This window comes from Aythya marila (genome assembly GCF_965140915.1).
Source record: "Aythya marila genome assembly, chromosome: 4".
Classification (NCBI taxonomy): Eukaryota; Metazoa; Chordata; class Aves; order Anseriformes; family Anatidae; genus Aythya; species Aythya marila.
This window is the reverse complement of record NC_139045.1, coordinates 15,077,542-15,221,027: the sequence shown is the minus strand read 5'-3', so window position 1 is coordinate 15,221,027 and position 143,486 is coordinate 15,077,542. Positions and strand designations below refer to the sequence as shown.

The following is a 143,486-nucleotide window of genomic DNA, read 5'->3' as shown; positions in this document are numbered from 1 at the left end:
GCTGCTTACCACACAAAAGCAGCTCTATCTTTGCCATCTTGCACGATTCTGTAGAAGAAGTTCACAACACAGACTGAAATGTCACCCTCAAACTTTGCTTGTTTTTTGCTTGTGGATTGTTTCATATAGTGGTAATGTCCCTTGGTGATGTTGTTAGTCACCTTTAATTGTGTCAAAGCTGGGAGGTATCAAGTAGAGCTTGCTGCCTTACAAAGGTTTATTCAAGTGACTTAGGGGTATGTCATGTAGGACTCAGAAAGCATCTTTTAATTCTAGGATTTCAATGTTTCTTTGGTTGTGATGCAGTTGGACTGATGCTGAAAAGTGACTTGAGTTTGTAAAAGAGTTTTTAAAAAATCAGGATTGTAAGGTGCCCTTTCAAAGCAGTCACAAATGCCTGGGCCTGGAATAACATGAACACACAGGAGAGAATTTTCCACCCATGCAGAGGCCAGGATGATCTCTGCAGATCTGAATTCTGCTTTCATAGGTTTCTGGATGTATCTGAGATGAGCAGCCACTGCAGCGGAAGAAAAGGCAACAAATACGATCATTTTCTTCTCCAGAAAAATGATAATGTGCTTTTGATGCAGATTATTTATATGGCCGGTGCATTTAAAGGCACAGTGTCACATCCTCAGGTATTTTACTGAAAACCTGCCTCCACAGGTTTCTTTGTTAGAAAACAAAACACAAGATTGCTATGGTAATAACGCCAATATAGATAATGGAGCTGTTGAGCAGTTCAGCTTAGGTTATCGACTTCCATGAAAAATCCATGGCCCTGAAAGCACAAGACAAATTTGAATATGATTTATATGAAGTAAATATATAGAAGTGGAGTCATTTCAGCTTGCCTTCTGGTTTTCTCAGCCTGATAATGTTGCAGGCCTGCCATACTTTTACGTTTTCTTTGCAAATTGAGGAATTGATACAAATATTTTTGGTTAAGTAAAAGTTAAGATTTTTAAGAGTCTCCTATAGCAACTTCCCTCTGAGAGTAGAGTTAAAATCATAAAAACCCACATGGCTAATACTGAATTACTTGGTACAAGTTTGAGGTAAAAGAGTTACAATTGACTGCTTTGCATTTGATAAATGTGATCGGGGCATAACAGAGAAAATTACGTATAAAATAAAGTGATGAATCATTCTCAAAATATCTACATTTTGCAGTAGGTATGAGTGATTTAATGGTCACTTCTGCCTTGATTAACTGCAAGTTTGCTTGCAGCTTTACACGTAAGCCTTTCTTGATTAAGAATGCTCTTTGCTTTTTTCTTCACCAGGCAGTTTTATTGGAAATCTCCCTTGACCAAAGGTGACACAATTTACCATGCCAGATGTAGAAGAAAGTAATTCAATGTAAACTTGACGCTGCTTTTGAAGCCACAGGGTGAATAGCTGTCTACTTAGTGGATTTGAAGTGGTTCTTCAACTTCATCTTGAAACTTCTTCAGTTTCCAGAGGAAAAAGTGCCTCTGGGAAGTTTCTATGAGCTGTATACTGTCAGTTTGACGTGGAATGTTACTCACATAAACATTGTTTTAGATGGACAAAGTAAAAAATAAGCAATTCCTTTCACAGTAGGGGGAAGACCTCCTTTAACTGGAAGCTCGCTGTGTTAATCTTCTGTCTTGAACTGATAGCATGTGCCGCTATAATTACCTAAGCCACCTTAATTCTTTGCCTAATTCTGTTCTGTGCATTCACGTGAAACTGCTAAGGGACAGAAAAGTCTAAGGAATTTACCATGTGAAAAAAAAATCTCATTTAGAAGCATTTTGATTTTAAGCCAAAGATATTTCCGTGGCTGAGAAGGGCTGAATGGCGTAGGTGATGGTTGGTACTCTAAAGCTGCCCTTTTGGGATTAAACTCTATGCAAATCTGTCGGACAGTGTGGGAACAAGCTATCTCAAAGCTCTGGGTTTCTCTCTGTGTATATGTAAACAAGAGTTTGAAGCACTTCACAGCACAAACACTGGACCTGTCCATTGAGCCTGGTAGCTATTTCATCATTCCCCTTACAGTTTGTACCATGCGTTTCATACAGTGAGTTTTCTGACTCATAGTTTACCAGAAAGCATAGCTTTGTTCAAACAGGGGCTCTGTCTTCCTGATAAACAGGCAAACTGCTCAGCAGCGGTATCAGGTTGCTTCTGCATATTTACTTTGTAGGCGTGTGTAGCATGCGTGCTGCTTGGAGGTGACTTGGTGGTTGACAAGTGCTGTACTGGTAGCAAGAGGAAAAGCAGCTAGAAGAGATTCACTGAGATTCTTACTAACTTGATGGTAAAGTTGCATGTTGGATCTTTGCTGCTGTCCCTGCTCAGTCAATGTCGCCCCAGGCAGAAAAATGCCTCCCCTGCTGTATGAGTTGATCAGGCCGGTTGCATGCTAAGTCTTCAAGATCCCCTGAAGTATGTTTTTTTTGTCTCCTTCCCTCGTATGAGCAGATATTCTTGGGGCAAGGAAAGAGTTTTGCAGGCACTGTGATCTCAGCAAGACTTGAAAATGATTCTAGGATGGTTGCTGCTCCACCATTTATTGTCTTTTTATATACAGGGCGGCTGACGGCCTAATTCCCCCCCTGCATCTCTATCAATTTCTCTCCCTTTGGAAGCTCTCTAATAGAAGTGAAGCATACTGTTAATAAGTAAATGGCTTTAGCCCACCGTCCCCAAAAGAATTCCCTCTTCCTAAATCCAGCAGGGCAAAACAATGCTTGGAATTAATGGGCCAAGCAGTTCTAGCAAGATGATGAGGTGAATAATATCACTGAAAAAAGACACTCCCCAAAGCAGTGCAGCTCTGGCTCCAGGAATCCAACCCACCTGCCCTAGGAGTTAAAGCAAAAAGTGAGTGCCCCAGGGCTATAATTATCTCTGTGGTGCTTCAGCTCCATGGATAGGAGCTAGTAGGAAAAGAGCAGCTAGCTGAACTGCAGGTGTACTCTGGGCAAACTGGGATGTAGGATGCCCTTAGTGATACCGCCCTGTGTTATCCCCAAAGCAGAGCTGCAGGAGACGATATGGGCTCGGTTGTTCAGTGCACAGGGGAAAAAGGGCTGGGCTAAATTTGCTGCATGTGGGACCAGTTGCAGCTGATGCAGTTGTGGTTGTGCTGGCAACCGAGGGAGTAGTCACACGAGCAGAAAAGTGGGTATTTCCAAAGACATCCACTAATAGCTTGCTTGCCAGAGAGACTTGCCGAATGAAGGGGCTCTGGCTGCTGTACATACCGAAGTTGGGGTGGAGCAGGGCATGAGGCACGATCAGGGAACGTTGGCAATAGAGCTGTGAGCTGGTAAGTTCTTGTTCCCTGCGAAAAGTGAAAATAATGTTTACATTCTTATAAAGTCGTGATGTAGGCTTAGTGCAAGATCCACTAATGTGAATGTAACCAACATCTGGATTTTCTTCTGTAAACCCTGCTTTGTGTTTTCTGTTGGCTTTTGTGAACCTCACTGAGCTGTTCCTACTGGAACCTTCTCAAACGCTGATCCATAGTCTGTTTTTTTTTTTTTTTTTTTTTTTTTTTAAAGCTCATGTCCTTTTCCTCCTTCCCTTTTCACTCCACACTCTGACATCTGCTTATCCATCAGCAGAGCTGAGGATTTGCTTTTCCCTTCACTTCTTGCTTCTGCACTGGGAAGAAGGCAGGTCAGCCCTTTCTGGAGGGACTGGCACAGGTTGCCACTGAGGTCAGCTGGCAGGGGAAGAGGCAGACAGTAGGGATGGGTAAAGAGGGGCTCTCCGAGTGCCTCCCGTGCCACGGAGCTGAATCTCCACTGATCCCAGGAGGTGAGGAGGATTATGCCCGTGACCTACTAACCTCCTGCAGTCAGGATTGGGGGTTTTGGAAATGAGTGCACAGATGGCCACTCTCCGGATGGCAGCAGATGCTACTGATCTAATGAGTAGGATCAATCAATGTTTTAGCAAAATTGTGGTGCACGGATTTCTGTAGAACTGCAGTGCTTCTCCCTTCTTCCTAATACCTACCGCTTCTGGGCCCTTTTTCCCTTGTTCCCTTGGCAGCCCCCCATTTGTCTCCTCCTTCGGATCAGGCTGGCACAAAGACACTGCAGATAATTTTGATTGCACAAGGAAGCTGTTAGGGAATTAGAAGATTAAGAAATGTGTGGAGGGAGAGCCAGGGACCTTGAGGCCAAAAACTTGTTTTACTCGGATGCCAGTAGGTTGTTATGACAAAATGGGTGTTAATGAAAAGAAAAAGGAAATCAATCACATACAGAACGCCCTGCTGATAGCAGAGCTATAGTCTTTCTGCCTCCCTACAGAGTATTGCTCTAGTGTGAGCTTTACTGGAGCTTTAGCTTGCGTAACCGTGAACCATAAAATAAATGTTTTTGTCATCATTCACTAAGGCAAGCTTTATCTTTCCCTCACAAATGCTTTTGAGGAAAGCCTTTTATTCTGACTGTCTTCTGCAGCTGTAGGTCTTGTCCCAAGGACCCACTGCCGGGTGTCTCTTTCTGTCAGGATGATTTTAGGGATGTTGAACTTGCTGTAAAGTTTCTGTTGTGTTGGGGCAGATGCTGTGTTGTGAGCATGTTCATGCCTTGAAGAAACAACAGCTTATCGAGTGGCAAGAACTGCCTTTCCTTTATCTCTTCTGACTCTCGTATCTCTCTGACTTTTTGATAAGCCCAAGTGAACTATTTCACCTGTGACCTGCAGGAATGGAAGCCAAAGAACTGCCAGGAGAAACAGAAGTTAAAGGACGCTCAAATTTCTGAGAGACATTTCATCAACCTGAAGAATAAATAAGATAGGGTGAAAAAGGTCTGAGCCCTAGTTCATTAGTCATGGCAGATGATTTCCTTTCTTCTTTACTAGTGGCAGCCATTTCCCAGGAAAATAGTATGTTCAGTAAAAGAATTCTGTGTGGTATCTGAAATGAAAGCTCTGAGAGCTGTGCTTTGAATCCTGATCCGACGTCTGTTTGCTCAGGGGAGAGTCTTTCTGTTTGGATTTACTTGCTGGTTTGTTATCCATTGAGTGAACTTGAAAATAATGATATTAAGTGTATCAAAACTACATGTGGGGAAGAGCATTGCCATCTGAAAGCTGAAGAGGAAAGCAGATGTTAGCTGAAATCGGAGCGATTCTTTACAGATGTGTTTGTACTTGTATTGCCAGATTTACATCTATAAAAATGCAGATTCCTCGTGGTGCATTTTGCCTTATGGTTTGTGTAAGCACTGGAAGAGTAGTGTAGACATCAGCAGTTAGATGGAAGTAAAATCACCGGAGCCTTTCCTTCTGTTTGTAAGGAAACATATGAATGGACTGGTCCCAACATCATGGTATTGGGCTCGTGTTCAAATCTTGCTTCCAACTAGGGACCTTGATATTTAAATATAGTAATGGGAACTGAGTGCATCCAGCTGAGGAGGGGTGTTTGATTTAGCTCTGAGCTGCTGGTATATAATATCCTGTGAATTACATGGGTGTGCATGAAAGGAGAGGTATTTTGAGCAGCCTGATCCGCGTAGACCTCCAGCAGTTACATGCTGTTGTGTTCACGCTCCAAGAGCAGCTTCATAACGACGTGACTTATTAGGCTTGGATTTCAGGCTCTGATTAATAACTTGGCTCCTCTGTGCTGAAACTACATGAGAGTTTTTTTTTTTTTTTCTCTGGGTGAAGTGTGTGTCCTTATTTCACACTTGCAGTTCTGCTAGGGGAACCTGGGATCAGCAGCAGGAGGCTGAGACTGTTAAATCTGTGCTTTTGCTTGCTTGGAACCAAACAGATTTCATGGTTTAAAAGTGGTGGTGAGTGGAAGGATGCTGGAAATCAGAAACGGAGCAGAAAGCATATGTGTCGAAACCTGTTTGCACTCAAAAGGAGAGAACTGGGCTCCACAGTGAGTCAGCTGTACACTCAGCCTCAAAGAGCCACTCATCATGACAGAAGTATGTCTCAGGGCCCCTGTTCCTGGGGGAGCTTTGGGCAAATATGGTCTGCCAGGGATGGTAGAAGATACTGATAATAGATAATAAACTTTATGTACATAATAAATATAGTAATTACACAAGTCTGCAGTGCTACAGTGACATTCTGGTCCTTGACAGTAGAGCACTGATAGCATTGTGGGTTTGGGGGGTATTTTACTTTTTGTGTTTGTTTTTGAAATGGATAAGTAGCTCTTACAAGGTGAATGAGCATTCAGGAAAGGGGAAGGACACACTAAATAACAGCACTCACAGAGAAGAGCAATCAGCAGGAGTTTGCTGTAGACAGTGAAACTGTGCGCTTGGCTTTTTGTGCAGAGAAGTCAGCAAGGCTATTCTGAAAACAGAAGATTCAAAGCTCAGGCCATTTACCAAACATCCCGCACTAAATCTGGCCAGAGAGAGGTGTCACATCCTCAGAGACACTAACTTAAGGTTTTGCTGGGACCCGCAGTCCAGATGAGTGAGTGTCTCCATGAACTGTATGGGAGTGGAGGGTAACGAGCCTCTGTGGACTCCCTGCTGAAGCTGTCTAAAATACAAATGGTCTTGAAGAGCTTGCAGCAGGTAGCACTGTCCTTTGCAGTGACATTGCACCTTGCTTCTTCCACAAAATGCTCGGTGTGCTGTGCTAAGTGCATGGCAGCATCTCCATGAGAGGGTGGTAACAGTATCCCAAGGTAGCAGCGATGTTTTACAGCCGAACACTTTGTGGTTACGGTGGTTTGTGGATGACGATGAGACCAGCTTGTCACCCAAATTCTTGTCCAAAAAATAAACTTGGGAGATGGCAAATGACAGGTCCACAAGGTTCCAGGAGCCATTTTGGGGGAAGTTTTGTGGCTTGGGGCAGATCTGCTCCCAGAGGGGAGATGGGCTGACAGAAATTGCGCAGACTACATGGTTTCAAGCCCATGAAGGCAGCGGAAACTCACAGGCTAGAAAAGTGTCATTCCCCAGGATGTGGGAGGATTTCGATGTGTGGCTTTGGCCTTTCGGTTCTTGGGCCTTTAAGAGCCTTCTGGGGAGCCTTGCAAATCTGCCTGGCTCTGCTGCCTCTGCTCCAGACGCTGAAGAGAAGAGGAAGTCTTCTTCCTGCGCCTTGCTCTGAGGCAGAGCGCTGACTTGAATATTCAGCTGGGTCCTGACTCTTCCTTGTGCGCCAGGTATTCCTAGAGAACATGTCTGACCCCGTTTTGTTGGACTCGCTCTTATTTGGGTTTCCCTTTATCTGTCTGGGACTTGTTCTGCCTTCTTTGAATATCATGGTTTTCTTGTTCCAGCCTGTTTCTATGTAAATTGCCTAGGATGGGAAACTTCAGAAGGATGAGTCTATAGAAAAAAGCAATGTAGTCAAGTGACTTCATTCCAGCATGCATTTCATCGTGGGAATGCGAGCTCGCTCTGCAGAAAGCAACTGCTCACCACCAAACGGTGTAAAGTTATTTAATGGCAACAATTGTTCCTTTGGCAAAGCCTAGCTAAAGCTCTCTAGGGGGATTAGTCTAGGCTTTGCATTAAAGCTGGACTGAAACATACCCCGCATTCCTGGCAGAAAGTGCCATCCAGAACAGTTGTTTCACGTATGCTTCAAGAAATGGGGATTATTTGGGAATGGGCTATTTCAACTGAGTGATTGTTATGGCCTGTGGAGTCACAATTGCTGATTCGGGACAAAAGAAACAGCAATGTAACTACAAAATACGTTGGTGTAAATTATTCATGTGGATTTTTGATGTTAAATGTTGTCAGCTGTACAGTTCAGGTATCAAGCTCATGCTCTAAGCTTAGAATTGGAAAAACTTTTCCTTGGGCTTGGGCATGAGGGGGTTGCAGCTTCTTGGAGCCCCAAGACGTGATGTGTGTGTGGATAGCCTTGCACCATGGGTATGAGAATGAGGTGACAGGATCCATGCTAAAAATCTAGCTGATGAGCTGACTGTTCTGGGATCTGTACAAAGAAATGGTGCTGGTTTCTTGTTGGTAATCCGAATCTGGTTTCCATTCTAGCTGCGTCAGTGTGGGTTATATGCAGTGGTGAAAAGGGAAGATTTCAAATTCTTTTCCCCGATCTACTTAAAATATATATATGTAATATGTAAATGTAGGTACCTGTAAAACAGGCAGTATTTTTTTTTAATTAATTGCTTGCCTTCGAATTTAGATTGCTCTCTCTCTTGTGGGTTCCTTTAATGCTTTGGCAATAAATAAGAAGCTTCCAACTGCAGACAAAACCACATTTGGGGTTAAATGCATGTGGTTTTTGATTGTTGGACCTTTCATTTTGGAAAGAGGGCTAAAGAATGTCACTTTCTCTTAGGGTTCGGTCTTGCTTTGCCGTAATGATCCTCGTGACTTCAGTGGTACCAGGTCAGGTTGTCAGTGCATCATCATCTGTCAGCACCTGCAGGAACAGCACAGGCAGAAGGAGAGCTGTGATTCAGGACAGCTCTGAGGAACAAATGTAACTTCAAGTATATATTTAAGCTGGGTTGTTTTCAAGAAGATTTAAATCCATATTTAAAGCTCAGCATCTGTTGAAGTGCTGTGCAGATTGCTGATATAAATAGTTTGCTGAACCGGAGCTGCTCTGTCTACGTGGGGAAACCTAGGAGCAGGCAGATTTCAGGGAGAGCTTTCGGCCGCTCTGCCACGCTGGGATGATGCAAGCAGAACGGCTTTGCCAGATGACTATTTCTGGTATAGGTTCCTGCCGTCCTTTCGCCTTTTCCTTAGTTCACTTTCCAGCAAGGACAGGATTTTAGGACCAAATAAGCATTTGTTTTGTCACAAGAGGGAGAAGCAAAGCATAAAATGGGTCTGAAGCTTGGGCGTTGACTCCCTACCTCCTGCCCACCCCCCTGGCTGACCCCGGATTCATGCGGGCTTACAGAAGTGTGGCTCTGCTGAGGGTTCCCCCCCCAGTTTATTGTAAACTGATGCTGGAAAGATGAGCAGGGCTCTCTCTTCACTGGAAAGTTGCCAACATGCTCTATATAGCTCACCCTCGGGTCTCCCTTTGTAAGTGGAGAAATGGAAAGAGCTTTCTTCTCCCAGCATTACTTTTGAGGAGCATTCTCATTTTCCCTGCTACATTTACGTGTCTGAATGCCTGGTGGTGAGCTGTCACCAAATTAAATGCTAGGGGTCTCTGTAGTTTCTCACTGTTGAATTCTGGGTTGCTAAAAAGGGAACTGCAGTGGCCAGACCCCTGTGGGCTGAGATCTTTCTAGAGTCGGACAAAGTTAGGGCGATGAGCAGCTCCGAGTTCCCCTTGGAAGCAGTGATTCAGTTGCTGACCTTCTCCTGAGTCACAAGTGAGCCAGGCTGCCCACCTGTTGCTCGGAGCTCGTGTGCTCACCGACTCTGACTTATGTGCAAAAACGTACGGCAAGAGTTGGAGGTGGTCACTGCGCCTCCACCAACCCTTTCCTCTAGCACTGCCTCGGGCAGCTCTGTTCATCCTGCTGTAGTGCACGTTCCCTTTGCATTTCATTTTCATTTCAGGTTCCTGGCTATGCCCCTTTTCAACGTGGTAACGTGGATTTTGTCCTAAACCTGTCTGTGCCTGTGGAATATAAAGCATTGCTTGCCCTTATGGGGTGAAGGGGGTACTTAATAATTAGCTGATTAAGAGAAGCAACTTTTCAGAAGTTGTTTATGAAAGGCGTAAGGAAAACTTGAGGAAAACACATTTCAGCAAACTGTCCTCTTTAATTTGTTACGGAGAAGCCAAGTCCTGCGGAGGACTTGAAGGCTAACAGCTTGCAGCTGGTGCAGCCCATGGAAAGTGATGACTTTCGGGACATCCCGTATTTCACAACAGTTGGAGCTGTAGGCTCATAACTGGAACTTGGCAGCGTTTAGGAAGCTCTGTATGTATTCTCTTTCCCTTCATTTTCTGAACATTGATACAACAACCGTTAATTGAAGGGTTGGGGGTTAGTTTTGCCCTGCTGGCAAAGAAAGTGGAGTTATTTTTGCAGGAGAAAGTAGTCTGGTGGATCCATTTTGTCGCGTATTTCCAAAACTGACATTTTGCACCAGAAACAAGCAACTTTATCCTCCCTCCGTGGCTAAATCTGAATGTTTTGGAAGGCAATGCATATCCCTCAAGTGCAGTTGAATGTTATTTGGGGGTTAGCAGAATAGTTGAAGTTTGAATTCTTCACACTCAGAGCTATGGGTTTGTGATGAAACTCTCTTCAGTACTGTCCTGTGACTAATCCCATCATTTTGTAATTTGTTAACAGAATTGTGTAATTTAACAAAAAAAAAAAAAAAAATGAAAATGAGAAGGTATTTCCTTCATCATTCTGCAGGTTATTGCATACTTTTCATGGCTAAGAAACCTATTGATCAAAGTTGCGATGTTTATAGCCATTTTTGCCAAGTAATTTGGCACAGAAATGAGCAGGGCAGTGAAATGGAAGTTGTAATGCTTTGGGGAAGAACCTGTTCATTCCTGTTGTCAAAAGGGAATGTGGCTGCTTTAATCAAATTGAAGGGCTTTGAAGATACAGAGAACTCTCAAAATATGAAGTGATATTAATACGCACGTTTACTGAATTACAGACAAGATTGTTTTCTGGAAAGAAAAGAGGAATTGTGTGTTTAGAGATTTCAGAAATGCTGTGCAGTACTTCTTGTAACAAGTGTGTAAACGCTCCCTTGGTAAATGCTTATATTGGCTCATCATTTTTGTACCCTTGGTGATGATTATTTTACGGCGCCTTTTGGATGATGAGGCTGAGACCAGAAAAGGCATTTGTATTTCTTTTCATCCATTTTCTTTAGATGGAGAAGTACCATATTCGTACTAAGGTCTCTTTGAAATTTGGAGGTTTGGGAAGTTTGTTAACATTTTGGCTGTAGCTTGCTGTCTTCAGCACATTTTAGAAACTGATGAATATTTCGGTTTGCTCCGAGGATTCATCTGGGAATGGAATCTCAGAGGGAGGGCTTTGCAAGTCCTGGGAACTGGGGCTACTTCTGTTCTTGGTTGAGCTGGAGATGAAAGTCTGAGTGACTGCAGCAGTCAGGTCACCTGCCTGCTGACTGCACCCCAGAGCTATGCTCCGTAGCACAATCACTTTCTCTTTTGGTTGAATCACAGTAACGCTTCTGCTTCTCGCTAGCGTTAATGGATGATGCATTGTCGTGACATAAGCTTGTCTACTTGCGAACTATTTATTAGTAAATGCAGCTTTTTAGAAGTGTTTAAAGTTCCTTTGGGTTTTCAAGGGAAGTGATTATTTTTTTTTCAAGTCCCATTCAGTGAGAATAACATTTATAAACTGGTAGGTAGCCACAGGCTTCCTCTTTGATTATCTTCTGTAATTTTACATCTGTTTTGACCGTGGGTCTGCGTGGGTCAGGCTTGTGGTATTTATTGCAAGTGGTTTAACTTACTGCCTGCACTTGTCTGAAGTATTTGGGAGTGCTGGTGACACTGTGTTTTTCTGCAAGCATTTTAACTCAGCGCCTGTAAGAAATGGAACAACTTTTTGCCTGGTCAGCATTCACGTGGACGTCGCGTGTGTAGGAGCTGCAGCTCTTAGTGACTTCTTCTGGCAGGGATGGGTCACCTGGACACTGCTGCCACCGAAGCTTCAGGGTGTGAAAGGAGGAGCCATGGGCACATGTCTTGGGAGAGCTTGAGACCTCTCTGGATGTAGGATCACGTTATGTGGTATATCTGTCTCTGAAAGAACATCCTCATGAGCAAGTTGTGTGAGAAGGGATGCCCTGAGCTGCTGCCTTCAGCTCCATCATAAACTGGGATTCTGTAGGTGTGATCTATGTGCTCTGGACATCAGCATGTGCCTTTGGGGAAAAATCAGAGAAGTAGTGCAGCTCCTGAGGATCTCAAGAGGGAATTCTGGCCTCCCTTGAGTTAGTCCGTGGGAGGAAGGAAGAGGAGACAGCAATTTTGTGGGGGTATCCTCAGCCCCGCCTGTTGGCAAGGTTCATACGGTGATTTAGAAGAGAGCAAGCAGCACTTTGTTTGACAAATGGTATCTTGGAGAAAAAGTCCTAACACCAGTACTTCTGAACTTGGGAAATATCCCAGAAGTAAGCCAGCATGAGTGTTTGTTTGTACGGTTATCTAACAAGGTTATCTGCCTACTTCAGGTTCTGCACTGACAAGTTCCTTATGTCTTAAACGACCATTTAAAACCAGGACATGTCTGTGCCATGGCAAGCAAGGAAAGTGAAATGGCCAATCCTTTCTAGTAAATTGTCTCAGGACCAGACCACACTGACAGTGACTTGTTTGGGGAGCAGCTCTCTCTGTTTCGCTTGGCACACGCAGTCAGAGTGGTCCCAGGTTTTCAAAGACTTCCATTTGTATTTAGCTGTAGGCACGCCAGAATTAATCAGCTTTATATATACACTTCCCAGGCAGTACACTTGCAATTTGTTTTCATGCTGCTCCCGTGAATGGATGTGTTTTTTCATTAAGCTGCTTTCTGCTGTCATGGAGTCATTTGCAGAGCTCCCTGGGATGAGCTCGGACAACACCAGGCTTTCCTGGGGTCCTCCCCAAGTACCTAGGACCATGGCTGATGTAGGAAGCCGTGTTGATACCTACAGCTGGAGAGCTCGGTGGAGCTCATCCAAGTCAAACTGCAGCGGTGCCGTTCTGCGTACTGGTACCGAAAGGGGCACGCCCATTGCAAGCACCCGCAGCCAGGAGAGCACTTGGTGCAGAAGAGAAGGTGCTCTGTTCTTGGAAGCCCAAGGCTTCCGAAACATAAGGTCAGCGCCTAACTTGTTGTACAAACATCCTTCTCCGCTTAAATCCTGTGTGACATTTCTTCGAGTGATGTGGGATTGGTGTCCTTCATTTAGGAAGAACAGATTTTGCATAGCAAGAGGAAGAGTAAACGTTTTGCAAGAAATATTTTGCTTCCTACCAAGGTCACGTATTTTCAGTTATGCAAAGCATGTGCTTAAAATGGGAATCTCCAGTTGAGGATAGCTTTTAAATGCAGTAATCTTAGATCAGAAATCCTTGAGGTTTATTGCTTACAATTTCCTGTCTCTTTGAGTGCTGGGGGGGGGGGAAGGGTGGATAAAAGTGTTATGAAAAAAGTTTTATTTTGTTTTGTTTTTAAATCCAAACCAGGTCCTCTTTTGTTTGAGAACCTGCAGTGAATTGAACTATTCTTCAACATGATGTTGTTTGCAGACATTTTACTTCATCTCAAAATTGAACAGAAAAGCTTGTGTTTGAGAATACAGGTACTTCACAGAGCCGTCCACTTCTCTGTGGCTTGTCGACTGCCACAAGGTTGGGAAACACCTGGAAAATAGCTTCTGCCTTATTTTCTACATGTTCCTTTATTTAATGCATTTGAGGGGTACACATAGCAGAAAGCCCCTGCCTGTTTCTTCTGAAGTTATTTTCCTGTGTGGTAGAGTTGCCCTTAGGGTGTTCAACATCATTAGGATATTGAGAAGTGCACAGCATTCACATGGCTGCCTGTGGGTGGAAGAGGTGCTGGTGTAGTCTAAGTACAGCAGTTAATGCACAGCAGATTGCTGGCAGGTTTATTTCATAATCTTTTTTCTTTTTTTTTTTTTTTCTTCTGAATTTGCTGCTGCATGAAAATCCATTTACTAAAAACTCAGGGGAAGAAAACAGATTGATGTTGATAGATGAGCACATGTGCTGTCCTCAGTTTGACTTCACGTATGCTGCTGCAACACTCATGGTTTTAAAATTCTTTGAACTTGTCTTTTAAAAGCACCTTCTAGAAGGCAGCAGAGGACTTGTATCATTTCCTCAGTGCAGCTCAGTGGAGGCCTTTGCAGGGGACCATGTTCAAGTTCACAGGCGACCCTTTTTCTTAAGGAACTGTTGTACAAAGGTCTGTCAAGTTGTTTGTGGCACCAAGCAGCTCCTCTGCCTCGTACACCCTGTGCTCACTCTGAAATAAATGAAGTCCCCTGACAAGTTCATGTTCCTTCTTCCAAACTTCTTCACCGTAGGTGACATAGCAAGATACGGTGATGGCGGCTCCTGGAAAGGTGATTTAAATGGCATACATTCATGTTGCTCTTAGTTGCAACCCTGGTGAAGTTTGCATAGCACTTTGGATTAGAGGATTGGGGAAATGAGGAAATTCCTCTGCCTGTGCAGGGGCTTGGTTTTACATATAGCTTTAAGCAAGTACTTTGAACTGAAGGGCAGGGGGAGGAGAGGAATTGTATTTCATAGCTTCTGAAAATCAGCTGCATATTTCTGAACATAATTTCCCCATCTCTTTAAAAAAGTTCAATAGGTTTTAAAACCAAGCTTTTTTTTTTTTCTATTAAAAAAAAAAAGGCAAAAAAGTCCCTTCTCTCTGTGTGTATTTGCATACGCAAATCAAACTGTTGAAGTTCTGTACTCTGAAATGCATGAGATGAACGCACGTGTGTCTTGGCATGTGTATTGTGCATTTCAGTGAATTCCCTTCTGCTCTGCAGCCTCACTGCTGCCTCTCGCTTTTGGACTGCTCCCTCCCTTGTTGATTGGGATAACATTTCATTCTTCCCAGAGTCATAGGAACGTGCCTCTTAACTCTGGCTTTTTAAGTCAGTAACTGAAGTAATGTATGACACAGTTCATCAGGGAGCATGGTTTGCCTTAAAAAAAAGAATCCTTGTGTCACAGGGATTTGAATCAGTGAGTAGGAAACTTTCATTTAAATAGTGGATTTTAATCTGGCTATCTACTTTTTATATTTCTTAAAGGAAAGTTGATTTTCAACAAGTGATTTGCTGTTAATGTTCCTTTCATGTTGAATTTATCATTCCATTCTGGAAGCCAAGTCACGCTTCCAAAGATTTTTTTTCAAGCTACAGATATTCAGCGTGTTAATTTTTGTGCAGTAGAAAGTAGCAACTAATGCACTTTTCATTTACTAGAGGCAGAACACAAACACCTAAATTTAGGCCTCTCTGTGTGGGTGTTGACGTACAGTGTGGGCACTTATAAACTCCCGTTATGGCCACTGAAGATGCAGCTAACTTGCACAGTCAAGCCTGGAGAGTGATTCAGCACACCCTGAAGTAGACACCTTCTGGCTGCTCAGACGAATTGCTCCCTCAGCCCTATTGCTTCTGCTGGCTACATCGGCTTTGGCTCTCACAGGAGCCTGCACACTGTGTGGAAAAATGTGACACGTAGATATCAGATGTCCAGTTTGGATTGTTTTGCTGGTGTCTGGCTGGAGGTTCAGAGGAGTACTATTCTATATGATCTTCATCAAATTCTGCATGGATGGAAATTCAAATTCAGTTCAACATATGCTAGGAAGGCCTCGTTTAATTGTATTATTGAACTACCTGATGAGTATTGCTTTTTGTTTTGTTTGTTTGTTTCCAATTAAAATCAAATTAGGAATCAAGGGAAGTGTTATCTGAGTTAGCAAGCTGGTGGAGTTTTCTGTTCTTCTCAGATCCCATCTTCTTACCCTTTCTTTTTTAGCTCAGAACTCAGAAGAAAAATAAAAGCTCTCCTGTTCTGTCACCTCCCATTTAATTTCTTTAATGAGTTGGATAATTCAGAAAATTAAACTGCCAGTAATATTATTTCTGCGCTGAGGAAGGAGATACCCATGTCAGAAATGAGGTGAGCACATTTGCACAGTTTTGGCTGAGATGCCTAGCCTGAGATTCTCACTTGGATTCAGCAATCTGACTTGCCCTAGTCTTTGGAATCACATATTTTCTGTTCTTGGTTCAGCGCTGATTTACAACTCATAATGTTCTTGGTAGATTACAGGAGAGTGCAGGTCTTAATATCAGTTGTTAGTTTTTAAATCAGTTTATTAAGAAGACATTTCAAGGCAAATGTTTTGACAAAACTATGAACAAATTCTGCATCACTGTCTTGAAGAAGTAATGGTTTGGTGCTTTACTTCAGTGACATCTCAAGTGACTTTCCAATCTAGCTGAAGAGTATGTAGTGCTTGGGACGTCAGTGGAGAAACATGTGGCCTCTGTAGCAAAGACCACATATGCTTTGTGGCTGCAGAGGTCTGCCCCTTTCCTTGGATTTGAGAGGAGTTGACTTGGAGCTAACTACTAACTCCAGAAACTCCTCGTAGCTTTCCATGCCTAAGAAGAGATGGTGGCTGGTAGCTCACAGACCAATACTGCTGAGATTCCTCCTGGCACTCCAGGCATTTGTCACTGGGGCGTGCCAGGAGAATTCCTCACATTTCATCCAGTAGAAATGGGATGGAAGTTGTAATCCTTTATTATAAGGATGTGATCTGACTGTGCAGCCATGCAGCCCATGTGCTTGCGCTGTGATGGATCTTCCCATGTAAGAATGGAATAACCTACCCATGTACTTGTGTGTAGTTTGGGTTTTGTTCTTGTTGTTTTTTTAATATAGGTCTTATAAGCATATGAAGTCTTTCATGGTAGAATGTGCACTGTTGTGATTAGCAAATGCTCCGTGAGTGCTGTGTAAAGGAGAAAAAAGCAGTTGCTATCACGAGTAGGGGCCTGGAGAACTTAGGAACTGTCTGCTCGTCATGCAGGTTGGCGATGTGGTAGCAGCTGCTGACAAGAGCTAAGGGAAGGTAACTATTTAAATGTGGAAGTTGGATTGGTAAGATTGAGATCATTGGAAGCTCAAAAATTAGCCTGTAAGCAAATAGATAGGTTTTTAAAGCATGTTCTGTTTAGGCAAGTTAAAATGAATGTGTGGAGTTGTCATCTGTACAAAACCATGACTGTGATGAATGCTGTGACTGGGATCTGAATGAACTGACAGTTTGATTGTGTTTTGTATGAGGGATCGTCACCTGCAGTTAAAAACAGCAGCCAGTTTGCTTCCTTTAATCTGTGTTTATGTACCAACAGCGTAATTACTGCAGAAAAGGGCCAAATCTTATTACTCTTCCTGCAAGAGACAGTTGACAACTTAGTTATCCTCACTGTAAAAGCAGTGGGTGCTGACATGTGGTGCGGGATCCTTGGATGCTGCAATTTTTGGCTCGTACTTGATGCAGCAGAACGAGGAGAAGCAGCAGCCCAGGTGCCTGCACAGCACGCTCCTGGCAGAGGAAGCACACGTGGTGTTACGTGATCCAGGGGTGCTGCCTGAGCCCCTGTCACCATGTGCAGGCAGGGTCTCTATTAATAGAGCGAAGATCCAGGTGATTCCTGGCGTTACGTGAGTGCTGGCTCTGGAGATTATGGGGCAGGCTCTGTGGTTTCAGGCAGTCAGTCTGATGGGACGTGTGTTTGCAAGAGAAGTAGAACCTCAGCTACGACAATTTTGAGATTGTCTTTAAGCTAAAAAGACACATTAACATGGAGACATACTATGATGAAGAGAGTTTGGGTTTTATGTGCAAGCTAATTAAACTAATTTCTGAGTAGCACAGAGCTTATGTGCGTATTTGGTGCGTAGTTGCCACTTCTCAGTATTTTGTTAAACTCCTGGTGTGGGGGCTTGGGGATTAGCTGATATTAGTCAGGCACATGAGACATAAACCCAGCACATCAGAACTTGTTTCCCATGGAGGTCAGTAGTGCATGCTGCCAGTACTGTTAGGTGTAGCATATTGTAACTGGGGGGTCAATCACTGCATCAGTTGTCACCCAGGCTTCACTTTTGGAGGTGCTATAATGGCAAAAAGATGTCCAGTGGAAAGGTTTTAAGAAGGAGGTCTGTGTTTAAGCATTTCTTTCTGATAAGGCTGTATCACAGCTGTAGGGTAGAAAAAAAAAAAAAAAAAAAAAAAGGATGCTGTCAGCTGTGTTGACTCTAAAAGTCATTAATGGCAACTTCTTAGAAAATTCTGTGATAAGTTCACTGAGGCTGTGATTTGCATTGTAGAAGTTTCAAGGCAGTGTAAGAAAAAAAATAATAAAGTGCATTATTTGCAGTTTCCCTCCCCATAAGTTACATGATGCATGGTTTCAGAATTGTAAAGCAAGTAACAGAAGCAGTTATTCAGTGAAGAAATTAGTGCACAGAGGATGAAGCATGAATGCTACATGCAGTTATCAATAGGTAGGTCTGTACTGCTCAGTATCCACAGTCATTACCATCATTTCCAAAGGGCTGCAGTAACAAAAAGAAGGTTCTGATTTTGGTTACGGCTTTGTTCATTGTTAATTTTCATTAGCTTGTTAGGCTGTATTGCTATTTCCAGCTGTTGTGGTCTTTACTGTATGATCAAACTATTTCAGCAGCTGTGCTTCCAAATGAATGAGCATTAGATTCCTCTTCATTTCTAATTTCCATAAAATAGCGTCTTCTGTTTCATATGATCCTCTCTACTTGCATCCAAGTAGAGGGGAAACAGGGAAACCTTGAACTTGGAGAACTTGTGGGACCTTTAAGGATAAACTGAGCAGGAACATTAACTTGTTCAACAGCAAAGGCAGTCTGAATATTGAGGCATCTGGTTAGATTGTTGCCTTTGGGTAGTAGGTTACTCTCATCTTTGCCACCTATACACTAAACATAACATCCAAACAGTTTCTCAGCTCTTTTATTTTAGTTATATGATAGCACATAGTTAAAAACGAGAACTGAGGGTCCCGGCTATTTTTAATTACTTGTATCTTTGCCAAAATATAATAATTAGGACTTAAATTTTCCATTTTAGGTATCTACCTCAAGTTCACATTTCTTCTTGGGAGCAGGAGGAGGAAGGAAAGCAGAGAGAAATTTTTGTTTAAAATTCTGGAAAAGGTTTCAGAGAACCTAACAGAAAGAAGTTTCCAGCAATCTTCTACTCTGGAAACTAGATCACACCTGTTTCACATCAGATGCTTGAAATTAATACCAGGTGGCTCTGTCTGCTAGGCAATGTCCCAGGTGAAAATTTGTCCAAATTAACCAAAGCTACAACCTTTTGGAAGTCTGTTTGCACATGTGCAGTAGAAAGACATTTGAATTTAGTAGCTGTTGCCTCTGAGGTCTTTTGATCTTCCCTGGGAATGATTCAGCCCATGTCCTAAATACTGACCCATGTTATGGGGAAAAAAAATCTTTGCAGTGAGAAGCAAATGTTGGAAGTGGTGGAATTCCCTGCCCTGGAAGTGGTTTGGGACCAAGCCTGAAGGAGCCTTGGGTAGGCTATTCTATTTGAAGGACCTGCTTTCAACACCAGGTTAGATGATAATTTCCAGAGGCTTCTTCCAGGTCTGAGTTGTCTAAAATTCTGTGGTCTGTAGGTAAAAATTGGTGAGGAGGGCGAAGGGGGGAGGATTTTGCTCCAGTGATTCATGACAGAAGCACTATTGTTCCAAGCAATGAAAGGTGTTTCCTTGTTATACAATGTCTGCTATGGCTGTGGCATTTTTTTATTATTATTATTTGTTTCCCCAGAGGCCTTAGCCTCTGAATTGTATTATAGGATGTTTTTTGTGAAATATATTTTTTACCCCTTAGTTTTGTGTTGTCTTCTTGTAGTTGGATTCGGAGGCATAAATGTCTAGTTTCTGGGTGTCTGCTTTGTCACAGTGTGTGTGTGTATTTTTCATTCAGAACTTGTTTTAATTTTTACAAAGGAAAGTCCAGAAAGATAGGCTACATGTCCTATTCCTTGAAAATATTGTGCAATTGTATCTCTGACAGCAGTTTTTCAAGGTGTGAAAGGAAGGATTTTCAAATGCTTGGCTTTATCTCTTTGAAATATGCTGTGATTTCAACGGGGAGGCAGAAATTGCCCCAAACTGTCAGCTTCTCAAAAATCTTACCTGTGGTCTGTTTTTAAACACGAATTCTGTTTGTACACAAAAGCTCTTTGGCCACTGTAACTAAAATCAGGTTTGCAAGTAGTGGGTGATAAATTCAAGTTACTGGAACAAAGGTAAGTAAGCTTTTGGATCGGCAAGTAGTCCCACACGTCTTAGCTCCTAACAGTTTGCTAACTGAGGAGCTGTTCTGGGTAGGGGCAGTGTGTGGTCTGATCCACTTCCCTTCCCCTGACACTGGTTGCTGCCAAATGGCTTGGATTTTCCCAGCCTGAATAATTCAGTTGCTTGAAAACTGGTGTGCCTGCTACCGAAGCATCGCCCTCATTGTGGGGAGCAAACTGGTCCTACAAATATAACATATCCTACGCACTGGAGGCATCAACAGAAACTTGGATAAAGCATTTCAGAGAGCTTTTGGCTTACTAGCAGCACCATTTTGGTTTAAAAAAATAAATTAAAACAAAACAAAACACATCTCTAGCTGAAATAGCTCATTTCTGGAGTTCTACTTGAGAAAAAGGCTTTGGGAAGCCTTCAAAAGCCCTCATCTTTGAAGGTGAACTGTATTGTACAGTACTTTGCTGTTGATGGTGAGAATTCCACAGTGAAATGTGACCCTAAAAGAACCCGAAGTTTTCCATAACAGAGCACACTGGCCTTTCCAAAGGGACTCCGCAGGAACAGGAGGTTGAGCAGCTCAAGACCACAGGTTGGCAGAGGGAAAAGCTGACAGCTCCAGAATAACAATGGTAAACAGCACATTGCTCAGACTGTTAATACTTCTGGCTGCAAGAGATTATTCAGTGGGAATAATTCTGCAAGCATAACTTTGGCTACTTTTATTGCCATCCAGTTGAAAAGTTTGCCCAGAGCCTCCTTAGCTTACCTTGAGCAGCGTTGTGCTTTTGCTGAAGTTAACATGTTGGTGGATCATAGATCCGGGATAAATGGCTGGCTGGGTAGTTCAGCATGTCTTTGGCCGTAATGGTGTTTTCCTCACCGTCATCAAAGTAATCATCTGTTGTTAATCCCCCAAATTTGAACCTGTGACTTCCCAGGGACCCGAAGCCTTGCGTTGATTTTGATTTGCAGCCCTATTACAGACAAATTAATGTACATGAGTGACAGCATGCCAGAGAGAGACGAGAAGAAAATGAGTAATTAACATATATTGAGTATTACTGATTGCTTTTATGATTATCTGGATTTTGAGGTATTAGCTGGAAAAATAACTCCTAATCCCTTATTAAAGATAAAAGGCAAGTCATTAAAAGTAGAAGGTTGTTTTCAGTCCTGAGAAGCCCTGGAAATATGTCTTGGCTCCAGCAGCAAACTAACCTTAAAAGCCTGTAATTCCAAGTTACTCAGCTTAGTTGTTCTCCCCAGCAAGGGAATTTCTGAAGTTTCCCATGTGCCGGGAGGCGGAGGGGGCTGCGAGACAAAGCGACCCTTGTCATACCAACCGGGCGCTTGGCGCTGGGACAGGAGCCTTTGAATATCTGTATTAGCTGAGCCCTGCCCAGCTGCTGGGCCGTGAACTTTCAGCAGCACAAGCTGAGGTCACTTAACCGCGCAGCGCGTCTCGAGCGGGAGCTGCTGGGTGGTTTTTACCTCGGGCTGATCCCGCTCCGTGTTTCCAGCAGTGACACATCTCCTGTGAGAAGCTCCCAGCACACCTCCGCTCTTTCCCTTTCTCTGTTCCCGACAGCAGTGCCCACCAGCTGGGTGGTTTTACGGCTGGGTGCTAAACTCAATCCGCAGAACGGGCCGGTCTGAATGCAAACCACAAATCCCAGCAGGGAAGGGGCAACGAGTGGCTGAAGCGCTGGGAGCAAGGAAGCGTTAAATCTCACGGAAGGGAAACGTTGCCATGTTATTTTTCTTAAACCCACCCTGTGCGTGTGCCTGCTCCCGGGGTTAGAAGGAAAGCAGCAGCACCCCTTGCTGATTTATAATAATTAATGATTTGGAGAAACTTGCCACACACCAAGTGTTGCTGTGTAATCCAGTCCTTTTTAAAAAAACAAACTAGGTTTCTTATTTCTGGATAATGAAATTTGAGCGACAGGAAAGCTACAGGGTTTTTAACTTCAATTCCCCTATTTTATTAGCTTGATGTTTCAACGCATCTTGTTTACATACTTCTAATTTCAAAAAGCTATTGAAAATGCAGTGGGACACATTAAAAAGAAATGAAAATAACATGAAACAACTTTAAGGAGATCAATGGATGTAAAGCAGTTTACATTTGAGGAAATGTTTGTCAACCAAACTGTTTTGGTAGAATAAGTTTGCTAGCACCTGGCTTTATTTTTCTTTTGTTTTTTCTTTTTTTTCTTTTTTCTTTAAGTCCTGAATTCCAACTGTGCTGCTGGGCACCCAGTGCTTTTGCAGAGGAGGCCACTTTCTTGTACTTGAGGGTGGATTGAGAAGGTACAGGTGGAGTTTGATGCCATGTTTAGGTGGTCAAGCTCTGTTCCCTGAGTGCAGAGAGAGCAGGTGACAGGCTTCTGGCAGCCGTAGCCACTTGGGGCTAGAAACTCTTTCTGGGGGGACTGTGTAAAGTCCCCCCTGATGTCTGGGCGTGTGCAGGTTGGTTGGTTACAGGGTGCAGATCATATAAAAGTCTTCCAAGACCCCTTTCTGCACCCCCTGCTGCTCTTGTTGTATGCACCTCCAGACTGAGAGTCCAGTGTCTGTAAAAGCTGAAGGTTTTTATTGAGTGTTTTGTTTTGAAATGTTGTCTGTTTACATTTCCTAGCACATGTGCTAAAGGCATTCAGTCTGTAACGTCTTTGTTTCTGTAGAGAAAATACTGAAAGAGAGGATGGAACAAAACCAAGCTTGCAGAAGAAGGTTGTTAGTGCTGAAGACTCAGGTCATGCTGAGAAGAAATCTCTCTTTACAAAGATGTGTCCAGAGTCCACGTTTTCATGCCAAACTCTTCCTTGGTTCCTTTGGACACAAAACATGTTGCATGTGTTGTTTTGCGGTCGTTTTGTTGTTTTCCTGTGGCTGATGATCTTGAGGGACAGCACATGGAGTCAGACCGGTGGTGCTGGGGCAGCTCTTGATGTTTCCAAAGAGGTAGTTAGCCTAAAGTGTCCTGAAAAACATCTTCAGTTGAGTTCAGGATGTAGTATCTCCTCCAGTGAAGATCTATCTGATAAAGGTCACTTCAATTTTCAATGAGAATGGCCATACAAGAAATTGACGTTATTTCTCTAATTCACTTTAAACCCAAGCCTCCAGTCAATTGGGTTTAATTGCTGCTGCTGTCTCTGTTTAGATGACTTCTGTATGTCTGTGCAGTAACCAGAATAATTTGGGTGTGGACCCTGAATGAAACATTGAGGGCTGTGTCATAATAATAGCTCCATCTCGCTATGAGCCAAAGAAGTTGGAGATGAGGCACTGGGTGAGAAGAAGCCATGGGAACACTTTCCATGGAAAAGATAGCAAGTAAATTTACCAAGTTGGATGCATTTGTGTGCAAATGCTTCTAATATACAAACTTGGCTCTATGTTGCTACAATTTCTGATCTCAACTTCCATCCAGACCGAGATGTCAAATAGATCATTAAAAACAGCGTGGAGTTTCCAGTCGCTTTTCATTACTAAAAGTTCTTCTGAAAGCCTGGCAAAGCACTCATGTTGGGGCAGCAGATGTGATAACTGGACTGGAGATTAGCTGGATGTGGAGTTCACTAATGGAATAGAACAAATTAGGTTGGAAGGCACCTGTGGAGGTCATCTGGTCCAAACCTCTGCTCCAAGCAGGGCCAACTTGGTAATTACGTTATTAATGTTGGTTTCGAAGTTACGATATAATGCCCAAAGTGCTGTTTCATTAGATAAAAATGAAGGCAGAATAGAGCCCCAAGGAGGCACACTGCCGTATTTCTCACAAGTCACTCTGGTCTGTTTGGATGCCTCGGGGCTGACCGTGCTCCAAGCAGAGAACAGTTACGTGTCCTTGGGAGCCCTTTCAGCACCAAAATGATTCTTGCCCCCATACCGTATTGGGATGTGGCCTGGGTGTGCTCTTTTCAAGACACTTGGAAATCTGGGTGCTTGCTGCTGGTTGTCTAGGGAGGCCCCAGGCTCTCCAAATCCTTTTCGCATTATGGTAGAGAGCCTTCTGATGTGCCTGGGGTGGAAAATGGCTTTGATTTCAGCTGAACGGTGTGCACCAAGTCACTGGTGTGAGTAGGGAAGCTGGGATTCAGATCCCTGTTACGGCAGCCAGACTTACCTGTGGGACTTTGCGTGGATGTGTTACAGCATCTGTGTGAGACCTGGGCACCTTGCTTCATGAAGAAAACTGCAAAAGCTTCCTAACTGCCTTCTGCTGTCCAGAAATTTAGCAGCGTTGAGCAGTGTGCTGATACTGTGGTAACATCACGATTCAAAAAAGGCTGATGTCCAATGATTGCAGTGTTGAGTGGATGTTAATATTGCCAGGATAACCACGGTGTTAAGTCTTGTGCTCTGCTCTGCAGTCCTGTGTGCATTGCTGGTGTGCTGTGGAAGGAGGTCCGAGGTCTGATCCAAACCCTACTACAAACCATAGGACTTGTGTCATTATCTCCTTAATTCTTGTACAAAACCAAATAAAACTTGGAGAAAATAATTCTCCGTAGCCTTCTGCAGAAATGTCCATGGCCAAGATGGGTTAGCCAGGCTGTACCTCTCTGGGAAGCATCCCTCTGAATCCTTCTTGTGATGTTTACTTCTTCTGTTTTGCCTGGAGTGTGTTTAAAACAACTTCATGCCAAGTGCAAGGAACTGCATCTTTTCTCTCTCTCCTCCTATGGCTTCATCTACACTTCACACGCACATGCTGTAAGCAATGAGGTTAGTACATGAGTAGTCCTGTTGTATCCTATCCTCGTAAGTAGAACAAAGGAGACGTTGTGATCCTGTAAAATAAACCATTCCCTTGCGACTTGCCTGCTGTGGGGCTAAACATGGGGTTGACCATGAGGAAGGTCAATGCTTGTGCAAAAATCACCCCCATGCATTTTGGTAATTACAAGCAGCTGTTCTGTTCGGTCCAAGCCATCCTCAAACTGACCTCCTACTTGTTTTTTCCTCCCAACTGTCTAATAATTAACAAACTGCTTAATGCACGACAAAAGACCAATTAACCCTAAAGCATTTAGTGAACTACATGTAAATTAGTTGTAAAATGTTGCTGTAAACATTAAATGTTAGGCAATTACATAAAACAATAATTGATACAGTTGCATTTAGGAGCTTAAAAGAAAAAAAAAATCTGCTTAAATAGTGCTTGGGTTCTGAGAACTCTGCTAATGGGTTTGTTTTTAACTGCAGCAGCCCCAGTCTGTGTAAGTCCGAACAGGCTGTGGCAGCTCACATTCGCTCTGCTTTTAGTCGTGGCAGAAAAATAAAGGCATGCTAACCTTGTGCACTTTTTGAAACCACAATGTGGGTGAACAGCAGAAGGAAACCTCCAAAGGGCAGCACCTGGCATCTAGAAAAAAAAAGGAAATTGGATAAAATAATGAGATTTTTTTTTTTTTTTTTCTGGTGGGCTTGGTGGGATCCAGTAGTAAAGTGTGCTAGATTAGCTGGGTTGACTATAGTGTTTTCAGGTTCGTGCTGTACAAAATGTTCCAGAGCTTACTAAAACCCCAGTGTTGGTCAGGGTCCTGCTAGGATGAGCACCAGGAGTTTGGTCATTTATTGCTGATAAGTTTGTCTGTGTCTTCCTGTTTCTGCACCTTCATATCCTAACTGCCTCACATTTTAGCTTCTGAAAAATCATCTTTCCACTTACTGATGTAGTCAAGTTTCACACGAAGAAGCTGTTTTGCTTTTCTGCAAAATCTTTAATCCTCTTAATTGGCTCTCACTCCACGGTGGTCTCCTTGATCCACCAGTTCCCAAGCTCCTGTTGCTAATATTCTTAAATAATTCATTTTTCTTCTTTGTCTTATGTACTAGTTTTTCAGTTTGTTTGGGTCTTTGTTGTATGTCATGTTTGCCAGTTTTGCTTTAACCTAAGCTTACGTAGAACTGGCATATTCCTAAATCACAGAATCATTAAAGTCAGAAAACATCTCAGAGGTCATCTGGTCCAACCATCCCCCTGACACCAATATCACCCACTAAACCATGTCCCGAATCACCATGGTGCAGTGAAGTGGGGCTTTGATACCTTATTCTCTATAGTTGCCCTGCCTTACTGCTTTATCGCCTCTGATGTTTGCTGAATGTGTATTTCCATGTTGCTTGCTTAGATTTCTATTCCAAATTTGTCTCCAGATACCAAATTTTCCCCCTTTCACTGACAAACATTAGGTGTGTTTGAACTAGCTCTCTCCCTTCCTTGGTTTTGGCAGTATCCTTTTCCTGAGCATATTGATCTTAATTACAGTACAGTCGCTTGCTGAAAGCTGGCCCGTGCTTAGTCTTACTGTGTAAATACTTCGGATAACAGACTATTATTCTTCTCACACACAGTTCTAGTATAATTCCTAGTTGTATTCCATTCCCAAAAGTGGAAAAATCTTTTACCTGCATTTGGCTGATTTAATTACAGAACCACGCTTAAAGCAGTAAAACTACTTTCCAGGGTAGGTGAGTCCTTAGCAAATCTACTGAAGTTACTGGCTTGCCAGAGTCAGTTTTCCTTCTTGCACTTTGGAGTTAGATGAGAAGAGCTCTTTCCTCTTCTATGTGGTAGACGCCAAGGCTAACCACAAACTCTGGCCGGTTGACTTTCAGCCAAGGAAGGGTATGCATTGCTAGCCTGAAATCATTTTTCATTAACATTTTGTCGGCCTTTTTTTTTGTTTGTTTGTTTCACAAGCTTCCTTTTTTTAACCTCGATTTTTCTTCCTTTCTCCAACATTTGCTTTATGCTGTTGCCATTTGCTGAAATGCCTGCTGTGTGATACCCTGCCGCTGGACATCCCTTCCTCTCACTAATGAGAGATCACCTGCCATTTGCAGGCTTATATATAATGGATCAAAATACATACCTCTGTGCAACTCTTGTCAGCAGTTGATCTAACTATGACAACTTTCAAGTTCCCAGTGCCTCTGAGCTTTATTTGGAGGGATGGGTTTGCGTGTCTGGGATCTGCTGAGTGGTGGGGCACAGCTCAAGGTGTAGACCTTTGTGCAGCCCGTGTCCGCGGAGCAGCAAGCCTGTTGTTTTCCAGCATAATCCTGCTCTGCGGTGGTTTGGTGCTGATGTTGGAGGTGGGGGTGAGTCTGTGAAGCTAGGAGGAAAAAGGAGGCAGAAGCTTGAACGCTACTTGCTGTTGCAAGGGGAAACCGGCAAAGAACAAGAGCTGGAGAAATGTCACCAGGCTTTCAAGAACAAGTTAAATCAGGAGTTTCTTTCTGGGAAGCCATTTGGAAAGAGTGTATTGCTGGCAGCTTGGAGCCACGCGGAGCCTGAAGTTAACGGTTGTTAATTTTTAAAGGCAGGAACGAAACTGGTTATTGTGCCTGTATCTCAATAGGGTCTTTCTGCTACTGAAATACCACTGCGAATGCCCTCTTCTGAATTGTTTTCACTCGGAGAGAGAAAATTCCCTCAGAGAAACAATTTATCCACCAAAATCTTTTATTTGCCTCACTAGTTACAGTACAGTGACAATTTTTGTCAGGGTGATCATAACATCTCCAAGGATGCCAAGCGAGGGAAGTGCTGAGGATGGGCTTTTGGTAGGCTTTAAAAGATGGGATAAAGGAAGCTGCCTAAAGCACATGGTCTGAAGAGATGGATCTTCCTCACCTAACTTGCTTTGCTGCAGCAAGGAAGTGTGTGGAGAACCAGCATTAAAGCATGAAATTAACTGGTTTTGTAATGATTCGCCAGGCCAGATCCTGCTGCTCTCAAAGTCAATGAAAGCATTGTCTGAACTCTCGTGCTGGCTTTGTAGCTTTTTAGATAAGTGGCTGTTAACCTTTAAGAGCCAGAAGGGCAGTTTGTCACTGAAAGAAGCTTTTCAGAAGGTGATGGAAAAAAAAGAAACGCTGAGCATTTTCAAAGCATCTCAAAGGCGGCTGGCGCCTTACTCCTGCTGATATTCAAGATGAGATGGGCTCAGAAGCACCAAATCGATGTAGGCTACAGAACACTTGCATTAATGGCTGTGCATGTGTCAGAACAACCAACAGACACCAGTCATCTCTGTCACATCCAGAGCGACACAGTCTTCCACCACAACTACCAGCTCTGGTGAAGACCAGCTGTATTCATATCAACAATAAATGTACCTTGATGTTTGTTTGTAACTTCTTTTTCCCTTTTAAGTGTTTCAGTGCCTGTGTGCTGCATACTCTGTTCAAACCAAGCAAGAGACCTGTACTCAAGTCTGTATGTATGCAAAGCAGTGGCAAAATCAGACCTAATTTATTTAGCTCTGCCTCTTTCCTCTCCCCCAGCAATAATTTGTGCTCTTGAGCCTCACAGTCAACAAGAGCCTGTGCTCTCAGAATGGCATCTCCCTGCTACACCAAGTTTGACACAAGGCAGTTGATCATAAAGAAATAAGTCTGCAGAACCCTCTCAGAGCATATATGTTGCTCTCAGACACCAGGTTGGTCTCCTGCAATGCCTGCTAGGAATATTAACACCCTTTTCTCTCCGTGCCTGAAGTGGATGAGGTATTTGGCAACATTTAAAACAGAGGGGACAGAATGAAAAGAGTTGAAAGCAAAAAGTGTTGAATGCCAGAGACATTCAGTACTCCTTGAAATACTGCCTGGCAACAGAGATCAGCTCAATTTCAGCTGGAGACACTGCTGAAAAACACATGGAACGAAGGGCTCTGCATGCAGGAAAGTTGGAGGAGTAAAAAATGAAAATTCGCGTGCTTGTGCTTGGCTTTCTTCCTCTGCGACACTGTTCTGCTCCATCGAGCCCTTGCTGAAGAAAACTTCTGGAAGTGCTGAAATGGTCAGAGCTGATGTGGAGGATGATTGAACAGGACAAACAGACTACGATGAGATCCTGCTTGTGAGAAGAGCTTAATAGGCATAAAATTGTCTTGCAGCTGGAGGGCTGGATTTAAAGCACAGAGAGGGAAGGGAAGGGTGACTATTTCTTCTTGGCACTGCATGGAAGTTTAAATTCAGACAAAGAGTCCAGAGTTGTTATGGCTGTGTCCTTAAAAAGATCACTGCACCTCACTATTCATTACCTAAAAAAGGAGGTGCAGGTAAATGATCAGTGGTGAGCTCAAAAATTAATTAATAGTTTGGTAGGACTCTTGTGGCTAATGGAAGGGAATGACAGTACTAAGGGACTGCATCAAATCAAAATAGCTTTAAAAATATCTTAGAAGAGAGCTGCACTGCAGTGTTGAACGCAAAAGCGCTGTCTTTTTTTACTCACCAAATAAAAAGGAATTTTCTCACGTACTATCTTATGTTGAGTAGTTGCTTCGTGCACGAGCTGTGCTATTAATGCCTGTGGAAGTACTGGGGGAGCCACATATGGTCATGAATGTGGTTAAGGGCACATTTGAGGTACTAGAATGGGACCCTAGCAGGGTTACAGGGAGTTGAACAGCAACCTCTCTGCAAACAAACTGTGAAAGCCATACTGTTTTTAGAAAAGGAAAACAAAGAAAAGCCCCCCCAGAAAACACAAACAAACAAAAAAAACCACTGAGAATTACAGAACAGTTTTTGGACTTTGCTATGTATGGCAGCCACTGTGCTGCTAAATTGTTTCACTGGAGGCTTGACTGTTGTTCAAGTCCAAGCAAGGTGTGATTCCAGACAGCATCCCAGATCTGTGTGACAGTGGGATGTGGAAAAAAGCTAGGCTTTCTCTAGATGCAGCTTTTTCTTTATTGAAGTCTATTTGGCAACTGCTCAGTAATAGCTCCTTAAAAATGTGCTGCTGTTGCACTTTCACATGACTTTAAGTAAGATGGCTGACCTCCAGAACTAGTCAAAAAATACCTTTGTAATCCATATTTTGTACTGGATTGCTTGTTGCATGGCTTATATCGTGCCAGGGTTTTTAAACAGCGTGCTCTGTTATGATGCATAGGCTGTGGTACAGAAGGATGGGTTAGCTGTTCACTAAAAGAAGCGTCAAAGGCATCGCTGCCTTTAGTGCTATTTCCAATTACATGAGATGAACCTAGGGGGGAAAAGAAGTGATAAAGAGAAATCTCCTGTTTTTTTTTCAGGCAGTTCAGCACCTACTAACCGGTAATTGGCATCTAGCTACAGCAGGCCTGACTCCAGACCAGCACCCGGAGGATCACGCGGTCTGCACGCACCCGACTCTGCACCCTTGAGATCAGGGGAACCTTCTGTGGATCTGAGCAGGCAGAGACCGGAGTGCTTAATACATTAACTATTTGGCCTGGCTCAGCTTGCTACTGATGTATCTGAGCAAGGCTGTTAATAATGCATTCCGTTTGGAATATACAGCTGCCTCGGCCCCTGACACGTTACATCGCTGTTAGTTTTGTTGTCTGCAGCTGAAAAAAGCAGGCACTGATTTTTAAAGACAGCTAACTGGCAGTGTTTCTCCAGTGGAGCAGTGCTGAGAAAGGTTCATAGCCAGACTAGAGGTATAGCATGCAGTGATCCCTCCATCATAAGTGTGTTCAGGATTAGTGGTGTTTCTTCTTCTAGAGGCAATGTCTTTTACGTTAAGGCTGACTGACTTCTTCATTAACTGATGGTGTTTTTGCTTAAGAGGCTGCCAGACTGATAGTCTGCATTGCTCACCTTGTCCACTTGTCCCTGTCTGCTATAAATGAGTAGATTTAGGACATTTTTGGAAGAACGGTCTTTGCTGTGTCCCAATATCTCCATGGAATGCATCAATAAAATACCTGAAGACGTAAGGTCTGTGCATTATCACAACACCGCTGAAGACAGAAGGAGCTGAGAGTGCTTAGCAAATCATTACATAAAGGCTGCCGTTCTGGCTGTTGAGAGAATGTGTTGTTAGTAAGCATTTGTCTAATGCTGATGATTTTTTGCAGATCAAAGACTTAAGATATGCCACATGCTGCATAGGAGCTTACAGCAGAACATGAACAATCGTGCAGTACAGTAGTCCAGAAAAAAATGGATTATTCAAGAGGCAGTCAGCATTATTCAGTACGTTGGAAAGGGTCATGATCAAGGGATGCGGGATATTTGCTTCAGGATGGATCAAGTGGCTTGAATTGCCTTCTCTGCTTTTGTTGTCTGTAGGAGAGAGAGCGATGGCCCCAAAGAGGACCTGGTAGCATAGTGAGTGCTCCCTGCAGGCTGCCAAGTTCATCCTGCGGGCAAATCTGATCTGCCTTATTACCAGCCAGCACTGTGTGCAAGGTCAAAAAGGAATCATTTTTCTCCATAGGAAAAGAAATTTCTAACGTTGGCTTGTAGCGATTATCTGGAGAGTTGGTCATCCAGAGACGGATTCTGCAAGAGCCTAGGGGAGGCCCAATGTGTGGTCTCTGATCAAATTTTAAGGTGCAGGCATTGCTGTGAAGCAGATTCCACATGTAGATCATTGTCCTTGTCTATACAAGTGCAAGAATAGCACAGAGAGTCCGTGTGCTGTGCTTCAACATGGGCAGTGCTCCAGACACATTGAACAGCATTACGAGTAGTGGGAGTAGGTCCTTTGCCTTGTCCTTGTGTCAGATACCACATGTGAGCTGTGAAGATGTCCATGATGACAATCTCAGTCTCTGCTTTTAGCCATGACTCCGTGTTGGTTAGTGTTTCATGGAAACTGGTAGAGCTGTGAGCTGTGAAAGCCGTCACTGCTTGCTTTTAGCTGGGGGAATTCCATCTCCTGTTACAATCTCTCTTTCAAATCTTACCTTGTTTTCAATTCAAAAGCTTTCTTCCTCAATTTTTGCCAAACTGCGTGACCAAACTACCTTGCTTATATTAATCAAGCAAGATGCAGAGCAAAAAATCTTACTGCAGAATCAAGATATTGTGAATTCTGGTCTTATCAGTAAGGTGTTAATCAGCATTGGGCCAGGTTACTGCTGCTTCTCATTACATCCCTGTTATGAAAGGGGATCAAGGGGAGATAGTAAGGGTCTACAGTCTACACTGCAGCTGGAAGTTGTATGATGGGAGAGTCAAAATTAAGGGAGTTGCCATTTTTTTCCAAGCTCCCCTCCTTGGGAGCAGCTTTTCCACTGTCCTTGTATTCTCCAGCTCTGTACTTGTGTTTAACTTCTTGTTATCTGCTAGGTACGATGCCTAGAGAAGGGGTTGTGCTGTGGAGGGGAGCAGACCAGAAACCTGTAAAACTTCGGTACGGGATGGGCCACGCCATCTGTGTAATTGTTTCATGACTTTTGTGAAAACTGCCTGCTTCATTCTTCTCATTAGTAACATTGACTAAAGCCTGGGTTTTTGTCATCAGCTACCCTTAGTGGAAACTTGCCTCTGGATAGTGCCTTGAACTGTCTGTAAAAGTGTTCAAACTCCAGGGCGTGTCTATGCAGGAGTACTCAGGAATGTGAATGGGAACTGATCAAAGGTATAAATCTTCAGAGAAAGGATTAAATGGGATAAGGTCTTGTAGAGACATTAACATGCAGAATTAAAGTTGTTTAATGTTAATTGATTCGTTTTGGAAGTGAGGTCAGGTAAACTAGAAAGAAAACCACCTAAAATCTGATAAGAACGTCCACACAGGTGTTTAACTCAACTTGTTCCCTCTGACTTGAGATTGATTTGAACTGAGTTTTGGCTGACTGAGGGCAACCCCAGAAATTAATGGGAGTGTAATCATGTCCCATTTTAATAAATGTATTTGGAAAGCATGTTTTACAAATAACCCTCTTTGATAATGTTACCACAGGCTTTGAGGCAGGATTTATGCCAGGGCTCATGGGGATTTCTGTAGCTGCTGATGTACTTTTAAGTGGTGGAGTACCCAATGTTAGACGGGCTCTTTGGCCTTGGATGGAGGAAGCAGTCAACTGAGGTGCAGGTCACAATGGTGTTCAGAAACACTACCAATAAAAACAAAACGAAAAAAACGCATGGAAGAAACACTGCTGGCTGATTTGAGAAGAGGCTGTTTTAGTTGTACGTCATCACAAACGGGTACCCCCCAGTTAATTCTAAGGAGGCACCGTACACGTGGAGGGCCAGATTATAACCACCTTCCTCACTGCATCACGTTTCACCCCCGGTTAGTGAGGCACTTGCAACTCAGCACTGAAGCATGAGGTGACTTCAGGATACTTGCTGCTCTTGTGAAGCCCCCCGGTATTTCTGCATGCCGCGGGGAGCCCTGCAGGCAGCGAGCTTGCTGCTTTATCCGGCCAGGCTGGGAGGGAGGGCTCCCTGCGACAGCGAGCAATTGCAGAAGTTGGGCTGACGTTGGGCTGGGAAGTTCAGCTGTGGCCTTATTTGAAGCCGTCGTGCCACAATGTGTCTCTCTGTATTTCTCCCTCAGATTTCTCTGTGTTGATGGAGATTGATTTTGCCTTTGGGAACCTGAGGGTATAAATTGTACTCATAATTGGCCTGAACTGAACTAGGAGAAAGAGCTGATGTGTTTGTTCTCTTCAGCAAGTGATTTGTTTTATAAGCTGCTTCATGGACTGCTTCTGCCTGAATTTGGGAAAAGGAAAGGGAAAAGGGGGAGGTAGGAGGTGCCGTTAGCAGATGCCAATACCTGTATTTAAATGTTGCATTGGAGCCTTCTACCATCTGCATTTGATAGCTTAATTCCTCTCCCATTCAGGGAAAAATATAATCCCAGCCATCTAAATCCGTGGATTAGCATTTTCTCCAATACGTATGTCTGTTGCTCATCAGGTTGTTGCTGGAACGAGACAGCTGCAAAAAGAAGACCTCTCAGCAGTGGCAGGTGATGCTGCTGTTGGCGCTGCTGGTTTCAGCAGCTCCCAAAGTGGCTGGGTTAGGGAGAAGCAAAGGTGATGGTCAAGGCTTGGGGAGGCCGGTGCTCAAAGGTCGGGCAGGGGGAGCTCTGCAGGGTTCACCCCCCAGGTTAATTGCTCTGCAGCTCTTAAGCCTGATACTCAGCTGTCCACCCCGCGCTCAGCACACAGTGTTCGCTGGGGAGATTAAGATGAAAATATGTTCTCCTTGCTAAAGAGCACATAAACAACCCATAAACGGCCCATTAACCTACAAAATCGCAATAAAGAACATGTGGCAAAGCAAAGCCATAGGAGACCTGTGACCCAGCAAATTCCTTAATTGGATTTTGAACCTTATCAGTTGTGCTAAATGCAGCTAATCTGAAATTAGCAAAAACAAAAGGAAGAAGAAAAAGAAGGGGAGACTTTGCTTGTCCAGATGAGGTGGGAGCACTCCTGTAACTCCTCATATGATACAGCCCAGTGAGCAAACTTCTCTGGCCAGTTGTGGAAATGATGTGTTATGGGATCAGGCATCACAGTAACACTTCCACGTAATACCAAATGATAACAAAATGAGTGGAAAGAGAGAATTTTCTCGTTGGCTGCAAGCAATGCCTTCAGCAGCTCTGTAATCACTTCTCTCACAGGCTGCTTATTGCACCAGCCTCTTGCTGTGCTCCAAGTTGCTTTTTTTGAAGCTGTAGGATATAAATTTATTTTATAGCTTTTCTGGCTGTGATATTTAAATTCTGTTAAGAATATATTGAGAGTCATTAGTGCAGATTGAGAGGGAAGTTGATGGAACATGTATCTGATGGGTTCCCTGCCAGCAGGACTTGCTCTTCATCTGGAGGATGACTGCAGAGTCAGACACCGTCAGCAAAGAGCTGAAGTCTAAGTCACCTAGACTCTTTCCATCACTGTGAAACCACCAAATGGCTGGAGAATGGCAGCCACTTACTGTTTTTGTTCTTTTTTTCCTTGAGCCAAATTATCCCCAATGAAAGGAAGAGGAAAAAGCACATCGTGGAAGTCTGCAGGTTCATGCTGTAAGCCGTTTGGTGTTCTTTTGGCCAGCTGTCATCTTTTTATTGTCCGTAGTGTGCTGTGGAGGGGGTACATGTCTGTGTACATGTCTGAAGCACTACGGCAAAATAAATGGAAAAAACCCAAGTGCTGATAACCAGTCTGCCAGTACAGTGGTATTTAAAGGTCTTAGCTGAAACTTTGGACTTGGCTTTAGTAGGTGTTTTCCCAAATGTACACACGGTGAGATCTCTGCCCTGAAGCATGTGCGATTTGAATAGAGCGGGAAGAGAGAGGCTGGTATGTGGCAGTGAGGAGCTGAGGGCCTGAGCAGCGAAATGATTTACCCCAAGCCAAAGTGGTGTGGTGAAAGCAGAACTTGAACCGTGCCTCCTAGTGCTCAGGTGCATTGGTTTCAGCACAAACTCCTGGCTCCATGGCTGATTTGAGCTGACTGTATGAAGATGAGCTCAAGTGTTACACCTATTTGGGTTTTTGAAATAGGAAAATCTTAATTATTTATACTAATGTTTATTTTCAATGTGTTTTAGATGCAGATTTTTAGTCCAAATTGCTTTTATAATTGCAAGGACGATTTTCATGCATAAGGCTATGTGTTTGCAGATATATTCTGGAACTGTTCTGCCAAGAGCATCTGTTACATCCAAGTCAAGTAATCGAATGCTTGTTACGCACCTCACGGATTGTGAGAAACATTTCTGAAGAAAAAGAAAAAATAATTGTAGAAACTAATGCTTATGTAAGAGTGCTAATTACCAAAAGGGTTAATGTGTATTTTCCAAGAACTGAATGTCTTTGTAAATTCTGCTTAGCAGTATTTTTCTCTCTTTTTCAGGAGTATCCTGTGGGAGTGTTTTTGCTTTTGTGGGAAACTATAGATTTACTCAAAGGAAGAACTAATGAAAAAATGAAAAAGCTTTGTGTAGTTAGTTTGGGAAACTTACTGAATCACGGGCAATATTGCTTATGTGACATAATGGCAAAGGAATGGATCAGCTGGTTGTGTGAACTTTGCTTTCTACTGATGTATATTTATGTTGCTTTCACTTACGTTTCATACACATGCCTTACACCTTGCTCTCAATCGTGGCAAACCCAGCTTGTCCTCAAGCTCTGCTGCCTCCTGGGTACCTGTCCCGTGAGGCTAGGAAGCTGTGATGATCTGTGAATAGGGTCAAGCCCTATTGTCCTGCAATTAAAAGGCAGAAGGATATGTGTGATGGTGCCTGTGTCCATAACGGTAACACACAGGCTGGTCTAGTGCATGTCCTGAGGATGTTGTGCTTGTGAAATGGTACCCTTAAAATGGTGGGCATGGGAAAGGGGCAGCCGTGAGCAGCCACGGGGATGTACATGCTGTAATTATTTGGGTTTGGGATTGAGTTGTGCTGTGCAGTTCTGTGAAGAAGAGCTGGGGCCACGTCTCAGGGAAGTGAAGCTGGTGGGCTATAAATGATGGATTTCTGGAAATAGTTCTAGATCAGCACCACTTTGCAGAGCCTTAGATGTTGTGACTGTGCAGATGTGAGGATAGCTTTGGGAAGCACAGAGGTTGGTGCACCTCGCTGGCAGGTGCTTCTGTGAGGAAGGGCTGAGGCCTTTGTGATGGGAAAAAGGAGAGAATCACAGGGGCAGCTTACGATGTACTGCTGACCAGTGGGCCTGAAAAGCCTTAAAGGAGAGGAAGGAGGTGGAGAGAAGTAAAATGGACCTAACTGGCAGCCAGGCTTCTAATTCATGTAGGTATTTTAGAGCAAAACTCAGATATGTGAAACAAGACGTTTTCAGAAGTGCCTTGCTTTCAGAAGGAAGCCTGGTCTTCTGTCTCGCTGCGGGAGCATTCTGAACAGCTTGAGCAAAACTTGCAATTGGCTCTAAAGCTTTGGGTAAAAAAATGTTCACTTCAGTGAGGTGTGTCCCTACTGCTGTATTTCTTCAATTGGGAGCGTTAAAACCAATGCAACAGGGGGAAAATGTCACCAACTGCAAAAATAATAATGAGAAAAGATAGTTTCATTAAATTATTTTCTTTAACTGTAAATGTAGTTTCGATAGGAAAAGAAAGCTTTTTTATTACAAAAGTATGCTAGCTGGTGAGAAATTAAATTTGCATCAACGTTTGCTTAATAATTGAAGGCTTCTTTAAAAAAAAAAAAAACAAGAAAAAAAAAGAGAAACAAAAAGGCCATGTTTCCTATTGGTTTCTTTTTTCACATTACAAATTGAGACTTTGCTTACCCTGGAAAAATCAATGGTGATTGGACACCTGGTGTAATTAATTATATTGCAACAGCCAGACAGCTGATCTTTTGAAAAGAAAGGAGTTTTTAGCAGAACTGTTCAAAGTTCATAGTCTGCTGTTTAACTCTAATGCTAATAAACATTCAGCAGAAGGGATGTCTGTCTTAAAATTGCCCAGTATCGCACCTTTGTTTTAAGGTGATATGACAAGAACAAAACTGTAGACCCCACGAGGTCCTCCAGCAATGCTGCTTTGGTGGCACGAGCCCCAGTTGCCTCTGGGAGATGCCCTTAGGTCTTGGCATGTGCACAGCGAGGTTTTCAGTTTTTAATTTTGAGTTATGTCCATTTCTTAACCAGGAGGGGGGTTCTGCTCATTCTCCTTTAGGTAGAAACACAAATGAACTTCACTTGCACTACCAAAAGAGCATGTGTTGAACCTAGGTTCTTCTGCCTAAATGGGCAGTCGTTTCCCAATGGGTAGAGCTGTGTTTTTTTTCAGTGCACTGGTGCCTGACTAAATGCGTTCAGGCACATTCTTCATGTATAGATGACACAAACTTTCTGTTAAATATTCCTGTGTTTTCTAGCAATAGGTCTGGGAAGGTTACAGCTTGCCTTGCAGGCCAATTAGAGCATGAGCCATGTTGACAGGGAGGGGAAAGCTGGCTATGGGATGCTGTCACAGTAAGCCCCAAAAGAGTTTGGCTGAAACTGGTTCTACGTCATATAAAAACGGGGGCTAAGGATCTCAGCTGATCAGAGTACTAAAGGTCCTTGGGCACGCACCATAGAGCATATTGGTTTTGAGCTTGATAGCTCTTTTTTTTACAAGGGCTGCAAATTGCTGTAACATAGTTAAGGACTGTAGGAAGAGGCAAGTTTTCCTGAACTTTACTCCCAGCTTGAAGTTTTAAGAAGTAAGTGAGAAGCAAGGAAGGGAGGAGAGGGAGATACACGAACCCTCCCTCACGCCCCTCCGACCACAACTAGGATGTCAAATGGAAAAGACAGCCTGGAGAAACAGCTGAACGGCTTTGGGGAGAAGGGAAAGGAAAAGAGCCGCACGTCTCTGGTCATCTCTCAGGCTGTTAACCGCAGTATTTTCACCTCTGCAGTCTCCCCCGCTGCCGAACGCGTCCGCTTCATTCTTGGAGAGGAAGATGACAGCCCAGCACCCCCACAGCTTTTCACAGAGCTGGATGAGCTTCTGGCCGTTGATGGACAAGAGATGGAATGGAAAGAGACTGCCAGGTGAGTTGTTTTTAACTGTATCCTGAAAGGGAAGGGCAGCTACTCAGAAACCCCATGGAAAATTCCTCTTTAGCACTCAAGGGGGGTAATGTCCATGCTACAGAATGGCTTGGGAAGTCCACAGAAAGAAATCCATACAGGTGAATTTACCTTTCTTGGATAACTGAGAGAACTCACGGATTTGTGTAAATATTAATTTAAAACAACAACTAGAAAAATCAGACTGCCAGATTGACTTGAATGGGTTGCATATGGAGATCCAAAATCGATATGGTCTTACTAGTGCATTGAAAAGATCAACAATACCATGGCCAGACTAAAGCTTCTGTAAATGTGTTTAAATTCCTTAAATTCTATTGCTATAATTACTTATATTCACACACCACAAATTGGAGCATTTTGACCGCGTCCTTCTCCTAATGAGTTACTGATAAAATTAATTTTAAATAGGTAAAAAAAATCCTCAAGTTTTTTTTTCCCCTTTCAAATTATTCAAGGTGTATTAAATGCTCAATTGGATTGCCTGCTTTGAGTTTCTTGACTAAGTTCTCTCCCTATTTCTTTAATGGTGCTGATTTAGGACTGGCATGTTTTTTTTGCCCTGTTTGACACAAGTTTTTTATGGCGTATTTCTGAGCAACATAGAAGGAGCCATTGGATTGGATTCAAGATCTAAAGGCTGCTTCTTGCCTTGTGAAGTGTAGTTTTTCTACAGCAAAAACCTTTTTATTGGATTTGCCCTGAGAGGTAAAGCCCCTAACTGCTGTTGCTGCGAAGGTCTGAAACCTTCCCCTAGAAAGAGGTGCTTACCTAGCTGCTGAGCAGCCTGGGGTTTTCCTGTCCCTGTTCCCAATCCCCCTCTCTTAACTTTGGGCTTTTCATTTTCCTTTATTGTGGCCGTGCTAAGCTCTTTCCCCACCTTCCAGTCTTAAGGGCATCTACTGTGTTTGGAGGTAGCCAATGTTGTTTGGCTACCTTAATCTTCTTTACCTGTGATTTAATGAACTGCTCCACCGCCTACCCCCTTGCCCCTTATCTTGTTTTATTTTTACTTCTCAGTCACTTGTAGAGCCTATTTAAAGACTTTTCACCTTTACTCTTTAACTCCTTTCTTATTGGTCATCCTTTTCTCCCTTTATTGCTCTTCCCTCTTATCATTAGTTCAGTACTTGCATGTGTACTTCCCACCTCTGCTTTTTCTGGCAATTTATGCTTTCCTCTATGTATAGGCCTTTGAGAAGGGTTTTTAATGACAGATGGTTAAGGCTCTTCCACAGTTCAGATCTTGATGGTGCGCTTCATATTGAGCACTATATTGGGTCTCTCCTTTGTAATATAAAAATTGGGAAGCTCTGTTTTCCTCAAGTCCACAAATATTAGCCATCAAGAGGAAGATACTCCATGTCCTGAATGAGAAATGACAAAACATTTATATGTCTTGAGAAGTATCTATCAAGAGCCCTCTGCTTTTACATTCCAAGAACCTTACAGAGGGATATGCTGGTGCTTTTACCATCAGGCAGCTGTAGAGAAAAAGGGAGGTTTTCTTCCCCTTTGGAAATGCTTTCTGATTTCACATGTGACATACATCTTCAGTAGAAGTGCTAGATTCAGCTGTATATATGCCTCTCTCCTTTGAGTGATACATATCTATATTAAATGCTTGAAGAGGGGACAACCTGTTGAAGCACAGTGAAATTCTTAACCTTGGCTAACTTCCTGACTTTCATGGTAATTTGTTGATGGTGATCTTGCACAGTGTGTAATTGTCCAGGATATTTCAGTATCTTCCTGAAATGACTTAATCTAGCAAAACAGAACCTGCTGTAAGCTACTGAGTGGCTCTTGCTGCAGAATATACCAGCTAGAGCTGGCTAGCTCTGCTTTAGTAGGTAGAGGAGCTGCATGCTCTGCCACTCACTGCAGCTGATGGGTCTAAGACCTGACATAGAGTGGGAGCTGTCAGGAGAGACAGGGTTTAGCAAATGGTACCAGAGGTGTTCTGATCAACAGAAAAACTGGAACATGTCATGGAACATTTCTAGCAGCAACCTTCAAGATACTGCCTTTAAAGTGCTTCCAGAAGAATATCTTTAATTGCATGGCTTGACTCTTGATCCATGTGACTTCAGCTGTCTGTGCTGCAACCCCAGTGTAAATGGGCTATAGTTACCCCCCCTGCACTCAGTGACGTTTCATATAGTAAGTACATCAGTCCATGACTGGGGCTTGAGGATGTCTTACTCCTTTGTGTGGTCCTGTCACATGTTAGTGATGGGGTCTGGCCATGATTAACAAAAAAGAGAAGTTTTGGAAAAATATCTTAATTGTAGAGTGTTTCATAACCCAGCCCTGTAAATGCATTAGAAATAGAGCAGTAAAAGGGAAGGTGTATTGCTGTTAAAAGGTAACCTGAAGATTTGGGTCACTGGGTGTTCCTTGTTCTTTCTTTTTTCTTCTTTCCTTTCCTTTTTTTTTTTTTTTTTTTTTTTTTTTTTTTTTTTTTGGTGCTTATAATGGATTTACTTGGTGTGGATGGACAAGTTCTTGCACCAACATGTGAATGTTTTCATTTCAATCGTAGTTAAAGAATACAGAGCAAGCTGGTAAAAGGAAAAGAAAGACCTGAGACAGCTGGAGGCCACCAGCTATTTTGAGGCTCAGTCCATTACATTTGGGAACCAAGATGTGCACACCATAGTGGAGATTGCCATTCTGCAAGGCAGAGAGATGGCAAAAGGATCATGGTGACAATGACAAGGACAGAAAGGGTTGGCAGATAGGCTTTTAAAATCTTTAATTACGGTTGTTTCTTCATGTAAGCTCTGTCAAACAGTACATTTACATCCTTCACCTCTTTCCTCATTACAATATTAACATGCCTTTTATGCAATCCTTTATAGGGCTTTAAAAATAAAAAAGACGAGTCCTGCATACTGGCTAGCAGAGGCAATAGCTGTCTTCACGGTATGTGTACACTGAATATACTGAAGGCTCCCAGAGAAGCATTTGAAGAGTAAGATGTTCTTCTGGAGGCAACCAAGTGCACTGGTGGCAGATTTTTCTTGCAAATCTCTGCCCTTTGGAGCCGGTGATGCATATATGGTCCTGAATTCAGAAGTCCACAGTGCCAGCTTTGCTGGAGCTGCCAGTGTAGTAAGATCCAAGAGGTGTAATACTACATGGGTGTTGTTTGCCGTACCTTGCTGCTTCTCTGATGTGGTCACAAGAATTGTTACTAGCTATTGCAAGTGAATTAAAAGTGGCAGAAAGGAAGAATATGGAAATGTAAAAAAACAGAGGGGGATAGAAATAACGAAATAAATTTGGTTGTTAATTTTCTCAAATAACAGTGTTGATAATCGTTTGCCCTGAAACAACATGTTGCTGTTACGCTGCAGATAATGTTGCCTTTTACACTCAGGAAACTCTGTTTCGGGATGTACAATTTGAAATTCACCCAATAGGAAGCATTAACCCTATGTCTCTCTCTTTTGTCCTTTCCACTGTCCTCCACCCTAAAAGTCAGACACTTTCTTCCAACGATCAGAGGCTGCCCATGCAACTTTCTGGGTGTGAGTGAGCTTTTCTGTGTGGTCTTGTGTCAGTGGTTGTTTCTGATAGCACATTTTGTGTCCTTGTTTGCAAAGTCTTTTTTGATGATACTTCAGTGACCAGGTGCGTATGATCTTTGCCATAGCACAGATGTACACTGTACAAAGTACCAGATTTCTGTTTTGGCATGCTTTAGGCTTATTTCCTGAACATTAACAGATATTTCTGGTGTATCCCCAAGTCTTTATCAACAATAGGGGATGCGTGTAGCTGATGATAATTTCACACTAGTATGATATCTTCTGGTAGGTTAGCTTAGGAAAGTATTGCACCAGGAGTGGTCTTTCAATGATTCCCCCTGATGGAATGAGGAGTCACCACACAGTTCAGTGTCCTCAAAGCCACATCTGCCTTTACAGTGGGCACTTCTGGCTCCTGGGAGGTGTCTGGAACTACCTTGGCTTCAGGTTTGGCTCATTTTTATCACTTTAGGTATCATTTGTGAGTGAAGTAGCACACCAAATTGGTTCATTTCAGTTCACACTGAAGATGCCTCCTTGTAAACCTTCTTTGCTTTGCGTGGTCCTTGGCAAACCAACGTATTTAATTAGGTGAAGTATATAGTAGGGAATAATAATAAAAAGCCCTAAAGAAGAAGACATGTATTAAGCATATGGAAAGCCATGTGGAGAGCATTGCTTAACTAAGTACTGGCATTGGTTTGCAGAAAGCAAATATTAATAATTGTGAATTATACACTTTCACCAAAAATACAAATGCTTGTAATTTGCAGCTTTTATGCTGTTGCAGGCTAAGCAGCATCTAACTGCCTTTGATATGATCCCATAACTGTATGATGCAGTCATACGTATGTGGCCATGTCACACACCCTTTGAACTCCACGGATGTGCAGGTGCCCAAGTCACTGCGCTTTCCTAGCAAACACCCAAGTGGTGTGAGCTGAATACAACCTTGTTACTCAGAGCTCAAATTCAGTCTCTCCGCTTGGGTTAAAAAGCAACTTTTGTATAATGAAGTCTCAAAAGAGATTATTGCAGTTGAAAAGCATAATTGATTAATCCTAAAGTAATACATTTTTTAGGAGTATGATTTCACTTGGCGTTAATAATGTTCTCTTGAGCCACGTTGTGACTTCCTTACCTTCACATGTATGTTTTCTTTGTCTTAGTAATCCCCTTATATTACTCAGTGGAATTTTCATTTAGCCAAGTATATTAAAACAGTATCTTGGGACGGGATTAGAATGCCCTTGTACTTTGCAATCAGGTTGCATTAAAACATCTTCCTGCATTCCGTGCTCACAGTGCAGCCGTAGCTGGGTGCTGCAATGAAGGAAAAGATCTGTGCCATTTCTTTTCCTTTTATAAGCGCAGCAAAAGCCTGAGCCAGGTGAAATTTCCTCCTGTGGGTCCCACAGAAGGAGTTGTTTGCGCAGTCCCTGGCCGGCCACCTGTGCAAACACCTTGCTGGCAGCAGCAGGAGCCAAGGGCAGCGCGGAGACGCAGCGGGGTCACGCTCCGGCTGGCCGCCTGCAGCAGTGGAGCTCGGGGTTGCGATCCCTGGGTTAAACCTCTTGCTTGCCTGCTGTGATGACATGGTTTTAGGGGTGTAAAGAGTATTTTGCACGGAACGGCATTTAACCTTTGCTCTAATCTTCAACTAGAGAGATGAGCTTTCTGTTTTTTCAGACCTACTTTGTTAAATGATTAAACAATGCATAGAGAACAGAGAGAAACAACGAAGCCCTTAATTTGTCTTTTCCATTGGTAGCTCGCTTGTTCCTTCCAGAATATGTTTGGGTCTGTTTGGGATATGCTGCTCTCCTCTGCCCTTTGCCTCCTGCCAGCCTGCTCCTCTTGGGCAGCACTATGCAGTGCTCCCGACTGTTGGCCAGGCTGCCGGGTTTTGGCAAAGCCCTGGTGCTTCTCCTGTGCTCGTACACTTTAAGATGACCCATGTCTTTGCCCCATTCAGGGGACCTGTGGCAAGGAGGATGGTCTGCCTCCAGCTGGCAGACTGCAGATTTGAGCTCTGGGCAGCAGGGGTGTGAAACTTTGTGTGAGTTAAATCTCTGCACCGTGCCCCTGCTGCCCCACTGCTCAATACCCACTGTTATGTGTGGCCTTGGTAAAGGCTCTGAGCCCAAGAGAAAAAGGGGCTATATTAGAGCAGGGTGTGGTTATAATCCCATGTGGATACTGCCTTTTTGTTTACAATTTGTGAGCAGATGAAAGAAGAGGAATGTAAAAGCTGAGGTCCATTTACTGATATTTCTGCCTTACCTTTCTCTGCAGTTTTCTCCTACTTTTCCTGCCCCAAGCTTACCTGATTCCTTAAACAGGAGGTGAAGCTTTCAGATTTTATTGTCTGGATCGGAATCCTTGAATGCAAGTCACTCTATTTCCAGAAACACCATTTTTTTCCACCCTTTCCATCAGCACCTCTCACCACTGGCTACTTTTGATTAGTTATTAAGTGTGAATTTACTTACCTGACTTTGATTTGCTTGGATCTGGTGGAGCAGTTGTACTCAGCGTGATGCAGAGCGCCGGGTCAGGGACTGGGTGTGCAGCCCAGGGAGGAAATTAGCGGGTGTCAGCTGAGTTGTTGAAACTACTTGGCCTGGAGCAAACATGAGGTAAACTGTGTTAGTTTAAGGCTAGTTTAAGGCTTGGTGAAAGCTATTAAAGATAACGTGTTTTACCTTACATTTGGGATAGTTTACAAGCAGATACAGCATTATCACTGCTCACCTAACACATACCAACTCATTAAGCCTTTGCAACTTGATCATGGATTTGTGGCCTTAGGGATGTGTGGGAAAATGTGCGCGCTTGAACTTGTCAGTATGTTGTGATATTTCAGCTGTGGTGCTTCTTTCAGATTGGTCTGAAAGGAGTGGAGGGAGCAACAACTTCAACACAGTCTCATTGCTCTGCCCTCTTGCAGGTGGATAAAGTTCGAGGAGAAGGTAGAACAAGGTGGGGAACGATGGAGTAAACCTCACGTGGCCACGTTGTCCCTGCACAGCTTGTTTGAGTTAAGGACGTGTATAGAGAAGGGCTCGATAATGCTGGATATGGAGGCCTCTTCTCTCCCTCAGGTGGTGGGTAAGTAAGTTTTCTTGGCTCTTTCCCTAAAAAATGCCCTAAAACTTTTAATTAACCTTGATAGTGGTTTCCTTCGAAGGCAAGGGACTGAGCATAACTGTTTTACCCCCCAGAAAAACACATGAGAATTTATTATTTCCACAGTCTTCCTGAAATCAAGTGTGAAATAACCATGTTGGAAGATCTCAGGCTTTTTTCCCCTCTCTTTGAGGCAGTCCATCCATTTTCACTGCCTGATGAAAGCACTACTTTTTCCTTAAAGAAGTAAAACAAAGAAACAATCCTCCTAGGAGTGACAGGGAAAACTAGAAAGTACTTGGAGGTGGATAACCAATAAATGAAAGGGAGTCTTCTCAATTTAGAAGAAGAGTGAAAGAATGCACTTCAGTGATAATTATGCTTACTTTGAACTATACAGAAGCAGTTGGATCTTGAAGTAGGTATCCAACGTTTACCACATGTGTGTGAAAGGAAAGGCATACACTGACAATCGATGTTTACTACCAGAAATATAGCATTTAAAAGGCTACCTCTCTGTGGTTAGACGAGCCCAGCAGGTACTGCTCTGAGAAGAACAGCTGCAGTTTTGGGCCCTCATGGTCAGACCACAGACTGGTTTTGGGTGAGTTTCCAGGGTGGGCTGCTGAAAGCAGGTGAAGGGTCTGTGTGAAATGGGAGCACTCCCCTCTGGCAAAGGAGGGTGAAGAGCAGTCACAGGATCAGCTGATTCAGATGAATGGGATGGCAGGGTTTTTTTCAGTCAAAATAGCTGTGGCCCGGGATGACACTCAGTGACATTGCCAAGAGCTATACCATGTTCCCGATGACATGTAAAAGGCATCTAAAATAAACCTAAGAAGTGAGCCATCCAGTGGAGGTACATTTAAACAATACACTGAGTTTGGTAGGCATTATGTGAAAGAGGTTTAGAGGAACGAAATGAAATAAAAACACTCCAGAACTCGGTGCTTTGAGTCATAATCTCAGGACTCAGGCTTGGCATAAAATTATCAGGTGACAAGTGTTGCATTAGTTTGTAAGACTTTGAATTAGAGAAGCTGTCTTGATATTGTCTACCGAGTTTTGAACTTTTTTTTGTAGGTGCTTGTGATGGCATTTATTTTCTTTTATTTCTGTGTTTGTATCCCAGTGCGCAGCATTGCAAAGTTTTTTAAAAAATAAGTTATTCTGGATGAAGTCACTTTGAGATGTCACCTCAAATAACCCTTTTCACCATCCAAGTCAAGCCTAATTTCTGAGAGACTAAATGACAAATCGGTGACTGCTGTTGCTGTACCACTGTCCCGAGTGGGCTATTTTTGCTGTTATAGGTCCAGGTTCTTTAATCAGATACAGAGGGGTGTCTAAGAAGACTGCAGACCTGCTTTCCAGAAGTATTTAATCATGATCACTTTGTTGAGGTTCAGCAGTGACGGGCAGGAAAGTAAAATGCACAGAGCTCTCTTTGTTGACTTGAGTTATATCAGAAGCACGAAAGGGAATAAATACTTGCCAGATGGAGAAAGATAAACTTGATGAAGAAAGGCATGTTGTTCTGAAGGAAGTATTCCAAAAATCACTAACAAAAAATATGAATGAAAGCCTGCAGAAAAACAGCACCTTACAAAAATAAAACTTTCGCCAAACATTTTTGTAACCGTACCTACGTGCTTATAATCATTCTTTTCTGAGTTAGGGTGGAAGGAGTAGGCTTTTTTCCCTAGTGATTTGAGAGGCATTAATTCTTGGGTAGCAGCATATAGAAGATGACTTTCTGACTCACTGAGTTAGCAAATGTGATGCATGTTCTGCCTCCACTTTCACATAACTTTTATTATTAGCACAAATAAAAGTTACTGGTAGACAAATAAGAGCTGCCACATTCCCCGAGGGGACAGCACGTTAACTGAAGTAATAAAGGGAACAGCTTAATGTGAGATTTAATGCACAATAGTGATTTTTTAAATATATCTGGCTACCTCCCCCCTTGGGACAGAGGAACGGAGAAGAGAGAGTTGATGGCAAGTGAGCAGTCTTTGCAGTGAGTCGGATGCTGTTCCTTTGTGGTGATTCAGTTAAGGGCTAAGCCCCATAATACATGTATGTCCTGTAAAAATGGGAGCGAGTTCTGCCTTTTGTAGTTGCTGTCATTTTACTTTAGTTCTAAGAATGAAAGATTTAATTAGTGGCTCGTCTCCAGGACTTTTTCCTGCAGTTAGATGGGGTTTTTATCGGGGGCCTGTGAGGTGAACTCAGGCCTTGTGCAATCTGATAGAAGTTTTACCATGCTGTTTTGGGGATCGTCCTGGAATTCACAGTGTAGCTGCAGCTTCTTTACAAAACCTCAGGGTTGGAGTAGAGTCCCCCCTCTGACCTAAGAACCATCTTATCCTGGGAAGAGCTGATTTGAAGCCCTCTGAGTGGCATGTATGGAAATAACACAAGGGAGTTTGGGTGGAAAAGGTGTGTGTTGGTGGCTGATGGGTTTTTCTTGATGAAAACACTGCTTTCATTTCAAAATAAATTATTAGAGGAGATTGCCATTAGAAATAAAATGGTAAAACCTGGTGGTAGCTTTGAGATGGGAAGGAAAGACTTGAAAATAGGAGGGTGGTAATTACCTCCCTCTCCCAGCTACCTCTGTAGCCAAGTTCTGTGCTTTGTCATTCATTTTCCTCTCTTCCTCATCCCTTTGTGTGCAACAGAAATGATTGTTGACAATCAGATAGAGACGGGGCTTTTGAAATCCGACGTGAAGGACAAAGTCACCTACACGCTGCTCAGGAAGCACCGGCACCAGACCAAGAAGTCCAACCTGCGCTCTCTGGCAGACATTGGAAAGACCGTCTCCAGTGCAAGTAGGATGTTTACCAACCCCGATAATGGTAATGCAGAGGCTAACTGGCTATAGCCTTCCGTTTTAAAGCAACCCACCAAACTTGCCCGCCAAAAACTAACTCCGTTGCCATGATAATGCTTCTCTAACCCACAATTAGCGTAGCAAGACCCATGCTGATAACACATCAGTGGTGGGCTCTGATGGCTGCTTCTGCCGTGGCACATTGCTCTAACCATATCTTCACTGGACGGAGTGGGAGAGGAGGGGAGGTGGCAGGTAGGCAGCAGGATACAGCAGCACAGGAAAAGCGGAGAGGTGCTCCCGCAGCTGGTGTGTAGGAGGTGAGGTAGGAACAGCATTAGGAAAGGGATACTGACAACAAACTCCAAGCGTGCCTGAACCCAAAAGGCTGATCCTCTGAAATGCTTGTGCAGAGATGAAGCTTTTGTGCGTGTTCGATTTCTGTAACAGATGGTGTCGATGGCACTCTAAATCAAAAATTATGCGAGAGTAAAATCTAGCTTGCATTTTATTGCCATGCAATCATTGTCCAGTGTGGGTAAAGCTGATTTTCCATTTTGCTTTATTCATCCTAAAATTGCTTTGTGGTGTTATGTTGTATATTATGTCTCTGTTTCTCTCTAAAAACTACTTCATGTATAGTGTTGTGGACATTGTGGTGTCTGTGGAAGTGTGTGTGTGTGTGTGTGTGTGTGGATACAGACAGCTGTAGAGGCCTTGGCAGTGACACTGTAGTTAAACAAGGAAACTTGCAGTTGTATTAGTGGGAATCAAAAAAAGAGGATGTTATAAGCCTATTTTTAAGTCTTGGAGTTCTGCAAACTGCCTCATGTTGCAGTATGGAAGCTTGTCTAAAAGTTACCATTTCAAAATATCCAGAAACAGAAAATTGATAGTCATCATGCTACATTGAAGGCCTCTAAGCTTTCTGTGTTCTGCTTCTTGAACTCACCCTAACATTTCTCCCTAACTTATTGTCCTTAATTAATATTTCCTGCTTTCCACTGTCCTTTGCTTTTGCAACAAGTGTGTATGTGCATGTGAAAAATATTTATTGCTCTTACACATCTTATCATGTACCAATGTCTTGATAATGCAATGATTAAATGAGTAACACAAAGGCACAGTAACATGAATCAAGGAAATGTCCTGGATGTGCAGCTTTTCTGTGAATATCCTTGCAGGAGCCCAATGGTGCTAGGACAGGGACTGTGCTTTGGACTGTTGCTCCTCAAGACCCCCTGCTCATTTCACAGTAGCTTCAGACAGGTGTAAAATTTGTAGGTGCCCCAGTTTTTGCCCTTAAATATGCCAGGCACTTCAGATCCTTGGAGTATGCCTTAATCCTGTCGGGACTGGGCACCCAGCAACTAGCTCAGATTTGTTTTCATCTGGGATCAAGAAATTGATTTCTTCCCAGCACATGCTATGGGGCTTTCCACTGTCTTCCCACTGAGCTCCCAACAAACTCCTCACTGGGTGCATGGAAGGCTTCTGCTTTCTGTTAAAAAAAAAAAAGTGTGAAGTGTGTGTGCTGGGAGTGGGGTGGATACATCTGTTGCAAATAAAATGCATTTTTGTGGTGGTGTCTTTCTGGACCTTTGACAAAGTGAGCAGGCTTGCTTTGAGGAGAAGGACCCTGCATGTGGAGCCATATGGTACAGGAGGCAGAACTGAAGACTGACATCGGCTGCTTCAGTCTCCCTGGGCATGGTGTAGGGGATGCAGTTGGTTCTCAGCTCTAGCCCCCAACCTCGTGCCTAAATGTAGGCGCTGCAGCACCCAGGGTTATGGTAACAGACACAGTTATGGTAACAGGCTGGCTGATGGTACATTTACAATTCCACAAGCAAAGCAGATGTCTCAAATGGTGTAGGAGGCTAGAAGGGAAACTCCTGGCCATTGGCAGTGCCTCTGTGTTTGGGCAATGATATAAGCTCTTTTCCTATTTTATGGTTAAACAAGACATCAAGCGTAGTGTTTTATTCAAATTACCTGTCTCAGGGAATTCCTAAAGTATAGAAATATAAAGAAACCTGTACAATTGGCTGTATTATATTATATTAATTAGCACCTCTTACATACACAGCAAGAATCTAATTGAAGGGGTTAAGACTTGCTCTGTTTACAACACACATCCACCTTCCACTTCTGTCTTGCACCTATTTTTGCTGAACAATATGCTTGTAACAGCCTCCTCTCTTTTCAGCAGCTGGTGAGTGTTGAATTCTTCCTCTCTGCAGTTAAAGTCACTCATTGAGGAGTCATCAAAACCTCAGGGAGTAAAGAGAAATTAAAACTTACTTAGGAGGTTTGAAGGTAAATCATGCACAGTGTATTATTTAATTACACCTCAGATGGTTAGCCCTGTCTCTTCCCCATACGGAGCCAGACATTCACTGCTGGTTTAAAAAGAAAATAATAGCTTGCTTATCCTGGGAGGATGATACTGGCAACGGGTGTTCATCTAAGTTCTCACTCCAGCCCCTGCTTATTTTTCATGGCTAGGGAGATGCTTTGCTCAGACAGTCGGTGACTTAGTTTTTCATTCCTTTCTTTTCTTGTTAGAAGGGACTGTGAGGGTCCTGTCTCTGTTGAACTGATTCTCAAAAAACTTTCCTGGCTTTGCTTAGCCTCATGACTGACCTTCAGCCACTTCTTTTGTTTGTTTTTGCCTCTGTTTCCCCACCTGGAATGTTTCTATGTTGTGAGACTGTAACGTGTTCTGTTTCATGACAGCTGAAATGCTTTGAGCATTAAGGAGGAAGAAACTTGCATACAAAGGGAAATACTTCATGAATAGTTGTTACTGTTATTTATTATTTACACTTTAATGAAAAAATAACTCAATGAAATACATTCTGGAGTTATACGACACTCCCTGGAGTTCAGTGAGTGCTCTCATGTGATTCTGAAGGCAGAATTTGTCCTTTAGACAGATAAAAATTTAATGAGGCCAACAGGAGTGCAGCTGCCTTTCAGCATGGGCAATAACAGTAATAGAAGTGCCATCAGCCCCAAGCACTCATGAATTTTCCTGGAGTTTCTTTCCAGGTAGATACTTTCTTTCAGTTTCTACCTTCTGTTTCAGTGTCAGTGAAACTCTCATACAATATTCATGCTGCATCCAGGTTAATGAGAACGACAGTCCCTCAGGACACAAGACCTGGGCAGTGCTTACTTCTCACCTCTGTAGAATAGGATTTGGGGCTGATGTGTTTAGGAAGCAGCTTGGTGTTCTGCTTGACTGATGTTTACTGCTGCTGTTAAAAAGGGTAACTCCTCATCTTAGGTCCAGCCATAAGGCACGTTGATGTAAATTACAAGGTGCCCTGCTAATTTAGCTTACACAAGCTCCGTGTGTTTGTTAATGAAGCAGGCACGGAGCTTAACTAGACCCTGCAGTATGTTATGTACAAAAATGTTACGCAACTTACTGCCTCTTACTGGGCAATCACACTTTCCTCGGAACCTGTGATTCTGTTAAGTACCTAATTGCATTCAATTACTTTGAAAAACATTTATTTAGGAAGCACTTTAGCATCATGTCATTAGCAGAGATTTTGCCCGTGAATTTCCTTCCTATTTTTTTCAAGTAATGCTACAGATAACTTAAAATCCAAATTAAATAGTGACAAATTTATTCAAGTGTATACGATAAGTCTGAAATCTGAAAATATCCCCTGGATCCATGCTCCTCAAAAATACTTAGGAGCCTGCATCTCATCAAAATGATTAAGTGACAAAACCTTAAAGGCTTGAAAATCTTTTGTGCCTTTCTTACCTTTGCAATAAACCTGTTACAGACTACTCTCTGGTATTTAAGCAGATTATTCACAATTAAAAGTTCTGAATGTGTCCTAAGAGATTCTTCGTGCATAAAGCATGAAAAGAAGGTAAAGAAGCAGAAGTTGCTAGGACTTATCCTCTAGAAAGGAGTGTACCCTCAGTCTGTTGTGTACTGTTGTGACTTTCTTTAAAGTATCTCAGGCCCGGGCATTCGGAGCTGACTTGCTGCATGAATGAGCCGCTGCAGTTTGCAAACTGCATTGAGAAACCACGCAACCTCCAGAGCGGTGATCTGCCTCCCCCGCACTGCAGCGGCTCCTCGCTGACCCTCTCCAGCTGCTCCCTGCGTGTTTGGAAACCGCACCCAGGCTGCCCGCGGCTGGCAGCAGCGCAGTCATCCCGCTCCCACTTCTTTCGCTTCACTGCTCCTCTTGATGACAGTCTAAGTAGCAATCAGATTGGCAGAAACACTGAACTTTTGAGCGGCAAAGGTGTGCAGTGAGTGCTTTTTATTCATAACCGTGTCATAAAGATGGATATTTGGCCTTGCCCAGTGGTCGTGTTTGTGGGAGGATGTTTTCTGGGCAAGCCCTTTGCTCTTGGGAAAGAAATTGTGCAAAAGATGGTAATTTCTCATTTGACGCTTGATGGAGGAGGATAAATCAAAGCACTTCTTCGCTGTCCATTCAACAGGAAAAAGATGATTATCAAAAGCTGAGCAGACAAAGCTGTACTGAGCAATTACTAAAAGTTACCTTACAAAGACACTGCCCTCTTCATTTCTTTCCATTGGTAGAAATTTGACATGCACGATATGTTCATCAAGGACCTCCAGATACGTTCCAATTGAGCTCTTGCGGGTTTTTTTGATGTGTTTTTTGTGCGTGTGTCTTGTTTTGTCAACTGGCTTTCTAAGAGTTCTCTGTGTTAATTCAGATGTGTCCTTTCCTGGCACAGGATACAGCATTTGAAGCGAGCCCCTGCAATAAATAATGTATATGCTAGAGGCTATCCAGCAGTCTTTGCCCATCTGGCACACCTTTGGGCTGTAATGCAGATCTGCCATTGGTTTGCCACTGTAGAAAATGAGAACAATGCTCACCGTTCCTTGTGCAGGTGCCTGAGGACTGTCTCATAAATGTTTGCCAGTACTTTGATGATGAAATTTGCTATGCGGTGCATATTTTCAACGGTTTTGTTTAAAAGTTTCCTGCCTGCCAGCATTTTGTATAACTTAACACCTGCGAGAGGCTTTGGCAAAAGTGTTGAAGAGAAGCGATCGAATCGTACTGAAAACAAGTTGGCAGAGGCTGTAGAAAACTGTGATGTGTTTATGTGTGAGTATTTAACCCTCATAAATAATGGCATGCTACCATTACCATGTGAATGGTGTCTGCGCTGCCCAAACACCTAATGAATGTTATTTATTTCTGCTGTGCTGACAGAGAAGCTTGGAAACAGTTGAGTTAAAATAACACTTGCACTGTCCTGCATTGGCTGATGCACCGAGAAAGGCAGCTAGTAGCTGCTGAAAACTCTGATTTTATTTATTTATTAGAGTTCAGCTTTATCCAATTGAGTGTTTTTCATTCTTGATCCTTTCAGAGAGCTGAATGATACAGTGCCAGTTGAATAATAATAGTATAGGAGGAGAGAGGTTAAGCCATAAATGAGATGCTTTCCAAAAAAAATAATATCGAAACAGTGATGTATTGAGCTGTTTGCATTATTTGAAGAAGAGGAGGCTGAAGGGGGACCCCGTCACAGTCTACAACTTCCTCGCAAGGGGGAGTGGGGAGGCAGGTGACCTATTCTCTGTAATCACCAGTGACAGGACCTGTGGGAATGGTGTTAAACTGAGGCAGGGGAAGTTTAGGCTGGACATCAGGAAGAGGTTCCTCACCGAGAGGGTTGTCGCACACTGGAACAGGCTCCCCAGGGAAGCAGTCACTGCACCAAGCCTGTCTGAATTTAGGAAGCGTTTGGACTATACACAAGTGCTGTGTGTCTGCCATTCTTGTTGACTGCGCTGCTACCTGGCACTGCTCAGCACAACTCGAATCGCAGCTGCCTTACCCACTTGCTTGAAATCTGCTTCTAAGATGCTTGAATTTTAGACACCAGGGATGTAACACTGGTTCAAGAGCTACCAACAGGCGAGGCCTGTGCTCCTAATAAGTAGACTCACACCTTTGGTCACTGAACTATGCAGAAAGATGCACTTAAAACTGCGAATGTTCGAACACTGTCACCTAACTCGCTTGCTTGTGCAATTGCTTGAGCTTTACTTTCTTTTTTTTTTTCCCTTCGACTTTTCAACTTTGCTCTCTTCCTCCTCTCTGCTGCTGCTACTGTCTCCTGCTTGCAACACAAAAGCACGCAGCCCACTTGAGAGCTCCGTGCCCTGCCTAGCGACACGCACGCTGGATGATGAAATCCGAGTGCAGCGCAGCCCCAGCGTGGGATGGCTCAGTAAGTTGGGGCAGGGGGACAGGGGAGCGGGCTGGGCTACTGCACTCTGCTGGGGAGATCCGAGGAAGAGCAACGGGAAACTTCTACTCGTTGGTGTCTTAATGCTTGCTGCTGTATTAACACTGGGGAGACTGGAAGCCCATTCCTGGTGGAATGGCTGCTGCTCTGTCTGTCCATTTACTCCCACTGTCCCCATTCTGTGCTCTTTTTTCACTATTTTGCTTTTTTCTCTTGCGTTTCCCATCTGTGCTGGAACAGGTAGGTCAGCCTGCACTCCCGTTCAGGCAGTGGTCTCTCTCCTAACCCATCTAGCAAAATTTCATACGTTTATTGAAGTATGCTTTGGCTGTTAAAAGGGTTTCATGAATTTTGCAGTCAGTGCAACACTATAAATGCAACAAGCTTAAATATTTTAATTTCCATACAAATTAAAGACAAAAATAGGTTCCCTTTGTCACACAGCTCGCAGGCGCCACCAGCTTTGTCTCCCTGTGATGAGCTCGGCTTTTGTCAGGCCTGGCTTTTCTCTTTTTATCCTTTGTAAAATATTACTCATCAGGAGCCTTGCTGATCACAGAGGAGTGTGCTGTTCCCACAGGAAGGCACAACTTACTGCACCGATGACGCAGAGATGTTCTTTGTAGCCACAGCAATCTGTAGAAATCTGGATTTCAGGATATTGACTGTGAAGGATGACTACCAAGCCTATTAGTAGAATGAGGCAGTAACACAGAGGGGTTTGGACTGATTGCCTTACTTTTTGCACCGCTTTTTGCACTTCACTGAGCACAGCCAAGGAGAGGCTTGCATTGCCTTTGCTGGAGAGACAGCTATATAAATGAGGCCTGAATCAGGAAATTACCCTTAGCAAACTGTGTAAGGGTGAACATCATGTGCCAAAGTCTTTGGCTGAGGTCTCAGCAGCGGAAACCTTTCATTTCACTGGTTTGTTCGGGGCACTAGAGTCTGCAGGCTGATAGGCTTGTTGCTTCCTTCTGCTCCCATATTCTGCTCTGTTCAGGGAAGCTACTTGGCCGAGGACTCCAAGTTTTTAAGGTCCCCCTCTTTTTTAAGTCTCTCTCAGAAGTGATGTTGCTAGATTTACTGCAGACGTTACTGTGTCACAGGAAGCCCCAAATATCTGAGCATCCATTAGGAACGTGAGTTGGAAGGGATTTAGGCTGTACGAATTTGAACAGTGATGTCCACAAAGCCAAATGGCTTTTGATACAGGTTTGTACACTCCTCATTGTGCATTTGTAGTAGCACTTTTCTCTTACAGTGATTTTGCTTGGCAGTCAGGATACATTCAGGGATTTGGGGAAAACTTCCAAATGCAAGCTGGGGCACGGTCAGGTTTCTTAGGTCAGCAAAGCGGATTGAAGGTGATGTTTGTGGTTTCCAATCTGTGTTCCAGAGATCGTCCAAGTCAGTACTGAGTGGGAGTAATCTGAACTTCAGGACCTAGTAAAGCATCTTCAAAGGATGATATGCACAGACACCAAATTTTAGGGAAAAAGAGTCATATTGCATGCTCAAGAGGTTTTGGCTGTCTGAATTTTTGTTGCAAAGAGATGGAGATATGAATCATGTTACCCTGAGAGCTCTGTTTAAGCTGGGATTATGAGACACTTTCTACCTCCAAAGAACAAAGAGTATCTTTTAAAGTTTTGGTACTCGGATCTTTTAATGCAAGGCCAGTCTGACAATTGAGAAAGGGAGTGAATAAGGTCTGCATGTTTTGCCAAGAAGCTGAAGTTATGGGTAATGTGCTCACAGCTGCTCCTGGGATTAACTCAGAAAGAAGCGCAGGTGCAGGCTGGCTTTCTTCTCAGGCCCAGGTCCTTCTGCCTGGTAGGCACTTTAACTGAAAAGAGAGTGCTAGCATACGAGCAGTTTCCTTAGAGAAAGTATCAGAGCAGTGCTGAATTTCCAGCTAGGGTCTTAAGGGCAGGAGGGGGACACTTCATCCAAAAGGAGTTTCTTGAGACACCTCCATCACAGAGGTTTGTGCTTCTTGTACAGCATTTAGTCTGTGCCCTCACTTCTGGGCTCCGAACACTTGTCCTTGCTCAGCCTTGTAGTGGCAGTTACAGCTGTAGCAGTGATGGCTTAAGAGTATTTGCAAGGCTGTGTTTGTAGGGAAAGGCAGTATCTTTATTAAATCAATATGTACAAGCAGAGAAGATGCAATGGTTTTCTTTGGCACATTTGTCTGTCCAGGTTTGGAAAAAAAATGGAAAACCTCAAGAAAAGTATGCCTTGAGAAGAGCTGCTGTGAGTTTCTTGTGGCTATGTTGATCATGTTGGGAAATTCAGAGAAAGGGTAATTGGCATTTGAGAAGCAGAAAGAGGCTACTAGCAAGAGGTGATAGTCATTAGCCACTTCCTCTAGCAAGAAGGGTAATTATCTCCTAAGGAATGTTCAGTCCTGGATGAATAATAAAAAGGGAAACAAATGTTATAATCCAGAAAATGATCAGCTATGAAAGCTGTGGACTCTCATTTTAGTCTGTTTATTCCAGAATTGGACCTAGAACTTTGGAAAACCACCAAAGCAGTATGCAGAAAATGAAGAGAATGCTTCAGCAGATGCCTTTCTCTATGGTTATGTAGTGCAGCTCTTCCAAATAAAATGCACTAAAACCACACTAAAAAAAATGCAAAAAAATAAAATCATCAATATTTTCTGCACTTCCAAAAAGCTTTTTGGAAGCCATACTTAGTTCCTTCTCAGCTGGAGGCATTAACCTTGCCAGGATTCAAAGGTCTCATGGTAAGACTGGAAGAGGGAATTGATCTCTGCAACACCATCTCTCCATCCGCAGAGGAACAGCTCTCCTGAATTGGCCTTGTGCAGGTGGGCAGTGTGGGATACACAGTTCTGAGAGCAGACTGTGAATAAGACCTTCTCAGTAGGTCTCTGAACTGCTCCAGATCTGTTTAACTCTGCTGAACGCTTTGGTGTTTAATTTCTGTCACTTGGTAGCACGTAAGTGGGCTGATAGGAACTTTGCTTTGACTCACTGAACTGCATGAGACCAATTATCAGTGTGAACTAGTTTTCACATTTTAAAGAAAGTGCTTCCCTGTTTCTTTAATTGATTTTATTGGCTCAGATTTGCAAAACAGCCATGAGTGTATCTCTGTATAGAGCTTCAATCTTTCATTTTAATTTATAGGTACATTTATGTACTTGTCAAAGATTTCCCAGAGTTGGCAGTATCTGAGCAACCTTTCACAGATAATTAATTGCACCATAAAAAAAAAAAAAAAAGGAGACCTTGGTTTCAATAATGGGCTTCAGGTTTCCAAGAATCTTGCTTTATTTTGATTATATTTTCCATCTTTGCTTTTTACCACATGTTTATTAAATATTCATATCACAGAAGGTGTTACAAACACCTTTTTAGAAACACCAAGTAGTGTCTATTCCATGTAACAGACGCAATATACATGAACAAGTTTGAGCACTTTTTCCCTGTTTTATTTATGTGCTTATCTCCTGCCTACAGATTCATATCAAACAGTCAATCAAACATTGTAAACATTTCTAAGTCTGGCTTGCTAATAATTAATTAGGAGAATGGTTACTAATATATGTAGCTTAAACCAGTCTTACAAGTGGCATTTCTCACTTGATGAGTAAACATACTTGTAAAAACTTTGTAGACATAGGTGGGGTCTTAAACCTGGCTGGCAGTAACAGCGGGAAGAAGAAGAAGCCAGGATCCTCCTTTTATGACATGCACTTGTGTTCTTCTTTTGCTGTGTTGTCATCCCCGGTTGTGGCAATAACACGCAGCAGCTGTACTGTGATTCAAAGTGGCTCAAAAGAAAGAATGCCCATAAGTCTGCCTCCATATACATTGAATATGTTGTAAAGAAAACCCAGCTCTGGAAGTCCAGACCTTTTACTTACTACTTGTTTTTTAATTTCTTTTTTATTATTTTTTTATTATTTTTTTTCTTGGTATGCAGATTTATTACAGAGCTTGTTTTCGGTGGGAGTTGATGAACACTGCAAGGCTGGAATTTCATTTTATTACGAATATAGAACCATAACTTCAATGAACATTGTCTGAAACCATACCCTAAACCAGAGATACCTCAGAATATGAGAAATACCTCCATGTCATTTCTTTCTGAGTGTTTTCTGTCCTTCCAGTTCTGTTCACGATCAGAAACTCTGTGATAATGGCTCCTGTTGATATGCTTGTGGTGTGAGAGTGGAAAAGACGGGTGAAAAATTTCAGAACAATTAAAAAACAAAACCAACCAACCAAACACGCTGACTGCTGGGATATTGTGCCCATTCCAGAAATTTCTTCTTTGCCCTTTGATGATTTTTCTTCTTACGTGATTATTGCTATTTCTGTGTTTCTTCAGTTTTAAGACTTTTAGTGGCACTCAAATCATGGTAGGGTTGTTTTTTTGCAAGAACTTTAGGACTGTTTTCTTAGGTTTTGCTAGTCCTTGAGAACATAAGATGCAGCATGAAAATGGTCTGTAAAAGAGCAAACAGTTCCTGACTAGCTCAGCTGACATCGTGTCAGGCTTACAGATGAGCAGTTAGTCTCTGAAAGAGAAGTGGAGGTTAAATATTTTAGCTCTTGGTCTCTGGAACTTTTCTCTCCCTCTAGAGAGAGAGAGAAGTCTCACCACTCTGCTGGCGTCAGGAACTGGGGACTTTTTGGCTTTCATTTTGGTGCACACACAGTTTTAAACAGTAAAACCTTTAAGGTTCTTAAGTTTAGTTAACATGGTCACTTAGGGAAAGGTAGATTTTAGTTTTTGGCTGTTTCAAAAGACCGAGAGCTGCCAACCTTCCTCACTGTGTGAGCTGCATCCTGAAGTCTCGGATGCTGAGTAGCGCGAGGCAGATGGTACTTAAGTAGGTGAGCTACAGCAAGGGCTTGGTAGGGAGGAGTGACCATGAGGATTTCACTGATCTGTTGAGGGATGGGTTTGTGATGGGATGACCCAGTTGCATCCATCCCAGCAGTGATTTGCTGCTCTGCTTCCCACCCTGAGACAGGGATTTTGGGAAGTCCTAAGAGATTTCTGCTGTCCTAGGAACAGAAGGATTTAGCATCTTTTTATCCCATGTGCCACGTGAAGTTACAGAAAGCAGCCTGTCAGGGTCTTAAATTGCCCACATCGACTTCCCTTGTGCAAGGAAAGGTGTTGCTGTAGCCTGAGCCTCTGTGTTCTTCTGACTGGATTGAAACAGGTGCTTTAATTGGTATTGACATTGTTCTTACAGGCAGTCCAGCCATGACTCACAGAAATCTGACTTCCACCAGTCTGAATGACATCTCTGACAAGCCTGAGAAAGATCAGGTAAGCTTCAGATTCAGACTTCACTTGGTGTGTGGTTAGGAGCCGGGTGTTGGGGAAAGAGACTCTGTACCGGAAAGCTGAAGAAGGAGAAGTCGAGCAAGGTGAGTCAAGTATTTCTGGGTCCACTGACTGGATCCTCCACTTCTGAAGCATCAGTCCCTGAAATAAGGAGGTTAAACTCTTGCAAGGTTTGAAGCAAGTGGCACCATGTACGGAAGCTGTCTGACATCCTGCTGATCTCCATGAGAAAGGAATGGATGACCTCCAGATCTTGATGTCTGTCTGGTCGTCTTCTTGCTGAAAAGAGGGTCTTCAGGGGTTTCAGCAAGGGTCTCATGTCACACAGCACAGTAGCTATGATCATACAGCATTCAGGCATGTATTCACATGGGACACAGGGTAGATTAGGAGTGTTTAAGGGGATGTGTCCCTACTACAGCGGCTGGTGTAATAGGATGTGTTGCATCACTTCAGGAATGCAACCCTGCTAAAAAAGGTAAGTGTGGAAGAACAGCTTCAAAATGCAGATGGAAAATAAAGTTATAATTGGCCTTTGTACCTGCAGAACTGCATTTGACTAATTTCTTAGAATGGGTAGTGTTTATGGTTAATCATTGGGCTTTCTTTTGTGTGTGTTCTCATCCTTACTGAGAGTGTAAGTGTCTGAGGGGTAAAGAGTTAGAAAATTTGAACTCTTAGAAAACTGGTGTCTGGATAAGGTCTCTGTGCAAAATTTGTCTTGTTTAAAAAGTGGGTTATTCTAAAAGCATGATTATTTCTTTTGGAGAATCTTTTTCCTGTGTTTTTCAGTGCTCTAGTCCCATGGTTATTCTGAATACAAATGACAGTTACTTTGGAAAACTATTTGGATGACAATATATACAGGCCAGCTGAGAAGGACTCTATCTAGGACTCAGCTATTCTTCAGTCCAGTCATCCTGTCTTTTCTTCCTCTTCTGGCATGTGATTTATGCTACTGTTACTTCCAGTTATTTATATATATATATATATATATATATATATATATATATATATATATATATATAACCTTTCCATATGTTATGTGAAAAATCCATGTAAAAGGAAGAAATGGCTAGTAAGACAAAAAGCCTCATAATACTAAATGTGCAGAATTTATATAATAGTGCAATACAAAAATCCTCCTCTAGTACCTCCTTTAATATACAGAAAGCACTTCGGTGGAAAGAAAAAGGGTGCCGTGTGTTTTGCATTGACCACATTCATTCAAAGTTGTACCATACAGTGGCATTGTTTATATTTTTTTTACTCCACAATATGTTTTCATTATTGTATCCCTCACACAGGGAAAGAGTACAATTGTAAAATAGCTTTTTCATTGGAAGGACTGCTGTTTTGCATTTTTAATCACACTGTAATTGGGGTCTTACAGACAGAGTAGCAGAAAACTAGGTCTGAACTTAGCAGCAGGCTTCTTAGATTTCAGTGCTACGAACAGCCTCAATTGTCCCTCCTGCTGAAATGTCTGTGGACACATGCAGATAATAGACTTTTTGTGTAGAATTGAGTATAAAAATAGATGTCTTGGTTGGGCTCCTACTGAGTTCTGTTAATAAATCCAATTTGGAAGTGTGCTCCAAAGTTTTAACTTTCAGAATAGATAATACTTGACTGTTTACAGTGAAAACCGTTACTTTTAAACTAACTAGTTCCAAAAAGCTGTTTAGTTAATTAGCCTGTGTCCTGCTGATGAACTTTGCACAATGGAACCCTTGTACTGTATGCTTGTTGAAGCTGGCCTGATAGATCACCTCAGACCTCAATTTTCATTACTGATTGACTGAAACTCCTGTCTTGATAAAGTCTGCGAAACTCTGATGATGCCTGGCAAGTTTCTGGAGCAGAACTTAGCATGCTGTACAGCCATGAGGGAATAATTCATGGTGTTATGACAACAGGAGCTGGAAAGAGAACAGATTTTCTTGCCTTGACAGCAGAGTGACTGGCTTTCATTATCTTGGTATCCCATCTGGAAGCCTGACAGTTATTGAGGCCATCCAGTGAGATATGAGTCTGCTAAAGAAAGAGGCTATGCCATTTTCTATTTATTTGTGTATATGTGTGTGTATCAGAGGCCAGCTTGTCTTTAAACTGCGACAGGTTGAAGTTAGTTTCTAACAGTTGCTCAGAGCAGGATTGGGATCTGAGCTCTTTGATCAATCACTGTTTTTGCAAATATAAAGGAGAGTATTGCGTGTGTTTGTTTTAAAGGAAAAAAGGCTTTGAACAAATTTTTAGATAACATCGGTAATTTTTCTGCCTACCTGGATCCTTACTTTCAGTTTTGTAACCTTTAATGCTAATTGGAATGGTACAATTAACAGTAGTGACATTATAACCAGAATACTTCCTTTATCTGTTTCAATAGGTTCTTACGGAGCAGGTAAGGTAAAATCAAAGTAGCTACCTAAGGTAAAATCAAAGCAGAGGGTTCTGGATGCTCTCTCTTCAAACTGCAAAATGTGCTCCTCAGATTTTTTCCTTCTTTCTCCCTTGCTCCCTGTATGGAGAAAAGCTGGTGGCAAGTGCTTTGCAATTAGATCATGACCTCCAGCTCTCCCTTTATTTAGTTTGGCAGAGTGGGTTTTGTGATTGCCACATGTGACTACACAGAGAGGGGACAGTGGAGCATACCTTAGAACAGCTCTTGCCCTGTAGAGCCCTGCTAGCTCCTGCCAGTAGGTTCAGGACTCTCTCCTACCTAGAAGCAGCAGTAGCACTTAGAAGTAGCCTTACCTTTCAGTACCTTCAGGAAAGTCCTGTTACCCAACTGCCAGCTTGAGTGGGGTTATGACAGAGTGCTGGTTATGTGAGTTTTACCATAAACACTGAGTTTACAAAGTGGGGATGTGACTACTTTAAGTACTGAATCATTGAGTTCAACTCTATGTTTCTAACAACTGAGGATTTCCAAGAGTAGACTTTGAGATTAGAGTGAACAAAACAAGCCTGGAAAAGGTCAGAAGAGGACCCTCTAGGAGGGAGGAAGCTCTCTGCAGAAGAGCAGAATGTGTTAGCATGTTATCTAATACGCTTGGCCACCTCTCTCCTCTAGGAGCTGGCCTACTATTGGCAGCAGTGCTTCAGTGTGGTCACTGGGCAATGCTGCTTTCAGATGGCTTTTTTAATGTTGCTTTTTAAGACAGTCCAGTTAAGGGGCAGTAAGTGGGCAGGACCTCAGCTACAAAAGCAAAAGCCCAAGACTGATTCTTCTAAACACAAACACTTCTCTGAGGCGCCAGCTGTCAAGTGTGGTCTCCTGAGCCTATTTTTCAATCCGTGTGGGGAGCTGGGATTGCAGAATCAAATGAAGTTTCAGGTGGGCTGGTTACCTCTTGCACAATTGCCTTACTATGTGGAGAAGAAGCTCTGCGAACACAGACAGCTCTGTTAAGAGACTTGAGCTAAGACAAGCATGCGTGACTTAGTGAGCCCATGCCATGGCAGCATCTATTGCAGGTAGCTGCATCTGTCACAGCAAGATGGAGAAGTGTTAAAACTGCCTGGGATATGGCTGAGGACGTGGCAGTGGAGTGTACTAGAAAGCAATGGACGATATTTGGGTTTTCCTTGAAGATGTTTTAGAGAATTCTCCCTGAGGGATGCCTTCCCTGAGGTTTGCATGAGCCCGTTTTGTCCTGCCCTGCAGAATCCTTGTGAGGAAATCAAATGCCAGCGTTTAAAGGCAAGTACATGGTGGAGGTTGTGGCAGTTGGACTGCTGTGCTTCAGGGTCAGAGGAGTAATAAGTGACTGAGGGAAGTGAGAGAAGACAATAACCATCAGCTTTCCTATGACTGAAATCTCTATAATGAGGAGCCGGGCTTTGCTTCGCTACACAGATGCTGGACCTGTTTTGGTGCCCTGCCCAGCTCTGTGGCCTGCTCACAGAGTGCAAAGATAAGTTTGAAGACTGGCAGCACTGGAAAGAGGCACATTAGAAAATATTTACAGTGGTTTCAAGACTCACTGACATGAGTACAGGAACTGGTAATAACAAGAGATAAGATTTTATTAAAATCCTACATAGCACTCAGGTTTACCTGTATTAAGCTTTGTGACGTTGGTTCCTCTGCCCTTAGGGAAGGGACTGTTTTATGCTTACTTTGGATTTACTTTGATCTTGTTTTTGTTTTGTTTTTCTCATACCCTTTGCTGTCTTAATACACTTTTCAGTTAATCTTCCTTACTGGGTAACCATTAAGCTGTTGTCAGAGGCAAAGAAAATGAACTTAAGATCCCTCTTGGAAAAGGCTGGAGTCAGGAAAGGATGCTCAGGCTCGTTCCAAAGGATCGGCCGAGCAAGCGCTGCCTGTTCCCCAAGTGCCAGGGCAAAGAGCCATCAGCTAGAGGAAGGGGGAAGTGGCTCCTTGGCTGAAAGGCAGCAAAGGAGCAGGGATGTAGGCTTTACTTACAGATGGGTGCTTCCAAAGGGTTCACCATTGGCATTGCTGTTTGCTTTGAAACCAGCAGCATGAGCTCAGTCATGCTAATGCCGAACCTTTCTTACAGATGCCATTGTAAGCGTTCTCTGGTGGACACAGCTGGCTGTCTGCAGATCTCTTAGCCTGAAAGGAGAAAGTTTTGTACATAGTCTGTCCCCAGAGACAACAGTTTGTGTACACTTAAAGAGCACAAGTCATTTCTCTATTGGAAAGTAAGAGAATGTGGGGGGACTGCAGTTTCCCATTATTATATAATATATAAAAATATTATATATATAATCGTTATTAAAATATATAAAAATATTATAAGATATATAAAAGGCAGTTCTTCATTATGTTAGTTGCTTCTATTTTAGACCTGTGACCTCTGCTACTTACACGCTCTCCATGTATGCCTGGTGCTGGCACCTGTAATTTTGTGACAGCATTGTTATAGCAGTAACTTTCCTCCAGATCTGCTCCTTGCAGCATCTGACAGGACAGCAGCACAACTGTCAGTGCTGGGGAAGCGCTTCTTGGAATTGTGGTTGAATGTACAAACCCAGCACTCTATAGCTGACCCTGCTACTCTGCTGCAGTACTTCAGACCTGTGCAGTTGGTTTATTCTTTGATAATTTTAAGATCGTTGCACTAATAGTTACTGCCATCTTGTTCTCTGAAATCCATTTCAATGTACTATTATTCACTAAACAACAAAAAAATATTACCGTAGCTTAAATGTCTGTTTATTCTCTCTTTCCCCTCTGACATGAAGCGTTTATGGACATGTGAAAAGCAATTAAGATTAGAAACCTTATCAAAGGAGAGATTGCTTCATGAAAAATGGAGCTTGAACTTTTTCACCTGCTTTATGTAATGCTGTTTTATATACTTCAGACTAGATGAAATAACACTGCCGTCAGAGTAAGACTATAAGGTCATAAAATGATATAGAAATCTCAAAGTAATAAAGCCCTGGGTTATTTGTAAGGTAGGTGTCTGCACCATTTAAAATGCCATAGTATGCTTTTTTCCCCCCTTAAATTTATGGAAAGTAAATGATTTTAAAGCTGAGACAACAAAAGAAGGGGCTAGTTACCAAAATGCAGAGTTTGCAGAAAATCTTCAAGTATGTGTTGCCTTGTCACGAAAGCTACGTCGATCATATTGATACAGATTGCACACGTCTATGAGACAAAACACAATGCTTCCTACCTCCACTCCATCTCCTGGTTACTCTTCATACACTGGCGGTCACAACTGATGGTTTGGGGAAAGGGCTATTAATTATGACAATATTTTATTGTCTATTTTGGTAGTGCAGAGTCAGTAACAGCCAATGGCAACATAGTGTGTGGACATCAAAACTTCCCTGTAACGGCTGTGTGGTCAGTGTGGTGGGGTAGGATCAAACCAAGCTTCTTTGAACCATGCCTGAACTGTGGAAAACATCAGGCTCTCACTCATTGTGTCCTGGTTTCTTGGATCTTTTTGCTTCTCTCTTTCTGCCTCTGATTCTTTGCCTTGTCACAGGTGAGCCATGGGAAAAGGCTGAGCTGCAACTGTAGGGGGAAATAACTATTTTCCTCTGGTAGAGCACAGCACTGTCCCCATTAATTCATTTTCAACTTTCACCAGACCACTGAGCTCACCTTTTCTGGCCACTTGCATAGAACAGACTGTACAGTGGCATCCACAGGCAGCAGCAAGCCATAATTTCAGGTAGAGCAGAAGTATAAGTATTTTCTCTGGGGCACGTTCAGTCTTGATTTAGTCTTACACTGTTATTTCAGGGCATTGGGATCTGTTGACGATCACCAAAGTAATACAAAGCTTTTGCCAGGCAAGTCCCCAGTTGAGCTCGTAGGATAAAAAGCCCTGACAGGATGTTTAATCATCTCTCTACAAGACAAAACAGGGAGGTTTACAGGGAACAGAAGCGATGAGGGGAAGAAGGCTTTTATTCCCATTTTTAATGCCACTTGGTAAACATGCTGTGTTTCAGGAGGTGTAACAACAGGAAAAAAAAAAGGGAGAGCTCCAAAGGAAGTCTTCCCTTTCCTCCTCCAGAGCATGTGGGAAGCTTGCCCTGGAGCTAAACAAAAGGCTTGATTCATTCCTGCTGCCAATCTCCTATCTGTCAGCGGTGCTAAGCACCCAGACAGCTATGTGTGGTTAGCAGGGTATTATTTATGAATATTGAAGTTAGATAATTTGCATGAACCGGCTCCTCTCTGCCATGAGAATGATGACTTGATTCATTGTACTGTATTTCATTTAGATTGCAAAAGAGACTGGTTCAGCATCCTGAGCATCTTACAGAAGACACCAGGGCCCCGACTCAAATTGCTCTAATGATAAGTAGCTTCAATAAAGGGCACTGAATTTTGATTTTGCTGTTTTATCATGTTTTTGTTTTGGAATTGCTTGATGTTTTGGCAGTTTATAAAGATAATTAAGGAAGAGGTGGTGTGTTCTGTTTCATTGTATTTGTATTGGCAGAACACTTCTTTTTGAGGTAGCAGTGTGGAGAAGTGATTTGCCTTCATTTGTCTTATTTTATGAGCTGTTTTCTGCAGTTAATGTGCTGGTCATTTGCAGCTAGATAGACAAGCGGAGGCAGCAGGACTTTTGGACAATTTCTTTTCTGGTTTCCAATTAAAACACCACTGCCTCAGCTTCCTGTTCTCTCCCAGGCTCTGTTGCCAGGTACAGCAGTGTGACTGGAGAGGCACCTGAAAGACCAGTACTTCTGGCAGGAGACTGCCTCCAGCTTCGGAAGGTTGAGCTATTTCTAGAAGTCTTTCACTAACACTATGTTGAATAATACCAATACCAAATTCAAAATCAAAAGGAAGGTTTCTTGGACTGTCAACAAGTAAAACCTGTGGTTTACCCTAATCTGGTCCACACTAGAGACAGGTCTAGAAGAAGGAGGTGCTTCTCTTGGGCTATCCAGCAAACCTGAAGGAAGATGAGAGAGAATATACACATGTACGTACGTTTTAATGGCTTGCTTGTGTTGGGCTGGCTGCATACTGGCATCTTTCCTGCCATTGTGTGCTCAATAGTAACTGGTCCAGTAGGTGGGGAAGTTTGTACTAGCCTAGTGCAGAAAAAGGGACAGGTGTACTGCAAATACACCTTAAAAATCATGCTTGGGTTTGTCCTCCTGCCTTAGATTGTTAAAGCAACTGTAGTTAGAAAGGGTCACGTTTACTCCTCAATGCTTCTGCAGTCTTAGATGCATGTTAGCCAAGTTACACATCTTCTGCATTTGATGCAAATAAGCTGTTCCAATATACTTATGTCTCTCAGCCACTTCATGTCTGAACTCCTGCCAGCTTGTGAATGGCCATTTGTCAAACGGGGGTCTCAAAGTGAGGGTAAGGAGCAAAAGGGCTGTGCAGCTGTGACAGTTAAATCCTACCAGCAGGACCAGGTGATGGCCTGCACAGAGACATCCCAGACCTCACTGCCTTCTCTTTGTTGCTGGTGGCATCCTGCGCTCCTGTCTGATTTTATTAGAGCCCTGTCTGCACTTCCAAAGGTTGCCAGTGCAATTATGCCATACTGGCAAGTCCACATCGCAGTCCCAAAGCCTGTGCTGGCTGAAGCCACCGAGCTGGTACCCATCTTGGTGCCAAGTGGTCCTTCTGCTGCTGTGAGCTGTGAGAGCTGTGTACACCACAAGATTTTCTATTTTTTTTTTCTCCACCAGACGACTGATGTGGCTACACTGAAAAAACTTCTACGTATGGATAATGGCTAGATCTGGCACGTTGACTTCGTGCTCCTGATTTTCCTTGCTGCCAAGTGCGTGCATTCCTTTGTGGAACCTCTTTGCTCAGATCTATACTAGCCTTTGCTTTGTCAGTGACACTTGTGAAGCAGTGACAGCAGGTATCTGTCAGCCTGATGGCACCTTTGCCAGCCATGACAAGAAAGTTAAGTTTCTGTCCTGGTCTGTCCTGTCCCTGGTTTTAGTCCCCATACATTCAACTGCACTGTTCCTCTGCTGGTAGAGCTGACGCTGTCTGCTTGCCCTGCACTACCTGGGGATTTTGCTGGCGCTCCTTTTCCCTCTCTCTAATTTTCAGTACACCTACAGATACAATTTTCCATGCAGTTTTTAGCTTTCTAGACAGTTGCAAACTATGTTCCCACACACGGGCCTGTAGCTGCAGTGTCCGAGTCACAAGCACTTCAGGAGAATGTTTATAAAAGCATCCCCACATGATTAATCCATGGAAATATTAATGGCCGTGCTTATATTTAGTATTGCTTAAGCTGTGTTTGGGATGAGCTCTCACTTGGCAACGTACCTTTGAATTTCACTTCGCTTATCCCATGTGAGACTTCTCAAACCACACGGTGCCTGCAGCTGGATCAAGGGCTCGCTCCTCTGTTGTGAGGCAAGGGAGGTCAGACATCGTGCTTATAGTTGTGTGGGAAGCAGGGCATAGCTCTAATCTCAACTCCCACGTCTTCCCACAGCTCAAGGAACATGTCTTCTCCATTCAAACAACCTGTTGGGGAGGACAAGGTTTTCATGGTATCTGCACAGGACACAGTTTGTTGTTCACGGGGTTAGGGCATGGCTTTATCAGTTAGCTTTTTTGGGGAAAAAAAAAAAAAAAAAAAAAAAAAAAAAGCCTCTTTTTCAGCTCAGAGGTTTATCTGTGAACAAAAGTTATTTAGAAGACTCAAAGCACAGCCTTTATGAGCCCCTTTATTGCTATAGTGTAAGTGGACCGTAGGAAGCTGGGGATGGTGCGCTGCTCCTAGTACTGGTACCGCTTCTGTTTCTTGTCCTGTGAGAAATCCTTCAGTCGTGCTTTGTCCAAATGTCCTTGGCAGCTCCAAATGGCTGAAGCACCAGAAGATTTTTAATGCTCAAGATGTGAAATAAAAGGAACAGTTAAAGAAAATCTGTTTTTATTGGGGACCTGTTATTGCTGAGCTGATGAAACAGCACATGCAAAATAAATAATATATACGGGGAGTTTGCTGACCTGGTGTTATCTCCAGCTTCAAAGGGTTTGTGTATAGGGATAAAAAACAGCTCTGAATGAATATGGTCAGCTGGAATATTTAGTCAGAGAGAGGCACAAAACCCCTCTTATTTGTTGTGGTGTGTGCAGCACTTATTCAAACTGGTGTTTCCATATCAACAGGAAATCTGTGCCAAAGCCAGCTCTAAAGTTAAAAAGAAATTGGCCTTGTTGAGAGAAACCCTCATGCCTTTCCTAGGGGGACTGATGGACGGGGAGGAGGGAGCTGATGGGATCCCACTGTTTGGAATGAAGTCCATTGATTAATGGTGAGAGCAATTCATTGCTTTTCCTGTTTGAACAACATCTCCTAATCTCTGCAGTCACAAGCAGAGATTCCTAATTTCTAGGTCTGTCAGCCTGGATGACCTACTTTCACTCCCTGGAGCTCAAATGAAAATAACTGCCTTCCGGTATAGCTCACTGCCACCTTTTTTAAAGGAAAGGAAATGTTTCTAGGAAGTTTAGTTAACTGGTATTTCATTTACTTTGGCTTTTTCTCTTTATGCAGAGAATAGTTTTGCTTGCGTAGTTTTTCCCTACAGTGTATCAGCAGAGCACGTCTCAAGCATTCCTGGGAAATGGAGTTCTGTACAGAGACAAAACACAGCATTAACAATATCCCTTTAGGCAAGCATTCATGGGAAACATACGTGTGGATAGATACAGAAAAAGAGAGAGACAGAGTCAGATTTAAATTTCTGGGGGATTTACCCTTTCCAAGTACGAAAGCACTGTGTGTCCATGCTCAGATACGAGAACCATTTGAGTGAAATACTGTGCTGTGATCAGGTAGGTGAGCACACATACCTTGTGCAGAGTAAATGGAAGGTAGAGTCAATTTTTATATGGACTCTCTGTTAGATAATTTAGCCCTCACCTCTTTTTTATTTTTATTTTTTCCCCTGTAACTGTGAAGTAGTTTCTTCCAACAAGCCTTTGTTCCCTTGACCCAGTCTCCTGTGCTCTCAGGCAGCCTGTTGCTGCCTGGCAGTTTGGAAGATCCCACATGGCGCGCTTGGCTTTGATGTAACAGGAGTTTGGGGAACTGGATCCCTTTTCCCTGTGATCAGGGACCGTTAAGCCTTCATTTAGTTGTACAAAGCACTGTGTGTGCAATTAGGGTTGTGATGGTAATCTGTGTATCAGCATTGATTTTGAATGCTCATATTTTGCTGTTGCTTTGAAGGTGGGAGGCGCAGAGCTGCATTTAATGGGTTTTAGTGAGAGCTCCTACCTGGCTCAGAGAGGAGGTAAACCATTCATCTTGTGCAGATATGGGGATCAGCATGGCTGGGGAGCCCCAACCCTTGCCTGAAAAGAAGACAGCAGCCAGTTGTGCCAGAGCTGTGCCTTGCTGCACTGTGTTCCTGTGGCAAAATCATACCCTAACCATCACGTGGATTCCTCCCTCCTTTTTGTCCCAAAATTGAGCACCAGCTATTTTTAATACTGCAGTGCTGGAGGTGTAGTGAACTTAAAAAATGCTACGTGGTAGGGTTGAAAAGATCAGGCTAAAATGGGTTCTCAGTAGGAGATGCTAAATATGACCTAGGTGTCTCCAGATTGATGAAGTGTGACTCAGAGAAGAGGGAGATTTGTAAAATGGTGAAGGCCAGAAAGAAGAGGAGGATCTCAGCATTTTTCTCACTGGATGGGATAGCGCCAGTAGCTTTCAGCAGGCATTTCCACAAACTGCCTTCTTGGGATTTCAAGCAAAAACCCAGAAACTGTACTTTTCATTTCTGCAAGATAGAGTTCTCAATTTTTCATCCTAGTGGTGTTTACTTCGGTCCTTCAATTCCACTGATAATAGCAACTAAATGATGCTAATTGGGAAGGGGAATTCAGGCTTGCACTTCAGACCTTGCATGGCTGGAGGATGCCATGTTATGAAGTTAGTGTCTCTTTGTGGCTTCCTTAAGTGAAGTCAATGGATGGCCTTTCAGTTCTGATTGTGTTTTGTCACAGTAAGGATGGGAAGAGGGTTTTCTGCTCTACCTATGCAATGTCACTAGATCTGAATAACGTTTTTCTTTTTGTTTTTCCTTTTGCTGCAAGGATGTTTGGGGCTTCCCTGCTGCAAACTCAGCAGCTTCTATGAGGTGAAGGCAGTTATGATACCCATAAAGGCAGCTGCCTTACAATAGTGGAAAAGCTAAAGCAAATTGTGGCCTTTACTAACAGATTTTCTTTTTCTCTAGTCCTCTTTTCATTTAGGGCTAATTTTTCAAACAGGGCATATAGTGTGGTAAAATAGCTATTTGATGACACATGAATGTATTTTTGTGAGTGCACTAGCTGTGACCCATGTCAATTAATCACGAGTACTCTCTCCATGCAAGTGGCTTTTAAATCCAAGCAGTGCTAACAGGCTGAGTAGCCAAAGTCAACAGCAGGCACTGATCACCGTGCCCAGTGCACTAAGATGTCCTGTGCAAATGCAGAGTTAGTTATAGACGCCATATGGCACACTGCAGAACGCAGTCCCAAAAGAGCAACTCATATTAAGCTTTCACAGACTAGCAATCTCAACTTCAAAGGGAACTGCTCCTGAACAGGTGGAGTGCTGTACCTAAACTTGAGCTCACACAGGCAGAGGTTTTTGTTCCGTAACTCTTCCTTAGGCTAAGGGTGACCAAACAGGAATATGAAACATGCATGCAGACAGATTCTTGCAAAGATCAGTGCCTACACGTTACCTGCACGCTGTTTTGCAAAGACTGGAAAATCATTACAGTAATGTGTCTAGCTACAGGGCTTCTCTAGTTGTAATTTTAGTGCTGCTTCGTGTGTGGGTTTCTGTTTTTTTTTTTTTTTGGTTTTGGTTTTCTGAAACTTAAGCTAATGACTCATTTAATGGAGTTTCCACTTGCCTTGGGTATCCTCTTTGCCATGGACAAGCCTATGAAAGACTTTGCAGAGTGTGTCAGGGGTCATGGGCAAGGGCCGTGTGTTTGTTCAGCCGTGTGCTCCTTTTTACCTTTTCTTGCTCTTCATTGTTAGGCAGCTGTGCTCTTGGTTGTGCTAGGAGCTCCCAAAAAATGAGAGACTTTACACACTTTACAAAATGTTTGATCCTGTTGAGTGATGTAGGAAAGTTAAGTCTACTTGGCTTGTTAATTTATTTTTGAAAATTTTGCCAGGAAGACCAGGAGCACAAAACTCACCTGGCTCCTTCTTGGCTCTGCTGACTGCAGTTGCTCCTTAATGCCTCCCCTGCTCGTGAGCTGTCATCTTGCATTTCCTTCCCACCTGAGTTTCAGGCTGGAAACTGCAGCAGTTTGGAGCTGTTTCATGAGCTGCGCAGCAGTGTCTTGCACAGGGAAGGCAACGTGTGAGAGGAGAAGGCAGACAGGTATACAGCACAGTAAAATCACTGAGAGTAAACAGATGTAATAAAAGCTATGTGTGTGTACTAATGGCTTTCGCTTCCAGTAAATCTTAAGTGATGCTGATAATAACGGACTGTTAAAATACATTTAGGGAAGTGGTGATTTTTCACATTGCTGTGCCCTTTTGCAGGTACAGCACTGGAGGTCTTTGGCCTTTAACATAACATTAGTCGTCAGGTTAGAATAATGCTCAATTTAGCGGTGTGGGGAAAGTGAATAAATGCAGTGCTTCAAGCTGAAAGCCCTCCCTCCCTCACTCGTCTCCGGTGCTGCTGAGGACTCAGATCTTCTCTGAAGCTTCTTCAGGGAATGGTTCAAAATGGATTTTAAGTGCTGACTGCACCATTCCCATCTTCTCTCTGATAAATGATTTAAGAAAGTGTTGAGTGGTGCTGCAAAACTTTTGGAGAAAAAACACCATAATGATCTCTCTTCAAAATTAGTCATACGGCTCTGTTGTGCTAGACAGCTGGGAGGATAAACACGCTGAGACCCATAGCCTCAGGAGCTGATTAGCCATAGGCCTCGAGATTCTTCTTGCCAATTTTGGTTCAGAAGGGTACCTTGGTTTTGAGCAAACGTTGTCTTTTTTTAGGAAACCAGGTAAGAGCATGACCAGCCTATTCAGCAAAGTTGAACATAAGCTTTACTGTAGAATTGCCACCTTCCTGGTATCTTTTATCCCTACTTTCCTCCAAAACGCCATTCGTAGCTGGTAGCGCTTTTCCAGGCTTCCTCCCCAGAGCTCCTCAGTGTTTGTTTAATATTTGCTCTGGTGGAACTCCTAACTGAAGAGCGTAGCAGTAGGATTGTTCCAGCAGTTTTCTTCCTGCTGAATCAGTAATTCATGCCCTTTCGTGAGACTTTTTCCTTTTTTTCTACTTCTTTGAGCCGCCTGGCAAAGTGCAGTGCAAGGCTCATTGTGGATTCGTAGCCCAGTTCACTGTTACCCCCGATCTGTGTGCCTGGCAGGACGCCTGCCCTCACCATTCACTGTTAGCCAGGCGGACACAGAGCATCTCCAGAGATCACCCTGGGTGAGGGGCTTTTTGGGAACCAACTGAGGGCACGGTTTACAAAAGCCTTCAGCTTCACATTAATTCTGCCATTGCTCAAGTGGACAGTTGAAAACAAAGCCGTCTCAGGGCTGAGCACACTCGGAAATCCCTCCAGGCTGTGAGGATGCAGCCTGAGTGCTAAAGCCAGATGGAGGGTCATACACAAGAGTGGGGCAGTGGTGCCCCTCATGAGCGTGGCCAAGGCTGCATGAGCTGTTCTGTCGCTACTGGGGAAGGCTGTGGCTAAGAGCAGGGCTGCTCAGATCCTTCTGCATGCAGCAGGCCTGCTGAGCGAACTTAATAACCGAGCAGAAAAGCAATCTCATGCCAGGCTGTGGCCTCTGCTCAGAAGATTTCAAGTGCCAGGAGGATACCGGAAAAGAGCCAGGAGAGGCTGATGTTTAAAATACTGCTGGTGCAGTGATTGCCCATTATCAAATCAGAAGCAATTGATGACATTTCTCCATAGTTTGACTTAGATAATGTTTTGTCAGATAGAGGATGCATGTTGCAGTGCACTGAGAGCCTGCTCACACCTGCTGTGGTACATTTATAGTTTGTAGGTGCAGAGATGAGAATAACCTTTGGGCTGTGAGCAACTATTTTTAGTATGTAGCTATAGCTACACTTTGAGAGAAGATGTACAAAGGAGAGTAACTGTGGCAGTTGGCTGGTGAGAAAGATGCTGGTCAGTAGATTTCTTCTGCACTCTGATCTAATGGTGATGAGCATAGAATTAGACCTCAGATAGCATGCTGGAAATGAATTCAAGCTTTTTAGATCTTCTTCCAAGCCTCCTTTCCTACAGTTTTGAGCCTCACCGTTCAGTAACAAAACAGATGCTTTGTCGCATTTCTAGAAGTGCTGCTTATAGTGTGACTCAAATCCCAGCGCTGCTTTCCCTACGGGTGGATTCACCTTTTGTCAGCTCCTCTGGGGCCGCTCCAAGACTTTGGGCTTTTCTGTCACTAGTGCAGCAAGCAGGCAGCCCTTAGAAAGGACCTTTGGGGCCAAATGACTACTTTATACACTCATGAGGTGTAGGAAACAGAAGTTCTTGCTCTTTTTGGTCTCTCTTGTCCAGTCAGAAAATGTCTTAATTTTACTTTATTTGATCTGGTTTGCTTGTTGGAATATCCACACGCAGTAACTCCCTGATGTAGGAGTTGGAAATAACAGCTGTTTTAAGTTCAGCTTTATTTTGATGGGGAAATGAGAGGAAGATTTGGATTAACACAGAGCTTTTTCCTCCATCTATGGCTGCATGCATATCCTTTTGCAGGAACTGGGGTAGTTATCTCTAGATTAAATGCACAGAACTTATTTCCACTGGGTATTGACAAGGTACCTTAGGTGAATCAGTGCTGACTGTGACTTTGTCGTCTGGGGTAATGGTGTTGGAAGAGATGGGAGAGAAAATAATAGTAAATAATAACTATATTGGTTTGCTTTGCGATGCAACCTCCCTATTTTTTTCTCAAAACAAGAGATCAAGTTCTTTTGTTTGTCAGTAGGCTAACATCTAGATCTAGAGTATGAGAAGGCTTGAAGATGAGCAGTGCAATTGCAGTGGTTTATGCTTACGGTGACTTCACCAACTCCTTTTGTCATGTTTCTGGCATATCTGTTGTCATTGTTAATGAAGGTAACGGCAAAGATATAGATGGATAAATGGAGAGTTGTATGTTAGCTTAATGTGTGCAAGGGAGAGAGTGAAAAATCAGAAGAAAAAGCCCCTTCCTCCCTAAAAGCTGGACTTGGGGGAATGGGAAGACAGAAAACAAACAAAAAAGCTGAGATAAGAACTCAGACTCGAGTTACTGAGGACAAAGAAGCAATCAAAGGTGATAAGGGTACAAGGAAAGAATAAGGCTAGAAAGGCATCATGGGAAGCATGTGTTGAAATAACCTGGGTAAGAAAACCAGATTAATAGAGTGATCAGGAAGTAATTTTGGTCTCACAGTTTAATTTCTTCTACAAAATATTTGTTGAAATGGGCAAGTTTGTTGTATACTATCTTCTCTAATTACCTTGTTGTATTTCAAAAGAATCTCTCTTTTTTTCCTAGATGATTTTGATCTTATACTCTGCTCATTCCTTTACCGTTCTTTAAAAAGGGTAACCTGAGCCTTTTGGGATAAACAGCTGATCAGAGCAAGCCTGCTAACTGGTTTTGTTCCTTATCCCTAGGTGATCATTTTACAGAATAGTTAGAGATCTTCAATCTTTTATCCTTGTGCTGCATGCAGCTCAGCAGCACACAGTGCCTTGCACAGCCCTATGTCACTCTCAAATTTAATCATAGCCCAGAAATTACGAATTTCAAAGCATCAGCAAGTTGCTCTGTCTGTATATTCAACCATGACTCTTCCTGGAAAATGAGAGGACAAACTAGTCATGAGAGGAAAGCTTCTGGTGAGGGTGGTGAAGGTTGTTTTGAGACGTCTTGCTTTGATGGCCTGGGAGAGGGGGGTGTATCTCTACCACTTAAGGTGCTTGGGGGAAAGCCCCCAAGGTGCTGCCTTAGAAAAGTAGGGCAGAGGAACAACATCCCCTCCTGCTGCTTAGCCTCTGACCATTCTTCTGGCAGCTCTGCCTTTGTCCCAGGTACGGTGGATGCTGTCTGAGGCAGTGGATGCTGTCGTCTCATTGAGGGAGGACAGTTGCTTGCTTTTTCACCCCACAGACAATTCCTGGCTCAGCAAAGTCTTGTCAAATTGTACAGAGAAGCTTTCAATTAACGAGCACCAGATTTCCTTGTCAGATTTTCCTGAGTGTGTCCCTAAAAGTTGTATGTCTGAACATTTTGTCATTTGCTCGTTATTCCAAGGGATACATTATCCAGTAGTGAATAATTGACAGCATCAGTTTAAAGTTACAAGGATTCTGTTGGGGAATTACCATATGCCTCATTTTTTTCCTTGTGCATTTAAGGTTTTTTAGCTTATAAATATTAAAACCGTCACTCAGCATGTACTTTGGGAGTTATAAGAGCTTGTGGAGCCAAATTGTGTTGTGAGCTGCTGTGAACTGTAGGTAGCTCTGCTGAAGTAGGTTTCTTCACTTTGCCAGTGGGCCACACTGATTTTTCAACAGTTCATGCAGAGTGGTATGTGGGTACTCCAGATATTAACAGTTCTTTTTCTTCTGGGCAAGGCTCTTGAAAACTCTCACTAGCAGAAAGGTGTTATGAGGTAGAGGAAAGAGTGGGATCAGGTCAGGAGTTGCTGTGGCAGGATAAAATAGTAGCTGCAGTAACTTGATCGTGAAGCGATGGATGCTCAGCTGATGGTGGAAACCTAAGAGGCCTTATTAGTTGCATGGTGATTACTAACCTTTCAGTGTTTGGGGTTTATATGTATTTGAGTTTTGTGCACACAAGAACCTTCCTTCTCATTTCTCCCACACTCATCTTGGCTATTCCAGCCAGGCCTGGTGCTTTTCTTTCCCTCTGAAACCCCCTCCGATTTCCCTCTTCTTCATGGATGCCCCTCCTCACTTCATTTCTTCCCAAGGCTTTCTCTTCCTTTCAGATCTTTGGGGGGCTGAGGGATGTAGCAGCCATCCAGCATTGCCTGTTAAGAATAGGGAGAAAAGGCTTTCTCCTGCACAGGGGTCAGCAGTTTGTTTTCCCCCGTCCCCCTTCTGCCATGCACTGCTCTGGCTGCTGAAACCTGTGGTGAGGGCTCAGGGCTCAGGTGGTGATGTGGGAAGCAGTAAGGAGCCAGTCTCTCACCAGGACAGTCACTGAGACTGTTAGCATAGTTTCAAAACCAGCATGCCTTCTACTTTTGCCCAGTGACTCCTCATGTACTGGCCTGCACAGTTAATGGGAACAGCAGCTTTGGAAAACCTAAAGAAAAATATTAGATTAGGGCAGAAGCCACAGACATAGGAAACTTGCTTCTAAAAGCCTGCACTAGGCTTAGTCTTTCACTTGGAACTTGAAAAGACATGTACACCACGAAATGCATGTGCCCAGCTCCTGGCATGGTCTGCTGGAAGGACATCCATCCTTCAGGGTTTGTTTTCCTCAGGCCAGTCATTTCTGTAGCAGCAACCGCAGATCCTGAAGTTGCACTTTCACTCCTACAGAGTGCATGCCCTTCCCTGGCGTCCAGATGGCCAGGCAGCAAGTTGATGCAGTACTTCTTCCTGAAGCTCTGCCCACATCTAGTCATCTTGCTCAGTGCTGCACACCTTTTTCTCCCCAAGCTAACACCATTTCAGATCCAGAAATGGTAACAATAGCTCCAGGAGGTCTGATCTTCTCAGTGCTGGCTTGGATCCAAGCACCAATAGCAGGATTGCTCTTCTGGTGGCTATTTTCTTAGCAGGAATATTCAACTTTCTAAAGGGTAGCATGAATACAAGGGTGGTCATCGACTTCTCTGGTCTGGCTTCTGCTTTACATGTATAATTGGGAGAGGTCTACAGTAAGTAGCAGTGCATTTGTCTCTGTCTTACTTACTGATACTTACTGGCCAAAAATAGGTTCAGATCCTATGACCAAGAAGGAAATGTGGCTGAACTGGGTAAATTTTATTGTACGTTTCTGTTTGCATGGCTAACAACATTCATTCTATTTTTCGTTCTCTTTTACCGATGCAGTTGAAGAATAAATTCATGAAGAAATTGCCCCGTGATGCTGAGGCCTCCAATGTGCTGGTTGGGGAGGTAGACTTCCTGGACAGTCCTTTCATTGCCTTTGTCCGGCTGCAGCAGGCAGTTATGTTGGGTGCTCTGACTGAAGTCCCCGTACCTACCCGGTAAGAGAATTCTGCCCCTAGCAGTGCTCATGAATTAGAATTTGCATTTGCACCTTTTAAAATAATAGCACCAGGCCAAAAGAAGACCTTCTCCATTGGTTTGCATCATATGACTTGCATAATGGTCATACGTTTTTTCAGGATTATTGGTTTTTAAAGTAGCAAAACCTTACTACAGCTGCCTAATAATTTTCAGGTCCGAAATTTGGTTGTAACATGAAAGCTGTGAAATGCACAAACGCTATGCAAACACATTAATTTAACAACTTAATGGTAAAGGACACTACCAACATGAAATGTGACTACTGGATTTTTTCTACCCCTCATGACTCTTGCCACACACACATATTACACATACCTCAAATTCCTTCTGCATGCTTTTGCAGTGCATATTTTTCTTCTTAAAAATTCACATTAGATGAAAGGATGCAGTTCTGGCCCTGCTGGGGGGAAAAAAGTCAGATAAACTGAGGGAGAAATTCTTTCTGTGATTGTCACACCAGATGTTTCTTTGTATTTCACAATGGCTGAGAAAAGAAATGTTGTGCAAATATTTTATTTATTGTGACTCATGTTGCAAATGAATCTGTAGTGTCACAAATACAAATATGTTGTATGTTTGTATGTATTTGAATTAAATTCATACACTTGTCATATTATACACACAGTAGGTAAGAACTGTTAAACTGATTAGCCTGAAAAGGTAAGGAAATGAACTAAGCACAGACCCCCGGTGTTTCAGGGAGGACAGAGGCTGCACTGGACAGACTGCAGGTGCCCTGCAGTATCCTGTTCCATCTCTGCACGGGTCTCTGTGGTGCCTTGTTACTTGGTGCTGCTGTGTGGATGCTGTTAATGCTGCACACCTGGGCTCTGGCATGCTTTCAGTATCAAGTGACAAAGGATTTACTTTGCATTTTACTTGTAATTACAGAATTCACGCTGCACCTTTCGTATCAGTAATGTGCAAAATACATATTTTATATGAGCAGTTTTAAGAGCTTTCAATACAGAGTGAAAATTCTATTTTGAATAATGTCTAGAGGGTGAGAGGCTATATGGATTAATACCCTGTGAGAATGGGCATGTTAACGCTACAGAGGTGCATCACTAGGGCCTTACTGGCATGAACCACAGCCATCGTATGGAATGAAAGTTAAATGGATGTTACAATCTGTACCTTATTTTAATATATAAAACAAAGGAGAAAGGCAGTCTAGTTTTGCTATTTAATTGCCTTCTAGTAAAGCAGCAGTGTTTGTATCTCCTGGAATCTGTTTAAGTAGCTCTTTAGAAGAACCATGTCACCATCTGTTTGCACACACTGGGTATTCTTTCAGCAGTATAGGGAAATCAAAGTGCCCTAATTTTGTAAACGGTAATTCTTCATTCCTCAGTATTACCGAGCTCTGTATGCTTCAGTATTTCAATTTCTCTGTCTAATCCACTAGCTCCTTTTTTTATATACATCTCAAAATGCTTTTCAGCAGAGGTAAAATCAGGTATTGTTTGTTTTGGTAGTGGGAGCCAGGAAGTTAGATCTAGGATTGTTCAATGACCTCATTACTCAGTAGCATTAATCAAGACAAGATGTCCTTCCATGCCAACATTTTTTTTCCAGGAAATAATATTATCCATTTGCTGTCCTCCAAACCAAATGTTAGCCCTAATCAAAGTAGGGAAGCTCATTAGATTGCTTTTGTGAGTAATGAAGAGCCATTTGCAATGGCTGCATCCTGTGAAATTCAATCAAGGAAATCCCATAAGGGCCCAGACTAGTTATGATGGAGTGTCTCCTTGCTCAGCCCTTAGTTTCAGCCATCTTACACAGTGGGCATTTCTGCTGAAGACGTGCACTTAACAACCCACAGAGTCCGCAAGATGCTTAGCTGGAGCCTTCAGTGTTCTTCACTCCTGTCCCTCAGGATTTCTTCTTTTATTTTGTTAAATTATCAAGTTCCTGGTAAAATTATCAAAACCATGCCAGTGAAGTTAGGCCATACACAACCACGTGGGGAGGGGGATGGTTCTAAATAAATGTGAGCTAGTGTTTCAGTGCTCTGGCTTTCTATAGAGAAGTGTTGTGATGCAGTTTTACCAAGTAACTGCAATGTGAAGTGCATCAGTCCATCTCCAGAAAGCTGGTCCCTTTCATGTAGGGACCTCTGTAGTGTTCAACACCCAGGTTTCAGCTCTCAGCTTTGGGAATCCTGATTTGGGAATCCTGATACAGAGGGGAGGCTGCATTTGCATAGCCATCTAATTCTGCCTTCCCAGGTCGTGAAATGCATTGCTGGAGGGGTGCTTGCACAGCCGTTCAGTTCATGTTTCTGGTGTGCTGTGTTAAGAAATCTCATCCTTTTTAGCGACTACAGATGTACTGGATATTTCACAGGAGCCAGCAAAGTGCCCTGCCCTAAAGATGTTACAGTCACAGGGCTTGTTGGATCAATGGCAGAGGGATCACGAGCGCCCTCCTGAGAAAGTGAAAGCAGGCAAGACAGGAGAAATCGTTTCCAGTAATATCATCATGTCACAGGGCTTTCAGAAGTACACGAAGCCATCTTGATGCTTTACTTTTCACAGTGCTAACCTAGCAGGGTTTGCAGGGAGAGGGCAGCAACAGCTGATTATCAAGCTGCAACCATTCGCTGGACATGTACGAAATTGCCACAATCTTTTGATGTAGAAGCAAATATGACACTAAGCCCTGCAGAGCTGAAAGGCTCGTGGTATCTATAGTCCCTGCCCTGGTTTGGTTTATTCATATTGACCTAGTGCTGTAGAACAGAAAAGGATTATTGTGTGTGTATAAGGTAGATATTATTCATCATGTAGACTTCCAGTTAAATAGGTTACTTATTTCTGCTTTTTTTTTTTTTTTTTTCTCCACGCATTCCTTGGCTTGGATTTTTCTTCTAAGCTACAAAATTTTGGACACTTTATAAAAATAAAATTCCCTTCGTAGATATAGCTCTCCCCTAGATAAATTATATATATATATGTTTCCCTGCACACTTCCTTGCTAACTATTTTAAGTATTTCCTTTACTTAAAAGTAAATTTTTACTTAAAAGAAACCAGCTAGACCTGATGAAATCTCCAGGAAAAGTTTCTATGCAGTATAATTTCATACAAGCTTGGTAATAAAAATCAGGGAACTTAATTTGGTGTAGAGAACTTCCAGCCTTTTGTTCTGTCATCTTTTCTTGTTACCACTCAGACTGAAAATTATTTATGGATTTCGGTCTTCTCCTGTCAATTTTAATTCCCCAGTGCTGTGAACTCCTTATTTCGGTGAGCATTTAGTTACTGTACTTGCCCCGTTGCTTTGGTGTGGCTGCCTCTCCTCCTGACAATGCACCAGATGTAGCTTTTTATTTTCATAAAACAGATGTACAATTATGTGTTTAGGTCTGTTCCATTAATGTAATGATGATGGGGAAAAAAGATAAAGAATGAGCAAGGGAAAGATTTTTTGGAGATAAGCTGTACAGACTTGCATAAGTCTAATATGTAGTGCTGGGAAATTGCTTGTGTCTACAAGTCTCAAATGAAATGAAGTAACTTGCCCAAGGTCACTCAGAAAGCATGTGGCAGAACCAGGAGTCATGCTCTTCTCTGTTGCTTCCTAACTTGAGCTTTGAATTGCAAGGGCATCTCTTCTTTCGGTAGGCAACAATGAAGCGTGTGTCTTGTTCCTTAACTGCAGCCCTGAAATTGTTTTCAGGGCTGTGTCCTTTAGGAGCCATTCCAACAGAAAGACTTGCTTTTGGACATCAGAGCTCTGGCAACAAATGAATTTTGTCTGTATTCATATGTTGGACACCATGTGAGATGCCTGCAATGTTGGTACGTTGCCCAGAACTTGAAGGAGCAGCTGTGTGAAAATTGAAGAAGGACCAAACACTTCACCTCCTTCTCTCCTTACTGTAATTCTAAGGAGTGGTCCCTTCATGACAGAGGTCCAAGCCTTGGGTTCTGATGGAGAACCCAAAGGGTTCCACCAGAGAACCCCTTGTTCTGGGGTTCATGGGGTTGTTCTTTCAGCCCTTGAGTCCATCAACATATATTGTGATCAGGAACACTGGGTGACTTGCAGGCATCTCACGTGGTGTCCAACAACAGGAGGACATCAACAAAAGCATCTTCCACAGGACCTTACAGAGTTTGCTTTATGTAGGTGCCTTTAGCACTTACAGAATTGCAGTTCAGATCTGGGAAATAGTCAGGGGTGAGTAGGCTGAATCTGAATCTTGTTTTACTTGTTCATCCTTTTCTGTGCCTGTGTGAGGGACCTTGTCTTCTGTACTGGCGATCAGCTTGTAAAGAGACCATGGGGAAGTTGACCGGGCCCTGGGGCAGTTTTCACTACAGCTCCTACCCCATATTGGCGTTTGTTAAAGTCATGGACATGACAGATTTTTAAAAATATCTCAAATGGAAAACATTAATGCTGCACTGACTTTAGAGCCTGTCTGTGTTGTACTCATTCCTCACCTCCTAAGTGTGATTCATGTGATTTCATGGACATTTCTAGCCAATTTTCTCACAAGTGCACTGCTTAAGACTTTGTAGTCTCCTTCAGCAACCTGGATTGCAATTCCACCCTGCAGTCTCTCGAGTCATCTTCTGCCAGGATCCAGAAGCGTTCTGATCAGGTGGCCCACAGTGTTCTGTTACTGGGCTTGTGCAGTGCTGCTGCAAAACTTTGTTAAGGCCTTTTCAGTGTGTGGGTTCTGTGTACAGTGCAGTGGCAGGTGCCCATTTGTCTGCTTGGATCGAAGTTACTCATCTGTAAAAATTAATTTATTCTTGTTGGTTTTGGTGGCATCAGCCACGTGATGAAGAGGTTAATCAGACGCAGTCGGTGGTCATCATCTGCTTAAGGGGGAAAAGTGTCCAAAGTGACAGGAGGAAGAGTGCTTCAGGTAAAAAAGAATAATAAATTAGAGTTTCTGACTCACTCTCAGCTTGGAAGCAAAGGAGTGCTGTGTATTGTACAAAGTTCAATACAATGCATCCTGGGTGAGGACTATCAGCCCTTTCTGTAAGCTGTTGCCCAGGGCATTTGGAAGAAACATTGAGTTTTATTACAACTTCAGAGAGACTGTGAGCTAAGTGATAGATGGTGAAATCTCATGTTTTCTGCATTGAAACATCCTTAGAAATGTTAAGTATCAGAAATGAACGTTTGATAACTCAGCATGTGTTGTGTGAAGCAGAGAGTAATTCCGTGTTGGCTTCAACCCAACAGACAGAGAATGCCACAACTCCCAGGGAGGGCTTTTTTAGCTGGACAAACTCTTAAGTAAATGCTATTAAATACATGCAAACATAATCCAGTCCTCACCACTAAAGTACATTAATGTGTTTGTATTTGTGTGTATGCGTGTGCACATGCATATTTGGTGCTTTAAAAAGTCTTGTTCTACAAGCTGAATCAGTCAGGATGAAGAATTTAGAAAGTCTCATGAACAGGCTGTTTTAAAGAACATTTAGTAAGTGCAGGAGCATTCAGGTGCTTCTGTTGTGCATTGGAAGAGAGCCAGGTGATGTAATTATTTCAGGAGATGGTTATGAAAATGTCTTATTCCTTGGAAATCGAGGAGAATGACAAGCAGCAACCTCTGAAGTTATGAACTTTTTTTAAAGTTAATGTATTTTGGATAATTTGCATCCTAGAGTTTAAATGTCTTGGCTGAGGAACGATTTCTCTTTAATTTTGTTTTATAACAGCCCTTGAAATGCAGGGAAAGTTCCAGGAGGTAAGAGGAGAGCAAAGGACATGACCTAGGTGTGCATGGGTTAGTCACCTCTGGGTGACCCTTGAGTAAAACTCTTGAAATCCTCGTGCAGAACTTGATTAGGAAGTGTTACAGTTAGTAATGCCAATGAATATGTATTTATGGATCCTGGCATAGTAATTTCTTTTATAGGACTGTAGATTTTTAATAGAAGATATTTGTTTGCATATCATATGCTTTATAAAACAATTGACTTAGTGCATTATGATGTTTATATATATATATATATTTATATATACATTATAAATATATATATAATTATAATTGCAAATGTATAAATTTAGAGTTGTATTTATAAAACATGGTCTGAGAGCCACGTTTTTCTAGCTGATGCTGTAGGTAAAAGGCTGAGGCCACACCTGGGTACAGCTGACGTTTCTGTCAGTGCTGGAACCACTGAAACCTGGTTTCCAAGAGATACATACATGTACTGTGTCCTTTCACACCACCATGCAACAATCCCAACTTTCCCCTACTGTCCTGCCATTTCCCAAGATTCCCATATTTGTCTACTCGTTTTTTAATTCCTGAAGCCCACTAACTCAGTGCTGCTAAACTGCCAGTGGGGTAGGACAGGCCAAGTGCCAGACCGGGTTCTGAGCTATCTATGTGCTGGTCAGCCACAGGCTAGCAGAGTAGAAAAGTAAGGTCAGGCCTTGAATTTCTCTCACTGACAGTGCCTGTTTGGGTCTCCTTCCCTTTGCAGCCACAGGCTCTCCCAACGCTTGTAGAAACATGATTATGTTTGGTATCTCTGGGCCTGTGTCAAGTTGGCCACTGGGGTCAGAAAGATGGATGGACGGTGTGAACACCCAACTTAATTTTCCTGAATGTTCCTGAGTAGCGATAGTTATTTCATCTCTATGTTCACACTGACAAAACTGCCAGCTCTTGGACGATTTCTCTGAGGAAGACATTGATACATTACAGAAGGTTCACAGAAGAACTGTTAAGTGACTAGAGAGAGGAGAAAAGCCTCAAATTACTTACCCTAAACGACAGATGGCTCAGAGTGAATGGATCAATGGGGGGGATATTAAAAAAAATTAATTATTAAGGGTTATTCAATCTAGCTGTAAGAGCCAACTGAAATAGACGACTGGAATTGGAAGCTAATGCTTCAACTGGAAGTATTCAAAGTGGAAGTAATGCAAAGGGTTTTAGATGAGATAACTTACCAAAGGTTATGATGTGTTTATTTTCCATTACTGATTGAAAGGTATGGCTGTACTTGGAAAAACACTTAATTCAGGAAGCTTTAGAGGTGTTTTGAGCAGCTATTAGTATTTCTGTTTGAAACACAGCCTTACAGAGTTTTCTGAAAATTGCCCCAGTAATTTCCATCCTTTGCTAAATTAGGTGAAATGGAAAAGTTGGTCTCCTGCCCTGTAGTTTCTTTTGCTGCTAATTGCAAGGGTGAGTCGACGTGCGAGTGAGAGAGACTCTTATCTCAAGGTCACTAGTTAGATTTCAGCTCAGGATGCACACGTAAAATGACACCATCCGACCAGCATGACAGTCCCCACTGAATTCCCACAGGCCACTGAATGGTGGCAGTAGCGTGAGATTGCCAACAGCAGTAACAGAGCTTTCTTAACAAGCCAGTTGGCAAAGAGATGAGCATAAAGACAGATGTTTTTTCATCACATAGCCATGAAGCAATTCTTTTTCTGGAACGAATCTGAACAGGAGATCTGTAGGAAGCTTGTGTTTCTACAGCCAAGGTGTAGGTGTACAGCATTCCTGTAGGTGTTGTGTGAGTAAATAGTTGCCAGCCTGGATATTGTTGCTGTCCAAAGAGATGATGTAAGAAATTAGCTCCCGCTATTTTGTACATATGGGCAACCCTTCTTATGGTACCTACAGCAGGAACCCACACCTCAAAAATTAGGTTGCCTCCTTAAGAATTAAGCCGTGACTGCAAAGCTACCAGATGGTCTTACGGGTCTCTGGTAAGTATTGTATGCTCTGAGCAGAAATTCAAGGCATACAAGTTGGGCTTAATTATTTATAGCTAAAGCCCTATTTAGAATTAATGTTTTTCCTTCACATGTGGGTAGCTACTGTAGGTGCTGAACCACACAGCGATCTTGGTTCCAGCAGAGCACTAATAAGCAGAGTGCTATCTGATAGCTCTGGGAATTAAGAGAGGTGTTTCTGAGTAGTTTATGGTAAGCAGTGTGGACAGTTGGCAGCATCTTACCTCTGCTTTTCTCTATGCTGTCTTGAATGCTTACTTCTGTACCCGGAGCTGTGCTGCCCTGCTTCTTCTGTCCCTTGTGCAGAGAGAATGTTGGGTCAGGGTGGAGCTGTGCAGAGCAAACAATCCTTAGGTCGTCTTCTGTCCTCTCCTGGCTGTTTGGCAGCAGTTACATTGCTGCTACTGTCACTTCAATGAAACTGGAATAGCAACAGGGAAATATTTACTGCAGTTATGTATGCAATGATTGAACAGCTACGAGTAGCTGGTAATATACGAGCAAATCAATCAGTGGAGGTGGATAGGCTTTCTGTGATGCACAGAGCATGAGGTCTGATGCACTGTGCTGGAGCAGCATCTTGTGCATAGTTCATTTCTGGGTACTGGGCATTGGACAACCTCCTTCCTTCCTCCTGTGTATTTGTTGCTGGATGTTTTTGTGTAGGGCTGCCACAGCATTTGACCAAAGTGGTCTCAAGGTTAATTTTACAGCTTTTGGGGAGGAAAACTCTGGGTGGCATCTTGCTCACTAGAGCAAGTCTGATTGGGATGCAGGGTGTAACTTGTACTCCAAGATGGCTGAAGCGGAACATAGTATTACACAGAGAAAAATAAATGCACTGGATGAGAAATCTGAACAAGTCCTGTGCTCAGTGCCTCCTGTGGATATTGGGGTTGCTGAACTCCCATGGACTTAAAGGGAGGTGACAACTCTGAAAGCTACCATATGGTGTAAACAATATACTAAATTCTTCCCTGTGTTTGATGGAGATTGAAATACAGAAATTTCACAAGGAGTAGCTAACATGGTTATCCTCTGGGTTCAGACAGATAGTGTCTAGAGTGCTCTTCCCTCACTAACCTCTGTGGCTGCCCAGAGCAGTGAGGATCTTACCTTTCACATCAGTCAGATTCATGAACCACTGGCAGCTTCTGGGTCTCTCTAACAAGGGGCAAAACTTTTTTTTTCTTTCTTTCTTTTTTTTTTTTTAAAGTTGAATTTACATGTAGGTACTGTATAAGAAGTAAGTGATACAATTTTCTATACTAAATGGGAACAATTGGTATGTTTTGTCAGATTTCTCTTCATTCTACTGGGACCTAAGGGCAAAGCAAAATCCTATCATGAGATTGGCCGAGCCATTGCCACCCTGATGTCTGATGAGGTAAGTGCCTTTGCAACCAGATCTCTGAATGTCCAAATGAACCATCCCATCCCCTGCTGAAATTGGTTCTCCTGGATATCACCTCACTTGTACTAATGACACCTTTTCCTCCAGCATAGCCGACTGGAGCACGCCTGTGGGTGGGCTGCATGTAAAGCTGAAATACCCAGATGTCACTTACAGTTCCATCTGTTTACATAACTATTTAATTTGCCTTCATGATTTTATAAAAGCATAACTATAGGAAGTTTTTGTCCATCGTGCTTATTTTCCTGCTAGTGCTCGTTCTTTTAAATAGATTTTGAATTAATCTATGGACTTGCATTGTGGTATGCATCTTGTGTCACATTTTACAATCACAGTAACCCACAGCTGCACTCTAGGTAATTACTGCAGAAATGTTTACACCCAGGATATATCATTCTGTTGTACTGTATCCCAGAGCACTTCTTAATTCATGCAGTGCTTATATACTAGCCACGAGTAGCTAGCAATTATTTGTTAATCACATACCTCAATAACATGACTGTGCCTTCCATATGCATTTACAACTTTTTTTCTTCCAGTGTCTTTTAGGCTCTGTGAATCTGTGGCTGATTTACATTATGTTTGTTTCTTGCTATCTCCCCATCTTCTGATTCTGTACAGTTCTCTTAGCTAGTGCTCGCCTGGTCCCAGCTCTTTTGTTTTCTGTCATCATGCCCCCAGTGTTTGGAGCAATGATCTAGTTTCCAAACTTCTCTCTTACCTGACCATTAACTCTTGATTTTTAAGTCTTATTGCATGTGCTGGTCTTCCTTCCCTCCAAGCAGTCCAAAAGATTTCTGTAAAATTCAGCATCAGTGCTCTTTTTTTCTCTCTTTTCTCATTCTCTCTTCTAATACTAATACAAGGCCTTTCAGTAAAGCTAGGTTTTATGTCTTTGTTTTTACTTTGGAGTAAATATTGTCATCATTTCTATTTCACAGATTAAAAAACAAACCTTTTTTTTTTTTTTTGATAGGCTGACATAGAAGACAGCAACAAAAATTGTCGTTGTTAAAGTGTATTTTCAAAGTATAATTGGCACTTCTTATTTATTGGAAAAATCTTTTTTTGAATGAAGGAAGTAGGTAATTGCTTTGGTACCATTTCTGCCAAAGGTTAAAAATGCACAGTTTGCTAAAAATCAGAAATGCTAAAGAAAAGAATCTTTGTCATTGCACAACTAAAGAAAGGGCTTTCCTGAGGTTCACGCACCCTTGTGACAAGTGTCCTGATACATTTTTGAGAGGTTTTTGAGACTTAATGAGTTTGTTTTTTTTCACAGAGTAAAACTCAGTAGCTGCCTATGGAGTCTGGGCTGCAGAAGCCACAAAGCTTTGCTACATGGAGTCTTTCCCTTCCTTACAGGTGTTCCACGACATTGCCTATAAAGCCAAGGACCGGCAGGACCTCATTGCTGGCATCGATGAGTTTCTGGATGAAGTCATTGTGCTCCCCCCTGGGGAATGGGATCCAGCCATTAGGATAGAGCCCCCCAAGTCTCTTCCATCTTCAGATAAAAGGTACTGGCAGGAGACGGGCAGGGTTATCTCTGTGATGAAGGACAGCACGTCTCACTTCTGAAAAGCTGACAAGAAGACAAGCTGCACTGGGTTATCAAGTAACTGCACTGTGACCTGTGTCCGTGCCTCCTTCTCTAGAAAGCACTGGAGATATTTTAAGGTCTTTCTTAATAAAGTGGAGAAGGTTGTTCTTGCAGTTCTGGACCCTTTTGGGTGATGGTGCAGGGACATGATGATATACATGATATAATGAGTATCCAGGTACTCTGGGGGTTCTGCTTGCCCTTTCTAACATGCTATGTTCCATTCGGGCTGCCAGTAGGCCAGCTTGCAAGTCTCCTTCATATCACACGGCTTCAGGAAAGGCTGTCTAACTCTTGGCTGGCAGAACTCTATCTGTATTCTGTTTTGTGGAGCCATCAGGCAATGCGCTGAGCCTCAGCTTGGCTTGTGTTCTTGCTTAGGAAAAACATGTACTCTGGTGGAGAAAATCTGCAGATGAATGGAGACACGCCTCATGACGGAGGACACGGCGGTGGGGGCCATGGGGACTGTGAAGAATTGCAGCGAACTGGCAGGTCAGTAACCCCGCTCAGTGTGATGGAGCTGGTGTGATCCATCCACAGTGGCAATGTTCACCTTTCAGAAAAGTTTCATCTTTTCAACTATGCACGCCAGAATACTGTTTGAATTTACACAGGTTGAGCTGTCACCCCCCAGAATACCCAGAAAATGTGGTTTTGAGTGCCCAATTTGAGACAGAATGGTTTTGAAATCCAGCCCTGAAAAATTATGAAGCATCTTAAATAAGGCACTCAAAAATGAAAGAAGGTACTTGCTGGCTATTGAGAGTCGGTGTGCCTGTGAAGTTAGACAAAGCCGTGAGGGATGGAAATGTGGCAGGTACAGCTCCATTTTGCATTCAGATTGCTGGAAGTGCTTTAGCCAGAAGCAGTGAAGTCGTCTTTTCCAGACATTCCTGTTACAGTGCAATTGAATAGATGAAGGCTTTTATAGGATAGAAATACATAAGGTAACAGAGCCTGAGGCCTTCCTCTCTGCTTTACTGCTCTGTTTCTATGCCACATAAAAGTCCACTGGAGTGGGAGTGCAGGTGGCTGTAAAACAGCACACTCAGCACTTCAGGGGCAATTTATTTTGTTGCTATTGTGACCTCCCTCCCATGCTATATTTTTTGAGGTTTTAGCAGAATATCTAAATTCTAGTGGAAAAATCTGAAAGTCTGAATTTATACAGTAGCGCATACAAGGCAGTTAGTAAGTCCTGGTTCCGGGTCAGAATGTAATAGGTGCTTACCCATCCCATAGCTCTGCGTAGTGTCTGACCAGTCCTGCAGCGATGCTGGTGCAGGGTTTTCTGGTTGGTGTATAGCCCAGGAGACAGCTGAATTGCGGTGTGTCAAACACCTGTGAGTTAGTGTTGGTGGTGAACTGTATGCAAGGGAACAAGAGGCAAAACAAAAACAATTCTCATGTTCGTAGAATCAGAGCTATATGGAGTTCCTAAGAGTTAAATACTGTCCTGTCTAGATTGTAAAAAAATAATAATAATAAATAAAGAATCTGGAAGTGCAGCTCTTTTGCTGTCCAAGATGATTTCACTTAGTTGCATTTTTACTCCCAGTTCTTTTTCTGGTTAATAGGTTGAAGCATTTTTTCCATTTAGCAGATTGTTTGGCTCACCCAACCATTGTGTCTGCCATGTGGAGAAATTTAGGCAAGGGTTTAGACTAGAGTTAATATATTTTATTACATCAACCAATACAATTGTAAAAAAACAGACCAGCTTCCTGAACTGCAAACTTTTGTGGTCTGTTTAAGCAGAAGTATAACTTGTGTTTCTGAAATTTGTCTCTTTCCAGCAGCATCACGTGGTCAAGATGCTATCTTTCTTTAAAACCTTATCTCAGTGATATCCCTGGATCATCGCCACTGTGATAAGACTATTATGTAATATGATGACCTCACTCCTTTCAGATCATCCTTCACTTCTGGCAGTGTTTCTCATTATTTATCTTTGTGACTTTCACCGTAAAACATTTTACACAAGTCTCCTCTTGCTTGTCTTTTCAGATTCTGTGGTGGCTTAATCAAAGACATAAAGAGGAAAGCACCGTTCTTCGCCAGTGACTTCTACGATGCTTTAAATATCCAATCCCTTTCAGCCATTCTTTTCATTTACCTGGCCACAGTGACCAATGCTATCACTTTTGGAGGACTGCTTGGTGATGCTACAGAAAACATGCAGGTTAGCAGCAGCTATCAGAAGCAACAAATCAGAGCTGACTTGTCGTACTATCTACGGTCAGAACTGACTTCTGGGTACAATTAACAGAGGTATCACGTACTTCCACTGAAAGCTGGCTTTCGTTCTCTGCTGTTGGATGTCTGTCCTTTGAAAAATTGTACAAAGTTACCTTAAATGGTGTTTGAAAGATGGCCAAGCAACAGAGAATTTAGCATCCTTGCTCCTTCTATATAGAGAAGATCTTTGGATCTACTCTCTGTGTTTTGTCTTGGTTGTACTGTTTCAGTCAAATTAAGTTTACTAAGTCTGATTCAGACTTTCCATGTCATCAGAGCATAGCGCTGTATTCTCTGCATGATTCTTGCAATCTCTGGACTTCTGCCTCTCTGGTAGAAAGGAAATACTAAGATTCATAGGAAAGCAGTGAATTAGGTGATGTGCTAGCAGAAAAAAATGCAAGTTCTTAAGAAATACAAATTCTGTGATAATGGAAAATCAGATTCTGGGAAGCATATTGCATATCTGGAGACCAAATGGATCAGTGCTAACAACAAAAGTAGGGGCTTCAAGGCATGGCTCAGTTTTACGTGAACTCTAAAGGAAAGGATTTAGTTTTAGCACTGCTCTAGATTGTGTTTGACAGAGCAGAATTATGCTCTGAGAGAGTGCTTTAGTAGTCCCTTTTTTTTTTTTTTATGAGGAAGAAAATGTAAGAGCTTTTATTTAGACAGTTCAATGCAGCCGTGTTTGAATGTCCTAACAATAATCAAGCTTGTAGCAAGTGACTGAATTATTCATTTATGCAAATTTAATTTAAACAAACATAGAAAAGGGGGCATCTATCCAGACCTCTCAACTTCCTTATCATAAATTACTGGCTAGAGGAAGAGTCAGTGGCTGGCGGAGTGCCAAACATCCTCTCCCCATACAAATACGGTTTTCCACTTCCAAAACTCAGCTACTCAGCAGTTGTGTGAACAGATGCATGATGCACGCCCTTAAAAAGAGATAATAGCACATGGAAGTAGAGAATGAAAAAGCCTCCAGGACCCACCATAGATCATCACTCTTCTATCATAGAGCAGCAGGGGAATGTCTGCCTGCTCTGTAGCTGTACATGGTACAATATTTAAAATAGGGAGAGGAAAGGGAAATGCTACCTGATTCAAATTTAGTGCACATAATCATGTACTTGTGCTAAAAAGTCCTTCTTGATCCCTTTGTATCCAGTAAATGTTTACTGTCAAGTTGGAAAATATTTTTGTCACTGGAACGGACAGTATAGTTTCTTAATGCTTACAGACAAAAAACAACCCTCAAGAAATTATTATTAAAAAAGCACTCTTTGTTTCAAGAACTTGGAAATGTGTCATTCGTCTTACAAATGGTAAAACCACTTTCCTTGGGAGAATTTCTGCTGCCAGGTTCCACATTAGAAAATGGGGAAGGAAAACAGAGATAAAACAAGGTAGGCCTCCAGGAGAAGAGCTGGCAATCCCTGGGCTCTGGGGGGACCCCTCTGCTGTCTTCTACTTGCCAGGGATTGATGCATAAAGGTTTTTTGCTTACACGTCTCTTCTGCTGGGGTGAAGTTCTTCCAAGAACCTCATAAACCTTCTCGATGTGATTATATCTTGAGTACGCGACCTTCCTCTGATTTATTCTGGCAGTCAATCTGTTGAACATGACAGTTTTGTTTCACCAAAATATTTTTGGGACTGAGCTGTATAAGAGGGGAGATGCAATGTGGGAGAAAGGTGAAAGAGAAAACACTGCATTTGGTTCAGTTTGGTTCATAGTTTTCTCTGCAGTAGATAAAACCCAGCACAAATTTCCCCACTGCTGAGAGACAAAAAAAAAGCAGGTCCCTAGAAAGACAAAAGCTGCAGGAACAGCCTGTTTTGAGCTCAGTGATTTATTCTCCATGTGAAAAGGGAAACCATTGATGCTTTGCAGTTAAAAATATCACTTTGGTAACAGGGAAGTTCTGGAGCAAATATAAACACAGCGTAGCCGTTTATGACAAAAATTCCAGGAGAAGCAGAAAGAAAACACAGAAGTCCTGCTGAATGTTTTGTCCCTTGCTTCTCAGATGTGTGTTCTCAGTGAGGAGGGATTAGCCTCTCAGATATTTCTCTCCAGGCGTAGCAGCTTGCAGAGATAAAATTGGCCTGTTCATACGTTTTGGGGCCCTGTTTAATTCAGTCTTTCTAAAACTTCTCTGCTGAACCTGTTCCTCATAGTTGCAGAAATGTTGAAAGCTTCCACAGACTCACAGCAATCCTATGTAAGCGACTTGAAATTGTTCAGAGAAACTGGGGGTATTTCATTTTGCTGATGGTCCAAGGTTTAGAGAAGTCCGGGCCCAACTGGCTTTTCTTTGGCCATCTCCATTCAACAAGCCTTTATTCACCACCCTTGTTTGAAAAGGAGTTGGGTTTCCTTGGCTGCTGTGGGAGTCTGGAAAGGTCTTTGGCTGCTGGTTTTAAGCAGAAGAGTAAAATCGTGTGTTCTTTATGCTCAAATGCTCCTGTAATGTCAATCTGAGTGAAATGTCCCAAGCTACCCAGTTCAAGTTGCTCCTCCAGGGAGCTGCTCAGTGGGATCAGAGTCCAGGTTCATATCAAGTGTTCTTCAAACCATTTTGTATTTCTGCAGTGGAAGAAGTTAGTTCAGAAGTGTGCTTTTCTGCAAGGCATCCAGCGGAGTGAGCTGCACTGAATCTTCACAGCCAAAAATGCAAGGCAGGGAAAGTAATGCAGGAGCAAGACCTGGCCCTCACAGGAGGCTCCAGCATTTTGAAGAGACAAAGAGAGAGCTCTTTGTCACAGGCCATCTTCCCCGGGATGTTTTCACATTGGCAGAGCTTCATTGACTACTAGTTTACATCAGCTTCTACGTCTGAGCAGCAGCCTGTAAAATTTTTCCTCCCAAACATTTTGTCTTCATAGAACACAGTAATTTTGAGACTGCCACGTTTGTGCTTCTTGTTTCTTGTAAACAGTTATGTGACCACCCCTGGATCAGGCGCTCCAATTGCCTGGGCTATGGTGTCTGTCCTGGAGAGCCTGACATGGCCAACGTTTCTTTAAAAGCTCACTTCAGAGTTTTATGTTTCTGAGAAAAGACACTATTCTTAGCTGCAGACATGTGGAAGAATGCAGGGGAAAAGAGATTCCAGATGCACTGGCCGTGAGGGCCCTCTGTGAGTAATGCAGAAGGAGCGAAGGGGGATCAGCTGCACGAATGCCATTCCTTTTGCTGAGAGCAATTGTCTCAGCCTCACAAGTCCCCCAAAGGCAACAAGCAAATGCTTGTAGGCTCTCGTCTCTACACCCTGTTTAAAAAAAAAAAAAAAAAAAGTGCAATCTTTGTACGGTAGTACAGCAAGCAGATCTCCCTTGCTCTGACCTCTGCAAGGACATGGCTGTTATGATGGGCTTTACCAATAGCAGTTAGGAATGGAAAAGACCAAGAATGGCACCTCCTGCCAAGGCAAGGTTGTTTGCGTCCACTCTACTCACATCTGTAGTTTTCTTAGATTGATAGGTGACTGAAGCGTGGCAGAAACCAGACTGCTTTTAAATTTTCCTGCCATTTGCTTCTCTGCACAGCTGCCTTACTGGTGCTTTCATTAGCCAGCAATAGTGCTTACCTGGTTGCTGATATGTTGAGATCAGGTTTGTGGCCAGAAAAATACTTCCTGATGGCTTCATAGAAAGTTCTGCTAGTAATTCAGTAGATAAAATTTTTCTGCTCTACATAGTGACATCCTGGTTTGACATGTGATGGTATGAATATACTTCTCTCACTGTAAACAGAAAGTTGGGTCTTTCCAAGAAACAGAGCCACAAAACTTAAATTCTTTGCGTTACCACTGATAAGTCAGAAAAACTGCAGCCCCAACCCTGCAGTCTGTCATGGATGGAGAGAAGGATCAGCAATCTCTAATTGCTGGCTGCGTAGCACGTGCAGGATTCAGGCTGCTGATTCAGACACAACCGCAGTGAGGCATTTAAGTCTATGCTGAAATCTGCCCCTGGTTGTTGGGTAACTGCTCTCAGTAAGGGTGACAAACACAGCCTAAATAAAGAGTCTAGGTTCAGTTTTCAGTTGAAGAGCGCTTAACACTAGCGCTTAAATGCTAGATGTATCTTGCAGATTAGTTTGCAGAAGAGCAAATGAGGTTAGGTCCATCTATTTTTGCCTTTTTTGTTAAATGATGGATGCTCTGTCAATAATCATGTTACTGGCAAGAAAATACGACATTTATATTGCACCCGCAGCTTGCATTTTAAAAATAGATATTGCCCAGCTATAGTTTAGATGAAAATCCAAGAACACATCAAGCACGCTCATTTATCATTCCCCAGTGAAGCTGTTTTGCCACACGTGCCAAAGGTAATTGCAGAGTCCATTATACATGGAATTTATTACTTGCTGGTGACATCTGATGAACTTGGGTCTCAACACGTGACTGCTGGATGAAGTAGCCTTGTTTGGTTCGTGTCTCACTTACTAGAAAAACTATTTGAAAGAGAGGCATCTTGTTCATTTAGGTGTATCTGTTCTTTTGGAGGAGGGAAATAAAAAGCCCTCTGATGTTCTGGAGGGCACCAGCACTGCTCTTTAGCCATGCTCTGCCCTGTCTGAGCCACGTGTGCCTTTACTGTCAAAGATGTAGGAGGTCTTCAGTGAGTTCTCATATCCTTTTAAGTGGTCTTTGAAAACACTTTATTTCCTTTATCAAAGATAAAATATAGCGTTATTAACCTCTGGGTCTCCGAAATAACTATGGGGGTTGGTGGTTATCCTGGGTAAGTGTGAACTGTTGAGATGAATGCCTCTTTTTGTGTGGCTACGGGAGAAGACTAAGGATGGTCTTCCCTTAGTCTTGGACATAGCAGCATACGGCACACTGCAAGTCACTGCTGGAACGACTGATTTTCTTGCAGCAGTGCTAACAGAAAGGGTTATTCAGTAGAACTAACATCTCCACTATGTCTACCACAGGGTGTGTTGGAGAGCTTTCTGGGCACAGCAGTCACCGGAGCGATATTTTGCCTTTTTGCTGGTCAGCCGCTCACAATTTTGAGCAGCACGGGACCTGTCCTTGTCTTTGAACGGCTTCTCTTTAACTTCAGCAAGTAAGTGAAAGGTTGAAGGGCGGGCGGGAGGAGGGGAGTAGTGTCTCACACTAATAAAATACTAGTTAGGGAACAAGATGGCTTGTGGTGGGGAAGGAGGGGGGTTAGTGCATGAAGTGAAACATCGCTTTGTTCCTTGTTGAGACTGCACTGCTGTCGTGTCTAAGATTTTCACAGGCACGTGTACCACCGAGCACTGCCCAGTGAGAGCAAAGAAAGCAATTCCAGCCCTCAGGGATTTCCCTAACAGGATCCCTGAGGTCACCAGGTTACCAAAAACTTGTCCTTAAATTAGTATTCGTTTGAAGTAATTGCTATAACTAATAAAAGTACCTATGATATAAACAGCTACACAACTCTGTACCCAGAATTCCTAGGTGGAGTTGTGCTGCATTAAATGCTTCTGTTTGTTTTTTTTTTTTTGTCTTTTAACTAGCATAAAGCAGTTCTGCTCCCTCCCAACAGCGTTAGCACATATGCTGTGCTAAGGGGAAGCCTGTTCTATTAGGCGTTCTCATTTGTTATTTCCATATCTGTAATGCTGGGAAAATATAATGAGAATCCCTAATGACATCAGCATATTCATTGATAACTTTACTTGTAGGACTACTGATATTGTGGAGGGTGTTTAGAAAATAGATAACATTGGGTTATACAGAAAATACTCCAGATCTCATGGCCCACTTTTCACCCATCAGGGAGAGTTCACAACACCGCAAATACTTGTATTGCAGGACAAAAAATCAAAGGCTTTTGGATTGGTGTTGCTGAGCTTTCTTTCAAAAGCAGTCACCCATTATGTGGAACAGATCTTTTGCCAATTGTAGTTATTTTTAGAAAATGGCTATTGAATTACTATGATAAACATGGCTGCAGGTTGCAATAAGGCAGGAGGTACGCTACAGGACTGGCTCTTTAATCTCCTTCTTCATTGCACATGGGCTATGTGGGTACTTATTCAGATAATTGAGCAGATGCAATATGACCGTGCTTTTCCTATGAAAGCCCTGCACATCAGAAAAGTCTTCAGAGGTACAGAGCTTCTGGGAGGCAGACAGTATTCTTACACATGATCCCGCTTCATCTGGTTCCTAAACTCCATTGATAATGCCTGTGGCAGCACAAGCTGTGTCTGCAAATGTCCTGCAACTCGGGGTGCAATGGGCACAGTCTGATTCTTGCGCCACACTGTCAAAGCTAGTGCTATTTTAATTGGTATTATTGGGTTTGAAGAGCCCATTCTGGCTTCATTAGAGCCATATTTATACAAACACAGGCAGAGGTTCATCTTGGAGTCAAGGATGCCAGGGAGAGACTTCTTGTACCTTAAAACAGTGTGCTGTCTCCTCCTGCCTGGCTCTGGGACTGCCGTTGTCCTTGGCACTGTCTGCACAGTCATGTCCTGTTTGTGTCTGGTTTGCAGGTCTGCCCAGGTGCTGCACCTGGAAGAAAAAAAAAAGCAAGATGGAAAAAAACTTCCTGTGGCTTTGGGAGGGAGGAGGTGGTTATTTTTAACTAGAGGAGGAGGTGGTGGTTATAAAAGCTATTGTCCTAACAACCTGCTGGAGCAGAAGGGCAGGATTTTTTTGAGGGACTCTTTCTCAAGGAAATTTTCACAAGGAAATTGGAATCAAGTACTGTGATTTTCAATAATGCATTTGTGGTTGTTCATATTCACAACACCCTGTTTCCTGCTGGGAGCAAAATGAGAAAGTTCTCCCATCTACTGATTCATTTAAAGAGTGTGTGTACAGATACCTAAGAAAGCCTCTCTTGAATGACAGCAAGCATTCACAAAAAAAAATCAGAATACATCACGATCAGGTCTTCATTACTAGCACAGTGCAGTTCTGTATTGTCCTATTCTGCAGATCCCATCCTATTTCTCTGCTCTCCTCCCCCCATTTGGGGTAGTAAATCAAACATTAAAACTCTGCTGTGAAGAATTTGGTTGACAATATATAATAAAACACTTAAATTTGAATTTAAACTCAATTTGCTGCCGATTGAATTAAAGAACTGAGGACTTAGGTTACGAAATGTCCTGTGCATTTTCATTTGCTTTGTAAGTTTCAGAAGCACTGCGGGAGTTTGAGGGGTAAAAACAAAATAGTTCAAAACTTTCAAGTTTCTTGAATAGGGTGCAGTCAGGACAATATCTGGGCTTCTGCCACCCATCTTCTTCACACTTGTCAGATGGACAACGGTTACTTCTCTCTAAGACACCGAGTCTGGATATTTCAGAGAGCTGTCGCTGGGATCTTTTTTTCCCTTTCTCTTTTTCTAAATGATCACTCTATTTCTTGCTTGCTCCTTACTCCTCTTTCCAGGTCAGGCTCTGTGTGAGAAGGCTGCAGCCCTCTCTAAGATTTTTGTCTAAAATAAGGAGAAAACATTGCAGAGACTTGTTTTGAATGCAGATGCCCGACACTGTCTTAGCCTACATGACATTGACCCAGGATCCTCACAGAAATGCGCAGTAGCAAGTCTTTACCTGGGATCTTGCCTAGTCTTCAGCATTTTCTCCAATTTTACAGTTACGAGGTTGTAGTTTCCCCTGTTTAGGTGTAGCTCCCTCTGTTCCAGGACTCTTTTGCTTTCCACTCTGCAGTTTTATACCATTCAGTAGAAAATTGTCCTCGAGCCCCTCTGCCTGCCAGCATTTCTGCTGGGGATGGGGTAGGTGCTGGCTGAATCCCAGAGCACGGTACCAAACTGCTGCAAGGTTCAGTGCCCGTGGATGGATGCTGACAGAGGGCAGAGGTGTGTGAACAGCACACCGCGTCAGACCACGTCTACTTGGGTCTCTCCGACTCCTGGAAATAGTGTGTAAAGGCACACACATGGGCCATGCAAGGTTACTTTTCACTATTACTACAAGTTTGAGGGAGTCCATCTGCAGTTTGCACTTGAATATACAGTAGAAGCAGCTTGTTGCCTGTTCTGAAGGCATCCTGTTTTGCCAGGTTGCAGCTGCTCTGCCAGCTGTTTTGCCACTGAGCTAAAACCACCCTTGGTGCTAGGAGCTAAGCCATCCCTGAGGATGACACAATCCTCGGGAGGAGCTGATGCTGACCAGCGCCTTCCCTCCCAGTGCAAACAGGCCTGGAAGGGTTTTTGTCTTCAGGGCCATCTAGCAATTTCCTTCTCTCTCATGCCTTTTTGAGAGTGACTTGAAGTTGCATTTATGCTGTTATGTTTCAGAGCCGTGGGTGGTTATCTGGTGCAGCCTGCATTCCTAAGGTGTTTTGAAGTGGGCTTTTGCTCCTTCGATTTATTTATTTTTAAGGAAAGTTCAAAGGGAGAAGTGCTCAGGTTGTTGGGGGAAAGAAAGGATAAACTCCCGGGCTCTGTCTCCTCTCCACAGCTTTTCAGTACTGTCAGAGACTTTGCTCTGAGACTTTCCACAGAAACTGTCTTCCTCCCCTTCCTTTGCACACGGCGGTCTGGCAGGGCAGGGCAGAGCTACCTGGCTTCCATGGAAAAACAGCCGGCTGTTCTGGCTGGGGCTTGGCCCTGCTTCCTCCAGCTCCTTTCCCCAGAACGGTCAGTAATCTCCTTGGCCTGGTCCTACTTTCTTTGCTGTTTGATTTTCTTCGGGCTTAAAAGCCTCCCTTTGAACTTGGTGCTGTTAGGGTATGGCAGTCTCGAGCAGCAAACAAGGGGCAAACAAACTTCCCAGGAAGGAATGATAGGGTTCAGTCCATCACCCCCAGCAGCCTGCCACATCCTGGCACCAAGGGCTGGTCATTTTCTGCTCTGTGGTTCTTTATGTGCTGCTGGTACTTCCCTGAGATAATGTAAGGGCATGAGACATGGAAATGCAGGCTCCTGAGCGGGAGGCTTGGCAGGAAATTGCTTTTCTAAAGGAGGTTTGTAAACTGTGGTTACATCTTCATCTGGTGGGAGGCTGTCCGAGTTCAGCTGCTCTTGGGCTGTGCAGCTGGATGTTTGGGCCTTTACTACTCTGTGTGTCTTCGCCAAGGGACGATTTGTCCTGGGAAGCCTAGGAAGAGCTTGAATTCATTGGTAACATTTAGCAGTGGAGGTGGAAGCAAGAATGATCACTTGTGCAAGCTCTTCTGCTACCTCAGCTATTAAACTGCACGAGGTACTTGTACAGAGCTGACTGGCTGAAAACAGAGCTTAGCACTTGGGAACACTTTTGTTTAGTCTAAATATGGCCAGGTCCCAGAGTCCACGCATTCTTCTTCCACTTCTCACTAGAAAGTGCAATTCTGTATGAATTTATCTAATCCTTGATATTTTCCTTTCCTGCTTCCACTGTTTTGTTGCAGAGACAATGATTTTGACTACCTGGAGTTTCGTCTCTGGATCGGCCTTTGGTCAGCCTTCCAGTGTCTCATTCTTGTTGCTACTGATGCCAGCTTCCTGGTCAAGTACTTCACACGCTTCACCGAAGAAGGCTTCTCCTCCCTTATTAGCTTCATCTTCATTTATGATGCTTTCAAGAAGATGATCAAGCTGGCAGATTATTACCCGATCAACTCAGAGTTCAAGGTGGATTATATCACCCATTTCTCTTGTGCCTGTGAACCACTGGGTCCAGGTAAGAGAATGTTTTATTGGCCCTCCAATTTGCAGACAGAACATCTCATTTGTGTTGTTTTGTGTTGTTTTTAAATTGTGCTGAGGCCCAGAGAATAATGTGGTAGATTAATCCTTTATCAGTTTTCTTCAGGTATCCCATCTTTGCTTTATTTTCAAGCTGAGGGATGTATTTCACCCTAAGTGCCAACTGGAATTTTTTTCTAGCCAACCTTTCTGGCATTCCTCATGTGAATGCTGTTAAGAGCAGAGAAGCTCTCTCTGTACCTGTGTCTCCTCACATCCTTGTGGCCATTAATTCTGAGCAGCATCCCTTTGAGAAGCATGTGAAGGGTGAGAAGTGAGGGCTAGGTCACTGCTGGGGTGCTTGGGTCACTCCTGATATCTACTGTACCATTTTGACAAGTGCAGGAGCTGGATTTATTCAGGGCGTTACCCAAACATGGGCGGTTTTGCACCTTTTGGCTGTGGATGAGTGGAAAAGCACAAACAATTCCTCATTAGAGTGGAAGGGAAATATATCCATCAGTTTAGCCTATCACTAGTGCGTGGGCCGCAAGGCAAGCATAGCCAGAATACGTATAGATCTGGCAATACAACCGGGAACAAAAGGTTACAAAACCCAAATACAAACAGAAGCATGCTGGCTGTTACTGCTAGGGAAGTTGTAACCAGTCCTAGGATTCTTCAAACAATGAGGACTGAGTAAGAAACTTGGTTTGTACTCAAAGTAAACTTCAGGTTATCTTGGTGTACCTGCCAAACAGGAAAAGCATCTGGCTGCTGCTAGCTGCCTCTTTGCAGGAGGTGTGAGGAACTGGATCCATATAAACCGTGTGCTTACATTAGTTATTAAATGCACAATCACTGCAAGCATGCAATGCTAAGTCTGATTCTGCTTCCATCTGAATGGCAGGGCACTTTCTCTCTTGGTGGCTGGATGGGTCAGCCTATTGTGTCTCTCCTGAACCATGCAATGCTGCAACAAATGTCTCAGTTTCCCAAATGAATGCCCAGGGCACAGACCCACGGCACAGGGCAAATGTAGCGGTACAGCTCCAACGTGAAGAGGAAACGGAGCATGTGGCAGAAATCCACAGTTGTTGTTTCATTTTGTAACAGATTTGTGCCCAGAAATGCAATCTTGATCCTTACCTTCTAAGCAAGTGGTGGGAGGATTAGCATGTGTTGTTTGATAACAGCACATTACCACAGCCCCTTACTGCCATCATGCTTTTTGTCTTTTTTGCCTCCTAGCCAGATGTTTGTTTCAGAGGGTAAAGATGACTTGAAATCAAGCAATTCCCAAAGCCTTGCGTGATGTGTCTGTGTAGTCAGAGCAGAGGTTTCACACAGTGGAAGTCTGGCTTCACTGGGTGCTTGTGCATGCATACTCACACATGCACCCTTACACATGTGTGCGAGGTCCCAGCTCTTAGTGCCAACCCCACCACGTCTCGCCCTGGGCAGGGCTGGGCCAGTAGTTGAGCGCAATGGGCTTAGGTCTCCTGAAACAGGAGAGTTAAGGAGGGAGCAGTGCACCCCTTGCTGGGCTTGAGGCAGTGGATGGATCCCGCTGGCTGCATCATCTGGGACTTTATCAGGAGGGTGGAAGTAGTCTCATCTTCAAATGTTTCTTCCTTAATTTTTCAAGTAACACCGAATAAACCTTGAATAGGAAGAGTGAGCGAGTAATACTGGCCATACAGACAGCAATCTGTACATGTAGCCCTCCAGGCCATCTCTCCAGACACACCAACCACTCCTGCATAGACCTGTGCGTGTCTGTGGCACCTCAGGCATGAAGGCTTTAGCAGTATGAGTAATGTCTGAGTTTCAAAGGCTGCCAAAGTTGAGGGAGCAGATTGGAAACAACAAACTGTCTTGGAACAGAGCAGCAAACAGTGATCCCATATTTAAACTCAATCTAAAACAAGCTGGAAGAAGTCTTGTGCAAGTTGCTGGGGTTAAGGTATTCACAGAGCTAGTGACAGTAGATGGGCCCTTCTGCTGTTCTTATCCCTCGGCTGGGGACAGTTCAGCACCTTTCGTAGGACTGAAATACACTGATGCACGCCTATCTGTATAGCCATGTCTGTGCATAAACCCAGACAGCATCCATAAGCAAAAGACAGCACAAATTTAATTCCTTCTCCTTATGAAAAGGCAGCTTTCCACATCAGCTGCTCATCATCACAGTTACAGAGGAAGTTCTCTCTCCTGCCACGCAACAGGTATCAGCAGCAAAGTCGCAGACAACAGCCAGGAAACAACCCAAGCTAAATGCTTTCAAAAAGGGTTCCACAGCTTCTCTTGGCTTGTTCTTTTTTGAAGCTAATGTGTTGCTCTGTCTCCATACCTATAGACATGCAACAGGAGTCAGCCCATAACATTTCATACAAAAAATGGAAGTGGCCTCATTCTCCATGTCGTGCATTTCGTAATGTAGAAGCAGAATATCGTTAGTTTTCCAGGGTATTTCTACCTGCTCTGCATGGTGTTGGTGGCCACGCAAGGCTCAGGGAAATGGTGAATTGTGCCCCAGCAGCTGTGTGTGTTGTTTATCCTTTGGCTCTGAGGTGAATTCATTGAGGAGGATGCACAGCGTAAGCAAGGAGTTCTGAATGTAATCCGAGGAGAGCTCCAATCCCAGCTGTATCGTGAACATCTTCAAAACAAAGCTCAAGACTGAAAAGGCTGGTTGCAGGTTTTGCAAGCAGGTATCAGAAGCCCATTAGGACATCGATTAAAGTTTTTGAGAATATTTACTTGAAAGTTTGCAGGCTTTCTCTCATATATCAGGAAAAGGAATAAAAAGGCAAATGGCAGATTAGCAGAAGGGCATGCCCCATTCTAGGAAATGATGTGTAATGTGGTAGCAGGCGATTGCTTTCCAGTGTTCCTCCTATAATGCAGATAACGTACATTGCTGCTGGAGGTGTTATTAGCTGTGGCTGATAAGCTGTCAGAGGTTGTGCTGGGGACAAGGGGAGATTTTCTGTGTGCTTTTTTTTTTTTTTTTTTTTCCCCTCCTCAAAGTAAGTGCAGGTAAAGCTGTATTGCCTTTGTCACACTACAGCTGGCTGTTCTCTCATACTCTGATTCAGGCTTTTTACAGTTGTCTTTAATCTCTGTCATTGAGATCTGGCACCAGAGGCTTCACATCAGTGCCCAGCCTGCATTGCTCAGCTTCTGCACTGTGCTCTGCGTGCGCTCCCGCTCACAGAGGCCTGAGGAGGCTGCAGAGCCGCATCTCACCAGCCCCATCACGCCTTCTGGGGCAGGCAGTTGTTTCTCAGCCCACTTGGGCAGGCCACCAGCTTGTGCATGCTCCCACTGCTCGTATGGATGCTGTTGCTTTGGTGTTTCTATGGACACGTTCTGGTTTTCTTGGTTTATCTGGCAGGGTGCTAACTCGCTGGGAGTGTTTGGGTCCCTCAGGGTAGCTCCATCACAGAGTTTGCATGTCATGCCGCTGCCCATGTTTTGGAGAAGGTGAGGAATTTTTTTTCATTTAGGGCCAAATGGCCATTAGTTCAGGCGTGTAGGAGGACATCGCACAGGACCTTAAAGTAATGCCTTTGAAATCACTGATGGGATTTTTGTGTGCTCTGGAAATAATTAAACAGTGTGCCATGCAGGGGCTTCCCTTTGATCCCTGTACCTCCAGTCTGTGTCTTTGAGCAAACATTCACTGTTTTATAATGTGGGTGGAGAAGTTTAAACACAGAAACACACTCCATCCACTTTCAGGAACATTATCATCCACATAGCAACTAGTCAGAGCTGGAGTTAAAAGGACAGCTGCAGAAAGTTTCTCTGTGTACCAGCGGAGAAATCAGAAGCAGCAAAAGTAGCCCTTTGCACTCTTGGTGCATTCTGGGGAGGAAAAAAAAAAAAGAAAGAGAAGAGAGATTTTTAGATTTTGCTGACACTGTGCGTTCCTGTGATATCACACAGGAGTGGAGCAGGCAGCGAGGCAGGGAGGCCCTCTGAGGCTGGAGAATCTGGCAAAACATAAAGGCTGTGTGCTTGTTGCAGGTTTTCTGGTACTGGTGTGACAGTGCTGCCACTCTTGTTGAACTCACCATGCTGCACCTGTCTGCTCAGAGTGGAAAACTTTTCCATACAAAAGGTTTTTTACCTGATCGGTCATGCCTCTGGAGAGAGTTTTCATGTGACAAGATGCCAGAAAAAGAACACAAAACACTGCATTAACCATCTCTTCTCAGACTTGATGTCTCCAGAAAAGGCTTGCAGCATTTTACAGGCTCAGCTCCATCCTCGTAGCATGGCTTATGGTTTGGCACAATTCTTACACCCAACTGGTGTCCTCAGGGTTAGAGAGTCCCCTGGCCACTCAGCATTTCTCTACCAGGCCTTTCTAAATAGATCGGTGCTGTTGCAGGGAAGATGTCAGCACCAAAATCTGCAGTTCTGCTTCCAGGCATAGCAAACTGATGTCTTGACGAGAATCATGAGATGTTACAAGGGTCTGGGAGGCTGCCTACATTTAATGTTGTTGTGCTAGTTATCTAGACCCCATTATGATTTCAGTAGTGTCAAAGATGCGCACACTTACACTTTCTCCAGCTAAACAGATGTGCCCTATACAGTATTTAAACAGAACTTTAATATTGCTACCAGACATAGAAATACTTGCAAAATTTAAATAAAATGGGACGGACATAATTGACGAGTCTATTTTCAGGCAAGATTGCATTTCTAACTGAGTTTTTAAATATAGCTTATTTCTAATCCTATGAATACAAAAGGAAAACATGCAACTATGTCACCGTGTGTCTCCCCTTTTTAGCAAAATAAATGATCTCTATCATGCTAATTACAAAAACTCTTATCTATTTTTTAAAGTCAAAAAGTGGGATTGTGCCACATTCTGCGACGCATTTTGCTTTTCTTGACATTTTGAGGACGTATATGATCTTAAATTAATAGCTATGAGAGTTCTGTATTCATTTTAATCCAGAAATCATTGTGTAAATACTGCAAGAACACAAAATAGTAGGTTGTCTTTCTATTTTTGTTATTTACAATGAATTAAAAAAAACAACACCATCCCAGTTAGTTTAGATTTGAATTGTCTCCCTTACTCTTTTTCCATTTTTGAAGACTTATGACCATTGCTCTTGAGTCACTCCAAAAAAACACTTTTGACTCTTTACTTGAGAAAAGAGATTGCAAATACTCTCTGCTGCTGCTTTACCAAGATGGAATTAAGAATGATTTAAGAGCTTAAATTTGCTTTCTTTCTAGGCCGTTTTGACACCACGCTCTCAATATTCTTTTTCTGTTCTCTCTTTCAGATAATAGCTCGTTATTTAATGGGACAACTGTGCCGTCAGCTGATGGGCTGCCCTATTCCTCTGTCGAGATGGTAAGTGAGGCTTCTAGGAAGGCAGGCTTTGAAAACATCAGCGTGGTGTTTGGTGACTGGGGAAGAAGTGGGAGCTGGCATCCCTCCATCGCTCATGCTTTCACTCCGCAAAGTGACAGTGTTTAAGCAGCAGGCCAGCCACAACAGCAAGAGAGGAAATTCTTACTAATTTTTATTTTTTTTTTAATGTTAAATAGAATCAACTGGCAGTCCCAAAATTGGGAAAAATTAATAGGTATTTATTCTGGTAGTGCTGTTCCAACCTTCCTTTGGGAACATGTCCTCCTGTAACCTGGCAGTTTGTGGCCATGACCTTCCAGAGTGTTGACGTAAGAAAAGCTTGCACAGTTGAAACTGAGGGCAGCTTCCAACCCTGCTCTCCTCACTGAGCTGTGGTATGACAGAGCAAGCACTTTACAGCTTGGTTTTATTTCAGCTGTTCCTTCCAGTGGCATTGATTGAAAGTGCAGTTCATGGGCTTCTTTGTAGTTCGCCAGGAAATCTGCTGCCTGTTTTCACAATATATTTCTCTTTCCGACTTTCGTATTTCACTTTTTTGTCCTAAAATACACCTTTGCAAGGACAGGGACTACAGTCTTGGAAGTCTGTGAGGAAGTGTTTCTGCTGGGCCAAAGAGATCAGTACCTGATCACATGAAGAAAATCCTTACACTGACACACACACCCCTTTGCCTGTGACACTACGAAAATGTTACACTGCACTTTATCCTCCAAACATTACTTGTAGTACCACATACAGAACACTACGTGTGCAATTTGACAGCAGTAATGACTTGTGTATGGCGGCCTCTGTCTTGCAATGGAGCTGTGTGTGTTAGCAGGAAGCACGTGGATGTCCATGCGGATTAGTAGGATCCTCGTGTGCAAACCTCATTGTGTCCAGAGCTGTAAGACACCAGTGGTACCAGCCCTTTGTTTGGAAGGTCCTGTTTCTATCCTGGTCTTTGATTTTCTGTGGCTAGAGCTGGCTTTTCCAGATTTCCCTCACATGGTGAGCTTTGGATGATGAAAAAGAAACAGATCTTGATAGGTTCAGAAGCTTCTGTGTTTCATGCACAGGAAGTTGAGAGACAGAGTAGCAACCTTCCACTGAAGAATACAGATCCTACTTGCCTGTATTTCTCTTAATGTGGTGGCCACTCTTGTGTGGCATCAGGTAGCCCAGCAGAAAGGGAAGGGTTTCTGGGCTTGGCATGCTGTGCAGGACCACTTCAGGCACTAGAAGTTAGACATAAACCTGAAGGAAAGGGCATCCCCCAAGGCCCCCAAAGGGTCGGCAGCAGCATGAAGAAATAGAAGTGAGGTCTCCTGATGCTGCACCTGATGTGCCCTTTACTGCTCCTTGCCATCTTCCCAGCCCCACCTCTGTCAGCTTGCTGTGGTGCTGAGCATCTGAGTTCACTGCTTCTGGAAGGGCTGAAAGTGAGGGACTAATTGTTCAGCTGCCCGTCACACAAAATAATGCTTGGGGAAGTGATGAGCAGCCCCAAGCTCTCATACAATGCCAGCCGTCAGGACGCCTAAATCCACCTGTCAAGAGGAGAGTGCCAGTTGCCACTTCTGTTTCATTAACGAGAACGACTCTTCTCATTATTTGTGGATTTAGCATTTGATTGACAGTCTCGGGAGAGAAGAGGCACACATTAGAGGAAGGCAAAGAACCAAACTCAGGCCGGGAGACAAGAAAAAAAAACAAAAAGTTGTGTTTCCCAACTGTCCTTTGTCGGAACAGTAATTTTGACATCTCGGCCCTCCTTCCCCAAAACCCCATTTTGTGACATCCTTCCTGCCACCCGGTAGGGCTGGAGGCAGCTCCTGTCAGACCCGATTGTATCTCTGGCTGATTTTGCAAAGAGCCGGGGGGCCCTGCTGCCCCTGGAGGAACTGAACTCTCCTGCTTTAGCCCTGGTCCCTGCTGGGGAACCGAGCCCCCGGCACAGAGCTTGGCTGTTTCCTTGCCTGTGGCAGAGCAAGCTGGGAGCCAGCACTAATTTTTTGTAGTTTCAAAGCAAAATGAATGTCCAGGGACAAGAGACGAGGGTGTTGTGAGCAGGAAGAGCAGCCCTGCTACAAACCCTGACAGATAGCTGGCCAGGGAGGTGAACGTGCTGTGACGAAGCAGGATCACTTTGGGGGGGTCTCCTATAGCTGGCAGCTCCCTCGTGTAGGAAGTGCCCCAAATCCTTGTCCCAGCCTGAAAGCTGCAGCAGGAGAACTCGCTAAATAACCTATCCTGGTGCTCAGAGCAAAGACAACCCAAGCAGTCCTGGAGTTTTCCAGCTATTTTCAATCTGCTGGTTGGCCCTGTGTTTGTGTGCTGCCTTTTGTACGCCTGTCAGTCTCAAATAAGCCACCAGCCAAATGTTTGGGTGGTGGTGAGCACTTCCAGGAGGGGCCACCGATTCATTTAGGCAGTAGGGTTGTGGGAAAAGGGATGTCCTCTTGTTTCTGCTCTTTGGTATCCCACACAGCAATCTTAAGTACTGAACGCTCTTTGGGTTTTATTTCTGTAGCTCTAAAAATGCAACTGCTGGTGGTTTAACTCTGTGGGAGGTACGCATGCAAATGCACAGTGCACAAAGTTTGCTCCTAAATACAGTTTTTTTCTGATGTCTGCTCTCCCCTCTGCTGCAGCCCTGAAGCCAACAGTTAGGGCAGACCTGCAGAAACCCTATTGATGAGGGACAATTTGGTGCTGCTGAGAGACGCAATGCTGAGAGAGCAAATGTGTTGGCATCATGTCAGAACAAGAACATGGCTGGGTTTTTTGTTTGTTTGTTTTGTTTTGTTTTTCCTCACTGCTATTACTGTCAGCACAATCATGCCTCAGTTCAGCTAGAGCTCTTTGGAGTCACAAAACTTGCGGAAACTGAAGTTTATCGCGTGCAGCTTCTGACCACTTGCTAACCATCCAGTGTTTGGAGGCGTATGGGAGGTACTTTACGATATACCCACATGAACAAGATACTAATAGATATGAAATGAGGCCATGAAGCTTTAGTCTTCAGTGAGTACCTTCAGTATTTTCAAGATTTCTAATGTAACTGCTTAACTTACTTGTTGAAAATTTCCCTTATAAGCAACAACATATTTTATATCCTACAGTTTTGCCTGAAGAACGTGCTTTTTCTGGTAAATTGCATGTTAGTCTGAATTATTCTGTGCCCATATTTGCAGTAAGTTTTCTACAGCTGAAGTATCTGGAGTAAAATAGGCTTTTCTCTCTCTGTTATTTATTCACTTAGAGTTTTTGTTAAAAATCCGCTATCTCTAATTTTACGGTTCCTGGGACTATGATTTCCTTCATTTGGGTTTTCATACAGAAACAGAGGAGTAGAGACAATGTGATTCCAAAACTCCCCAGACTGGCAGAAGTTTATAGGTACCTAAAATTACTTGGAACTTTTCTTGGTATTAACACACATGCTGTGAATTCCCAGTCTCCCCCATGACGGTGCTCTCTGGGTGCACTCGGAATAACCTCGCGAGCTCACTGCTTTGTGCACATTTATAGCCTTGGCCTCTTGTGCATTTGTATTTGTTCTGTCCTCGTGGCTCTGCTGATGTTATTATGAATTATACAGGCTCAGGCTCTGACAATTCCTCAGGCTCTGCTCACCTCAAGCATTAGGAAACAGATGATCATCTAACATGTCCTGTGCGGCTCTGGATTCCACAATGGCATTTTAAATACAAATAGTGCCTCCCTATCTGGCAACTGCAATCAGTCATCTTTAGTAACAAAGTAGTCAAATCAGGATGGAAGCTATTAAAGGAAATTTGAATGTGGGATCTTATTTGCTAGTACTGTAAGGAGGAGACCCTCAGCTCTTGCTGAAATGAACTGAAATGATTGTATTTGTGTACGCTGCATTGAACCCCAGCAGGTGAGCTGGTGCTGTAGGACATTTTTGCAGTTTTGAGCACATTTTACCAGCTTGGCAGAGACCTGCTCTGCCACTGCTCTACTTTAGTAATTCTTCTGCCCTGCTCAGGGATATTTACAGCATGGGCTGTATCCGGAGTACTTTGCAGGTGTATAGCAGAGAGTGAGGTTGGACATCAGCATCTTCCTGGCTGCTTTTTTGTAAACACAGGGGATTTGTTTTGCCTCCCCAAATTTGCAACCTATCAGCACAAGCTGGATTCAAGGAAACAAAAGCAAGCAAAACTTAGTTTTGTTTGCTCAGCCTTCACTACCATAGTGCCTGTCTTTTAGCCCAGGACAATTGGCACGGCTTGGTGGAGGTGCTTGGAGGAGCATCACCTAACTGCAGCGGCACGATGCTGGTTATGCAGAAGTCTCTTGCTGCTTGTTTCTGTTAGGCAAGGAGAGTGATTTTCTGCTGTGGAAACTGTGCTCGTCTTCATCCAAGAGAAGCACATTTGTTTTTTGTGTTGCTTGTACTGAATGAGTGATGAAGAGTGGATGTAGAGTTTGTCACAGGCTTCTGCATGATGTTTCTGACATGGCACTTCCCCTCCAGAAAACCTAGAATTGTTCAGCAGACCACAGCTGAGGCAGACTTGGAATGGGGAGAGTGTCTCAAATACTTCTCTGAAGCTGGCAGTGTTTGGGTTTGATTGTCGGCCCAGACAGCGAGCACCTTGCAGTTGGAAGTATGATGTGGAAAGGTGCTTCATGCACAAAATTGCTATGGGAAGAGATTCAACAGAGACCTCAGCTTTCTCCTTTCATTTATTGACTATTCAAAAGATCTTCTTTCCAAGTTTGAAGGTGTAACCCCTGAGTTTGAAAGTTACCACCATCCTCTGTCTGGGTTAAAATCCATTCTGCCTGCCCAAAAGCACAGGGATTTTTAGCTTCTGTTCCATGCCTCCATTTTCTTCATAGTATTTTTCCTGATGGTCGTCTCTGTTCCCGTCATAGTGTGGGCGGTGTTTATGTGAATGTGGCATCATGGAAATGTTCTTTTTTTTCTGCAGTACAACACCACCATTGACTGGTCGTCTCTGACAAAGAAGGAGTGCTTGAAATATGGAGGACACCTTGTGGGCAACAGCTGTGATTATGTCCCTGACATCACCCTCATGTCTTTCATCCTCTTTTTTGGCACTTACACCTGCTCCATGGCCCTGAAGAAATTCAAGACCAGTCGCTATTTTCCAACCACTGTAAGTCTCTCCTTTCGCCCTAACAGTCTGTTTCTTTACTCTTTCAGAGTGCAAAGTTAAGCCTTCCTCTTGGTATAGTTGTCACACAGAGGGGCAAAAGCTCTGCAGGGAAGCCAGACTGCATTTGATGCAATAAAAACATAGTACTGGTTAACCAAGGTATAGCCTGGGTTTGCTTAGCTTTCACTCTCTGTGTTTCTGGAGGACACAGGTAAGTCAGCAGAAGAGCCAAAAGGAGCAGTAATCTGTCATTGAGATGTGACAGTGATTTTAAAGGTACTGAAGACAACAATTCCAAGCAAAGATATGCAATAATGTAGCTTATCGGTCTTAAGAGTATTCCAGGCCTATATAGTTTCAGCTAGCTATTTTCAGAGCCAGATAGAAAGCTTAATTTATGTACTGACTCTGGGGCAGGTTGGATGGACATTTTACAGAAATCAAGTGTGCTATAGGGATGATTAATCAATGTCAGAAGTTTCCCTGTTTATAGCCTAAGTGGAGTGTTTGGGGAGGACAAAAGAAGCCCTTTGCTTTGTCCCTGCAAAGTGGGTAAGCTAGTGGCCTGTATAGCATAGAAGAGATGCATCTTTCATGTTACCAGGTAGCATTTCAAGCACTCAAAACTGTAAAACTTGCCTACAGTCCATGTCTGGCATACCTTTTGTGGTAGGGACTTGAAGCAGGAATTCCATTTCCTTTAAGATCAGATGCAAAATAGGGATGTCCCTGGTAACCTTTGCATTGATTTAAACAAGATTTCACTCAGACTTAGAGCCAACTTGTATGCATCTCTCAAGTGCATCTGCTTATTCTGTCTTTGTCATGACAACTGTTCAATGTTCAAAGGCAGGGGAAAAAAAAAAAAAAAAAGGCCTTTCAGCTGTAAGGGGTTCATTTGAAACACACTGGACAAGTATCTCTGCCCTCCCCAAGATTCAGCCTTTGCCAGTTTCATCAGTTTGCATCTGAAAGAAGAAATGCACGTGAGCTTCTGTTTTTGTAACAAAAAGCCGTGTTTGTGTAAGACTTGTCCCCCATTTTTGGCATTCTGACAGAATGGGATTTATCCTGCAAGGATTTTTATTTACTGTTTTGCTGTGTTACAATCGAACCTCTATTATTTTTAATAAAAAGGAAGTGAATTCCATCTATCCTGGTATGCCACTCAATGTATCTGTAACTATGTGAACCTGGGAAGCCTGGAAGGAACAAATCTTTAAAGATCCCACATAGTTCCAGACAAGCACAGTGGGGCCTGTCTGGTTTAGCTTCAGAGCCCAACTGGTGGCAGCTTTATTGCATCGACTTGGGTAAAGTCGCACTCCTCAGAGTATGTAGAGGATTTAACCAAGAAACGGAGTTTCTCATCCTGTCTGTTTGGGTTGACTTATTACTTGAACAGAAAACAATGCCATTTCAAACTCTGCCATTTGCATGAAATTTGGGTCTTCCATTTTCTTCCATTCCCCCCCTCCCCTGTTTTATTTTTTTGTTTGTTTGTTTGTTTGTTTTTTTCTTAAATGTATATTGCAAAATCAATCCCATTAAAAGAATGGTATCTGGGCAGAACATATGTTTTTGTGAAAGGCACATACCTTAAGATTTCTGAGATGACATGAGAAGCTCAACTTGTATCAAAATGCAGTCTCTGTCCCTGCAGAGAAAAAACATGAATATGAGAATCCTAAAGAATCAGATCAGAAGGCAAACAGGAGGAGACAATATTAAATAATGTGTGAAAATGTCACTATTTTTTTAGGCTCATTTGTAAATACTCAATATCTGTTAATGTTGGAAGCTGACCTGGAAGTCTTTCAGTAATCAGTACGACCAGAATGAGAACATATGCAATTATTTAAAAAAGAAACAAGCCATCTCAGAATTCTTCCCAAGCCATTCAATGGTTCTCAACCATTTCTTTGGCAGCTTGGCTTACCATAGCTATCAGTGGGCTGTCCTGGCCCCCCAAACACTCCGAGCCTCCCGTGTCCCTGCATGGTCCCCATGTGCCTTAGCCTCAGGCTGGTGCTTGGTACTGACAGTCGGAGAGCAAAGCATGTGGTAGCGGCGGACTTGCTCTGCTCCCAGGCATGCTCAGCACCTTGTCAGGAGAGGAACTGGGAGTCTTGAGTGAACTCTTCCCTCCCTGCTTTTTCTATGCGCATTTCATCTTGCACAGGAAGTTACTTATTAAAGAAAGGACCTCTTTTTCTTGATAGACTTGCATTGCAAGCTTTTCAGACTCCTAGGCCTCCATCCTGGTGGTTGTTGGCTGCCGTTGAAAGCAGTATCAGTAAGACTGTTCTGAAGAATTCATGTGGGAGTTTCTTACAAAAGCAGTTTTCTTTTTCCTTGGGCTTGTTTTCATAATTCCATTTAGGCTTAATTGTTTGGCCTTCAGACAACACAACGAAGTACCAAGGCACATTTGGGGAAAATGGAGTAAGACATTACAATGTGCACCTTTGTTTCTACATAAAAAGAAATAATTAGTTTGTATTGCCACCAAATGCACACTTGGAGTATCACACAGAATCTAAGGCAGGGATAAAGTGGTGCCTCATAGTGCTGACTATTACGATATCAACTTCTGTTTCAGGCCAGGAAGCTCATCAGTGACTTTGCCATTATCTTATCCATTCTGATTTTCTGTGGAATAGATGCCCTGGTAGGTGTGGACACACCAAAACTAATCGTGCCAAGTGAATTCAAGGTATGTAATTGTCAGCTCATTTTGTGGACTTTGGGATAGCTTCCCTTTTCCACCCATCTGCCCTGACTAAAATGCCCTCAAAACGAGACAGCAGTCAGCTCGCTGGAAAGGACCATTTCACTCAGCTGCTACCCCTTCTAATTGCTTTAGTTAGCTGATTTATCTCCTAAATCCTGCCTCCATACTTTGAACATAGGCCCAGCTTTTCCTACCTCCTTCGGGCTGGTGTAAGTTCTTGCATCCAGGACTTGTGTGCGCTGGGTTATGTGCTCAGTCACCCCAGGGACATTCCCTCATTCAGCTCCTTGGAGGCATTTTGGAGAAGCTGCTCAAGGGTGCTTGCTGGCATGTTCCTCGTAGCCCCCCTTGTAACCTTGCTGCTAATCAGCTTGCAAAAGCTGGGCCTCCGTAATCAATGCTTAATTATTAAGGACTTTTTGTTGCTGTTTCTGGGAAGGATTAAATTATCACAAACCTCAAGTGTCTCTCTGTAGCCTTTTAATGGAAGGAAGATTTTTGGAAGTTTTTCAAAGTGTAAAGACATTTATACTATGATAATGTCACTCATATATTGCAACTCTAACACAAGCTTTCCTTTCCTTCCCCTTAAAAGCCCACCAGTCCCGAGAGGGGTTGGTTTATCCCACCTTTTGGAGGGAACCCATGGTGGGTGTACCTGGCAGCAGCCATCCCTGCACTGCTGGTGACTATCCTCATCTTCATGGACCAGCAAATTACAGCTGTCATCGTCAACAGGAAGGAACACAAGCTCAAGGTGGGTGTGCTTGGTGTCTTGCATGTGTGTGAAGAGCTGTCCTGTGCTGCTTCTGTGCTAGAAATGGAGGAGGGCCTGCGGCAGGGCTGCATATACAGCATGGCTCAGCACGGACAGGAAAAAGAAGGGAGCCATGGTATATCCACAAGGTCAGGATCTCACTCAGAAGAAAACCTAATGAGGGAGGATGGGGCAGCACAAGCTGTAACCGTAAAAGGTAGAAAGAGCTGGGCGTGTGGGTTTTTCTGCTGTGCTGGGTAATGCCTTGAACCCTGACACCAGAGAGTTTGAAGTTCAGTGTGGATGCCTGACACCCTTCTAATGATTGACTAATGGTACCCTTGAGTGTCCTCTGATGTCACTGTCTCGGGAGGGAAAGAGTGAAAGTTAACTGTGGAATAAACGAGCATGCGTGGATCTGCAGAGAACGTTCAGTGTAGGAGCTCAGGCTTGCTGCTGGGAGAGCCTGCGTGCTTGAAAGGTCCTCTGCTCCAGCCCGAGCTGTGACCTGATTTTTCTGTGGACTGCATCCGAGCCAAAATCTTCCTCACCTAATCAAAACGGGCAAAGATTTTCCAGATCTGATAAGCCCCTGTTAGTGTGCTAATCGTAAGGCCAGTGGGTGTTCCCAGAAATAGAATCATCAAACTGGCAGAACAAAGCTCTTTGTGTCACAGCCAACCCATACGTGAGGCTGTCAGCTGCTCCAAAGGGGGGTCTTGGTGTGCTGGGTGATGGCAGAAACCCACCTCTGGTGGGTACGGCTAGAGACGGCCCAAGTACAGCAGCCGTGGTGGCTTTGTGGTGTGGTAAAATACAAGAAATAAGCTGAAGAGATCTCAGATGTACCAAAGGTATAGCTACAGTTGGATGTTATTGAAAGAGAAGCTTTATATCCGCTGACATAGAACAGCCTAGGATGTAGTAATGTTTTTAAAATAAACGTTCCAGACCAGCGCTATGCAGGTTTTCATGCCTGTAGGGTTTTTCCTTTCCCTGCCTGGTCAGTTCTATTGAAAAATATTAAATTCCTGTAAAAGAAGACTCTCCCTTCCTGCTAACAGCACACGTTTCAAGTGGTCTAACCTATGAGAGCAAAGACTCGCTCAAAACATGGCTAATGCTGGGTCATTGTTTAGCTAGCCAGCTCATCAGTCATACTGAGAGCTGTTGGAAGTGTAGCTCTCCTGTGAGTCGAGCTCTTACTTGAAAAAGAGGAGGATGTTGCAGTTCGAATGGTTGCTTGTGGGCATTAGACAATCAACGTGATTTAAGACTGACCTGGGGGACAGAGAGGGCACGGGGAAGGTTTGTTGTGCAGTGATGATTGCTGGCTGACCGCTTTCTTGCAGGGCTGGATTGAAATGACCCCCAGAACATCCCTTCTTGCCATCTGGAGCTGGGCAGATAAAATTAAGAGTGTGCCCACATCTTCCTCAGGGGGAGGCTAATCTTTACCCTGCCCTTGAAGCACACCATTAGGTGTAGGTGATTACGGAAGCAAGGTACAGCGCAGATGTCTGCAAGCCTGTCAGACAGGGCTGTCAGCATACACTTGCTTTCTGCAGGTGTCTGATTTCCTCACCTGTATGTTTCCTGGACACGGCCTCAGTTTTAGGTACACTTGAGCCCTCACGATACGGCCTTCTGCTGCTACACAGGTGTAACCGTATCCACTCCAGGTATAGAAAAGCTGGGGAAGGCAACAAAAGGCTGAAACCCAGGGGTAATCCTTTCCTGTGCAGAGGGCATGCAGCCTTCTGACCAACGTGTCCTCCTCCCCTCGGCCTTGCAGTTTCAAGGTGCACCTTCCCTGTCTCTGCTTCAGCTTGTAGGTGCTGAACACGGTTATGCTATCAGCACTGGGTGTACTTTTTTAGTAGCAAAGTATAAACATTCCCACAAGGTACTGTTTAAAATAAAAAATTGTTTCCTGCTTCCTTTGTTAGGGTTGTGAGAATATGCTTTTGTTTAAATGGGGGTTCACTAGTTCGACCCTGCAGCTCTGCACCAAAATATACAAAAGTACAGAAAATCTACTGTAGGCCCAAAAGAGGACTTTTTTTTCTTTTCTTTTTTTTTGCTGGTGCCTTGTTAAAAGTGTTGGCAGGGTGTTGCTGAGTGCTGCTGGCCAGCCAAGGTAAGCGGTGTGTCTATTAGGAAAACAATGAGTACTATTCAAAAGGAGCTGGGTTGCTTTCCCTCTTAGGTCACCAAGTAGGTCTGGCTCATTTGTTCTTTCCAATAAAATCAAATTGAACAAGTTTAAAAAAAGGTTAATCTTCTTTAAAATATCAAACCTTAAAGATTTCTCTAGTATTTTTCTGAAGATCCCTTTCTTTGGTGGCTCTTTTGTTTCTCCATTTCTCTTGGCATTTGTGACTGGTGGATTTCCTGTGTTAGTCCATTAAAGGACATAAAAATAACAGATAAAAGCAATAAAAAGAGAGGTGTACGTTGTTTGGGAAAAGCTTTTTGGGGTAAATTTACCCAGTGTTTTGCTAGCAGTGTCTGCTTCTGACAGAAATTACTCTCTTTCCAATCTCAGTTTCCACAGGAGTTTTTCTTCAAGCCCATCTGAAGACTAGAGGTCTTTAAGAGGGTGTGAGGAATGAGGGCAGCTTTCTCCTTTTGCTAGGTGATGCGAGGCCATCAGCTCCTCTTGTTGCTTTCCCCAGGAAAGCATAAAGTTGGGCGTTCAGTACCCAGCGTGATCAGCAGCGCTCAGGCCATTTGCAAAGTCCTGACTGAGATTCTACAGTTGCTTCCTATCTTAAATACAGGAGTTCAGATCTTGCTCTGAGATAGGAAATGGTAAATGTTACCTTTTGGCAGGCACCATATACCTGTAAGATTGCTTTCAGGTAGGTTTCATTAAGTCATTACATCGAGAGTTATTTTAAAACAGCTGCTTGAAACTAAAATTAGGCTTTGGGCTGGTTTTTTGAAAGGGTAGTTTGGGTGTCTGAATCTCTGTGCATATCTAAGCTGTCACTTACACAAACGTGACATGACTTGGCACATTAAGGAACTGTTTTAGTTCCTGATGCCAAATAAAAAAAACACTTGCAAATGGAATGAGCTGTTTTACTTGGAAGAAAACAAGGGACCTCGGGGAGAAATTGTGGATAACTTTGTTCTCCATCGTACAGAAGTGTGCTCTGACTTTTGGAATTGGCCCACAAGTCCAGTTAAAGATAGGAAACACTGCTCATCTGCCGTGTCTTTGCAAATCAGGATATCAGAGAGGAAGAGAGAAACTGAAGGAAGTGGACAGAGTGAACACAGCTGGACAGGGATTTTGCACCTTGTTGTCTATTACAGATTCCGGAATAACGCGTCACTTTCCTAACACCGGTACCTTCATCAGCATTGCTCCTCCCTTCATCATGACTAGTTAGTTATTCAGGCTTCACTCTGACTGTGATGTTTGTGTGGAGGGCTAGACTCGTATGAATGCACAGCTGGTGAAATCCTGGCCTCCCACTGTATAAAAAGAAGTCCCGTGCACTTGTAATAGATCACTAGGATAACAGCTGACAGTGTCATAACCTGCTCTCTTGCTTTGCAGACGATCCTCGCATGCACTTACCCTGTCCGAACGCTGCTGTTGCCGGAGCTGTCTCATGCTGTGAAAATGGGCTGCTCTGTGTCTGCATGCGCTGCAGGCAGGCAGCAGCGGGTTGGGATGGTGCCAGGCATTGCATTTCTTCTCACCGTGTCACCTCACGTTTAAAAAAAAAAAAAAAAAAGGAACATTTAATTATAAAAATAGCACTATATAATGAGGTTTCATTCGTGTTCAGAGGCAATGCAGAGCTCTTTCAGAATACTGTGAGCCTACTGTAATCAAGATATATATTTTTTTGAGAGCTTGCTTGCTTACACTGTTTATAAGATAGGATGTGTAGCCCACCTAGTACTTTTCAGTGATCATTACTTCTTTCCAGTTGTGTTTAACTCACAGTCTGCTATGTTCAGTACCACTGTGCTGAGCTACCTGACTGGCTGCAGGGCTAGCCTGGCACCATCTCAACCTCCAAGTAATGTGCAGCATATACAAGGTGCTTGTTCATTTGCCAGACTGCTTGCAAGACTGCTGCTTCCCTATACTTATTGCTTAAGCCAGCTGCATTGTTTTCAGAGCTTGCCAGGACTGTGTCACATACCTGCTTTCCCTGCTGAGGCACACAGTTTACCCGTTAAGCAGCAATGTGTCCTACTCTGCTAACTGCTTGTGAAAACTTCTGTCTCCGAGAGCAGGCCAAGCAGTTGGTCAAAGATGCTGTAGAAGGAAATGCTGCTTGGTTGTTGTGCTTCTGCTCCTGTGCCAGCGTCCTGGCTGTTCCTTACCTATTTAGAAAAATTAAAGCAAAGGTTTTCTGTCTCCCTTCACAGAAAGGTGCTGGTTATCATCTGGATTTGTTCTGGGTGGCCATCCTGATGATCATATGCTCCTTCATGGGCCTGCCCTGGTATGTTGCTGCTACTGTGATCTCCATAGCTCATATTGACAGCTTGAAGATGGAGACAGAAACTTCAGCCCCTGGAGAACAGCCCAAGTTTTTGGGAGTGAGGTATGTCAAACCAAATAGGCCTTCATTGCCTTGTTTGCCTGCAAAGATCAGTTGGTACTATAAATGGTCTTGCTTCGAACAGGACACAGGCAGAGGGAATTGCTCTTAGATTTGCAGTAAATCTTAAGATCAGCTGTGCTTCCCTACAGCTTTTTTTTTTTCTTTTTTTTTTTTTTTTGTCCTCAGAGGTTATATCCAGTTAGAAGCTTATCTGGCATAGTCCTTCTGTAAATAGTCTTTCTCGAAAAGGAAGAAAACTGTTCTGCCATGTGCGTGTCTGTGTACAGGGAGAGTATGAGTAGAGGGAGGAAAACAAAGAAACTTCACATTGGAGTTGAGCTAAATTCTGTGTCTACTTTGGGCATGCACGTTGAAACCACCCCTAACTACACAAGACTTTACACAGCAAGGTCTGGTGCCAATGGGATCCTGCTAAGTTTTCATACAGTGTTTCTTAAGGCTTCCTTTGTATTTCCAAACCTGAATGTGAGATTAGGCAGTGCAGCTCTCCGTGCAATTCCTCAGAAGTCTATTCAGCCAGATCAGAGAAAGTTTTCCAGTGTTTGGGAAAAGAGATGCATTTACTACAGATTCCTTTATGCATGGAAAAGACATTTATAAGCATAGTGGTAAAGGATTTAAACATGTTGTGGCTAAAGCAATCGATTCTACTAAATTAAACCATTTATTTTGTGTTTGGTTGCCTTAATTAAGTGGTCTGAAGTGCTTTCAATAGAAGCAGCAGCACTCCTGGAAATCAGGCCTCTCACTTAGGCAAATAACAGAAATATAATGGCCTAACTTGACGTTCTGAGAAATACTATTTGCAAGGGCATTTTCAGTTGCAGGGAGCAGATGTGGGTGCCTCTTAAGTCAGATGTCCAGCAACCCACAAAGGCCCAGACCAGGGAATTGTGAGTCCTCTTTGTACCTGGTACGCAGAGCGGTGTACAGTAAATGGCACTTATCTAACTGTTGGAGTACAATGACCAAGCTCTGAAACATGCTGCTAATTTCAGAGTGGAGAGCTAATGATTTATTGCCTATTTGCATGTCGTGAAAACTGCCGTGCAGAGAATTTGGTCTGCTGGTTAACAGTTTCTAATGTTTAACGTTTAAACACACTCCTCATTACTCAGTAGCAGTACTCTACCGATCCACAAACACTGGAAGTAGGAGAACGAGCAAACATACAAAAACTGATTTGGTGTGTGGAAAAAAAGGATGTGTGTGAGGCTTGGTCATGAACAAGATACCTGCCTGCTGGTGGTGGCTTGTAATTGCCCCTCAGCTTTGAAAATGTGTCTGCAAAAAAGTGGCTGCCAGGTTTACATAGGTTTTGAATACTCTGAGAAGGGAATAAAATCAGAATGAAAGCTGAAGCGATACTGCTAACCCACTGATTTTGTTTCAGGGAGCAAAGAGTCACGGGTGTCATTGTTTTCATTCTGACCGGTGTGTCTGTCTTTATGGCTCCCATCTTAAAGGTAAGGATGTAACCTTTTCTGCTTCCTTCTGCTCACACAACCAAGTGGCCAGAGCCACAACAGTTGGGCTATTTTTATTCTACAAAAAAACCCTCATTGAAGTATGGAAAAGAAGATTAGTGAGAATCACTGGTGCAGTTTTGCAATTTATGGAGGCTTAGATGTAAACTTTCTGAAAGGAAAAAACATATTTATAGCGTGCTACATACTAACAGTGCCAGAGTTCCAGGCTGGTGGTTTTGTGGCCATGACTTTTTTATTTGAAGATTTTTCTTCCATGTTTATGTATGGTGAAGTTTTCTTTTATATTCTTATGCTTCTGTGCCCATGTTTTATGGAAGATAGATTGTGGATTAAGTTTGAGAGCATACTGGTGACGTTAACAGATAGAGTCAAGAAAAGTACATTTGCACGTATGTGTCCCCACATCTGCGCTAGGTCCACATACACGAGCCCAGATGCTTCCACAGTGGCTTTGTCCCTTTGTGCACAGTCCAGGTGAGTGAGGTGGTGTGAGCTCCAGGAGTGCAGCTTGGCACAGCCTTCTTCCAGGACTCTTAGGAGTCCTCCAGAAGCCAAGAAGGGTTTTGTTTTGTAGCTCTGGAAGAAGTTGTCAGGTGCAGAATTAGCAATGCTTCTATACCATGTATCAGAGGGATGGATCTGACAAAAGTCTTTTCTTTTAGAGGAAGTAATACAGCCTGCAGATCTCTCTCTGTTTCTCATTCATCCTGAAGTCTTGCTGTTTCTAGAGGATAAAGTGACTCCCGCAAACACCCTTCAGATCTTCATCTGGCGCCTACTCATACGTTGCATGTTGTGCATAGTGTACATGGTCCACTGAAAAGAATTAGCTGTGATAAGAGAGAATATGTGGAACCGATGGCAATGAGCAGAGCCTACAGCTTGATAGTGTTACTCCATGAGAAAAGTTCTGGCCAAAAATCTTTGGGACTGCTGGCACTGCTTTAGTGGAGCAGGAATTTTGCCCTGCCTGTTAGGGCTGCCAAAGCACGCACCTCAGCAGTGTGAAGCTCCTGCAGCTTGCCTTGCTTTTAAAAGAGCCAACACAACAATCAAATTTTCATTCTTTTAGGCTGGATCCTCCTAAAATAGCACATTCCTTATTGCTCAGAAGTGATGCCTGGCTCAGTAGTACTGAAAACATGTTTCTGTAGGAAGCAGTGCAGAAAAATGTGATTTATCTCCCGATTTTTTTTTTTTCTCTCATGATTTTAGCAAAGGTTTTGGGCACTTGTGCTGCTCGTGTACCATTTAATCTAGACAGGTAGCTATTTTTCAAGTTCTGAGATTTACTGGCGCATAGCCACAGAGAAATGCATCCTTAGTGGATCATCAAATCATAGAATGAAACTAGAAAATCTGCCTATCAGTTCCTGGTGGAGGATACTGCCTTTCCCGAGGATGACTGAAGTGGTGCTGTGTGCAGGCACACGGTACAACAGGAGATGTCAGCTGCAGAAGGCCACCTCCACGGATCCACAGACTGGTGCTAGCAGTTAGCTGAACAGTAACATACACGCAGAAACAGTGGCACCGTTCGTTGCAGCTCAGTGGTGGAGCAGATGGGTGTCTGGAGGAGCACTTTTGGAAGAGACAAATTAAGTTTGGTCGAACCGGAGGGGGCTGCAAGACACAGTTAGATGTGAGCCTGGAGGGGAGGACACAGGCAGAGAGTAATGATGCCACATGTATATAAAACGAAGAAAGTGGCTTTAAAAAGTCAGTGTTCCTATCCTTGATTTGTGAGGTTGTTTTTACAATTAGCAAATTTTTCTTTCTTGGTTATAGTTTCCTCCTCTCCACAAACAAGCATTTCCATGCCCTTAATTTAATGCCTGATTGTATTAATACTATTTGTTGGTTCGTGACCTTTCCTCACAAGATCTCTCTTCCTCTGTTCTGCTCAGCTCCATTATTTCCCCCGCTATTGCTTCATTCATAATTTTTCTGAGCTTCCCCAAAGCACGCATACAGGCAAAATCCTCACGCGAGGCTGTCTGCAGATAAACTGGCACGCTCCTTGCCCACTTGCCAGTAAGAACTACCTGGCAGGGTTTCAGGACCTTCAACAAACACCAGCAGGAGGGTCTCCTGCTACAAAGAACTGCTTTGCAGCATGTATTGCAGAACAGTTGAGTCTTCTTGTGCCAGCAGCAAATTGAACGCTAATGGTCCCAAACGGAATACAACTGGCAATCCACAGAATAATCCCATCCTTGTTTTTTGTGGGTGTTGTGGTGTTTGTACTGCTTTTGAACGTCACTCATTTTTCTGTTCAATTATGGCAGATCTCCACCCAAACACCCTCTACCCTTCTAGGAGAATTACAGGCATTTTCCTATAAATGCATTCTTAATTCTGTTGGCTAGCAGCAGGTTTGCTCTGAGTACCTATGCCAGCAACCCCATAGCCAGTGAATACTTTGCCAAAATATAATCTTCCAAAATGAAAGTGCTGCTTCCTACTCTGCAAGATAATGTGCTGAAGTTTCACCTAGGAATGACTGACAGGGTTAATTAGCATGGAATGGTGAAGTAACACTTGGACATTTTTCTTTTTAGTTTTTAAAAGGGAAAGGAAAAAGATTGGGAGAAGAGAGAGCGATGTAAATGAATTAGCAAGCTAAACTCTGAAAATTTCCTACCCAACTTGCTGCAGGAGTCTGTCTTGTCTCATCTTATCGATTCCTCAGATGCAGTGAGGGTGCTGAATCTCTCGGACACCCACAGCTATGTCAGCTACACACTGACTCCCCCTCTCTCCCCGCTGTGGTGTGGGGTGGTGGAAGACTGTTGAAGCTAGCCTGCAGAATTGTTCAGCTTTCAACATGTGCTACAAACAGGTCACTCAAGGACACAAATAAAGGCAACAAAAGGGTAACTCAGTGGTCAAGGAGCTTGGAGGAGTTGAGAGGGGGTGAGACTCAGGTGAGGCAAAGGAGGAACGCAGGCAGTGATGCTTTGATCTCCGATGACATTGCAGACGTGGCTCTGGTGACTTTGGTGCTTGTGTGCCCCAGGTGAAGTGCATGCATTCTGGATGAAGGCCTCCAGGGAAATTTGCAGGGCACTGTGTTTATTACCTAGTAAACGATTAGTAATGTAGTGGGGAATTTGATAAACACGGGTTATTTGCTTCTTTAATGAGTTACGTACACAGGTTGGAAAAGAAACGTTCCTACCTCAGAAGTCCTGGTGCCAATGGGAGCAGGGAGCCTTTGGGTGTGCTGTGTCTGCCATTCAGTGGCAGCTGCTTGTCACTGCACGAAGGCTTCCCTCGCCGCGAGCAGACGGCTGCAGAGCTCTTTCTGCGCTTTTTGGGTTCCAATAAATGGCACAAAGGCCTTTATTCAGATCCTGAGTTTGATTTGTGCCCAAGTATTTCCATTCACATCACGCCACGCTGATTGCAAACGATTTTGTTGTTCGGCTTTCCCATTTTGGGAACTGCACCATTGTTTTTGCCATTGAGAAAAGCTTTGTGCTTTGGGTCGGAGGGCCGGGTACTTTCTTCTGAGGAGCATGTATGTTGTTTCCATGGGCAGGCATATGCTGTAGACGGAGGCTGTCTCCTTTGCAGCCACCTGGGTTAGTGCAGATGCTGGCTCAAGTAGCCGGGCTGGTCCTCGGGCACGAGAGGGGAGGTTTAAAGTCGCATTTGTTGAAGTAGGCAGGAAGATGGATTTAGTGATGGCATTAAACCATGCAGGCTGTCTGGAAACGCGGCTGTGCCCCTGCACATCGCTTGCTTTTCAGCCAAAGGAAGATGTCCCCAGCTGCATGTGACAGTGATGAAGCAACAGGCAGTGCTTAGCACTTGAGGGAGCAGAAATTGTCATTTGAAAAGGCGATTTCTGTATGTGAATAATGTAACTCATCATCCTGTACTTATGGACTATTAATTAACATGAATTAAAGTCTGAGTAGTTAGAGATTTGGTTTGCATGACTGTCATTACTCATCTGGGACTCAAGAGGACAGCCCTTCTGGACACATTTCCACATCTTACTAAGTTGTACATATCCCAGGATCATGATTCTCTTCTTCTCTACCTTCTGCTTCTAGTACCACCAGAAACCAAGAGGTGAAAAGTAGTTTGGGGGTTCCTGGAACACATTTTACTCCACTTTTTCTTGAATTTTTTGACTACCTGGCACCGTCTGGCTTCATTTCCTTTGTTTCTTGGAGATACTTAAAAGTTGCACCGAAACGGGAGAGAACAGGGCTCATTCAGCCTCTGCCCTGTTCTTCCAGCTCTCCAGTGCTAACAGAAATGTTCTTCCACCTCTCAAAATACAGCAGAAAGATTGCTCGTGTCTATTACTTTGCATTACCCACCCATAGGTGCAATTCAGATTTATCGTGAGTCAGGGATTACGTCCCCCTGAACGTTATCAGCGTGTTGTGTATTCACTCACTTTCTCCTTCTCTCTCCCCCCCAGTTCATTCCCATGCCTGTGCTCTACGGCGTCTTCCTGTACATGGGTGTTGCTTCCCTCAACGGCGTGCAGGTAAGCTCCCGCGGGGGTTTAGGGCTGCTCTAACCCGGGGTACCTTGTCCAGAAGATGGGAATCTGCTCATTACAAGGTTTCTTCTACAACTCTCCGGCCTTTCCCTTCTCCTCCGCCCCCTCACTTTCCTTTCGGAAGAAACCCAGGGAGGTTAGCAACTGTTTACAAATATTGCCGCACACTGGCTGACTTGAGAATGAGACTAAAGGCAAGAAATCTGCTCAGCAGGAGAGCAGCCAAGTCTAGTCCCCATAAGCAATGAGGGGGGGCTTTGTGAAGACCCGGGGTCTTTCTTCACCCCAGTTTACTGATAGAGAGGACAGTGTGTGCTTGCAAAGACTCCAGGCTCACTTCTGGGATGGTTCAGGTCCTCTGCTGGGACATCTGTTGCAGACTGAAGGAAAACAAGGCAACATGATTTATGGTGGTGGCATTATTCTGCGATGTTAATAAGTGGGAACATTGCTGCTTGCACTGGAAGGGAAGCCAAGCCCCCTTTCTTTGTCATTGAGGAAATATTACGTAAGGAGCCTTTCTCACAGTGCACTATCTTTAATTGGTGCTAGGAAGCTGGAAGTGTTTTTGTTGCTTTCTGGCACCCTATTAATTGTGGCCTTTCTTTTTAGTGCTTAGTTGTGCTCTAATGGGAAAAGACTCTGTGTTCTGTGAGCGCCATGAGAATTTACTTGGGTATTCTTTAAAATGGCCCAGGCTTTCATTCACTCATTTGAGATTAATCTCGTTTCAGAAGTGGGCAGCGAGCCCAAGTTCTGGCAGGAGACAACAGGGGGATTGTAATATTCACCCTTGGGTTGGTTCTCCTGGAGGGGATTTCCCCTGCTTTCTGGCCCAGGTGCTCGGAGAACTGTGCACTTGTTTTCCGCTGATCAAGGACCTCACTCAGCGAGAAATCCCCGTTCTGGTTTAACTCCAAGTCCATCCAGTCCAGCACGGGGTGAGGGACACTGCCTGAAAAGCTGCCCCTTCTCCTCGCTCCTCAGTTAGCTGCATTTCTGTTCTCTGGTAACGTGATGTCTGCCCTCACCTCTGGTGACCTCTGCTCCCAATTGATTTGGAGAAGGCAGTGTTTTTAAATGCTGAACATCTTTATAGTGTTCCTTGGCAGTAATAGGGTGGTTGACAGAAGTAGCCCGAAGTTTGATGGCAACCACAGTTTGGGCATTCATCTTTTCTCTCTGTTTTGTGGGCAAAAAAAAGTCCTTTCTTCAACAGAAAGTTCCCCGTGTCCCCAGCTGCAGCAGATCAGTCTAGTTCTTGTGAAGCCAGCAGAGAGAGCTATTTCCACTGATACCTTAGTTTTTTGGTTTAAATAATGATCATCAGAGCACATGGATTCCTGCTCCCTAAAATAAAGGCACCTCAAAGCCTTGCATTGAGAGATGCTTGGCTCCTGTGTCTGTTCAGCTGCCAAATGTAGATGTGGGAGCTTAACTTCAGACAACTGACTTACAATGTTCAGCCCATTGCATTAAGTTAAATTAAAAGTGCATTACTGAGGGGAGAGAGGACCTGTGCTGGGTTCTCTGCTGAGTTTCCTTCACGTAGGGAAAGCAGGTTGATTCAAGGTTGCACTTCATAGTTTAATAATATTATTGTCTTTTTTTGTGAATCCTGCATTTCATTTATGCTGCTTTTCCATTTTCCATCCAGTTCATGGATCGGCTGAAGCTGCTCTTGATGCCTCTAAAACACCAGCCTGACTTTATCTATCTGCGTCACGTCCCGCTGCGCAGGGTCCATCTGTTCACGTTTCTGCAGGTGGTGTGCCTGGCCCTCCTCTGGATTCTCAAGTCAACCGTGGCTGCTATCATATTCCCTGTCATGGTAGGTGACGTTCTCCTTCGCCTTTCCTGGCTGTGCCTCCCTTTCACAGCCTGGGCCTTCCACACACAGGCATATGCTCCCTCAAACAGGCAAATTGAATCCTCTTGCAGTAAAATCCCTAGGCTGGGACTCTGAGCTCCATTCATTACGCTGATATAAAACTGCACAGGGTGAATGTTCACCACATCCTCTCAGTTGCTGTGATTGCCTTCACATAAATCCTCTGGAAGAAACAAGCCTGGCAAGTTAATTTTTTTCCAGAAAGGTGTAGTTAGTTTTGACCGTCCCTGGCTGCCAAGGTTAAATGTGCTGTGTTTTGTCCTTGAGCTGCTTGAATGAATGAGAGATACACAGTTCTCCTTTCTCAGTCCACACCAGTGTGTGTACAGAAAGTGTCTCCCTTGCTTTTAAATAAAACAGGCAAAGAAAAATGAGATGGTAGGGCTGTGATCCCTGCTCAATGTCAAAAAGAGGGGAAGTATTGGTTAAATCAAGAGCAAGAAAAGGAGTTCTTCTTTGAACTTGAGTAAAAAGACAACAGTGTTGATTGCTGTGTTTCACATCTAAGGTTGCTATATATATTTGTAGGATGCATGTCCTCTAACAGTGGGTATCAGAGTCATGTTAAAAGGTCTTTTGGATGATGAATGATAAATGATTGACCACACAGAACTATTTTGTAGATATACACTGTGCAGCCAGTTCCAAGGCAGACCGAGTCTCAAAACCTTTGGCCATTTACAGGTGGTCTGCAGGTGGTCACTGGAGCAGTTCAGGTCCAAAATGAAGCAGCAGAAAGTGGACCCTGCTCTACCTCTGTACCTGCCCTATAGCTCAGCTAAAACAGTTGGGAACAATGTCACCTTACAAACAAGTGCATCCAACATGACCACAGCTATGTGCACAGGGGTTCTACAGGGCTTGGTCTTTGGCTTGGAGATAGGTCAGACTGCTGCAAAGTCAACACTATATGAAGCTCCCTTAATATTTATTTGGGCCAAATCCTCCCCACACACACCTGTTTCAGGTTTATGCACATGTAAATATTCAGGCATGGGTGCAGTTACAAACTCTGCAGTTACAAACTCTGCTTATCTAAGAGAACGAAGGAAAGTGGAAAACAAAACAAGCACAAGCATTTGTTCTCTGGTGCTGGTAAAATTAGAGGAGAAAAGGTGATTCAAGTAAAAAAACAAACAAACAAACAAAACACAACACAACATTTTTGCTGGGACACATGCTCATATATAAAGATGTTAGAAGTCAGCAGTTCATATGGACATGCTGTTCCGTTCCATTTTTATAGCTGTGCTGTGCTGTTGAAAGCTGAATTTAAGATCTGGAGACACCTCCTCTTTGCCCATAATAGCATCTGAGCAGTCTTCATTTTGCTGAAGTTTGTTATAATGATGCAAACTCAGTGGAGGTACACTGACAACTTAGCTTTAGCTGGATCTGATGACAAAACCTGACTTATTTGCACTTGGGATCAGGAGGCTATGAACTTCCAATTTGACTGTGAAGATCCAGCCAATAGCCAGCCCCCTCCTTACTTGTAGGGAAAGCACTTTTAATAAAGAAGTAATTTATAGAGGGATAATCACGGGTGTCTGCATGGCATCTTTCCACTCCATGAGTAATTTTTCATTTCTCTAATCCCATTTTATATTACGCAAGTCAAAGTTTGAGATCCATTTCTAGGAATAATTTGTGCCATTGATCCTCACTGCTTGGAGCAAACTTTTCCATCTTAAAATCAGTCTTCTGTGGCTTGTGGGAGTGGGTTACATCTTTTTAGAGCTAAACTGAGCTTTTGGTCTGTCAGTGCACATCTTGGTATACATCTGTTGGTGATGTTAAATTCAGCATAGGCATCGACACCTATTTCAGGCCTGTCCCATATTTTTCTCCCTACACAGAAAAATCTTTTCCTTCAGTTTCTTGCAGCCACAGTCTTAGCAAACTTTATTCTGTAAATTCTGAAGGCACACCCAGGCTACTGTCTAATTTTTAAAGAGTTGTTGTATCTAGAGAAGTGGTAAGAAAAAAATAAAGAAAATTACTCAGGATGCCCTTGTGAACCTGTGTATTTGTCTGAATCCCAAAAATAAATGAAAATCATCTTGGGTTGACAGTTTATTTCTTTGCCTGATGCCTGTCGATTTGATGTTAAAGATGACCTTTGTTTTTACAGGAGCAGTAAAAGGTTACCTTGCTGCTTCTGTATGTTGCTCCTGTTTATTCTGATGTAAAACACCTGCTTGAGGCCTGACTTGGTTCCAAAGTTTAGGTTTTCAAGTTGAACAATTGGAATATCTCAATCACCTTGTTCTGTATATGTTCATTTACAACCAGAATTGAAGCGTTTGGGATTATGAAGCAGCATCAACACAAATGCAAAGAGTGTTCCCAATTAAAGGTAAAATGTATCTCAGTGAGAAGTCCTTCTCTGCCCTTTCAGATTCTGGCACTTGTAGCAGTCAGAAAAGCCATGGACTACCTCTTCTCCCAGCATGACTTAAGCTTTCTTGACGACGTCATTCCAGAAAAGGACAAGAAAAAGAAAGAGGACGAGAAGAAGAAGAAAAAGAAGAAGGGCAGTCTGGACAGTGACAATGATGATGTAAGGAGCTTTTCTGCTTTTCTCCAGCTACTCATTTCTAGCTAATCCCGGGTGATGGTTCCAAGCCCTCTCCAGCACTGGGGGTGGGGATTTCCCAGCCTCTTGAAGCAGACCAGCACAATCCTTACCTGCTGCAGCAAATCACCCCCAAACAAAACTTCTTTGCAATGTTGCCTTCCCTTTTCCAGACGTCACCAGCCTGTGGTAGGTGGTACTTGCATTGCCAAGAATGAAATCACACTTTCCACAAGAGCCCTAGATACCTGCTGACATGTCATTCCCTTTACTAGAATGCCTTTCATCACCCTGCCTTGTACATCTTTCCCTCCCTCCTCTGCCTTTCTCTCCCCCCTCATTGTCTCTTACATTTTAGGAGGAGCATGGTTTTCGCAAGCAGTTCAGATGCTTCTGAGAATATCCTGGTTTACTTTTTTATTTTTTTAATTACTCTTTTTGAAAGCACAAAAAGATAAGACTTGTCATGTTGCAGGAAAGGCTGTTAATACTCCTGACCTAAACATTTAAGAAGCATACATGCCCTTTCTGCTGTGCACTCTGCTCTTTGCTCCTACCTTAGGTTGCAGCATGCCCTGAAAGAGTGCAACTTAGCTTGCTAATGCCATTATTAAGTGTGTTGACCTGATCAGACCGGATTCATGTGCCTTAGAAAATTCTGCATTTAATTGTATACGTAATAAGATGAAATGTAGTTCTTGTGCCTTTAAACATTCTCCTACCCAGACCTAATATGAGCTGAAATTCTAGAAACTTAAATAGAAGTGCTGAACACGCAGATTATAGAGCACTGCGTATGGCAAGTGTAAACTGCCTTTGGAGAGCTGGCTGCCTCAGTCAGCACTATCTTTTGCTCCAGCTGGAAGACCATGTTACAAGGGAGCTAAGTTTTATTAATGATGAGCCACACGGAGGGTACTGAGCACGGTGTCAGTTCTGCTTGTGTAACTGTCCAGAGTTAATGAAGAAAGGCTTTTCCTGTGGTTCAGACAAAGGTAAGATCACCTGAAGCTGGAAAATACCAAATTTTCAGTGTGGCAGCAGACATAAATGACAAGGGACCATGCTCTTGGGAGGAGGAAGTTAGCAGGAAAAGTCACCTGCCCCTTTCTCACATGTTCATGCCCAGCTCCCTGACCTGTAGCCAGCAATGCCCAAGTTTTGAACTCCACTGTGGTGCAGCAGAGAAACAGCAACAGCAGTTGTTCATCTGCTTGCTCCCTGGCAAAGTGGGTAACAGCAACCTCAGGAAAAGGGAATTTCTGAAGTAGCAGCTGCTGGCCCGGTGTATTTGTCAGGAGCATTTCTTACAGTGAAGCCTGAAGGAGAGTGTGAGGCATGGTCAGCTGTGGGAAGTACTGCTGCCACCATGCTGTAAGGTCATAGGTGCTGCAGGTTTTTGCCCTACTGTGTTTGCTTTATTTCTAGTGTGTATTATCCGTACCCTTCCCACACTGAGCAGATCTGCCACATTAGCCCCACTTATGCAGGCAGGTGAGTTAGATAAATTCAGTGTCTTCGAGAGTAATAAGGCAGCTCTAGGAGTTCCTCAGGACTGTTCCGATGCCTGGCCCTACCCAAGGTTTGCAGGACAGAAAGTGCAACCATGATCCAGGTGGAGAACAAACCCTAACTCAAGTCCCTTATGTGAGAGCTGCAGATCTGTGTTAGAGGCAACAAAGTCAGACTGCTCCAGTGAGAAAATACACAATGGCTTTTCTATAGAGAACGTATGCTGTATGAAGCAGAACGTATACAGTAAAAGAGACAAAGCTAGGAATTTCATAAGTGAAGGTGCTGTGATGTAGGAGGTAGCCTGGATGCACTCTTTCTTATTAATCAGGCTGAATCCCAACAGGGAAGACTGGCCCTATTTCAGACAGCAAGCTCCCCTTTCCCTTCCTTCCTCACTGGTCATCAGCTCCCCCTGTTCCTGCACTCTTTTTTTCAAGAAAAAAGTCTGTGGACCCATCCCTGTTAGCAGTGCAGCTCCTGGTAAGACTTTCAGCCCATCTTTGTACGACTAACAGGGAAGGCAGGAGCTTCGAGCATGAGGAAAGCTCACACCTAAGAACATGCTGATGACACCCAAGACATGCACATTAGTGGTGTCACATCACCAGGGAACCACATGCACACATTCCCACACTGTCCCTCTCAGCTGGGGGAGACAAGGTAACAAATGTTTCTTCTGTTAATCCAGCGGAGTAGGATTCAAAAACTCTGCCACTTAAGTTTCAACAAAGTGCCTTCATCTCCATGCTACGTTGCCCTGTGGTACATGCATTTATGTGTTACTGCATGTAGCAAGCAGTTCCTTGGACAGGCTTCCTTTTCGTTTCAATGGCTGTCATTCCTGCAGCACCTGGAAAGCTGAGGTCATGGGTTTCCTTCATTAGATAAATTTGTACAAACCAGAATGAAAGTCATCCTACTGTCCATAGTGAATGGTCAACAAAGGTTTGACTCCATTCCTTCATTATGACTGATCTGAATGCAGCAGCATTGTATCCTGAGCTATGGCTCCTGTATCTATGGTATGTTTTAAGCTATCTTCTGTCTTCTCAGGCTTTCAATAAATTTCAGGTACAGTACTTGATCTAGAGGATGATAGAATTGATGCAAAATGTTGGTTCCTAACTGTTGTTATTTTTTTTTCAGCACTTGCTTTTACCGGCTTCCTGAACATAAAGCACTTGATGTTATTGGTTTGATTGTTTTCACCCTTTCTGCTCCAGAAATATGCCCCCACACAGTCAGGACTGTGGGATTTTGCAGGCAATTCACTGATTAGTTAGTTGCGTGAAGAGAACTGCTGGGTGTTGCTAATTCAAGTGGTGTTAGGTAAATGAATACAGCAAAACCTGGCATTAATGGAGACCACTCTCTTAGCCTGAGTTAGGACTCACTGTTAAAGATCTCACTGGGGGTTTTCTAGCAGTCAGGGGCAGTGAAAAAAGAGCTGCAAAGAAAGTTTTTCAGTAATCTCATCGTGCTCCCTCCAACTTGTTTTTACGAAGTATAAATTAGTGAGACTAATTGCTGCATTTGCCTAAGCTTGTACGTAATGGAAAGTTGAGCGCCTTGGTTTTCTCTCAGATTTTATGTCCAAAATGCATGACCTAAGAAGGGCCAGCAATTTTTTATTTTATTTTTTTTTTTACATTGGGATGGTAAATTTAATTTAAGAGCCAAAAATGATGTGTAATAGCCTCTTCTCTCCTTTGGGGCATTTTTGCCAACCACAGGCACTTTCTTTGTCTCTTTGCTCATTTTACACAGTCAAGTATAAAGCAGACTCCAAGCACCAGCACTGTCTTTCTACAGGTCTTCTATATCAAAAACATGTACCAAACTGTAACTATACCAACCCAGTGATATGCTGGAAAGATGACCTAGCTCTTATGCTCATTTACAGCACAGCTCCAAACGGATGGGGATTTGGGATGGCTTTATTGCCTCTGTGGGTCTTCTGCTGAATCTTTTCTTTATTTGAGCTATGCTTATCCCTAGGCTGTTTAGAAACAAACAAACAAAAAAAACAAACCACACTTGTGAGGAAACATTTTCCTACTAATTATACAATATTGCACTGGATGTCTGTAGCATTAAAAAAAAATAATAATAATAATCCAGGGAGAAAGCTTAGAGATTCTCTGGTTTCTGTAATGTTCTCCCGCCCTGACTTTAGGTCTTCCTTCCTCCAGTGCAGTGTTACGCTCCGTGCTCTGTCTGGTTCTCTCCAGGAACAGAGATATGTTAACATTTCTGGCATGTATCACCTTTATTTCTTTGCCAAGTTAAGCAGTATCAGCCTCTCTTTGGTTACGAGACATTATTTAAAAAACAAACCAAACCAGCCCAGTAATTCAGAGTACCTTCTAAGCACAAGCAGGTGCATTATTGAAGGCAGTGGGGCATAATCATGGAACTCCAGGGGACCCTGTGGTTATGGTGTGCTGATGGTTTGAGCAAAACCTTGCTAAATTTAGCAGAAGGGTGTCCTGGAGAACAACTGGCTAATGTGCACCATTTTTTCTGTGCTTGTAACTTGACCGGTTTGCCCTATCTCCTGTGTGGCTGGGATTATGTGAATTTTTAAAAGGACCCTGGATCTGATAAAGAAATCTTACTGTAAATACAGGTGTAACTGAGACTGGGTCTGACTTGACTTAAGTAAAGAGGATTTGAAACAACACAGCTTAAGGAACCTCTGCCATATCCTGTCTGGCACTCTTCCTGAGAGAGCAGTTTGGAATGGAAAAAAATTACAGAAAGTCCGGCTGTAATTTACAGAAATCACAGCAAGATAAAACTCTATGATGAGATTTCACAGAAGCCGGTGCCCTGTCATTTCTGCCTAGAAATGCATTTTAATCTGTATTTCCTGCAGCCAACTCCAGCCTGTGTTGGATGGTTTTCTTACAAACTGGTTGCAAAGGAGCTGGTGAGGTGGGGAAAGGGGAAGATAACACTTAGATAACATTACTCTTTCTGTTTTATGTCCATAGTTTGAAGGAAGAGGGAAAATGGGGTGGAATAGGGAGCCAGTGAAAACGAGCAGATCACTTGGCTGGAGAATTCCTTTTTTTCCCCCGTTTTTCCTCCTTTCTCATTCCTACAGAAACAATATGAAGGATAATTTTAATTTGTGGGAGACAGTAAGAGAGCAGTGGAAATTTTCTAAGACCTTTTACACGTTTCTTTCACAGTCTGACTGCCCCTACACAGAAAAAGTCCCAAGTATTAAAATACCAATGGACATCATGGAGCAGGAACCTTTCCTAAGTGATAGCAAACCTGCCGACAGTGAGTAGAACTAACCTCTTGCATGCCTGCGTGACTCTGACTTGCAGTATGAAAAAATACAGAGAATTAAAAAAACAACCAACCAAAAACCTTTTCTATTACTTCCAAAGTATTTTTTTTTTCTTTCTGAATTTCCAGGCCTCTGGTTTTGGCTTTGTTTTTCCGTGTTCTTTGTTCTTTACAAAATGTTATGTTGTTCCTTCTGGTGCCTCTAGCTTAAGTGCTGTTGTCCAGCTACTAACACATCTCTTGGTAACCTCCTCTCTCCTCTCTTTAACTCCCCCATCCACTCAGTCCATTTCCGACCTTTGCCATTTTGTGTTACCTTTGCTGATGGTTTGCATTTATTTTTTCTCTGAGCCTAGTGTTCTGGATTTGCAGCATGTCTAAACTGCATCGCTGTCTCATTACAGTTTATTTCCTTAGGTTCCAAGCAATTGCAAAACTCAGCACTTTAAAAGAATAATTAAGCGAGTCCTTGATCTGCATTATGCGTTAAGCAGACAAGGCAGTGATCACGTGGCCGGCCATTAACGTATTTCCCTTCTTCGGTGATTTGCTTTTGTGCTATTGCTTCTATTTAATTACCTGCCTTAGTATCCATGGTTGATTATTATAATCTTCATTTTCATTTTCACTTCTCATATTTTAGTCCTTTAAGTGAGGAATCGGAAATAACAACCGACTTCAGCTTTTTTGCCTTTGCACTGACCTCTGAAAATACTGCGAGCAATGGGTTCAATCTTGAGATAAATATGCTGTTTTGTCATGAGGTAGGAGTGGAGAAACAAGAATGATAGTCATGTATCAGTGCTGGTGATAAGATTTCTAGGAATAAGACCTAGAAACACAGGTCTGTAGATCCCTTAATTACCATTTGTGTTTAGGAGTTGGTACCTAACTACCTTCGGTTTTGGTGGCATTTGGCAATCCCAAGCAGTGAATTGTGGTTTTAGATAAAGAACACTTAGAGATTAACATTCTAAAATGAAGCCAAAGAGAAAGATGATTCCTTTACTATTTTCATATTCTTGGCGTTTTACTGACAAGTAAAAGAAAAGGACAGAGAACAACCTTGAACCAAACAGATCCTCCTCTTTTTTCTGTGTAAATGCCTTGGTGCGCTAAAACCAAATTACATCCTAAATGTTGTTACACGGGATCTTACGATCAGGTACACTTAATGATGTTTTCAGCATCATTAAGGCTGAAATAATTCAGGAAGAGTTAATACTTCTGCCACAAACCTGTTCGTTGGAATGCCCTTTGAGACAATAAAGGGTAACACACCTGTGTGCCGAGCAGCAGTTAGTTTATGTATTTGTATATTTTAATGATTGGGAAATCGATTTGCTGGGTTTTATTTAGAAACAATGCAAAAAAATAAATTCAGGCCCTTGTACTAGAAAAAGTAGCTGGAATCCATCAACACCATGGTATCACCCTAGAATATAACTGTGCTCTGAGACTCAAAGAATATTACTAATACTACTAATAACATTCAGTACTTGAGCATATTTTGCATGTTCAGAGTGCTTGACAAACACTTAATTTACCCTTCAACCACTAAGGCAGAGAAGTGGATTCCAACTGTTTCTCAATCCAAACACGAAATTCATTTTTTACTCCTTAGCTTCCCTTCAGCAATAGCAAGAATAGGATTATTATTAAAAAAGAGTACACTTCACCACGCTGGTCAGGAAAGGAAAGTGATTGCAGGCAACAAGCCACCTATTTTCTCGCAAGGAGTTTGGATGCCACAGTGAGGAGCGCAGGGTAACTAAAGACGTAGATGAAAGGTAAGTATCAAGATGTAAAGGTGCTGAAACGAGGCCAAGAAACGGAGTAATTTTCCTGAGATGGAATCTGGGAATTTCCCAACTCGGCATTGCGCACCCAGGCCCTGCTTGAGGGATTCCCAACCTCTTTTTTTGTTAGGCTGCTCCGAGCACTGCAGAGGGCACGGAAACTCTCCTGCCTATCCTGGGCTGAGGCTGGCTCTGTGGGGAAGCGCACCCCAGCCAGAAACCCTTCACCAGGCTACAGTGCAGGCCTGGTAAATACAAAGCAGGTTTTCCTGCAGTCTGTTTTTTCAGAGTGACACAGCTGCCTCTTGTGTGGCAGATGGGTGACTGCTCGTGATTGTACAACTGCCTATGTAGTTGCGTGTCTGCATGTGCAAAGGCATGCTGCTGAATGCAGCTCGCAAGGCAGTCTTTGGAAGTGAGCCTCTTGGCTGTGTTGGCAGTTCAAGGGCTTGTATCTTGGAGGAGAGACTTATTTTTTTTTATTTTTATTTAGAAGCTGTGAAATTTATATGGCAGGAAGTCAGCAGTAAAAAGCACTGCAAAATACATGAGAGTTTACTAGACAAACTGAGGCTGGGCTTAAGAAAATATAAATGCTGCATACAATGACAAAAAACGATTTTCTTTCTTTCCTCCCTGACAGGAGAAAAATCACCAACATTCCTTGAACGCCATACGTCGTGCTGATAAAATTCCTTTTTTTCAGTCACACACCATGCCAAGGTAAGCAGCCTTAAAATGCAGTTTATAATATTTCCTCAAAAACATCTCAGCTATGCTCAAGCGTACTGAAATTAAATAAGGCAAAGCTCCCATCCCCCTATAGGAAACTCTTAAAAAGCACTTTGAGAGTTCATAACATACAGTTTCCACATCCTAAGTTTATTACAAGCATGGCCTTACTGTGTGGAGACAGTGGAGAGTCTGCAGGAGACATAAGTGCACCACTGACCTTGCTTCAAGCCCAACTGCGGTACCAATGCCTGTTTTGGTGACTAAACCAGAAAAAAAGTTGTGGAACAACTGTGAGAAGTCTAGAAAACATGTCTACAGGGGAAAAATTAAATGAATTGGGATTGTTTAAACTTCAGTATATGAAAATTCATACAGGCAGTTCATGATTTTTGCCACAAGTTGTGTGAAGCACAACTGCTAGATATTTGGAGCTCCTCAGTCAATAAAATCAGAGGTTTTAACCCTCCAACAGAAGTAGTGTTTGGCCCAATTCATTAAAATAATTTTACGTGATGCACAGGCCTAATGAAGAGTAAAGGTACATAGGACAGCTGTATATCACCACTGCCTATTTATCTGATATCTGTATGCTGTCAATTTCAGACAGCTATATTGTACTTATGTGTGCTAATGAAAGGAACCTGATCCTTGGTACTGGGAGTTGGGCATTTGTTCCACTTCCAGATGTGACACTGTGTGCCTTGTCCAGTCAGAACCAGGATCAGCAGCTTTCCCAGTGTATGCTAGTTGCCACTCTGTCTTGCTTATAAAATGCCATCTTTCTCTTGGAGTTGATCCCTCAGAAGGTGTATTTTTTCCAAGAGGAGGTAGCTGAGCACTGTAGAATGCATTAAGAATCACTAAAAAGCAAAAAACTAGTCCATGTGCTTACCTTTCCTTCTTTTTCTTCGCAGCCCTCCACGAACTCCAGTAAAAGTTGTGCCTCAAATTAGAATAGAACTTGAGCCTGAAGACAATGGTTATTTCTGGAGGAGCAAGGGAACAGAAACTACTTTGTAATTTGTCTGTCTGTTAAATCTTATATGGAATTTATTTTGTCACTAGCCAAATATTAAAATGCTCTCTGCTTCCCACCCGCATAGGTAGACAAGACATCCTGCGCTTCCCCCTCCGCCTTTCCACCCTGCAGATTTCCTTTTATTCCTCCTCACCCAGTTTTTCCACTCTGACCAAGACTTGTTTTTGCCTTCTCTGTCACACGCACGCATCTCTCTCATTTTCAAGCAGAGGGCAGAATTATTAAGGATATAATATAATACCTTTGTGAAATGTCAGAGGAACTGGCATTACTTTAGTTGTAAATCAGTGTTCGTTTGTTTCTTTGTTGTCTGGCAGAACAAAACTGACCTCCAGGCTAATTCAATGTCTTTATTACACTGCTCTAAGATGCTGGAAAGTGCTGCTAATACTAACTTGCTCTTAAAGCCTGTACTTGTAGTAACACAAGAAGGAAAACTAAAAGGTACTTCACTCCCAGCACAGACAAACTATTGCCATCGTTGTAGCATGTGTTTTGAAATGTCCCTTTCCTATGCAATTTTTTTTTTTTTAAAGAACACTTTAATGGACTTAATCCGTCAGGTACATTGAAGAGTGTTATTTTCCTAGATTATTTTGTTTAAATTATGGGGGCCTAACCTATGACTTTTTTTTGTCAATTTTTTTAACCTTTTTTTAATTACTGTAAAGAAAAATGAATTTTTCCTGCAGCAGGAAACATATAGTTTTGAGTAGTTCTACCTCTTATTTCTAGATGCCAGGCTTTCTGTAAAAATGTATTGTACCATATATAATGTGATTTTTACAAAAAAAGGAAAAAAAAAATACACAATCTCCAGGACATGGCATAGGGCTGGATCAGTTTTATTAACACCTTCTACTCTGAAGCATCTGTTTTACTTAGGGTTATTTTATTTTTTAATAAATAATCTAACTTTACTATGAAGGAGACAGGATGTAACTCAAATATCTTGTGATCTAGGAAGACTCTTAAGTTTAATGGTGGTGAGTAAAATACTGACCGGTTAACAGTGTCAGTGGACAGATGCTGATTGTATTCATTTTGTTGACTTCCTGTGCAGTATTGTTAGAATTATTTCATTTAAAACATCTGTGTGTGCACGTGTGTCTATGTGTGCAAATGAAAACACCCTGCGTGCAGTTTAGACACGATGATGGAGCAACTTAGGAGAAAGCTGAAGGTAACTTCTGGGGATATTTATCCCCACACCCATATTCAGGAGGCTTACGAAGATCTACATCCTCCTTGTGGATTGGCAGCACCCCAAATCTATTGACCATCATGTAGAGAATTTACCCTCAAGCTTGACTGCTCAGCATTCCCCTAGGTAGATTGATCCATCCATACACGGTGACGAACCACTAACAAACTGGCCGGGCACAGTTACATGCAGGCTTTTGGTTTTAAACCAAGCAAGCATCCCCTTGCGTCAGGTAACTTTCTCTGTAGCATGTACACAACGAACTTGTGTATGAATATAAACATGCATTTGGGAAACGGCTTCACCAGTGGTATTTTAAGTGTGAAGATTACATGGGATGTGCTGGAAAGGGTTTATTTAATTAATAAATAAGTAAGAAAAGAAAAAAAAAAAAAAAAGCCCAGCTATAAGGGCTAATTCCTAAGGGGTAAAAATCCCCTGTCCCCCCGAGGATGGGCACATTGCTTGCATGCAAGAAGTGCCCTTGCTTGCAGCAGGTATGAGATCAGGGGTCCCCACGCCCAGAAGGCAGCAGCCTGGCAGGCCCTCGCTGGTACTCGCCGCTCCCTGCATGCGGCACATTTGGGGATTAAGCAGGAAGGGGAGCAGCTTCCCATCATCGGGGGGAAGGGGGAGAGTTTCCGTAAGAGCCCCCACCATCAAGCATTAAAAAAATGCACTTGCAGAAACTGCTTTGTAATGCCTAACGTAGTTTTGTTTATTTCTAATGTAGTAAAAATACTAAATATAAAAGTAGCACTTAATGGCCTCCATACCTGTTGTAAAGAAACCAAAGTCCGTGCTGATTAAGGAAACAAAATTGTATCGTGGTGCTGACAGACCTTAAATGCCAAATTTTAGTATCTACAAACTAGTAACAGCCAGATCACCGATCAGACCTGCAGAATAGGGCTGTGCTTTTCTTTCCCAGATCTGGTTAAATGATGCATTGATACAGACCATAATAGCTGTTAGCCTGACCTTGTGCAAATGCTCTTTGCTGCACAAAACCGATGGAGTTGCAGAGGAGTTGGCACAGCACGCGCACGTGCACACACCTATGTACATTCCCCAGTTTGTTATCAAGGAATCTAAATCTCTGCTCACCTAAATTTTTTGTTTACTGTAAGAAAGCAGTGCAAGAGGAAGGGAGAGCAGCCGCTCTTCTTTGTTGCCCTGAGAGGTCAGCAAATCTAGCCCAAACCTGCTTCAGAAAGGTTGAGGAGACATCCGAAGTGGCCATAAAAGCAGCCACTTTGTGATCCCTTCTGCTGCCTGCTAGGATTAGCTGGAGGACAGATAACGTGGGAAGTGCAATGCTAACTTAAACGTGTAGAAAATGGTTTTCATTCCTTGGTGAACAGAAGTCACTGACTACCAAAGGGGAAACAGACTCAAGCGTCATGTACGGAGTACATGTGAGTTTTTATGTTTTGCCCAAACGTTTTATTTGTAGAAATCCAAATAAGGAAAGATCAAAATAGAATAATAATAGAAAGATTTCCTTGAGAGAGCACTGACAGAACACCACCCCCTGCCTACGGTATGCTCAAAAGGCAGCATACTGCACACATGCATATACGCACACACACAATGCATATCTTTTCATCTGCTATTACCTGGTGATTTGTCTCCACAAAAATGAGGTCTTCCACTTTTGAACCATGTTAAATGTACTTGAAATGTATTGACTGCTGATCTAGATCTTTTTCTCTCTCTTTTTTTACTTTTTATTTTCTCCAGACTGAGCTGTTGTACAGAGGGTAGCAATGTTCAAGGGATGGGACAAAGATTTCTGTAGTTTTCCATGTAAAACTTTCCAACAGGAGTGGGAAATTTTTCATTTCCTGCTTCCTGACAACAGCACTTCATTGAAGGCTGTGTGTCCTTTGTTGTTTTTTCCTTTAGAAAAAATAAACAAACCACAGAGACAGCAAGCAAGAGCTCTGCTGGCACCAAGAGATGGAAGGTAATGAAGAGCAGCCATCTAATAGCATTTGATGGGCTGACATCACCACAAGGAGAATTTTACTGCACTTTGTAGGCCTTGTGCCTATAAAACTAAAACTAATTTTGGTTCAGAATTGGGTGTTTGGAGAGAAAAGCCTGGGTGAGCACCGCCAGCTTCTGGAAAGGCTCCTCTTACAGAAGAGTCCATAAAGAAATGAGCTTCCCAAACCAATTTCTCATAGAAGTCCTACAAAACCAGGTACCAACTGAGGGCTGATATCCTGGAATCACCCAGCAAAACCAAACTGCAGATAGCTTTGTCTCAGCCCCATAAAAACGGTGATTGTCTGCCTCTGTAGCCACTAGTTATTTGTCGTCATGGTCGACACATATTTGTACTCATTACTTTTTTTTTTCCTTGGAATCGACATGCACTTTCAGATACTTTTATTATTTTTAATTCTCTTAAGTCTGTATTTGCTTTGGAGGAAAGAATAAAAACTTAGTTTAAAATGAAGTGGATCAAGATGGTGGAACAAAAAGGAAAAAAGCAGAAAACATTTCAATATATTAAAATGATTTTTTTCCAGTAATATAAAACATGAAATTCCTTATAACATTATAGTATTTTACAGTTTTATGAAGCTTTCTATTGTGACTTTTATGGAATCAAAAGATGAAGATGATGAGATATTTTAGCATTTATATTTTTCAAAATTAAATGTATACTGAAAATAAAGTAACTTTATGCATTTATGGGAGAGTTGTGGATTTTTTGTATGTATTTATTTGTTGTTACGTACTCCATTTGGTTTGATTGAATCAAGATTCCTGGATCGCCGTTGTCATCACCACTACTGCCAAGGCAAAGTGTTTGGCAGGTCCCTGATGGAGGGGATGCTCATAAAGGGACCCTCCAATACACACGTAAAGAAACGTGGTGCCAGTCTTCACAAACCACAAAGGGTTTTAGAACTTACGTCTCTAAAAGTGTGTTTTAATGACAGAAATACTCTCTTGAGATAATTTACTGAATCTCTTGAGAGGGTAAAATGTAACTGTTGTTCACAAATAAGGGTGGAGAGACCATCTCCATCTGAAGCTGGGACTTTAGTTTTCTCTCAGGAGCACCACTTCTCAGGAGATACTGTTGGACCAGCAAAGCAGACTATCTGAATTTCACACAGCCTTCAAAGAGGTTCACAGATACTTCATACAGAGTCTGGGCTTTTTTAATTTGCACTTACCCAGATGATCATTCCCTGCAGGAGTCAGCATGTTCCTATTAAAACAGAGCGGGGAGGGAAGGTAAATACACATTAGGTAGTAACAGAAGAAGGAAGCCAGCTACAAATCCCAGCCCAATATAAGTTTTGTTTGTTTGGGGGAAGTCGTGATGTAGGGGCTCCCCAGGATGTTGGTGTCAGAGCACAGGGAGCCTCTCTGACCCAGGCCCCATGCCGCAGGAGCCTGAATTGAAACTGGGATTAGGCAAATGGATTGAGAACAGGTCTAGGAACAGGGATGTGCCCCCTCCCATCCCAAAACCCATGATGGGGGTCACCTTGCTGGTGCCAGGTGCTTGGTCCTAGGCAGTGATGGGAAACAGATCTGATGGGCTCCTTTCTAGGGACTGGGGCATCTCCTGCTTCTTCCCCATCCACAAAAATGTAAAACCAACTAAAAGGTATCACCTGCTGCTTTCATAGAAAGTGCTTTGCCCAGGTTAAGTTAACTTCTGCAATGGTTTCAGGCTAAAGCAGCTTACAGGGCATTGCTGGCACGCTGCCGGGTGATCTACGCAGTGGGGATGTGGCCAGTCTGCTGGGCAAGCATAGGGCTATTGGGGTAATGAGCACAAACAAATTAACCCCCTGCTTAAACACATGTTGTTGCTAGTCTTGCTCTATTCCCTCCTTCAGCCCCCTGATTTCTGCATGCAGCCCCCTGGCTCCAAAGCAGCGACAGCTCCCAGGCAGAGAAGTGCTCGAGCGTTACCTCTGTGGCCCCTCTTCCTGCAGCACCCCCCTGGGGCTGCTCCTGCCCCATCACTGCCTGGCCTCAGGCATTTGGTGAGGGCTGAATTGCTCTGTAGGTTTTTAGTA

The 143,486-nt window shown here is 43.2% G+C and overlaps 1 protein-coding gene and 1 long non-coding RNA gene across 3 annotated transcripts; one reads left to right on the top strand and one right to left on the bottom strand.

Annotated features, from left to right (window-relative positions):
* Positions 1 to 15,635: 15,635 nt before the first annotated feature.
* Positions 15,636 to 21,457, bottom strand: LOC309877771. The gene is made up of 3 exons (XR_014317430.1): positions 21,321 to 21,457; positions 20,596 to 20,803; positions 15,636 to 17,706 (listed from the first exon to the last, which is right to left on the bottom strand). It is a non-coding gene; the product is annotated as an uncharacterized lncRNA (long non-coding RNA).
* Positions 21,458 to 37,584: 16,127 nt separating this feature from the next.
* Positions 37,585 to 142,127, top strand: SLC4A4 (solute carrier family 4 member 4). Of its 2 annotated transcripts, none has more exons than XM_082759511.1 (23): positions 37,585 to 38,119; positions 44,645 to 44,805; positions 47,511 to 47,690; positions 59,193 to 59,269; positions 77,852 to 78,009; positions 87,094 to 87,181; positions 88,574 to 88,728; positions 89,193 to 89,306; positions 90,822 to 90,996; positions 96,010 to 96,143; positions 100,442 to 100,713; positions 106,037 to 106,107; positions 111,075 to 111,263; positions 113,866 to 113,979; positions 114,593 to 114,754; positions 119,153 to 119,331; positions 120,746 to 120,818; positions 125,284 to 125,352; positions 127,025 to 127,198; positions 129,660 to 129,821; positions 134,549 to 134,645; positions 137,097 to 137,176; positions 138,103 to 142,127. In XM_082759511.1, exons 1-22 carry the CDS (start codon positions 37,860 to 37,862, stop codon positions 137,138 to 137,140), a joined length of 3,108 nt encoding a protein of 1,035 aa, XP_082615637.1. In that variant the 5' UTR covers positions 37,585 to 37,859; the 3' UTR covers positions 137,141 to 137,176; positions 138,103 to 142,127. The 2 variants fall into 2 exon arrangements, with proteins under 2 accessions (XP_082615637.1, XP_082615638.1); XM_082759512.1 differs by having other exon boundaries at positions 37,586 to 38,119; positions 47,511 to 47,663.
* Positions 142,128 to 143,486: the final 1,359 nt, after the last annotated feature.

What these genes read in the sequence shown, in the direction of transcription:
- SLC4A4 (XM_082759511.1), top strand. Translation starts at nt 37,860, where the DNA reads ATGTCAAATGGAAAAGACAGCCTGGAGAAACAGCTGAACGGCTTTGGG. An exon ending in TTCTCTCCCTCAGGTGGTGG is followed by an intron (nt 44,806 to 47,510) that starts GTAAGTAAGTTT and finishes TGTGTGCAACAG; the next exon opens with AAATGATTGTTGACAATCAG. An exon ending in ATGCTACAGAAAACATGCAG is followed by an intron (nt 90,997 to 96,009) that starts GTTAGCAGCAGC and finishes TGTCTACCACAG; the next exon opens with GGTGTGTTGGAGAGCTTTCT.